Consider the following 121,896-nt stretch of genomic DNA (forward strand, 5'->3'; position numbering starts at 1 on the left):
CATGTGTGGAGAGCCATGTACCAGAACAGGGCCAAAGCCTTACAGATGGCAGCACGTGACCTCATCAGGTCTGTCTTTCTGTGCGACATGTCTGTGTTTGATGCCTACATGTCTACGCAGAGGAATAAATCTGATTTATTTCAGTGGGCGGCCAGCCGGGCCCTGTGCTCCCCCCCTGCATGTGACCACTTCCAGCGCAACCACATCATTTCCAAAACCGCCTGCAAGACCTTCTGCAGCAGGTACCCATTCAGCAAGGTGGAGGAGGCTTGCAAGACCTATAGCCACATTGTCCTCAAGGAGGTCCGGTTCTTTGATCTGACAGTTCTCTATCCCCTTCTCACCGACCCCTCCCTGAATCTCAAAATCATTCACTTGGTTCGCGACCCCAGGGCTGTGTTCCACAGTCGTGAGAAAACAGTGGCTGCTCTGATGCACGACGGTAACATTATGGTGGGGCCCCAGAAGAACCAAAGGGAGGGGGGGCCCTACAACGTGATGCAGGAAATCTGTAAAAGTCACATCCAGATTTACACTGAAGGCAGCCAGGCCCTTCCCAGCTTCCTCAAAGGCCGCTACATGCTGGTGCGCTATGAAGATATTGTCAGCGATCCCCTGGCAAAGGCTGCACAGATGTATAAGTTTGCAGAGCTCCACCTCATACCCAAACTTCAGGTGTGGGTGTACAACATCACTCATGGGAAAGGCCCGGGGATGCAGGCCTTTGACATCGACTCCAGAGATGCAGTGACTGTGTCCCAGGCCTGGAGGAAGAACCTGCCCTTCCAGAAAATAGCAAAGTTGCAAAATGTGTGCAAGGATGCCATGGACCTATTGGGTTATCGACTAGTGATGTCCGAGGAAGAACAGAAAGATATGGCACTGAACCTGTTATTTACCCAGGGTCTTCCACCCAGTGACACGGGAGCTGAATTTTGAAAATTTGCCTCCTGTTTGTGAGCTGAAGGCTGCAGAATTCAGAACTGTGTGCACAAGTGAAAATATATGTGTGTGTGTGTGTGCGCGCGTGTGTGCGCACATGTGTACAGAGTGAAACTAGGGTTACCATATTCCAACAATCAAAAAAGAGGACGGGAGGAGCCCCGCTCTAGCCCCGTCCCTGTCCTGCCCTAGCCCCGCCCCTGCCCCTTCCACTCCCTCCCACTTCCCGCCCCCCTCAGAACCTCCAACCCTCCCCCCCACTCCTTGTCCCCTGACTGCCCCCTCCTGGGACCCCTGCCCCTAACTGCCCCACAGGACTCCACCCCCTTCCTAAGCCTCCCTGCTCCTTGTCCCCTGACTGCCCCCTCCTGAGACCTTCCCCCCATCCTAACTGGCCCCCTAGGAACCTACCCCCTACCTGTCCCCTGACTGCCCCAACCCTTATCCACACCCCCACCCCCAGACAGACACCAGGGACTCCCACGCCCCAGCCAACCACTCCCCACCCCCTGACAGCCCCCCCCCAGAACTCCTGACCCATCTAAACCCCTCTGCTCCCTGTCCCCTGACTGCCCCCTCCTGGGACCCCTGCTCCTAACTGCCCTCCAGAACCCCACCCCCTACCTAAGCCTCCCTGTTCCTTGTCCCCTAACTGCCCCCCAGGACCCTACCCCCTACCTGTACCCTGACTGCCCAAAACCTTACACCCCCAACCCCCAGACAGCCCCCCCCCGAACTCCCGACCCATCCAACCCTGCTCCCTGTCTCTTGACTGCCCCCTCCAGAACCTCTCTGCCCCTTCTCCGACCCCCTGGCCCCCTTACCGTGCCGCTCAGAACAGAGTGCTGCGAAGCGGCGCGCTGGGCAGCAGGGGAGCGGGAGCAGGAGCAGGGGGAGGAGCTCCAGACTGCCAGAGGCCCGAGGCGAACGGCCGGCTGACGATCTGCGAATGCAGGGAGGGCGAGGGAGGGAGGAAGGGAGGGAGAGAGAGGAGGGGAGTGGCCTCAAGTTGCAGGGGAGAGGAGGGGGAAGCGGAGGGGGGGCTCTGGCTGTCAGAGCCCCATGCGAGTGGCACAATCCGGCCGGCTGCCCTGTCAGCCGCGCGCGCTCTGCATGGGGGGGAAATCCGGACATTTACAAATTCCCCCCGACGCTATTTTTAACTCAAAAAAGCCGGACATGTCCGGCAGAATCCGGACGAATGGTAGAGCACAGTTGGAGGCAGTGAGATCACTGATAACTTTCTTCCCTGCCTAACTCTGCCCTGCAGTCTCCACACTAAAAACACATTACAGCAATAAACAAGTGATCTTAGGTTGGAAGCACCCCCCAAGGCCCAGCAGCAAAGCAAGCCTTGTTTTTTCTGAAAAAGTCCACAGTTTAGGTGGGACAGTAAAAGGAGACAACACAATTGAGAGGGAACAGCACATCTAAGTAACAGTACCCAAAAGAGTCAGAAATCTCCCAGAAGGCCAATTTAATTAAACACCAATAAAACCATAATTAGCAGGTGTATTCCTGGAGACCAGGAGGCACAGTGAGTGTCAGACACTCAGGCCCCTACCTGTACAAATTCCATGTAAATCCCAGAGCTTATGCATTTTTACCTAAGGATTTAGTGGATTATCCAGCACTTGAAGTTTTTAAATCAAGCTTAGTGTCTTTTTAGAAGAGATGCTCTAGCTCAATCATAAATTATGGGTTTGTTGCAGGAATCACTTGATGAAATTCTCTGTCCTGTATTATGCAGGAGGGCAGCCTGGATGGCCACAATGCTCCCTTCTGGCCTTAAACATCTAGGAATCTATGCAAATATTAAGAGTCCAAGTATCCTTGGTACACTCAGTTAGTTTTCATATCACTGTCAAACTACATGTAATCAGGGGATGGTCCTGCTATTGTGGTGAATTTGCCTGGCTTCTATACTGCCCCAGGGAGAATTGAAGGTGCCAGGGTCTGAGTCGCCACCTCAACAATATTTACCGGATGCCTGCTTGAGCTCGAGAACTCTGCCTTGCTCCCATCTGACAGAGCCCTCGTAACCCCGATAAGGCTGGGGCCAGGATCACTGGGGGCTTAACCCCCAGTCTCATTATGGGTTGCTCAGGACCGGGGCTAGCCTCTCCCCACTGTGGGGTACTCTCCCCTCCCCCGCCACTTCCCTGATCCAGTGATCATTGCATTGAGTTTAAACTACGTACAATTTATTAACTAGCAACTGTAAACCAATCAGGGAAAAATGGAGCCGGTGAAAGGATCCAGAAACCAACACAATGGGCACCGGGACACCATAAACTACACTTTCTCTTGGGCTAGTCACAGCCTATTCCTACACATCCCAAGTCAGACACCTACCCTGGGGTGAGGGGTGGGGGATACACGCTTTCAGGCTCCAGGTGGCAGGACGCTTCTTCCCAGCATCAGCCCTCCCACTGAGGTCGTGGTCCCTACTCCCCATCTGGCCTTCAAGGCCCTCTTGTCTGGTACCATCTCCCTCCACTGAGCCTTCTGCCCAGGGTCCCCCTCACTTTCCTCTGCTGTTCACTGTGCTCAGCTCCAGTTTGCTTGTGGCATGGCTGGCGTCCGTTATCCTGGCTCTGGCCCCACAGCTCTCTGCTAGAGCTCAGCCCTGGCTCCCCACTGGTGCAGCTGGACAGCGCTGCCACAGCTCTGGCTCCCCTGGCTTTCATCATAGAATCATAGATCATAGAATATCAGGGTTGGAAGGGACCTCAGGAGGTCATCTAGTCCCACCCCCTGCTCAAAGCAGGACCAATTCCCAACTAAATCATCCCAGCCAAGGCTTTGTCAAGCCGGGCCTTAAAAACCTATAAGGAAGGAGATTCCACCACCTCCCTAGGGAACCCATTCCAGTGCTTCAGCACCCTTCTAGTGAAAAAGTTTTTCCTAATATCCAACCTAAATCTCTCCCACTGCAACTTGAGACCATTGCTTCTTGTTCTGTCATCTGCCACCACTGAGAACAGCCTAGCTCCAGCCCTTTTGGAACCCCCCTTCGGGTAGTTGAAAGCAGCTATCAAATCCCCCCTCATTCTTCTCTTCTGCAGACTAAACAATCCCCGTTCCCTCAGCCTCTCCTCCTAAGTCATGTGCTCCAGCCCCCTAATCATTTTTGTTGCCCTCCACTGGACTCTTTCCAATTTTCCCACATCCTTCTTGTAGTGTGGGGCCCAAAACTGGACACAGTACTCCAGATGCGGCCTCACCAATGCCGAATAGAGGGGAATGATCAGGTCCCTCAATCTGCTGGCAATGCCCCTACTTATACAGCCCAAAATGCCATTAGCCTTCTTGGCAACAAGAAGACACGGTCGACTCATATCCAGCTTCTCGTCCACTGTGACCCCTAGGTCCTTTTCTGCAGAACTGCTGCCTAGCCACTCGGTCCCTAGTCTCTAGCAGTGCATGGGATTCTTCCATCCTAAGTGCAGGACTCTGCACTTGTCCTTGTTGAACCTCATCAGGTTTCTTTTGGCCCAATCCTCTAATTTGTCTAGGTCCCTCTGTATCCTATTCCTACCCTCCAGCGTATCTACCACTCCTCCCAGTTTAGTGTCATCTGCAAACTTGCTGAGGGTGCAGTCCACGCCATCCTCCAGATCATTAATGAAGATATTGAACAAAACCGGCCCCAGGACCGACCCTTGGGGCACTCCGCTTGATACTGGCTGCCAACTAGACATCGAGCCCCGGCTCACACCTGCCGGTCCTGTCAATCCAGCTGACTTGGAGTGCTGGCCTCTCTGCATTGGCTTGGGGACCTGTCAGTCTCAGGATCCTGACTCTTCAGTCCTTCCCCTTTCTCACAGCACTGGGAGAGGACCAACCAAAAGACACATTCAGTGTCAGCAAGGGGGCATGGCCCCCTTACAGTCATCATCTTCTCTCCAGATTAGTCTTACAGGGCCCAAATGCAGCGTTGCTAACTCTTGTGATTTTATCACAAGTCTTCTGATGGTTGGTGAAGAAGAATCTGAAAACATGACCCCCAAGTGCAACCATCAGGCTCAGAAATCAAATGGCAAATAATAAGCCCTCAAAATGTACTATTATGGTGCTGTGGTAGCACCTGCTATAGATTTCTATTCATTTTAAGAATGTATTACATGTTTCATTTTATAGGGGTAGTTCTTTTTTGGTGCCCCTTTTGCAGTAAACCTGAAACGCTCTGGGCTGGGGCTCTACGTTGCTCCTTCTGCTGCTGATTCAGACAATATTAGTTATACAAAGCGCTGTTTGTTAATAGAGCGCATTTTAGTATAAATACTTCTACTGCTGTCTAGAAAACAGAGTGTCACCCATTGGGATAGTGTGTGTGAAGTCCTTCTCTAGTTGATGGTCAACAAAGAGGCAATTACTCCAGGAGTTAAAGCAGTAGGGGTCTGAACTGGGAATCTGAAGGTTGAATGTTCAAATGCTCCTGCTGATCTGCGTGGGAGATATTCTGATTACATGTGATTCACACAGTCAGAAGAAAACTGGGATAATCAATAAATTATGGTGTGAATCACCAAAAGAATACAGGTGTATCACATTTCAGTCATTGGTCACATGACCGGTCACACATTGCAGGCGTCACAGATTAGTAGGTTTGAAGGTTTATGAGTGATATTTCACACTAGTAGGCCAGACAAACACAGTAATTAGACATGCTAGGGGAGTACAGCCACTCCTGGCTGTATCAGGTTCCAAAAGTCCATGAGAGGCTACATCCTTGGGCTGGCAGGGAGCTGGACTTCTGCTATGTGTACTGATGTCTATACTCCTAGTGCTGGGTTGACATGGAAAGAGTTAACCTTGTCCTAGGAAGGGCCACAGCTGTTTGCAGTGATTGCAAAGACTCTCAGGAGACAGGTAGGAAAAAGAGAAAGAGGTAATAAGGTGAGAGGAAGGAGGGGTGTAAGGGGAAGAACTTGCCAGGCTCTCCAAAGGGACTAAACCCTGGGAAGGGCTATGAGAACTATTGAGCTATTGCCTCAAGCGGTGGAGGACTAAACCCCGTGTAGCAGGGCAGTAACCCCGCTCCTGCCCTGAAGAGCTTAAAACAGCCCTGCAATAGGGCTGTGGCGGGGAACCAGTAAGCCTGGGCTGATTGGGGAAGCAGCTGCAGCTGGGCCACGCCCCAATCAGGCCACAGCAGGCCCTATAAAGGGGCTGCTAGGCTGGTGCTAGGCAGTCTCTCCGTAGCTGTTGAGAGGGATAGACCTGGTTGCTGAGCTGGGTACCTAAAGTGGAACAGGGCTGGGGAGCTCCGGCCTGGAAAACTCCCAGGCTGTGGCCTTGTTAAAGGCCAAGAAGGGTCACGGGGTTGCAGAGGCAGCAGGTCCAAACCCTCCCTGCCAATGATGAGTGGCACTTACACTGCCGTCTGCCCCAGTGAGTGGGGGCTAGATGGTGACTGGCAGTAGCCAAGAGTGAGGTGGGGATATGGGGTTGGGGGTTCCCTGGGGAGGGGAGACCCGGGGAGACTGTGGGGTACTGCATGGGGTGGAACCAGGGCCAGTGCTAGGTTTTTTGCTGCTCCAAGCAAAAAAAATTTTGGCTGCCCCCTGCCCCAGCCCTGGGCTCCCTTCCCCCGCACACCCCTGCTGCCCCAGCCCCGGGGTCCCTTCCCCCGCACCCCCCTGCCACCCCAGCCCTGGGCTCTCTTCCCCCGCACCCCCCTGCCGCCCCAGCCCTGGGCTCTCCCCACCAGTGCTGACTCCGCCCGCTCCCCCTTCGCCTCGAGCCGGTCCGGTGTTGGCAGGGTCAGGATAAGCAGCGGGGCTCCCAGGCCGCGCCTCAGCCCAGGGTCCCTCCAGCCAGGGCTCCCGCCTCCAGGACTGGCTGGGACCCGGGAGGGCAGAGCTGGGGAACCGCCCCGGCAGGGGCCTGAGGAGCCGGGACAGGGCAGCCCCAGAGGGAGCAGAGCCCCGGAGAGTGGGACGTGGGCCCCGCACGGCAGCGCCCCGCCCTCTATGGCCCCGCTGCTGCTTCTGGCTGCCCTGCTGCAGCCCCTGGGCAGCTCGGGCCGCTTTGCCCAACCTCGGCTGCAGTGCTGGGGGGCGGCCGCCCTGCGGCACCTGCAGGCGGCTCCGTGCGCAGCCAGAGTGTCCCCCGCTCGGAGCCCGCCCGGCCCAGCCACAAGGTGCGGGCGCTACTCCCCCGCGGCTGGTGGCGCGAACCACAGCGGCCCCAGGGTGCCCCCAGCACACGACGCACTGCTGCTGCCAGGGCCCGCTCTAGGCTTTTGCCGCCCAAAGGGGGAAAAAAGGATGGCCGGAATGCTGCCCCTGAAAATGTGCCGCCCCAAGCACGTGCTTGGTTTGCTGGTGCCTAGAGACGGCCCTGGGTGGAACCCTGAGGTAAGGGGCACCGGGGTCCGGGAGGGACACTGGGGCCAGTGGCAAGCGGGACACCAGCCTGCAGAGGGTGCTCCTGAGTGGAAAGAGCTAATTCCCTGGATCAACCTCAGGAGGTGCTGCAGCGGTGAGTCGTTGCACCGCCACAAAGGGGAGAACCGGTGGGCCCAGAGAAGTGCAGGAAGACCATTGAGGCTGTGATAGCAGATGACAGGCTTTATGTTAATAGGTTATTTTGGACATTTTACTCTGGAAGACTTGGAGGCTAAACCTCTTCCAGACTCCCACCTAGGTGGAAGAAAATTGCCATCCATAGAGGAAACTGAGGCACAAGTGAACTTGGTGGTAGGACTGCCTTCCCACATGAGGATGAAGTGTCGTAGACACAGACTGGATTGAGCCATATCGCAGCATCTCACATCCTTCAAGGGGTTGGTGCAGCCTGCAGTGGGTTTAGCAGCACAGGTTCTCTCTTGCTTCCCAGGCACATGCAGCTCCCCTTTCCTCATTCCCTGAGGAGCTACTCACATGAGCTAACCACGCCTGTATAACAAAAGCTACATTTAGTGACAGTTAAGGCTGCATCATGACCCACCCAAAACCTTAACAGTGTGGAAACAAAAAGTTGGCTTCATTACTTGCCACCTTCACATACGTTGCCTACGATGTTGTGGATAAAATGCTCCAAACGGCTTTTCCTTCCATCTCCAATATATACTGAAGAGCAACATGCACCTCAACTTGGGCTTTCACACACAACCTCAACGATGATCTCATATGTTCTTATACCAACAGCTCAGCACATCTGACTGTCACACACTCTCCATGCACTTGGGATGTTATTCTACATTTATCATTGCTAAAGTCCCTTTGAGATGACCACTTCCTTTAAAGGTATTATGGGGGTGGATCCTGATGCAATCTTAACTGTAACTAACTGTAGTTTGTTTATAAACTTTTAAAACAATGTGCTTTTTCCAAGCCAATCTCCTGCCATTTGAACACTTTGTGTTGCCAGAACTGCAGATGCATGGGAGTTAGTCTCCGGTGTTACCCCCAAAGCTCCATTTGGCTGAAGCATGTTATGTGGAGAATAGCTGGTGGTTCCTCCTGGTGAATGAAAAATTGGAAGATAATTTCCCAACAGCAGGTATCAAGCCCCCTTCCTTGCAACTGGAGCGCAAAGGAGAGGGAAGGGAGGCTCCTCTAGAGTCTTGTTAGTCCTGGAGACCTGAAGAAATCTGTCCAGGACATTGGCTCCCTGCTCTTTGTAGGAGCCCATTAAAGCTCCCAGCAAAGCACTGCCAGTACCCCACAGGGCACCTTAAAAGAAGAAACTCCAAAACTGCATGTTGAATCAATGGAGTAAGGTAAGATCTTTTACCTATAATGCTATGGCAGAACATTTAAGAACACTGCTGCTACCTTGCTACACTCGCATGGGGAATTTTTAGTGACTTTTTTTTTTTTTTTAAGGCAGACCCATAAAAAAAGTGTTTGGAAACCACAAAATCTAGTTTAAGAACATAATTTTTAAAGGAGGCAAGAGTGTTCAGATACCAGGATGATGGGCACAGCCCCCAGACAGAGGGGAAGGATCAACAGTTTTTCACTAGTCTCCCAGAACAGAGAAACCTTACCTTTGAGCTCCTTCTGGAACTAGGGGCAGGAATCTCAGGCTAGGTCTACACTACCCGCCTGAATCGGCGGGTAGAAATCGATCTCTCGGGGATCGAATTATCGCCTCTCGTCAGGACGTGACAATCGATCCCCGAATCGACGCTCTTACTCCACCAGCGGAGGTGGGAGTAAGCGCTGTCGACGGGGAGCCGCGGAGGTCGATTTTGCCGCCGTCCTCACAGCGGGGTAAGTCGGCTCTGATACGTCGAATTCAGCTACGCTATTCGCGTAGCTGAATTTGCGTATCTTAAATCCACGCCCCCCTGTAGTGAAGACCTGCCCTGAGTGAGCGTATGAAACAGGAGTAGAGGCAGGTGTGTTCAGACTGAGGGAGTGGGCTGAGGCAAGAAGAGGATGTGGTCTGCAAACCATTTTGGAGAGGGAGAGAAAAAACGTGACTGACTGACTCTGCTCTACCACCTTAGCTAACAGCCCTATGGCTTTTAGCTCAGGCCGTAGAGGCCCATGCACTAAGCTCCAGAGGCCCCAGGTTCAATCCTGCCGGCCAACGACCGGGGTCTGTTGGTGTTACATAGGCAACAGACACACATTAAATCTCAAACCCCTGGGAGCCAGGCCCAGACCCCTGAAATGCAGCTTCTCTCCACTTCAGCTAAAGGAGCACTCCCTCAACGTGTGTGAGCCGAGCCCAGCCCCTGCTCTCCGGGCAGCAGCACGGACCCAGCCAGCAAGAGCTTCCCCTGGGTTAACTGAAACACCATCCCATGGCAATGCCCACCGCCCGTCATGCTGACCAATATTGTTTCCCTGTATGCCTGTCTGTATCCAGCTGTCTCGTACTTAGATTGGAAGCTCTGTGGGGCAGGCACCATCTTTTGTTCTCTCTCTCTAGTATCTACTGCAGGGGGGCCTTGGCCATGAATGGGGCTTCTGGCTGCAATGATGATACAAATATACTCCATCCATTTCAAAAGCTTAAGAAACAGGACCCAGAGAGGGCAGTTTCTATCTGCTCTGTCTGGTGCTATGAAGGGGTGGGGGTGAGAAGGGCTTGCTCTCAGCCTGGTATGACAAGAGGTGCATCTCTGCATGCATGCTCCTGAAACATCCTGTTCTGAGTGCCAGCTGGAGAGCCCAGTTCACACATTCTCACTGTGACCGCGCTGTCAGGTTGATGCATGTGAAGTGTTGGCTTCTGGAGGACTGGTCTGTGTGCACATCTTGCTGCCCTCCTCAGGAAATGAGGACTCATATGGACAACAGTTCGTGTTGCTCTACAAAGACTTACTCACCTGAGCAGTCCTACTGATTTCAAAGGGACTCATTGTGTGAGTAAAGCTTTCAGTATCAGGCCAGATCCTAGTGGAAGGAAGCGTTCTATGGATTAGTTGGTTCAGCGTGGCCCAGTAGAGGGTAGATATGAAACCCCATACTCCCTGTTTTGCAATTTCATATTGTCATCCCATGTTAAGCTTAGCATGGACAGCCATTGATTTGTGGAAGGGAGAGGAGGTCAGTAACTTGACGGAGACTTACACTGAGGTTTTGGCATATAGAAGGCACGGCCTACTTTTGCTTCTTAAACATTTCCCAGGCTTGAATCTAGCCAGATCTTTCATGCTCACATCTCAGAATAAGAGATCCTATGTCGGACAGAAAATATTCAATACAACTGGGGCTTTTTCTGTTGGATTTGGGTTCTTTGCTTCCACAAAGCAGGGATCTCAACTAGGGCTGTCAAGCAATCAAAAAAAAAATCGTGATTTAATTGCACTATTCAAGAATAATAGAATATCGGAGTCCTGTGGCACCTTTAAGACTAACAGATGTATTGGAGCATAAGCTTTTGTGGGTGAATGCCCACTTCATCAGACGCATGCTCCAATACATCTGTTAGTCTTAAAGGTGCCACAGGACTCTCTGTTGCTTTTTACAGACCCAGACTAACACGGCTACCCCTCTGATACTAGAATATCATTTCTTTAAATATTTTTGGATGTTTTCTACATTTCCTCAGATATTGATTTCAATTACCAGGGCTGCCTCCAGGTTTTCTGCTGCCCCAAGTGGCGCAAAAAAAAAAAAAAGCAGCGGCAGCACGATCGCGCCGCTCCACTCTTCGGTGGCAATTCGGCGGCAGGTCCTTCCCGCCGAAGACCCGGACGTGCCGCCCCAATAGCGGCCAGAGTGCCTCCCCTTGATATTGGCCACCCCAAGCACCTGCTTCTTTAGCTGGTGCCTGGGGCCGGCCCTGCCAGGGCCATCCTTAGCCATAGGCAGTTGCCTAGGGCACCAGGTTGTCTAGGGGCACCGCTCTGCCGGAAGGAGGGGAAGCAGTGGAGCATGTAACAGCAGGGCTGGGTCCTAGAGAGAGCCGAATGGGCTGCCTGCAGCGCAGTCTGAGGGAGGGGATTGGCTGCTGGGGTCTCTGGGAAGGGGTGGGGGACGGAACTCACCTGTGAGTATGACTCTCTCCCCAGCGTAAGGTGAGGCAGGCTGGGTGGCTCTGGCAGTATCTTTTGTTACCCCCATAATGTGCATTTTCTCCTCCCCTCCACCCCCCCATGGAGCACCCCTCTCTTCCCCCCTCCCCTCTGGCAGGGCTTGGTTGGGTAAAGCTGCGGGGTGGGGGTGAGGGGCTGTCTGGCTGCATGCCGAGGAAGTGAAACTGAAAGTGACTCACTTCCTCTGCAGCCAGCAGGGCCGGCCCCAGGCACCAGGCAACCAAGTTGGTGCTTGGGGCGGCACCTGGAGGGGGGCGGCGCGGCGCTCGGGCCGCCGGGGAGAGCAGGGCCACAGCCGGGCTCGCCGCCCACCCCCCCGGCGCTCTGGCCGCCCTCCCCCCTGCGCCCTCCCCCCGGCAGGGGTTCGCCGCCCTGCGCTCTGGCCACCGGGGGGAGAGCGGAGCCGCCGCCGGGGCTCGCCACCCTCGCCCCGGGGCTCCGGCCGCCCTCTCCCCGGCGGGAGAGCGGAGCCCCCGCCAGGGCTTGCCGCCCCCGCCCGGGCTCGCCGCCCCCCCACCGCGGGGGGGGGGGGGGGGCGGCGGAGGCTTTTTTGCCTGGGGAGGCAAAAAAGCCAGAGCCGGCCCTGGCAGCCAGCCCATGCATCTCATCCCCCTGGATGAGATGCCAGCCCGGGGGAGAGACGCACTCCCCAGCTAGGGTGACCAGATGTCCCAGCTTTATAGGGACAGTCCCAATATTTGGGTCTTTCTTATATAGGCTCCTATTACCCCCCACCCCCGTCCTGATTTTTCACACTTGCTGTCTGGTCACCCTAGGTGGCGGGTAATTCGTGCCTATATAAGACAATGCCCCAAATATCGGGACTGGCCCTATAAAATCAGGACATCTGGTCACCCTAGCTGGGGAGTGCGTCTCTCCCCCGGGCTGGCAGCGATCCATCTCATCCGGGGGGAGCTGTGCAGGGCAGAATGAACTGCTGTGGTTCCGTGGGTGCCCCGTCCTGAGATCCGATGCTGGGCTAACTTCACCATGGTCCGTGGTGCTGGCGGTGGTGCCCAGTGGCGTGTGATCGGACCTGAGGGCTTGCTGTTGCCACTCTGCACCCCAAGAGGTGGATTTTGGGGTCCTGCAGCTTTCCACCTATCTCCTCCTCTACTGCAGCTGTTGGACCAGCAGGTTGGGGGGTGAGCCAAGCATGAAAGCAGGACTGTGTTGCCATTTAGATTGTCATTTAACAACTTTGTTTGCCAAAAATGCTCGCTAACAATCCCTGAATTCCATTTCAATATTTTTTTTAAAAAATCAGTATCTTAGCCAAAAACAGAAAATTCAGTTGACAATTATTTGTGACAAGTTTGGTATGGGGCAGGGAGTCAACAGAAATGGTATAAAATGTCCCATGTTGTTCAGCACGTCGCTTCCTCAAGTCACAATGTCTGCATGAAGGAGCCGTGAGTGGGACCAGCATTGCTTGGTCAGGGAGAGCACCCCCTGCTGGGTAACAACTTTAGTCTGGTTGCTGTCAAGCACCCTATTGACTCTGGCTTTTAAAGTTTGGTCTTGGGCAACCGCTGAGAAATCCCCCCAGAGAACAGGCGTATGGCTGTCACATGCCTTGAGTGAATCACCTGAATGAACTCCCTCGCTGTCTCTAGAACCAGTCACTGCAATGGTGAAGCTGAGCTAGAGAAGTCACCTCCATGCCAGCTCCAACCGATATGTAGAAAAAAGTCATTTTGAGTTGTGTTAAGCTAATTGCTTCATATCTGACTTAACACCCTCTGGGCGACTAAAATGGATGATGTGCAGAGGTGACTGGTAAGGGCTGATAGTGGGAGGGAGGGGAAGGGCACAATGGAAAGGTTCTGGTGGTGTGCTGCAGGATTCAGGGCAGGTACTCAAGCGACAAAGGAGTTTTGATTTCTAGACCTACTTTTGATGTCATTGTGTCGGGTTGCGACCCCACCCTCTGGGGGCCACCTGATGCACTGGGGTACCACTGAGCCCACCCAGAGCCGGATTAACCTTTTGTGGGCCCGGTGCAAAACATATTTGTGGGGCTCCCATGGGGGCAATGGAGCATGGCACGGGGAGGTCAGTCCCCAGAGCGAGGGCACTATTTACAAACCAGCAGTTGCCAGACACACAGTGGCCCACCTGGCCGTGTGCTGCCAGCGTGCCCCTTCCCCTTGGGACAGGCCATGCTGCGCCACACAGCCCCTCCCACCCAACACCCCCCTTGATTCCCTATGGCCAGAGCCCCCCGGACCCACTATGCCCAGCGCCCCCCAGACTCTGCCACAAATGCACAGCACCCTGCACACCACCCCCTGTCCAGTGCCCCTCTGCCCACAGCCCCACAATTGCCCAGCACCCCCCCTGAACTCCCTCTCCCTAGTGCCCCAACACACACAGAGATCCTCCCTCCCCCTCACAGCCCAGCACCCCTCCGACCCTCCAGAGACCCCCTCCCCTCGCCCTGCCTCCCAGCCACACTCTCCGGCGCTGCTGGGAGGTGACTGTGTCCAGCCCCTCAGATCACGAGTCAGCGAATCCTGAAAGACAGCTCATCCTCATCCATACCATCGACGTACCTGCCGCATCCAGGGTTCCTGGCCGTACTCCTGCCATTGGCTCCGAGTCCACCTGCAGCACGATCCAGCGTTCCTCCCTTCAGGCCATCACCAGGTCTGGGGGTAGTAGGTCCTGGGTCTGACGCGCTCCAACACCCAGCCTGGCCAGAGAAAGCATCTAACAGCAGCAGGACTTTAGGGGATTTTATTATTTTAGTTTGCTTCAAGCTCCTTGTTTTGTGATCCCAGTTTGCTCAGGTTTTATGACAGTTGTGTTTCCTTTTCCCCATTATCCCAGTTATTGTAAACCAACCTTCATACACTTACCTTTTGTTCTGGAACATCTTTCTGTCTCTGTCTTCTTTCCTTGCACCACACTGGAAGAAGGGTGGGACCAATATCACCAGCTGCTTCCACAGCGATAGACCCTGATACCAGGTACAAGATCCTGCGTCCTCTGAAGGGGGAACATATAGGTTTATAATGATTTTAATTTTTCCCTGTAACACCTCAGCATTGTCTGGTCTGACCCAGAGAATTCAAAAAGGCTGCAGCCCATGAGCCCGGCTGGCAGGACGCAGCTACGTGCCCCTCCCTTGATGGCCACCTCAGTGGATGCTTTGGTCAAGACCATGCTCCGGTACTGCTCAATGATGTTGGCCAGGTTGGTGTTGAAATCAAGGTTGGGTCCCCCTGCTGCAATGGACAGAGATGGAGCGTCACAAGGGAGAGACAGCTGGGACCCCTCTCAAGGGCAATCCTGACTCCCAGCCCCCATTGCTTTAATCCACCACAATCCACTCCCCTCCCAGAGCCAGGGATAGAATCAAGGTATCCTGACTTTGAGCCCCCCTGCTATAACCCACTATCCCCCTTGCAGAGCTGGCGATGGGACCCAGGAGTCCTGAGACCCCTGGTGACCCTCCCTGCTCCAAACTACCTGTTCCAGGGCCCTTCCTCTCTTCAGCCACCATTAGCTGTTATCTTAGGCCGCCTGAACCACAGAGACTGGGCTTCCCCCCTTTTATGCGAAACAGCTGCGAGAGATGGGCAGAGACTCAGCCACCTTAGGGGAGGTGCTGTGAGACAGAGGAAAGGTTCTGTGGAGAAAAGATGAGAAGGGGAAACGCTACCCCACAGACCAGCATCCTCTGCTCCAGAAGGCAGGGACGGTGCTGGCCTTGGGATAACAGAGGTTAGGAGGTGCTGGGGTTAGGGGCAACAGGGTCAGTGCTAGTGGTCAAGGCTGGGCTGGCCGGGCTCTGTAGCCACAACCTCTGCCTGGGCCCCGTCAGGTACTGGGAGGCTGGGAAAACTCTGCAGTGCCCCCTCTGGCTGTGACAGGGCCTGGGGGGCACTGGGAAGCTGGCAGGGCTCTGTAGCGCTCCCTCTGGCTGGGGCTGTCACACACAGGATCCATCCCTTTCACCCCCCACCCCGTACCTTTCCCAGCGAAGCGCAGCAGCATGGTGAGCTTCTGGAAGAGCCAGCTGCGCTCCACGTCCCCTTGATGCGCTTGACATTGAACCATTTGTAGTGGCCGGCGGGGGTGGCACCTGAGGTGCGCAGGGCCCGGCACGATGAGCGGGGGGCAGGGGCAGTTTCTTCAGTGCCATCACCGAGACCAGAACACGGCATCTGTACGGGGCACCTGCCCTCCCCATGGCACTGGACAGGGATATGGGTGTGAGCTCCTGAAACACACGCACACTACAGCCATATGTGAGCTCCTGTAACACTCATGCACACACAGCCCTCCTCTAACCCACAGACAGTTCTCCTCTAACACACACACTACAGGGGATCACACCCCAGGCTCTGATCCCTTGTAACAAACGCACCAACATCACACAGCCTAGCAACAAACTCACCACACAGCCAGACCCTTGTCTTACTGTGACACTCACACGCTGCACAGCCTGGCCGGGGCCCTCTTGTACCCACTAGTGCCCGCTCCCCTCCCAGAGCCGGGAGAGAACCCAGGAGTGCGGGCTCCCAGCTCCCCACAGCGCAGCGGGGCCCCACTCACAGCCCAGGGGCGGGGACCGGGCAGCCCTGTAACGGGCTCCAGGTGCCGCGAGCGGGGGCTGGGCCGGAAGGTCCCTGCGCTGGGGCCTCCCGCGGCTCCTGGAGCTGGCGGCGCAGGCGCAGGTCTGAGCGGGGAGACAGCGGTGCTGGAGACAGCACGTACCGCAGCGCACAGCGAGCGGGGCGGGTCCCGGCTGCAGCCCCAGGGCGGGGAGCGGGTGAGAGGCGGCCCCGGGGAGGCACCAGCCGCGGGGCGGGAAGTCGCTGCCCAGAGGAAGCGGCCGGGGCCGCGGCCGAGCCCGGCGATGGCTGCAGCGGGGCCAGTGTGTCGAGACGAAACACAACCCTCCCGTTTTGCAACTGGGTGCGGTTTCTGCCACGCAACGTGACAGTTTGGTAAACAGTTTGTTAACTTGCTACCGCCTGTCCATGGGGTTGCGAATCAGGAGGGATGGGGTATGTGGTCAAAAACAATCCCGATCTGCTTCCTGACCAGAGTGGCCAGTTTGTTAAACGGTTTGTTAACTTGCTACCACCTGTCCATGGGGTTGCGAATCAGGAGGGATGGGGTATGTGGTCAAAAACAATCCCGATCTGCTTCCTGACCAGAGTGGCCCCTTTCATTGAATTTGTGAAAAGGGAGGTAGGGTTTGGGGGTACGGAGCATGCCCCTGAGCCAAAGGTGAGACCAGAGTGGCCCCTTTCATTTTTTCTACTGGCTTCCTCCTTGCTTATTTCCAATGACTTGGCTGCTCATGCACCTGTCACTGGTCCAGGGATGGTTGCAAAACGGAAGGGATGGGGTTTGTGGTCAAAAACACTCACGGTCTGCTTCCTCCTGGCTAATGTGCCAAATTGCTCTAGTGGGCAATTGAGGCACGCTGTTTCACTTTTTTGTGTGTGAATCCATGAAAAGAGAGGTAAAGTTTGGGGGTACGGAGCATGCCCCTGAGCCCAAGGTGATAGCAGAGTCGCCCCTTTGATGGATCTGCTTCCTCCTGGCTAGCATGCCCCTGAGCCCAAGGTGATACCAGAGTGGCCACTTTCATTTTTTTCACTGGCTTCCTCCTTGCTTATTTCCAATGACATGGCTGCTCATGCACCTGTCACTGGTCCATGGGGTTGCGAATCAGGAGGGATGGGGTTTGTGGTCAAAAACACTCACGATCTGCTTCCTCCTGGCTAATGTGGTTTGGGGGTACGGAGCATGCCCCTGAGCCCAAGGTGATAGCAGAGTGGCCCCTTTGATCGATCTGCTTCCTCCTGGCTAGCATGCCCCTGAGCCCAAGGTGATACCAGAATGGCCACTTTCACTGTTTTCACTGGCTTCCTCCTTGCTTATTTCCAATGACTTGGCTGCTCATGCACCTGTCACTGGTCCAGGGAGGGTTGCAAAACGGGAGGGATGGGGTTTGTGGTCAAACCCCCTCATGACCTGCTTTCTCCTGGCTAATGTGACAAATTGATCTATTAGATGATTGCTATATCCTGAATAGTGGTGACTGGGAATGGCGGGGGGGGGGGGGCGGGGAGTGTAGCAGATGCCAATTTGCGATGAATGTTCTCTTGGCTAGATTCTACTGGGTTTATGGTGCTTTGTGCTATGGACTGGAGCAAAGTGGCTGGTGAATAACCAAGAATCTGGTTAATAATTGTTCTCTAAATTCAGCTTTTTTCTTTCTCTCTCTCTCTCTCTCTCTCTCTGAATTATCACTAATTCAAAATAGTAGTGTGCAAGTTGACTGGATAATGGTAATAGCATAATCTCTTGTTAAAGCATTGTAAACCTTACTACCTGATTTTTATATTAAACACTTACTATACATAATACAATAAATCCGACAGAAACAAAACCTATAAAAGTTTGTTTTCTGTTTCTTATTTAAAGTTTTCCAGTAATCTCCTCTTGCTTCAGAATGCCTCGTGTCTCACCCATACTGTTTGCAATAGGATTCAACCTGTGGCTTGGCTGATAACTCTTTACTGCTTCCTGAAGAGCTGGGACCTCAATATTCATCTCAGATACTATATGCAGAAGCACAACTCTGTATATATGGGGGGAATTATTGACCTTGTACATATGTAATGGTGTTTGGTGTTTGTAAGACAAGGTATAATAATCACACTTCCCAAATTGCAATGAACTGTGGAAAAGTTCCTGTTTGGTGTGAGAGATGTTACTTATACCTAGATGCACTACCCTTCCCCACCCCCAGCCCTACGCATGCTGGCTTGGGAATATCACTGCTGTAGTGTCAGCTTTTAAGAGAGCTTCACATGCACCACTTCTAGTATTACGGTAAGTACATTGGGACATTAATACTCTATTACAGTGTTTGCATTAGCATATTAAAAGCAATAACACTTAACAGACCAGTATATCCAGGACATTACTAGCACACTTTTCCCCCACCGATACCTAGTAGTTGCACTGTTATCTCCCATAGCTACTTACATTGCAGCTTTTTTTGTTAAAACTAAATTGGGAAGAAAGACGACTGATTCAGAACTTGTTTAATGGTTACGTTCTTGCCAAAGGGGGTAGTGGGGTGTAGGCTTGGAGGGAGGAAGGGTTCTATGATGTAGGCAATATCAGGTGTTTTATCCAAAACCAGAATATGAATGCTGCTGGTCTTCTCGGTCTTCTTATTGATAAAGGGATTGGCCTCAAATACCTGGTGGTAGGACTCTTCCATGGTGTAGTTTTCATCTTGGGTGGCCTGGTCCTAATTATATTAAAACATGTACTTTAGTCTCTGTAATTATCGGTTATAACTCTGTAGCTTTTTATGAAGGCAGGAGTAAAATAAAAGTAGCTGCAATAGTTCCACAGTTAACTAAAACTGAAAATTTACATCATTTAAATCAGACTCCTAATCTTAATTTTTGCTTAATAAATAAGTCCATAAGAAAACTCTATTGGGAAACTGCTACAGTTTACTAGGAAAGTGCACTTCTCCTGTATAGATCATAAGGCTCCTATCTGTCTGAATACTGGCTGCTCTTTCTTTCTTTGATATGCCGAGTGACTGATGCTTTTCAGACATCAGTTGTGGGTACAGAAGGGTTTCATTGCATCTTCTCTCTTGGCCCCAGCTACTGTTCTCCCTCCTTGTTGCATTGATAGTGGGTGAGTGTGTCTCGCCTTCTTTTTAAATCATATATGCTAGGGACAGTCTTGTCCTCTTCTCCTCTCCTGATGTCAGTGTAGATGCAGGCAGTGCAAAATGTACTACAGTCATATAGTATCTCAAATGCACAGCTGCATTTCAATGATCAATGATTTGAAGAACAATGTGGAACTAGCTATTCTTCTTCGAGTGATTGCTCCTGTGTATTCCACAGTAGGTGTGCATGCTCGCCACGTGCACCGGTGCCAGAAGTTTTTCCCTTAGCAGTACCCGTAGTGGGGGAGCACCGCTGCGACCCCTGGAGTGGCGCCTCTATAGCGCGCTATAAAGGGAGCTGCGCACTCCCCCCACCCTCAGTTCCTTCTTGCTGCCAGTGAAGGTAGTCGGAACTTTGTGCTCCAGCCTTGCTGTAGCCCTTCCAGTAGCTTTAGTAGTACTCATCTTCCCCTTAGTTGGATAACTTCTTTAGTTTGTTGCCTGGTGCGGGGCATGCCCCGTGCCCCAAGCTTCAAGTCGTGTGACTCCTGTCGCAGTTCTATGCTAAGAAACGACCCGCACACTCCGTGTCTTCGCGCTTGGGCGAGACTCACGTAACTGATCGCTGTAAGATCTGTCGGTCGTTCAAGCCTTGAACGAAATGTGAGAGAGAGATCCTGCTCCGGGCCCTGCTGATGGAATCTGTGTTGGCCACGGCACCGGCATGCCGATCGGACTCGGCACAGGGTGCCTCATCCTCGGTGCGGAGCGAGGCGCCCTCCACCAGTCGGCACCGCTCACCTGCTACGAAGCAAGGGAAGACTCAGCGGCGCCGACAAAAGGACAGGGCTGAGGCTGGACTCGCGCTGGGCAGCCCATGATCCCCCCCCGGGACCCAGACCTCTGACTCGTGCCGAGTGGAGTAGTCCAGTCCCGTCCACGCGTGCCTCTCCCGCAGTGAGAATGCCATCGACGCCGGAGGCTGCACAGGCCGCGCATGACATCCTTTCCTTTCCGGTGCCAGGTGCGCCACCCGAGACAGGCCCCCGGTCCTGAGGGAAGTGGCCATTGGGAGCACACCAGCCCTCCCCGGCAAGAGACAGCCCGCGCTCCGAGGACCGTGCGCCCCGTTCGCCGAGGTCCTCACATAGCTCGCGTCAGTCCTCCACTCCGATCAGACTGGCTGATTCGCCTGCACAGGAACCTCGAAGGTCCTCCACTCCCCATCGGGAGCGCAGGCAAGCGGCATTGATGCTCCTCTTTGGATAGGAGCTACAGGAGCAGATTCCGACGCCATCGTTATGGACGCTCGGGCTCGAGTGCCCGCTCCGCTAGACACCATAGACAGAGCTCTCCTTGGGCGTTACCGGCACCGAAGCGTCGAAGCTACGATCGCCGGGACGACTATGAGAGTAGCACTTCGGTCGAGTACCACTCCTCATCATCATCGAGGTCCAGATCTCGAGGTCGGCACCGGCATGACCGTAGACGCTCCAGTCGCTCCTACGGCACCGTGCGGTCAACAGCGACCTCGGCCTCGGCACCCAGCCACCTGTCCCCGAGCCACTCCAGGCCCCAAGAGCAGTCTGCACCGCTCGGCACCCAAGCCAGTCAGTGGCAAGGGGTGCCGTGGCAGGGCCAATGGTGTCAATGGGCACCATGTCCGCAATTGCCTGCCCAGGTGAGACCCCGCTCGGTAGCCAGGGCGTCCCAGACCCATTCGGTGTCCCTCCCTCGACAGAGTCAGAAGTCGACGGGCACCGAACCGGCGGCACCGGGCCCAGACTCGGTCTTGGGAGTCGAACCAGCGGCACCTCCCGATGCCCTGGTAGCCGGACAGGCCCCCTCGCCGGCACCGGAGGAGACCATAGCGGCGCCTCCGTCCGTTGTACAAGAGATCTTTAAAGCTCACCAGGAGCTCCTCAAAAGGGTAGCCTCGAATCTCCAACTCTAGGCTGAGGAGATGGAGGAGCCGTCGGACACCCTTTTCAATGTTCTGTCCTCCTTGGCACCGGGCCATGTGGCCTTACCCCTTCACCAAGGTGTGGCCAACATATCGACTGCCCTGTGGCAGACCCCAGCTTCCTTGGTGCCCATCTCCAAGAAAGCAGAAAAAAAGGACTTTGTTCCGGCTAAGGGACATGAGTACCTGTACTCCCACCTGGCACCTAACTCCCTGGTGGGGGAGTCAGTCAACCATCGGGAACGCCATGGCCACCCTGCAAGCACCCCCAAGGACAAAGACACCAAGAGACTTGATTCTTTTGGCAGGAAAGATTATTCTTCTGCGAGCTTTCAACTTTGGGTGGTGCTAAAATTTGCCATATTATGATGGTCTCTTCATATAGTGGTAGAAAGACATACAATATTTGTGGTGTGTTAGGGCACTGGCTCTCAACCAGGAGTGCACGTACCACTGGGGGTATGCAGAGGTCTTCCAGGGGGTACATTAAATCATCTAGATATTTGCCTAGTTTTAAAACAGGCTACAGAAAGCAGTAGCAAAGTCAGTACAAACTAAAATTTCATACAGATAGTGACTTGCTTATACTTATTTATATGCTATACACTGAAAAATAAGTACAATATTTATATTCCAATTGATTTATTTTAGAATTATATGGTAAAATGAGAAAGTAAGCAATTTTTCAATAATAGTGTGCTGTGACACTTTTGTATTTTTATGTCTGATTTTGTAAGCAAGTAGTCTTTAAGTGAGGCAAAACTTGGGGGTATGCAAGACAAATCAGACTCCTGAAAGGGATACAGTAGTCTGGAAAGGTTGAGTGCCACTGTGCTGGGTGATAGAGTTTATTTCTTTACTGAGTGTGGCATGTCTGGTTGTGGCAAGGCATAGTTCAGTTAAATCATATTGCACGTATATTTTGATGCGTAGTTGAGGGACACTTGCTTTATTTCTGACACAATCTATAAAAAGTATAATGATTAAAGTTAAAAATGAACTTTAGTTTCTTCTTCGGGTATGTGTCTGTATGAATCCCACTGTAGGTGCATATGTGCCTTGTGAGTGAGGTCAGGTTTTTTTTTGAACAGCGTTGTCTGGGGGTGCACATGCACCCTTAGGCTCCCGCATGAGGGCATAACGGGTAGAGTGGGTGAAATTTATTTCTCCCCTTGCAGTTCCCTCTTATCAACCATGATAGTGAGACAAAACCTGGCAAATGTCTGACCCACTGCTTTCTCTGATCTTCAAAGGCCTATTCTCAACTAGTTTGCTGGGGAAAAAAATCTCTTTTCACCCTCCTTATCCCTTTAATTTCTTTAATTTGGATGTTCAAAAAAATAATACAACCCCCCCCCACAGAGGGGGGACAAGATGCTTCACGACAAACAGACTCTAAACCTTCAGGGTTTGAAACCTGCCTGACCTGCGAGATACTCATCCCCCCTGGTCAATGGGCAGAGCTGATGCCTGATCTGTCTGGGGGAGGGTCAGATCCTTAATAAGTGTTCAATTTCTAAATCCTCTTCAGGGATTCACAAATTGAGGGCCATGCAGCTGAAACTGTACCTGCTTAAGCAATGTATGTGCATCATCTCAGACCTGGCCTGCCCCAGGCCCCCTGAATCCTCTGGGCGGTCCTGGAATGTCTCACTATAAAACACTGGAAAGCTGTAAAAAAGTTAGAGGCTACTATATACTGGCATTGATCTATGTCAGGGGTCGGCAACGTTTGGCACGCAGCTCGCCAGGGTGCTTACCCTGACGAGCCACGTGCCGAACGTTGCCGACCCCTGATCTATGTGCAGACCTCTCATGGACATCACTGGTTTTGTGCAAAAATTTAGGATAGAATGTTAAAGACTTTTTTTTTTTTTTAAAGAGAGAAATACTTTAGTGCACTCTTTTATACACAAAGTGTACTCATTTCCATGAGACCCAGAAGTGTGACAGATACTGTGGATCAGATACAGCAGGGGTCGGCAACCTTTCAGAAGTGGTGTGCCGAGTCTTCATTTATTCACTCTAATGTAAGGTTTCGCATGCCAGCAATATATTTTAACGTTTTTAGAAGGTCTCTTTCTATAAGTCTATAATATATAACTAAACTATTGTTGTATGTAAAGTAAATAAGGTTTTTAAAATGTTTAAGAAGCTTCATTTAAAATTAAATTAAAATGCAGAGCCTCCCCCCGGTCGCCAGGACCAAGGCAGTGTTAGTGCCTCTGAAAATCAGCTTGCGTGCCACCTTCGGCAGGCATGCCATAGGTTGCCTACCCTACCCCTGAGATACAGTATCTAAACTGTGCTTAGTGCAGTTTGTGAAGGACAGAGGAGTAAAGGTGCTTTAAGGTTCGAGTTATGTCTCCTGCGTCTCACTGCTGACTAGCTGCAGACCTAGTGCTCAGAATTAAGGAATGTTCTCAGAGCTAGCTACATAACTCTATACTAGTTTTCAATGGCCTGCTAAATGCTTCAGACATGCCACCTTTTCACTTAGCTATATCCTGAATAGCAGGGCCGCCCAGAGGGTTCAGGGGGGCTGGGGCAAAGCAATTTCGGGGGCCCCTTCCATAAATAAAAGTTGCAATACTACAGTAACATGTATTTGGAAATGTAAAAAATAACCAGTGAAATATATTCAAAAATTAATTTGTAATAATTTGAAAAAACACTAAATACATTATTTAAAACCATTAAATGCTTTAATGGTATGTATACATTTGCAATTACATAATGGGCTGTTGCTGGGTGATGGTGATGGTTGGGATGGGGTCGGGGGGGGGGTGCTCGGACCCTTACCATGCTGCTTACCCCCTCTCCTGGAGCCTTAGCGTGCTGCGACCAGGAGCGGCCCCGGACAGCGTTAGAGCCACCACGCTGCAGTGTGCCAGGGCCGCTCCCGGACGCGGCACGCTGAGACACCGGGGGAAGACGGAGGCAGGGGCAGCCTCCGACATATTTGTGGGGGCCCTTGCAGAAAATTGCCCCACTTGGCCCCCCCCTGGGCGGCCCTGGCCCTGCAACACTTGTATAGGATAGAGAGGAGCTGCGGAGATTAAGCTTTGACAGGCTAGGAATTGGAGGCCTGTGCCTTTAAGACCCCAGTCCCAGGAACCCGCCCCCTGCTCCGAGGCTGACATGCAGCGTCCTGTGAGAAGAACAAAAACAGCCTCTGCCCCCCCCACACCCCTAGATTAGCGAGCACAGTGGGTGGCTCATCCCACGGGGTCACTGTCCCCCCCCTCCCCTCCCTAAACGGGGGTTTTGTACCCGCACGGGGTCTGGCAGTGTCTCCCCCCCCCGGCTTAACCCCGGCTCTCACCCCCCACCACCGATTTTTCCCCTTCAGCCCCTCTTCTGCCGCTAGCTACAGGAGCTTGAACCCCCCAGGCCAGTAAAATTCTGCCCCCTGCTCAGACCCTGACAGCCCCCCCGCTGCGATTTGCCCCCCCCTTCATCCTTTTGAACCCCCCCAAAGAGGAGGCAGCAAATCGTAAGTAGAAGTGAGGGCAGAGAGAGGGCAGTGGCTACAGCGAAGGTTACTGGGCATGCTCAGTTCGAGTGAGCCTGCTCAGTACACCCAAAGTACGGAAACGGGAGCGAGAGCAGTTTGTGCCGCTACACCGGCGCGTCCCGCAGCGCCCAGCGAGCTGAGCCTTCCCGGGCCAGCCCGGCCCCCTGGGTCCCAGCCCGGCCGGTGTGCAGGCGGGTCCCGGCTGCAGCCCCAGGGCGGGGAGCGGGCGAGAGGTGGCCCCGGGGAGGCACCAGCCGCGGGGCGGGAAGTCGCTGCCCGGAGGAAGCGGTCGGGGCCGAGCCCGGCGATGGCTGCAGCGGGGCCGGGGCAGGTAGGACGCGGGGCGAGGACTCCCCGGCCGGGCACTGGCTGGTCCCGGCTGGGCGCCGAGGGGGACCGGGACCCGGGTCCCTCCCGCGCTAGTGACCCCGGGGCTGGAAGCTGCAGCAGCCGGAGCGCTGGGGCTGGGGGGCGGCTCTGGGGCCCCGGGTTTGGGGGGCCCTGGCCGGGCGGACACGCGGAGCCCGGCGCGGCCCCTTCCCCCGAGCGAGGCCCCGGCCGGGCAGAGGAGCCCGGAGGCGCCTGAGCCGGGGCGGGAGCGGGGCTGAGCAGAGGCCTGGGGTGGAGGCGGGGACTCCGGCGGGGGGGGAGGAGCCTGTTCCCAGCTCTGGGATTCGAGCCCCTCCCAGCGCCCTGCCCCAGAGCCCCGTGGGGAGCCGAGGGCGACTCCTGTCCCCGGCCAGCAGGGCCCCGAGTCCCCGGGGGGGAGCTGTGCCGGGGTGGGGGGGAGTCTCCCTGGGTCAGAGCTGCTGGGCTGGGGGTTCCCTGGGAGTCGCTCCCCTAGAAACCACGTCCCCTGCTGAGAGTGTGTGTCACCGAAATATAGGGTCCACCTAGCTGAGAGCCAATAGCAGCCAGACATGGATAAGGAAGAGTTGCTTTATTCTGCAGAAGAAAGGAGAGCTTTGCACCTTGGTACAAAGACTCTGTCTTACACACATTTTCACAGATCCTTTATACACATTCAGACAAAGGCCCTTGTCATGTTAACACTTGATTGGTGGTTACCAGACCTGTGCTTTTGCTATCTGGTCAGTGAAAACCACCTTAGGGCTAGTTCCAACTACCTCAAGGCCTTGAAAGGGAAGACAGTTGAAAAGTTCAGGCTACTGTGTACTTGAGGTGTCTGCTTCCCCCAATGGCCGCTGGCTGACATAACGGCTTCTAGCTATTAAGGGGGGTCACTAGTAACTTTCACATATGTAACGCTTGTGCCAGCAGCTCCAGGTGGCGTTCGAGGACGTCGCTCTGTATTTCACCCGGGAGGAGTGGGAGCTCTTATCCCAGCCAGAGAAGCAACTATACCGGGATCAGATGCTGAGGAATTACCGGGGCCTCGTTTCCCTGGGTAAGGACCAATTTCTCTTCTTTTATTCACAGCTGTGAAATGTCTGGGTTCCTTCAAGGCCTCTGCTGCCATATGCCACCCATCAGCCAAATTGTGATTTTGCACCCCCTAATGCTTTATGGGAATATGCTTGTGAATGTATATATGATATAACTGGAATATGTTTTATGCTACATATGCCATGTACAGGGCCGGCTCCAGGCACCAGGCAACCAAGCACATGCTTGGGGCGGCACCTGGTAAGGGGCGGCCAATCTTGGGGTGGTGGGGGGCAGCGCGGCGCGGCATTCCGCGGGGGGGGCGCTCCGGCGGCGCGGCGCTCGGAGGGGGGGCGGCGCTCGGGGGGGGTTCCGGCGGCATGGCGCTCGGCGGGGGGGGCGGCACGGGGCGCGGCGCTGGGGGGGGGGGGTTCCGGCGGCACGGCGCTCGGCGGGGCGGGCTCGGCGGGGCGGCGCTTTTTTAGAGCCGGCCCTGGTCATGTAACATCTCTGTAGAGGTTATGATTTTCTGGATATACTCATCCTATTTGTATGCATGTGTCATTTGTACTTGAAGTTAGGAATATTGGCTGTGTACTTGCTTGATTTTAAGTAGCCTTAGTAAAGCATTTGGTCAGCTTCTTGAGAAAGGAATGTGCAAGTTAAGTGCCCAGTCAAGAAACACTTAACGGGCAATGGATCTTGGAAGGCTCCAATCCACATAAGAAGTCTACTTGAGGAGGTTCAAGGTAGCATGTGAACCATGGCTGCTACCTGTAAGTTCTGAGTCATGCATGGACATGTGACTTGCCCATGTGACTCGCCCATGTGACTCCAAAACTCCATCTTGGAGCTGGGGGGGGGGGATCCTTTAGCAGTGGGCGGGCTTTGCATCCGAAGAAGTGGGCTGTAGCCCACGAAAGCTTATGCTCTAATAAATTTGTTAGTCTCTAAGGTGCCACAAGTACTCCTGTTCTATCTGTATTCAGCTTCTTACTGTATTAGGTTTAGACTTGCGTGTTTTATTTTATTTTGCTTGGTAATTCACTTTGTTCTGTCTGCTATTACTTGGAACCACTTAAATCCCACTTTTTTTATTTAATAAAATCACTTTCTACTTATTAATTAACACAGCGTATGTATTAATACCTGGGGGGGCAAACAGCTGTGCATATCTCTCCATCAGTGTTACAGAGGGCGGACAATTTTTGAGTTTACCCTTTATAAGTTTTATACAGGGTAAAACGGATTTATTTGGGGTTTGGACCCCATTGGGAGCTGGGCATCTGAGTGTTGGAGACAGGAACACTTCTTAAGCTGCTTTCAGTTAAGCCTGCAGCTGTTAGGGGACGTGGTTCAGACCTGGGTCTGGGTTTGCAGCCGGCTAGCGTGTCTGGCTCAAACCAGGCAGGGCACTGAAGTCCCAAGTTGCCAGGGAAAACAGACTTAGAAGTAGTCTCAGCACATCAGTTGGCAGCCCTAAGGGGGTTTCTGTGATCCAACCCGTCACACAAATGGTGGCAAATGCCAGACCCTTTCAGGCCAGCTTCCTGTTAAAGGAAAACTCAGGGCTACAAAGCCTGGGGCTAATCTCTGTGTAACTTGTTTATTACGTACCTCAGTCCTGGCACAGCGGTGGTAGCAAACAGCACATGAGCAACAACCTCTTCCAGGAATCTAAGTCCAGCCACGGAGGGCAGCAATTCTGCCTTAAGAACTGACTCTAGTTAGACAGATAAGTTAGGGAGAAAACTCTCCTGCTGCTTGTAATAGCTCCCTATCCCCTCCAAAAGACCCACTTAATCAGATGCATGAAGTGGAAACTTAAGTGGGCAGATATACACATGCAAAGATGGGTGTGTTACATTACTATGTTTATGCCTAAATAAATTTGTTAATCTTTAAGGTGCCACAGGTCTCCTTGTTGTTTCTTCTAAGGAAGGTTTATTTCATTATTCTCCTGCCTGGGATCTCTTGCACTCTCGTCTGAAGCAGCGACTGAGAGCAGTGTCCTGTCGTGCTAGGTGCTGTGCAGCCACACACTGACCGAGATCGGGGCCCTGTTGTGCTGGGCTGCACCAACGTATAACTGAGTCGCTGCCCCCAACACTTCAGTAATAAAACTGATTCTTTCCCCCCGAAACAGGCTATTCAGGTTCTACACCAGACTTAATCCACTGGATCGAGGTAGGGGAGGCTGAGCTCTGGATCCGGGATGCTGAAGACTCCAGGGAAAGCTCCGGGCCTGAGAGCTCCTCCCCAGGTGAGTCTCTTCTGGTTTACACACCTGCTAGGAGAGGGCTTCTTAACGTAGAAGGCAAAGGCAGAGCGAGCTCCACTGGCTGGGAGCAGAAGAGAGACAAATTGAGGCTGGGAATTAGGGGCCAGTGCTTATCTAGGAGGGGAATGAACCATTGGGAGCGCTCCCCTCATGATGCAATGAATTCTCCCTTACTTGGAGTCTGTCAATGGAGATGGGACATGTGTCTCACAAAGCCCTGCTCTAACTCAGCCAGGAGTTACTGGGGAAGATAGTCTGGTAGGAATCCCAGCTGGATAGGCACAACAAGGACTAGATAGGATAGGACTGGAAGGGACCTCAGTAGGTAGTCAAGTCCAGTTCCTGGCACTGCGGCAGGGCTAAATATTACCTAGACCATCCCTGTCTCGTATCTGTCTAACCTGTTCTTAGTAACCTCCAATGATGTGAGATTCCACGACCTCCCTAGGTAATTTGTTCTGGTGTTTAACTACCCTCAGAGTTTGGAAGTTTTTCCGAATGTCTAACCTAAATCTCTCTTGCTGCAGTTTAAGCCCATTACTTCTTGTCCTGGCATCAGTGTTACCCACACAAAATTCTCTGTCGCTCACACAGTTTATAGGCCCCTACCCTTACCCGTTCAGTGAGCTCAGGTATACCCTTACACTCTGCGAGTTTGCGGTGTCTTTTACCAGTGAAAGAGACTTACACAGCAATACCCTACTTAACGTCTATTTATTACCAAACACCACAAACAGACTGCACACGCTAAGCGTACAATGCTCACCATTCCCAATAAGCCAGATGAACTTTTCTTGATGGCCAGTCAGGATCAGGTTCATCTGGGGGATTCCAGTTTCTGCATAGTGTCATTGGCAGAGTGTTAAGGTCTGGCAGCTCTGAGCTTGGGGCTGTGTCCTGGAGTTGGTTTCCAAAGAACTTCCTTTGGGACCCCAGTTTATATGGTGAAACTTGAGTCCTGCTTAGCTGTATCTTAACTAATCATTATACTAACATTTTACTAACCAATCCTAACATATTGTAACATAATTCTCTAACAATTATATCCCAGCACCTTAATTGATTTACACCTAGAAAAATTAATTATACAGCAGCCAGAAACAATCAAAGAACCAGACAGAGATCATACAGAGAAACAATAGGGAAGTGGGGAGCATAAAGACAAAAAAATAAAGAAATGGGGATTTCACAGCCACCAACAATTGATAAGTAGTTTCTTGTTAGAGAGAATGCCATCCCACCAAGCTTTCTGTAACCATCTTAAGATGTTTCTTTTTTTGGCAGTCATTTCCCATTCTCTATTTGTGTAATTGATCATTCCTACCTAAGTGTAGTATTTTGCATATGATCTTACTGAACGTCATCCTATTTCATTTCGACCATTTCTCCAGTTTGTCAAGGTTCTTTTGAATTGTAATTCTGTCCTCTAAAGTGCTTGCCACCCCTCCCAGCTTGGAATCATCTCTAAACTTCATGAATGAATGCTCCACACTATCGTCCTAATAATGAATGAAGATACGGAATAGAACTGGATCCAGGACAGATCCGTGTGGGATCCCACTTGATATGTCCTTTCAGCTCAATTTTGAACCATAATAACGACTCTCTGAGTGTGGTTTTCCAGCCAGTTGTGCACTAACTTTATAGTAGGTTTGCCTAGGCTATATTTCTCTAGTTTGTTTATGAGAAGGTCATGCAAGCTAGTATCCGAAGCCTTACTAAAGTCAAGATGTGACATGTACTTCTTCTCCCCTATCCACAAAGTTTGTTACTTGCCAAAGAAGGATATTAGGTTGGTTTGACATAATTTGTTCTTGAGAAATCCATGTTGACTCTTACCTGTTCCTTTATTTCCTTCTAGGTGTTTACAAATAGAATGTTTGATTACTTATAGAATCATAGAAGATTAGGGTTGGAAGAGACCTCAGGAGGTCATCTAGTCCAACCCCCCTGCTCACTGCAGGACCAATCCCGACTAAATCATCCCAGCCAGGGCTTTGTCAAGTCAGGTCCTAAAAACCTCTAGGGATGGTGATTCCACCACCTCCCTAGGTAACCCATTCCAGTGCTTCACCACCCTCCTAGTGAAAGTGTTTCCTAATATCTTACGTAGACTTCCCCCATTGAGAAACCATTACTCCTTGTTTTGTCATCTGCCACCACTGAGAACAGCTGAGCTCCATTCTCTTTGGAACCCCCCTTCAGGTAGTTGAAGGCTGGTATCAAATCCCCCCTCACTCTTCTCTTCCGCAGACTGAATAAGCCCCGTTCCCTCAGCCTCTCCTTGCAAGTCATGCCCCAGCCCCGTAATCATTTTCGTTGCCCTCTGCTGGACTCGCTCCAGTTTATCTCAAGACAGGATCAATCACGTATGACGAGTGCGAGGTCGCGCCTAGTCGGAGGACGCCATTTTGTAGAGCAGGTCTCAGGCACTTGTAGAGCTTCACTGTAATGCTCTAAAACTGCCCTGTGTTCCAGGCAGCTGCTGCTGGGGGCACGGAGGCACGTGGGGGCCAGAGGAAATTGTCCTGTGGGCCACAACTTGGAGTATCCTGGTGTATGGGCTGGGTATGAGGGAGAGGGGGTGGGATGGTTTTTGTCACATCCCCTCTTCTCCTGCTCTCTCGGTGGCACAAAATCATTGTCCCTGACATTGCTTCAGTGTCAATGCTTAGCACAGCCCTCAGCCTTAACGCGTCTGTGACTGTCTGTAGACCAAAGGCCTGCTGGGTGGCACCATTCACCCCTTCCAGCTCAGCAGTGCCACGGATCAGGTTGTAAAACAAGACAAACATGTTTTTGAGGTTACATCACACAAATGTTGAGTGACTTGGCATCCCCTCAACCCCCTTCCCTCACCCCCGCCCTGCAAAAAACCCCAACCTTCTTGAGAATTTTAGTTTAGTTTTAGTTTTGCACAAAGAATGAAACAAACATCGGGCCCAGGAATAAGCTACATTGTGCTAAGCAGCTAACTGTCCACATGAGGGGATTTTAGCCCCTCAACTTAACTATTTTGAAACCAGTATTGTTAAAACAGCACAAAAAGTGGGGAACAGGCCTCGTGCTGTAAAACAGGAGGAAGTGAAGAACCAGCACCATGTAAATAAAAACCTCTGATTGAAATGAAACCAAAATCAGATTGAAAACAAACCATGGACCCTGTTTCAACTGCCTGAGCACCGAGGGGCCCTAGTCCTGGGTCAGGGCACTGCCTGGATCCTGGGCAGTTTAAACATAAAACAAGACCCAAGAGGCGTGTCATAACTATAAAGGGAAGGGTAACAGCTCTCCTGTGTACAGTACTATAATCCCTCCTGGTCAGAGACTCCAAAATCCTTTTACCTGTAAAGGGTTAAGAAGCTCGGGTAACCTGGCTGACACCTGACCCAGAGGACCAATAAGGGGACAAGATACTTTCAAATCTTGGGGGGGGGAAAGGTTTTTGTATGTGCTCTTTGTTTTAAGGGGTTGTTCGCTCTTGGGACTGAGAGGGACCAGACATCAATCCAGGTTCTCCCCATCTTTCTAAACAAGTCTCTCTTATTTCAAAATTGTAAGTAAAAGCCAGGCAAGGCGTCTTAGATTTACTTTGTTTTCTCAACTTGTAAATGTACCTTTTACTAGAGTGTTTATCTTTGTTTGCTACACTTTGAACCTAAGACAGAGGGGGTTCCTCTGAGCTCTTTAAGTTTGATTACCCTGTAAAGTTGTTTTCCATACTGATTTTAAAGAGATGATTTTTACCTTTTTCTTTAATTAAAAGCCTTCTTTTTAAGAACCTGATTGATTTCTCCTTGTTTTAAGATCCAAAGGGGGTTTGGATCTGTATTCACCAGGAGTTGGTGAAAGGAAGGAGGGGGGAAGGGTCAATTTCTCCTTGTTTAAGATCCAAGGAGTTTGGATCTGTATTCACCAGGGAATTGGTGAAAGGTTTCTAAAAGCTTCCCAGGGTAGGGAATGGTGGCAGCGGACCAGAACTAAGCTGGTAGTTAAGCTTAGAAGTCCTCATGCAGGCCCCTACATTTGTACCCTAAAGTTCAAAGTGGGGATACAACCTTGACAAGGCGCATGGCACACATGGGAGCAGGCGCTAGATGCTGCACAAACAACATAGGGTGGAAGCAACATGAGTCAGGCTGCAGATTTTCACGGCATTTTGTCTCCAAAATTACAGCGCAATTTCAGTACATTTAGTTAAAGTCATAGGTCACAAAATTTACTGTGACTGCTTGAAGATTTTTAATAAAACCTGCCCCCCTCCTCACCCTGCCCAGGGGCACTTGCCGCCCAAAGAAGCAAAGAAGCCCCCTGCCACCCAGCGCTGCAGCCCTAATCCCAGCAGAGTGGTTGGGGTGGGCTAGAATGGATGTGGGTGGCAATGCCCTTCACTGAAGTTTGTCCCTTTCCCCCACCATCATGACCGTGGGCGGGGGCAAATCTGAGTGGCGCTGTAACCCCGCAGGCCAGGTCTCAGTGCCCGGAGCGAGGCATTGGGCCCAGCCCTGGGGGACAGGAGCCGCCATTGCAGGCAGAGGTTCACATCCCCAAAAGAGTCACTGAGAAGTGGGGAAATGGCTCCGTCTGTGACATTTTTCCTTCCTTCCTTGACAAACCTGCAGCCCTAATGATGAGCTAACTGGCCTCTGCTCTCTCCAGCAGGGCACGGGATCCCGGGAGAAACGAGGACACAGTCTGAATGTGGGCAGAGCAGTGCCAGTACACTGACTAAGCATCAGTGCACGCATAGCAGGGAAAAGCTCTACCACTGTGCTGACTGTGGCAAGGGCTTTTCACAGATTTCATGCCTGAGAAGACACCAGCGCACACACACTGGGGAGCGGCCATACAGCTGTGCTGATTGTGGCAAGGGCTTTTCACGGATTGCACACCTGAAAATACACCAGCGCGTACACACTGGGGAGCGGCCATACACCTGTGCTGACTGTGGCAAGGGCTTTTCACAGATTACACACCTGAAAATACACCAGTGCACGCACACAGGGGAGTGGCCATACACCTGTGCTGACTGCGGCAAGGGCTTTTCACAGATTGCACACCTGAAAATACACCAGCGCACACACACAGGGGAGCGGCCATACACCTGTGCTGACTGCGGCAAGGGCTTTTCACAGATTGCACACCTGAAAATACACCAGCGCACGCACACAGGGGAGCGGCCATACACCTGTGCTGACTGTGGCAAGGGCTTTTCACAGATTTCAGCCCTGAGAAGACACCAGCGCATGCACACAGGGGAGCGGCCATAAAGCTGTGCTGATTGTGCCAAGGTCTTTTCACGGATTTCAGACCTGAAAATACACCAGCGCACGCACACTGGGGAGCGGCCATAAAGCTGTGCTGATTGTGCCAAGGTCTTTTCACGGATTTCAGACCTGAAAATACACCAGCGCACGCACACTGGGAAGCGGCCATACACCTGTGCTGATTGCGGCAAGAGCTTTTCACAGATTTCAATCCTGAGAAGACACCAGCGCATACACACTGGGGAGCGGCCATACAGCTGTGCTGATTGTGCCAAGCTCTTTTCACAGATTGCACACCTGAAAATACACCAGCGCATGCACACTGGGGAGCGGCCGTACAGCTGTGCTGACTGCGGCAAGAGCTTTTCACAGATTTCAGACATGAGAAGACACAAGCGCACGCACACCGGGGAGTAGCCATACAGCTGTGCTGACTGTGACAAGGGCTTTTCACAGATTTCATGCCTGAAAATACACTAGTGCACACACACAGGGGAGTGACCATACAGCTGTGCTGATTGTGGCAAGGGCTTTTTAAAGCTTTCAGACCTGAAAATACACCAGCGCACGCACACTGGGGAGCGGCCATACAGCTGTGCTGATTGTGGCAAGGGCTTTTCACGGATTTCAGATCTGAAAATACAGGAACAAAAAGATCTGCATCTTAGCAAACAACAGCATGAAACCCCTTCTGGCCAAAGTTCATGTCTCCCCACTCAGCTGAGGAGAGGTTTATCTCGGAGTCACTCTGAGAAAAATCCATTTCAAAGGTGATTGAACTATAAAAGAAAGGGCCCAAAACACCCCTTGTTATCTCTCCCTGTCCAGCTCTCGTTTTCACCTGAGAGGACAAAAAAAAAGAAAGAAAAGAAAACAAAAACAGCTCTTGGACCCCAGGAACTGATCCGGAGCTGAAAACGTGGTCAGCAATGCCACTGCAAACCTGTGTTAAGGGACTTCACTTTGAACCACGTCTAGTTTGTTCAGTTTAGTACTAGGAAGTGGTTTTATATTTCTTTTTCTTGTCACCATTTCTCACTTTGATGTCTCATCTCTTGTACTCACTTGAAATCTACCCTTGTGGTTAAATAAAATTGGTTTCTTCCTTAATTGCAACGAATCCAGTGTTGTGACCTGTGTGGGTAACTCCATGTGGGGTGACAAATTGTTACCTATTGATCCCCTTGGAGGTGCAGATTTCAACTGAACAGCTCATGTTTATTTTTATGATGGGCCCACTTCAGAACTCAAATCCAACACTCTTGTGAAGTGACTTGGGTTTGGATCTGAAGTTTAGGAACTTGAATTTGGATCAAAGCTTCACAACTGACCCACTTGTGCTATTAACATTACAAAGTTTAATAGTGTGACTTTCCAGTTCTGAGTTCTTAGTCATTATAATATATTCCGACATTATGGCCCCAATCCAGCAAACTCTTAAGCTTATGCTCAATTATAAGTGTAACCCTTCTGCCCATCTAAGTTGGCAGCAACAAGGGCCGGGTTCTGTATCTAGGGGTTCTGTTTCAATAACACAATGCAAAACCGGCTCGAGCCCCCACCCAGTGACCTGGGACAATTACATAGCACCCCCTGGGCGCCTCTAAGAGGCAATACTTCCCCTCTCGCAAGCACGGAGTCTGAGTGTAGCAGAAAATGTTTAATAACATGAGGTAAACGACATCAGCATTAAATTGGAAAAAAACACCACAAACAGGATTCCTAACACAAACCATGAGCAAAAGACCCACCCCAGCAAATTGGGCCGTGTCCTTTCCCTTTGGTTCTTGAATCCAGCAACCCAAAGATCACCCAGAGTCCCCAAAGTCCAACACCCCCAAAGTCTCTTGGGTCCAGCAACCTCCCAAAGTCCAACAACCCCCAAAGTCTCTGTCCCTGGTCAGTGCAGCCCCAGAGTAAAAGGGGGGCACGCAGGGTGTTAAGGGGCACCTTACGTGATCCAAGGCCGGCCGGCCGTCTCTCCGTGGGGTTCCGCCGCAGCCTTCACCACAAGCCAGTCCACTTCCTGCCGTCCCACAAACTGCTCTGCTCTACGAGCTGCTCCGCTCCGCTCACCAACCTGTGAGCCGCTCCAGCCGTCTCCGCAAATGGCGCCACTCACCGACCTGTGAGCCGTTCCAGCCGTCCCCACAAACAGCTCCGCTTACCGTTCCTTGAGCCACCCCAACTGTCCCCGCAAGGCTCCGCGCCACTCGCTGCTCCGCCAGCCGCTTAGCAATATAGCTTCAGGCTCCCCCACTAGTTAACACAGCACCCAGTGATCTCAGCTCTTAGTAACTTTAGCTCTTTTGTGATTTCAGCTCATAGTAGGGGAGCCCCAGTGCTGGTGCACCATTGGCTCAAGGTGAATTCAGCTCAGCAGTCTGTAACTAGACTCTTAATGGAATCAAAGTTAGCTCTGACATTCAACAGTGGAGCAAGGAAGTGGTGCAATTGGTGTTTCAAGCCCTCAAAGAAGACAAATACCATCAAATACAAATACCTGTCCCCATCCTCTCTCTCAATTCACTGGGTTGTGGAACCCATGTCCCTTGTCTAGCGAGTGCTACTTAGGTGATGGAGAGATCCTCTGTCATAAAACAGTTTCATTGTCCTTGATTCACATAATCAGGGTAACAACACTTTATTCCTCCGGCCCCAATAACAGAGAAACTGGGGATCCCACCCCATCCAAAGTAACCACTATCAGTTGCTGTTGTCTCATGCCAGGCGGGTGGGTGTGCCTATGCAAACAAGATCAGCCCCTGGAGTTCTTTTCCACACTCGCCATAATTCACCACCAGATGTCAGGGTAGAGCTCATCCTGACTCTGCTTACATAAGCATGTGAGTGGTCCCACTGAAATCAATGGAACTGCTCAAGTGCTTGGACTTAAGCACACTGAAGTACTCTGCCAGGTGAGGGCCTTAAGAAAAAGTGAAATAAAATATTGTCAGTTTCAGGGGAACTGCACTTGTATTCCCCTCACCTTCCCATTCCCCCAGCCCCTGCTGCCTCCCCACCCACCTCCCCATTGCATTGGCCCCACTGCCCCCCCCCACAGAGCCCGGCAATCTCCCCTGAGCCTTCCCCAGGCTCCCCATGCACATCCCAAAAATCCTGGTTTCCTGCTGCCTCCCCCAGTCTCCCCAACCATCCCCCCATTGCCCCCGGCCTGTCCAGCTTCCCGCGGGCTCCCCGAGCCCCTCTGCTAACCCCCCCCCTTCCTGAATTGCCCTGAGCTTCCTTCTGCAGTCAGCCAGCCACACCTTGCTTTTCTCACCAGCCTGGATCATGGCAGGGTGACCCCAACACACTCCCAGTCCCAGATTTTCCCTCAGAAATGGATGTTCTGTCATGTCCAACCCTCTTCCAGACAGTCCAGAAATACTACATTAGTTATTCCTTTAAAGGGAATAATGTACACCAGCTCATTTCCATAAATTAAGTTACTCTGACACTTTTCTTAAATTTTCTTTCCACTAAAAATATTGAAAATTCAATTTCTGATCCGCTTCAGAATCAAAACAAATTTAGAAGTGTCAGAATTTCCCACGGGATGGACACTGTATTTCCCAATCATCTCTCTTCGTAACACAAGGACTAGAGGATGTTCAGTGACGTAAAAGGTGGGAAATTCAAAGCTGATGACAGGAAATACTTTTTCACACAATGGGTGATTATCCTGTGGAACTCACTGCCACATGATGTTACAGAGGGCAAGAATTTAGCAAGATTCAAAGAGGGACTGGATATTTCTGTGGCCCACAGGAACTTCCAGAGCTGGAATAGTTAATGCAAACAACCACTGGCAGGGATAGTAAACCTCCTGCTCCAGAACTTGAGCTGACTGTAACTATTAAAGACCAAGATGAGATCTATCACAGGATGATTATCCCCAAATCTGTTACTGTGGGATTCTTACACCTCCTCTGCAGCCTCTGATGCTGGAAAGAGGACACTGGAGTGAACAGGCCTCTGCTGTGATCCAGTCTGGCAATTCCCTATGACCTAAGTCAGTGGCTCTCAACCTTCCCAGACTACTGTACCCCTTTCAGCAGTCTGATTTCTCTTGCGTACGCCCAAGTTTCACCTCACTTAAAAACTACATGCTTAGAAAATCAGACATAAAAATACAAAAGTGTCCCAGCAGACAAGTACTGAGAAAATGCTTATTCCTCATTTTTGTCATATCATTATAAAATAAATCAACTGTACTAATAAGATTGTACTTATATTTCAGTGTATAGTATATAGAGCGGTATAAGCAAGCCATTGTCAGTATGAAAGTTTAGTTTGTACTGACTTTGTGAGTGCTTTCTAAGTAGCCTGTTGTAAAACTAGGGCTACTATCTAGATGAGATTGTGTACTCCCTAGAAGACTTCTGCATACCCCCAGGTGTACCCCTAGTTGAGAACCACTGACCTACGTGATTTGTCCAAGGTCACAGAGCGAGTAAGTGGCAGAGCTAGGAATAGAAACCAGGAATCCTGTAGCCCAGCCCAGCCCCATAGCCACAAGCTCAGCCTCGCTCCCTCATTCAAGCAGGGCCGGCTTGAACTTTTTTGCCGCCCCAGGCAAAAAAGAAGAGCGCCATCCTGCTGTAACACGCCCCCCCCCCCAGCACCACGCCACTGACCCTCCACCCCAGTGCTGTGCCGGGCCGCTGAAACCCCCGTTCCCCCCCCCCCCAGAGTGTCGCGCCGTACCGCCCAAACCCCCGAGTGCCGCGCCAGGCCGCCCCCCCGGAGCGCCACGCCGGGCCAGGCCGCCCAAACCCCCAGAGCAGAGCAGAGCGCCAGCCAAACCCCCGCCTCCCTCCAGAGCGCCACGCCAGGCCGCCCAAACCCCTGCCTCCCCAAGCGCCGGGCTGTGCAGACCCCCGAGCGCTGGGCCGGGCCGCCCAAACCCCCGCCCCCCGGTGCGCCGTGCCGCCGAAGCCCCTGCACCCCCGCAGCGCCGCACCATGCCTCCGAAACACCCCCAGCGCTGCCCTGCCGAAACAAAAAAAAAACCCCTCGAGCGCCACCCCGCCCCGCCGAATAACAACAACAACAAAAACCCCACCGCGATCGCCCCCCGCCACCCCAACATTGGCCGTCCCTTCTAAGGTGCCGCCCCAAGCACGTGCTTGGTCGGCTGGTGCCTGGAGCCGGCTCTGCATTCAAGGCTGTGAACGTCCCTTGGCATGGTCTCGCCTAGCCCAGAGAATGCAGCAAGGCTGCAGCCCATGAGCCCCTCTGCCCCAGGAATTGGGCTGGCACGACCCGGCTACGTTCCCCTCCCTTGATGACTATCTCAGTGCATGCTTTGGGCATGCTCTTGCTCCAGCACTGCTTGATGATGCTGGCCTGGTTGGTGTTCAGATCAGGGTTGGGTCTCTCCTTTGAAATAGCAGAGAGAAGTGGAGACACAGCTGGGATCTGATTCCAGGGCAGTCCCAGCTCCCAGCCCCCACTACTATAACCCACCAGCCTCCCCTGCCCTCCCTGAGGCAGGGATAGAACCCAGGCATCCTGAGGCCCCTGGTGACCCTCCCTGCCTCAAACCACCTGCCCCTCTTCAGCCACCGTTAGCTGTTACCTCCGGCTGCATGAACCACAGGGACTGGACTTCTCCCCTCTTATGTGAAGCAGTTGCTAGAGGGGGACAGAGACCCAGCCACCTTAGGGGAGGTGCTATGGGACAGAGGAAAGGTCCAGTGGAGGAAGGATGAGAATGGGAGAGACACCACCCCACAGACCGGCATCCTCTGCTCCAGCAGCCAGCGACGGTGCTGGCCTTGGGCTAACAGAGGTTAGGGGCAATAGGGTCAGTGGTAGTGGTCAAGGCTTGCTTCTGTAGCGCCCCCTCTGGCTGGGGCTGTGTCCCACACAGAATCCATCCCTTCTTTCCCCACCGTAGCTTTCATGGCAAAGCACAGCAGGGCGAACTTTTGGAAGAACCGGCTGTGCTGGGCGTCCCGCAGGCCCTTGATGTGTTTAAACTTGGACCATTTGTTGCGGCTGGTGTAGGTGGCATCGGAGCTCGGCCCGATGTACAGGGGCTGGGGTAGCCAGCCGGGATGAGCCCCGAGGCCAGAACATGACATCTGTGGGGCAGCCGCCCTTCCTATGACACTGGGCAGGGATATGGGTGTGAGCTCCTGAAACACAAACGTTACACAGCTGGGTGAGAGCTCCTGTAACACACACACACACACCCCCCTCCTGAAAGACACACACACAATACGTCCATGTGAGAGCTCCTGGAACCAAAGGTGCTAGAATTAGGGGTGCTGCGTGACCCCCTGGTTTGAAGTGGTTTCCAATCCATACAGGGGTTACGGTTTGGTTCACTGGTTCTCAAGCACCCCCGTCCCCCACTATACAAACGGCTCCAGTCCCGCACCTTGCCTGTAACGCGCACAGATACAGAGCGAGCGCTGCTCTGACACACACACACACCATACACAGCCTGGGGGGCGGGTGATCTCCTGTGACACACGCTCCCAGCCCCCCATGGCGGGACCCCAATCCCAGTGCAGGGGGAGCGACCCAAGGCTGGATTCGGGACCCAGGCGTCCGGGAGGGCAGGGCCAGAGGGTCCCTTCATTGGGGCCTCCCCCGGCTCCTGGAGCTGGCGGCGCAGGCGCGGGTCAGAGCCGGGAGACAGCGCATACCGCAGCGCCCAGCGAGCGGGGCGGGGAGCGGGCAAGAGGCGGCCCCGGGGTGGCACCAGCCGCGGGGCGGGAAGTCGCTGCCCGGCTGGAGGAAGCAGCCGGGGCCGAGCCCGGCGATGGCTGCAGCGGGGCCGGCGCAGGTAGGACGCGGGGCGGGGACTCCCCGGCCGGGCACTGGCTGGTCCCGGCTGGGGGCCGAGGGGGGCCGGGACCCGGGTCCCTCCCGCGCTAGTGACCCCGGGGCTGGGGGCTGCAGCAGCCGGAGCGCTGGGGCCGGGGGGCGGCTCTGGGGCCACGGGGCTGGGGGGCTCCGGCCGGGCGGACACGCGGAGCCGGGCGCGGCCCCTTCCCCCGAGCGAGGCCCCGGCCGGGCAGAGGAGCCCGGAGGCGCCTGAGCTGGGGCGGGAGCGGGGCTGAGCACAGGCCTGGGGCGGAGGCGGGGACTCCGGCCGGGGGGGAGGAGCCTGTTCCCGGCCCTGGGATTCGGGCCCTTCCCAACGCCCCGCCCCAGAGCCCCGTGGGGAGCCGAGAGCGACTCCTGTTCCCGGCCAGCAGGGCCCCGAGTCCCGGGGGGAGCTGGGCGGGGGGGAAGAGTCTCCCTGGGTCAGAGCTGCTGGGCTGGGGGTTTCCTGGGAGTCGCTCCCCTAGAAACCGCGTTCCCTGCTGAGACTCCGGGCTGGGGGCTGGAGCGGAAGGTGCTGAGTGTGTAACGCTTGTGCCAGCAGCTCCAGGTGGCGTTCGAGGACGTCGCTCTGTATTTCACCCGGGAGGAGTGGGAGCTCTTATCCCAGCGAGAGAAGCAGCTGTACCGGGACCAGATGCTAAGGAATTACTGGACCCTCATTTCCCTGGGTAAGGACTGAGTTCCCTTCATTTATTCACATCTGTAAAACATTTGGGTTCCCTCGAGGCTTTGGTTGCCATGTGCCACCCTATCACTGAGTGGTGGTACGTGCCAGCCCCTTTCAGGTCAGCTCCCTGTTGGAAGAGAACTCAGGGCTACAGAGCCTGGGGATAATCTTAGTGTAACTTGTTTATTTGCATTACCTACCTCAGTCAGGGCACATCGGTGGTGTTAGCAAACAGCCCATGAGCAACAATCTCTTCCAAGAATCCCAGCCAGACATTGAGGGCAGCAACTTTGCCTCAGGAACTGACTCTAGTTAGACAAATAAGGCAGGGGAAAAACGCTGCTGCTGCAACAGCTCCCCACCTCCCCCAAAAGAACAAACATAGTAAATTTAACAACTGTACAGTTGAACAGTGCAAAAGAACTGGAATGTCTGTATACTGGCGCCACCTGGTGACACCTGCCATGACACGTTGTGGCCGATATGCCTTAATGACATGCCCGAAACGTTTCAACAGCTATAAAATGGCAAAGGAGCAACGTTCCCTTCTTCCAAAGTCTTCCCCATGAGAAATGTTTCAGGAGACATTTGGGTAAGTGAAATAATTCACCCTGTCTCTTAATCTGAGACGAATGGGTGTTCACTGGTGTTTCTGTGGGTTAAAGGAAATCCATGTCACGCAGTTGTCCTATGGAACGTAGTGACACAGGATAGCATAGAGGTCAAGGTGTTTGCAGAATGGGATATTTCTATGGAACAGCTAGAGTTAGCCCAGCAAGGCTTTAAACTCGGCCCCCACTGCAACGTGAGACGGGTTTTAGGCGTTGCTGATTCAGAGTACGAGTGAGAGACGGGACGAAATCTCCTCTAAGGAAGGTTTATTTCATTACTCTCCTGCTTGGGATCTCTTGCGCTTTCCTCTAAAGCAGCCTGCGAGTTGGTGTCCTGTCGTGCCAGGTGCTGCGCAAACATATAAACAAGTCTCTGCCCCCAAAATTTTAGTAATAAAACTTTCCCCCCAAACAGGCTCTTCAGGTTCCAAACCGGACTTAATCCACCGGATCGAGCTAGGGGAGGCAGAACTCTGGATCCGGGATGCCGAGGGCTCCAGGGTAAACTCTGGGCCTGAGAGCCCCTCCTCCGGTGAGTCATAATAATCCAGTTCCTTCTGATTTACACACCTGCTAGCGGAGCGCTCCTTGATGTAGACGGTAAAGGCAGAGCGAGATTCACTGGCTGGGAACTGTTGGTGGAGATGTGGCAACTCTCTCTCAAAGCTTCGCTCTTGTTCCGCCAGCAGTTACTGGGCCGGAGGCAGAAATCGCTGGGGGAGAGTCTCTGTCTGGGATAGGCAGGAAGCCAGGCTGGATGGGCACAATGAGCCTGTCTGGCCTTGATAGCTATGAATCTTAGAAATCATCTCTGCACTGAGACAGGACTAAGTATTACCTAGTCCATCCTTGACAGGTGTCTGTTTAACCTGTTCTTAGAAACCTCCAATGATGGAGATTCCACAGCCTGCCTAGATAATTTTGTTCCAGTGCTCAACTACCCTCAGAGGTTGGAAGTATTTCCTAATGTCTAACCTCTATTTCTCTTGCTGCAATTGAAGCCCATAAAATCTTGTCTTGTTCTCTGTGGATAAGGAGAACAATTTATCACCCTCCACTGTAACAACCTTTTATATCCAGGAGGAGTATTATCAGGGGTTCTCCCCACCCCCCCACCTTCTCTTCTCCAGACTAAACAAACCCAGTTTTTTCACTTTCTTCATAAGTCATGTTTTCTAGACATTTAATCAGTATTGTTGCTCTCCTCTGACCCTCTCCAATTTGTCCACGTACTTCCTGAAGTGTGGGGCCCAGAACTGGACACAGTAATGGCCCTAGCCTATGTTTGTTTTCCTCTGCTTTCCCATGTATTTGTAAAATGCTTTGTTTTTTCCCTTTATATTGTTTAGTTTTGTTTTTTGCCTTGGCCTTTCTAATTTTCTCCGTACATGCTGGTGTGTTGTTTTTTAATACTCATTTTGTAATTTGACCTACTTTCCATTTCTTGTATGACTCTTTTTTTGAATTTCAGGTCATTGAAAATCTCCTGGTTAAGCCAGGGGGGACCTCTTAAAATACTTCCTATTTCTTCTGTGCATTGGTAATCTCTGACCTACATATGATGGGGCCTCAAAGCCCCAACAAAGAAATGGATCGGAGATGGGGCTGTGATGAAATGGGAAGAGGGGTGGAATTGTGATATGGGACAATGGTGGGGTGGGAGCTTTGAGGGGTGCTGAGGGAACGAGAGAAGTTTTTTGGGCTCTCATTTATCTAGTGGGTAGGACAGTGCAGTAGGATTCGGAAGATCTCGCTTCAGTTCTAGAAGCGAGTCACTACAGCTCCACCATGCCTCAGCTTCCCCAGCTGTGTAATGGAAAGGGCATTGGGGCTGTGAGCAATGTTCCCTCTCATTTTTTCCATCCATCTGCAGAATAAATTTCGTTATGTGCACCGAGGTATGTGCGCCACCAGTAGAAACAAAAAGCCTAGCTATAATTTTTTTTAAAGTTACCATAGGGATAATTACTGCAGCCAGGAGAGGTTAGGTATTTTAGAATTCACTAATTAAATTTAAGTGCAAGAGAAATAAAAATCATGAAATGCATAGACCAGTCAAAACACTAAAGTCACACACTTTGGAAGAATAAACTTGCAGAGACTATATGTGCATTATAGGAAGTACCAAGAAGTAACAATAGTAATATAAGTATGTGTTCGGAGGTGAGTGTGAAAGAGCCAGAGACTGTGCGTGTACCACACAGAGTCAGTCTGTGTGCTGGCTGCTGGGGAAGTTTCTGAGAGACGCTGTGTGCTGTCTCTAAGACACTCACTGAGAGCTCTCCTGAGCCCTGTCTCCCCTGCCCTCACTCTGAGGAGACAGGGTACATGGACTGGTGGGGGGGAGGGAGAGAGAGAGATTGTGTGAGCTGGCTGCTGGGGGGCAAACAAGCACCTGGGTAGAAAGACAGGTGTGCTGACTGTGGCAAATGCTTTGCTCACTTGGGCAACCTCACCTGGAACCAGTTGACTCACCAGTTTACTCGCCCTTCTGCCACCACCAGTGCCCGAGGGGCTTCTGGAAGCTGGCGGGCCCAGCACAGTGCCAGCAGAATCATACCAGGGAGTAGTCCTGTCCCCATGATGCCCAGCAGAGACTGTGTGGGGCAGGGAATGGGACTTAACTGAGCAGTGTGGGGAAGAACAGACAGGTGGAGGGTTTTTAGAGTAGATGGTCACAGCCTACTGCATTAGGGACCCCCTTACATCTAGGTGGCATCCAGCCAGGTTTCTCTGTCAAACTCCCCCCAACACATAGAGCTGTGAGGCAGCCAGGACAATCCCTCCCCACCCCCCCATCTAGATGGGACTGCGTCAGGAACTTCCCCCCACACCTACCTCGTTTTCAGACGGGGTGACTCTTAGGTGACATCTGTCTCAGCATGGATTGGTCCGAGGGGTGGGACAGTCCGGTGCGTGTGATTGAAAGAAGACTCAGGAACTGCTCATGCTCATGCCGTCTATTTTAAATAGAAATGGGATGAAGAAGAACTACGTACCTAATGTGTAACAAAGGTGTGTCTAACCAGTTGTTTCTTTACTATTAAAGAAGCTGATGCATTTGGATGGTGTGTGGAGAAGCCAATGTGAAGTGTAAATTTTTAAGATAAACCAGCCCAAATGTACTAAGGCCTAACTGACCATGAGGCCTGATGAACTGTGTGACTGGCAGGTGCGCACACAGCGTTTTGCATTACTCCTTGGGGAATTCTATGCCAAAAAAAAAATAAAAAAATTCTGCACACCATATTTTAAAATTCTGCATATTTTATTTGTCAAAATAACAATATAATCACACTAGTTTCAATTATTTTGGTAATTTATTTAAAGCTACCTATCAGCAACTATGTTTGTAACAATACAAACAACAGACAACAACAAAGATTCAGGAAGTGATTTTTCACGAATAGATTCCTTACTAGACATTTAAACACAGAACTTTGAGTAATAATTCAGTTAAACTACAATATTGAAATGTATTTCCCGCACCTCTCAGAAGCAGTGCAAAGGCTTGGGGGAGCCAGGGGCAATGGAGAAGCTGAGGGAGAGGGAAATAATTGCTGGGAAGGAGCCTGGAGTGAACTTTGAGAGTTGTTGGGTGTGGGTAGGAGAAGTATGGAAGAGGCGGTTTTCGATGGAGAGGGGAAGAGTGATTGTTAGCGATTTGGGGAGCCTCCCCTATTGAACTCTGGCTCACCCTTGGCCTCTCCCATTGAGTCAGGCATATCTGCCCTCTGTCCCCATGTGTCCCTGCATCCCCCCATCCCCGTGTGTCCCTGCCCCCCCTTCCACCCCTATGTGTCCCTGCATTCCGACTTGCATTCTGCCCCTGGATCATTGTTATTTCATTAGCTCCTGTGAGCCCCCAGGAGCCCTGTGTACCCCACTCTGTCCATCTCCCCCATATTCCTTGCCTCCACACCTGACCCCATGGGCAGAGCACGGTGAAGTATCCTCTGACCCCCTCCGTCTCTCTGGCTGGCTGCTCCAGCCGTAAGCCAGTTGCCCTCTCTTCTGGTGCCACAGCAGCCCCTAGAGGGGAAAAGGTGTAATTGCAGTGCTTCTTCAAAATCAATTATTCTGGGGTGAAAAATAATATGTGGAGCACATGAAGTTTGTGCTTGCGCAGGCGGCGCAGAATTCCTCCATGAGTATCGCATATGAAGTGACATCACTGATGTAATCATTGACGTGTAGGGAAAAATCAAGCTCTGGTACAGAGGTGCGTAGAGCTGTTAGTGTTCTTTCATCAACTGTTCTCTCCTGTTAGCCATGCCCACAGACCGCGCACATGAGTCAAATCACTGCATGTGTCTCTGGTGAACTACTCTCCAAGGACAGAGCCATCCAGGAGTGGAAAGAGACTTTCCATAGAGATTGTTTGTACTTCTAGATGGAAATTTCTGCTAGGGATGTAAATACTGTTTTAAAAGTTAACCGTTTAAACGATTAAAATATGTCATTTAAACAGGTAACTGTTGAAGTGGCTGTGGCCCATCTGGCTGCTGGGGCTGCGATCTGGCTGGATGGTGCTACTGCAGCGGGGCCCACTCTGGCTGGGTGGCGATGCTCAGGCCGCTGCGGCCAGGCAGCACTGCTCCAACTGCGCGCCACGGCTGGTGCTGCAGCTGGGCCTGCTGTCGCTAGGCAACGCTGCTCCGGCCGGGCGCCATGTCTGGGCCTGCTCCAGCCGGGCGGCACTGCTGCAGCCAGACAGCACAAGTGGGCCCGCTCCGGCTGGCGGGGGGGTTAACAGTTAAGGCGGTTAACCGGTAAGCGTAGTCTTACCAGTTCACCACTTTACCTTGTACATCCCTAATTTCTGCACACAGCTAAGGGTGCTGATGGAAAGAGCATGGAGTCATGCAAGGCTGGCCCAAGGAGCACAGGGCAGGGAGCCCATGGAAAGTAGCTTGTGGAGGTAGGTTACTGACTGGAGCTGAGGTTCACTCTATGACTCCACAGGTCTAACACCAACTGGGACGGCACAAAGTGTTTTACAAAGGGATCCTGGAGTTTTTCAAAGTTTCAAGAGGCCTCTAGGATGGAATACGTCCCTGTATCCAAACCCTACACACTACTAGAATAGTCTTTGTACAAATTATGCCTTATAAGGTAGGTATCATTTGAAAACTAATAACTTACTGGCCAGTATTATCATAGTGAAATGTTTGCAGCAACTTTATATAAAATTTATGAACATAAACTGAAATTGCAACTGAAGTGTGTTTACCAGACACGTCTCGGGAGTGGGTAAAACTGTTTCTCAAAAACAAAGGAGAAGTTAACGTCTCTAGCCGAGCATGAAACCTCTTCCCACCATGTTCATGTCTCCCCACTCAGCTGAGAACATTTCTAGGGGTCGCTTTGAGAAAATTCTGCATTTCAAAGAGTGATTGAACTATAAAAGAGAGGGGCAAAAACACCTCTTGTGATTTCTCCCTGTTCATCTCTTGTTATCACCTAAGAGGACCAAAAAAAAAAAAAAAAAAAAAAAAAAAGGGGGTAATCCTTGGACCTCAGGAACTGATTGTGAACTGAAAACTTAGTCAGCAATGCTCCTGGAAACCTGTGGTAAAGGACTTCACTTTGCACCACATCTAGTTTGTTCAGTTTAGTACTAGGAACTGTTTTTATCTCTCTTTTTCTTGAAATCATTTCTGACTTTGATGCCTCATCACTTGAAATCTACCTGTGTGATTAAATAAATTTGTTTTCTTCTTTAATTGAAATGAAGTGAACTGTGTGGGTAACTCCATTTGGGGTGGGAAAAATGTATGTATATTGATCCCCTTGGAGGGGCAATGGACCTATTGTATCAGGACGGTCCAGGAGAGGGCTGGGGACCATACAGGCCACACATTTCTGGGGGGAAATCTGGGACTGTGTGTGTGTTGGGGTCACCCTGCAGTAATAACCCAGGCTGTGAAAGCCAGAGTGTGAGCTGAGCGTGGCTGGCAGGCAGCAGCTGTACACAGACACTCGGGGTAAGACCGGAAGCTGGAGGCTGTTTGTGAGTGGTCCGGGTTGGGAGCTACAGCAGCAAAGCATTAATGGGCACCCCAGGTTACAGGGCAGGCGGTGACACTGCTGCCCACCCGGTGTCTGGATTACACCCTGGATTGCGATAGCCTCATTGTCTCGTTGGACAATGAGAATGGACACAACTCCTATCCTGGTTGGATGATCCAAGATTCTGCCATGAGTACGGGACATTTCCTGATTGGCCCAGGCCAGCTATGCCCAGCAGAGTGACCAGGCCGCACGCTCCGACAGGACCAGACTGTGTTTGCGTAGACACGCCTACTCTGCCTAGGTGCGTAGCAGGTGGCTGGTATGTGGATTTTGTGTAAAGAGTCCAGAAGCTGTGTGACTTGCCTCTTTGTAGGGGTTAGCAACAGAAATCCTTAAACTCAAGCATGAGTCTTTTCTTGCAGCTGGTGATTTCTAAAGCTGACATCAGGCTGGGAAAAGCTAGGAGCTGAGGCCTAGAGCTTGTGTGGGAACGGTGGCCAGGGAGACTGTGCTTGCTGTGAGGTTCCCCACAACTTGCTCAAGCCTGTAAAAGCTGGGTTAAGTGGCGCAACCTCAGAACATCATGTCGTGGGAGCAGGGAGCAGCAGCAGGGCCTAGTGGCAGTAGAGAAAGAGTGGCCAAGCGGTGGCAGCTGTGAGCCAGTTGCAGAGGCAGCAGCAGAGGCATTGCTCCCTGGGGTGGGAGATGAATCCTGTGATCGCACCTCTGGGTCTTGGCTAACCAATGGTGAGCGGGGTGCACGGTTGGGGGAGGTCAGTGATGTGGTAAGGGACATTCATTTTGTAAGACTTTCACGCTGGCTAGGTGGGAAACTGAGGCAAAGGACACTGCCCAATGCACTGTGAGGGCTGTTTGCTTCTGGTCATGTGCTTTGGAATGTGGTCATGGTGTTTTCCCAAATTAATGCTGGTTCCCTTTCCCTTTTATTAAAGGTTTGACTTTGTTATACATAGATTCAGGGCTTCCGAGTAGGGAAGTGTTGCCACTTAGAGGTGCCAGGGATGGTGATAGGTTTTACTAGATTACTGGGTGGGGGTTTGAGACAGTTCTATTCTCAGATAAGCACAGCCAGACGGGGTCAGACCAAAGGTCCATCTAGCCCAGTATCCTGTCTTCTGACAGTGGCCAATGCCAGGTGCTTCAGGGGGAATGAACAGAACAGGTAACCATCAAGTGATCCGTCCCATCATCCAGTCCCAGCTTCTGGCAGTCAGAGGCTCAGGTTTTGCATCCCTGACCATCCTGGCTAAAAGCCATTGATGGACCTTGTCCTCCATAAACTTATCTACTTTTTTTAACCCTGTTATAGTCTTGTCCTTCACAACATCCTCTGGCAAAGAGTTCCACAGGCAGACTGGGTGTTGTGTGAAGAAATACTTCCTTCTGTTTGTTTAAAACCTGCTGCATAGTAATTTAATTGGGTGACCCCAGGTTCTTTGTTATGTGAAGGAGTCAATAACATTTCCTGATTCACTTTCTCCGCACAAGTCACGATTTCACAGACCTCTGTCATATCCCCCTTAGTCGCCTCTTTTCCAAGCTGAACAGTCAGTCTTTTTAATCTCTCCTCATACAGAAGCTGTTCCATCACTCTAATCACTTGTGTTGCCCTTCTCTGCACCTTTTCCAATTCCAATAGATCTTTTTTGGGATGGGGAGACCAGATCTGCATGTAGTATTCAAGGCATTTGCGTACCATGGATTTATATAGTGGCATTACGAGTTTTTCTAGCTTTTGCTGTTTCACCAGTTCAGACTAGTTGCTATTTGAATAGCTGAGGCTAGAGTTAAATCTCTCTTCAATTGTAGCTGCTGTGAAAAGTTTTTCTCTGTTAACCCAATAACCAGCCAGCCTCTGATATTTTCAATTCAATTCAAAATCACAGTTTTCAGCCAATGTATGCAGAGCTCTTATAAAACATTCAACATTTCTCCTGGTTCTTGGATTCTCGGGCGAAAACATGTTTTTCATAAACTGCATTTCTGTGGAGTCTTAAAGTATGTATCACATCTTTGTGACTGTCTTCAATAAAGTCAAAGGGTTTAAAAAAGCTCTGCTCTGCTTGCTTCCCCACGGCATAAATTAAAGAAGATACCTGTATGTTTCCAGTTGCTTTGTGGAGTTTGTTTGCAATTCAAAATCTTGCACAATACTGCTTCCAGTCTGTCCATTCTGAAGGTTTGCCAAAGCTGAAGTTCTCTGGGACACTGAAAAGTGTCATGTTGATGAGATCCTGCTACCTTCGTTGCTGTTTGACTTGTGTTTCTGTTCCTAATTTACTCCTGACACCATGTCATGCTCCTGTCCCAGATATGGACTGGCTACAGAGTTTGCTTATTCATACTAGGTGTGTTCATCATAAGCTCTGTTAATGCTCTGCCAAGTATGGCTAAGATTACTTAAATACGGTGCTTTTACATACAGTGCCCCCTGGTGGCTGAACACTACAATACAGTTTAGCATTCCATTGCCGCAGTTCTTTTAGCCTAACCAACCCAGTTCTTCTTCGAGTGCTTGCTCATATCCATTCCAATAGGTGTGTGCGCGCTGCGTGCACGATCGTCAGAAGATTTTTACCCTAGCAACACTCGATGGGTCGGCTGAGGCGCCCCCTGGAGTGGCGCCCTTACGGCGCCGGATATATGCCCCTGCCGACCCAGTGCCCCCTCAGTTCCTTCTTGCCACCCGTGACGGTCGTTGGAACTGTGGAGCGCGGCATAGCTCATCTCCACCGCCCTAGCTCTTTACTCGTTGTACTGTAGATAGTTGTTTAGTGTAGTTTTTAATAGTTTTAACAGTTATAGTGTAGTTAATAGTAAGTTTTGTAGATAGTACTTGGAGGGAACGGGGTTTATCCCCTTCCCTCCTTCCCGGTACCAGGACCCATGCCTAGGTCTCCGGGTTTCAAGCCTTGCTCGGCCTGTCTCAAGCCGATGCCCATTGGAGACCCCCACGACTCCTGCTTGAAGTGCCTGGGGGAATCCCATCAGCCAGATAAGTGTCGCATTTACAAGGCTTTCAAACCTCGGACAAAAAAGGAGCGGGACTTTCGTTTAAAACAGCTCCTAATGGAAGCGGCACTTAGCCTGGTGCCCTCGGCACCACGCGTGGACCAGGCACCGTCGGTCCGAAGCGCGCCTCCAGCACCGGAATGACCCGGCACCAGCAAAAACTCTCGGCACCGGACGTCTCCGGCACCGGTACAGACGCGACATCGCTCGCTGTCTCCGCGGCCCAAGAAGCAGCACAAACCACCTGCTGCTCCTGTACACTTGCAGGCACCGCCTGTGCCACCATTGGAGCAACGGCCTGTACCGGACCGCCCCACGAAGGCTTCAACTCTGGCACCGTCGATTCCGGCGCCGCAAGCGCTGTTGAGTCTGGTGCACACAAGCTCCCCGGTGCACACCGTGGTCGAGCTCGGTCTGCCGTCCACTCCGGAGACCTTCTCCACCGCTCGCGACCTGATTGCGCTGACTGAACCTGGACCGTCTCACCCTCCGTCACCGCCGGTGCGGACTGTGTCATCCATAAGGAAGCTCGCCTTCATGCGCCCTCCATCGCAGAGCGAGACAGCTCGGCACTGATCTCGGTCCCATTCCAGGTCGCGGTCCTGATCCCGTCGATGGTCCTGGTTTCGGCACTGCTCGCAGTCCCGGCACCGATCCCCATCTTGGCGCCGGTCATACTCGCGGCGCCGCTCCGCCTCACGAAGGTCTCCCTCCTGGTATGATAGGTACCGGTCCAGCTCCCGGCACCGTCCTGGCACCGATCGTCTCGCAGCCGATCCTGGCACTGCCTGGGCCGTAGGTCTTCGTCGAGATCTCGATCGGCCTCCCGGCACCATTATGACCGTCGGTCCCGATCTCGATCGCAGTACCGCCCGAGACCCTGGCACCGGTCTCCAAATGTGAGTTCGGCCCCGCCTTGGCCTTCACGACCAAATTTGATGTCGTCCCAAGCGGGGAGTGGCTACCACGTCCAGGGCCAAGACTAAGGACAGGATCCTGACCAGGGACCCCACAATGGTCTTTTTGGACCCCTGGGGCATACCACCAAGCCCAAGGTGTCCCCTCAGGTGCTTCTCGCTCTGCCCATTCGGAGCCCCAGGTGCCGGAGGCCACTGTGAGCCGCCCTCCCCCGGTAGCCTCGGAGGCGACTGCCCTGCCATCAGATCAGGCCCATGCCCCTAGCGTGGTGGACCTAGGGCAACTGGACCCTCCCCAAACAGACCTTCCCCAGGATCCACTAGTCCCGGGGGTGTCCTCCTCATCCTGGCACAGAACATGAACCTCCAGGTGGAGGAGGTGGTGGAAGTTGAGGATCCAGTGGTGGACATTTTATCGGCTGCTGCCCCCACACGTGTAGCCTTGCCATTTATTCGGACCATCCAGGCTAATGCCAATACGATCTGGCAGTCCCCAGCGTCTATTCCTCCCATGGCCAGAGGGGTGGAGAGGAAATAGTTGGTGCCCTCTAAGGACTATGAATATTTGTATATTCACCCCCAACCTTGCTCCCTCGTTGTACAGTCTGTGAACGAGAGGGAGAGACACAGCCAGCAAGCGCCCGCCCCTAAGTCCAAGGACGCGAGACGCCTGGATTTATTCGGGCGCAATATATATTCAACGGGTGGCCTACAGCTCAGGGTAGCTAACCAGCAGGCCCTCCTGAGCCGTTACAACTATAACACCTGGAACTCGATGGGGAAGTTCAAGGAGCTGGTTCCCCAGGAGTCCAGGGAGGAGTTTGGGGCCTTGCTGGAAGAGGGCAAGACAGTAGCGAGGACATCCCTGCAGGCGTCTTTAGACGCGGCGGACTCGGCGGCTAGGACTCTAGCCTCGGGCGTGGCTATGCGCCACTTTTCATAGCTGCAGGTGTCCGGTCTTCCACCAGAGCTGCAGCAGACAATTCAAGACCTGCCCTTTGATGGCCAGGGGCTATTCTCAGACAAAACTGACCCCAGTCTTCAGAGTCTGAAGGACAACCAGGCCATCATGCACTCATTGGGCATGCATACCCCGGTGACGCAACATAGGCCCTTCCGGCCCCAACCGCAGCGCACCTACCCTAACCCTCGACCACGGCAGGACTTTGCTAGAAGGCGTGGCCGCGGTAGTAGTAGGAGGCAATCTGGTCCTCAATCAGGCCAGAATCAGGGCCCCCCAAAACCATCGGCGGGCTCCAAGCAAAACTTTTGAAGGTGCGCCCGAGGACAGAGCACCAGTCTCCTTGCAGGATCCTTTCCCTCCTTTCTTCAACTGCCCCTCCTATTTCCTTCCTGCGTGGTCCCGCATAACGTCAGACTGCTGGGTCCTACGCATGGTGGAAACTGGATACCATCTTCAGTTTGTTTCGCCCCCCCCTTCCCACCCTCCCTCCCCGTCCCTCTTCAGGGACCCCTCTCACGAGCAACTCCTCTTACAGGAGGTACAGGCGCTCCTGTCTATCGGAGCAGTGGAAGAGGTCCCAAAGGATTTGAGGGGCAGGGGTTTTTACTCCCATTACTTCCTAATCCCCAAGGCAAAGGGGGGACTACGGCCCATCCTGGACCTGCGCGGACTCAACAAATTCATGGTAAAGTTGAAGTTCCGCATGGTTTCCCTGGGGACCATTATCCCTTCCCTGGATCCTGGTATGCTGCCCCCGACATGAAGGACGCGTACTTCCACATAGCAATTTACCCACCGCACAGGCGATTCCTTCGCTTTGTGGTCAACCAACAGCATTTCCCATTTACTGTCCTTCCCTTCGGCCTGTCCACAGCAGCAAGGTGTGGTGCTGTGGACCACAAAGTGTATGGCCATCGTAGTGGCCTCGCTCCATCGCCATCGGATCCAAGTGTTCCCGTACCTCGATGACTGGCTCATTTGGGGTCGTTCCGAGCTACAGGTGCGGTCTCATGTTCGGTTCGTCATGAGCTTGTTCAGACAGCTGGGCCTGCTGCTCAACACCGAAAAGTCCACTTTGCAGCTGTCAAAGTTAGACTCAGGACTCATAGTTTGTCAGACCACTCTGTTTTATTAGCACAGCGCTCTGCTAATACATTCAGATAATGTGAGCCCTCATGTAAGATTCAAACAGTCTTATTTATACAGATAAAAGGGTGCGAACTAAACAAAGGGACAGAGAGAGCAAAATTGTAAAATTTGCATGGGCACAATATGCATATCCTGCTTCCTTATTAACTCTTATCGATCTAAGGCTAATGCTTCACCAATTGCCCTTAAGTGGGGCAATTCATTAAGCAGTTAATGTCTGCTTTCCTGCCCCCTGGCTTGCAGCATTTCTCATTTCTACTTAAAGGTACATACAGCATTCTTTAATTCATTCTATTTCTTTAATATAATTCATTTTACTTTCACACAGCCAACCCAAAGAATAGAGTTCATTGGGGCGATCCTGGACTCGAATCTCACCAGGACATGCCTACCGCAGGCCCGCTTCCAGTCCATGACGACCATTATTCACGGCCTCCAAAGCTTCCCGACCTCGACAGCATGCACATGCCTCGGTCTTCTGGGCCACATGGCCTCGTGCACTTTCGTGACCACACATGCCAGACTACGCCTCCGTCCGCTTCAGACCTGGCTCTCGTCAGTGTACTGTCCAGGCCGAGACAAGTTGGACAGAGTACTCACGATGCCAACAGAGGTCTTATCCTCTCTGGGTTGGTGGCTAAACCCCAGCTTTGTTTGCTCGGGGATGCCATTCCATGCCCCACATCCCTCTCTAGTCCTGACCACGGACGCATCATCTCTGGGCTGGGGCGCTCACCTCGCGGACCTTCGCACACAAGGTCTTTGGTCCGCACAAGAAATAACCCTGCACATCAACGTACGGGAACTGAGAGCAGTACGCCTGGCATGTCAGGTATTCCGCGAACACCTTCAGGGCCGTTGTCACAATCTTCACAGACAACACAACGGCCATGTTTTACATCAACAAGCAAGGCGGAGCGCGGTCGCCCCTCCTCTGTCAGGAAGCCATTCACCTGTGGGAATTCTGCATAGCCCACTGTATCGACCTGGTGGCGTCGTTTCTCCTAGGAGTCCAGAACACCTTGGCAGATCGCCTCAGCAGGTCCTTCCTGGCTCACGAGTGGTCGATACGTCCAGACGTTATCCATTCTGTTTTCCGGAAGTGGGGATTTCCCCACGTAGACCTTTTCACCTCTCGCGAGAATCAGAAGTGCCAGGTGTTCTGCTCTCTCCAGGGATGCTCCCCGGGCTCCCTGTCAGATGCCTTCCTGATATCGTGGAAAGACCACCTGTTCTATGCCTTTCCTCCATTCCCGTTGGTCCACAAGGTCCTTCTCAAGTTACGCAGAGACAAGACCCGCTTAATCTTGATCGCTCCGGTGTGGCCCAGACAACATTGGTACACCACTCTCCTCGATCTGTTGGTGACCAAACCAATTCCTCTACCGTTGTGGCCGAATCTGATCACTCAGGAGCACGGCAGGTTATGTCATCCAGACCTGCAGTCCCTCCATCTCACAGCATGGATGCTGTATGGCTAACTCAATCTGAGCTGCCTTGTTCCCGCTCAGTGCAGCACGTACTCTTGGGTAGCAGAAAGCCCTCTACTGGGTCCACATACCTGGCCAAATGGAAGCGCTTCTCCTGCTGGTGTGCCCTGAGCAATACTGTCCCTCTGGAGGTGCCAGTACCTCCCATCCTAGAGTATCTCTGGTCCCTGAAACAGCAAGGCCTAGCTGTCTCATCCATCAGAGTACACCTAACAGCGATTTCAGCCTTCCACCCTGGCGAAAATGGGCGCTCAGTTTTCTCCAATCCCTTGGTCAGCAGGTTCCTCAAGGGTTTGGAACGTCTGTACCCGCAAATTCGACATCCGGCCCCTACGTGGGACCTCAATCTGGTCCTATCTAGACTCATGGGTGCCCCCTTCGTGCCGATGGCCACCTGCTCGCTTCTGTACCTTTCCTGGAAAACAGCTTTCCTCGTCACTATCACCTCAGCGAGACGAGTGTTGGAACTTCGGGCCCTCACATCGGACCCACCGTATACAGTGTTCCATAAGGACAAGGTACAGCTGCGACCACACCCCGCCTTCCTCCCTAAGATGGTGTCTGCCTTCCATGTCAACCAAGACATCTTCCTCCCGGTCTTCTTTCCAAAGCCACATGCTTCACGACGAGAGCAACAGCTGCATTCCCTAGATGTTTGTAGGGCTCTCGCCTTTTACATTGAATGAACAAAACCTTTTAGGAAGACGTCCCAGCTGTTCGTAGCGGTGGCAGACCAGATGAAGGGCCTCCCGGTCTCCACACAGCGAATCTCGTCTTGGATTACATCATGCATCCGTGCGTGCTATGACTTGGCTGGTCTTCCAACTACCCGCCTCATTGCCCATTCTACTCGCGCTCAAGCTTCGTCCTCCGCTTTCCTGGCTCATGTGCCCATACAGGAGATCTGTAGGGCAGCAATTTGGTCATCCGTGCATACCTTTGCTTCCCACTATGCCATAGTGCAGCAGTCCAGGGGTGATGCTGCATTTGGTTCAGCGGTCCTTCACTCCGCGACATCTCACTCCGACCCCACCGCCTAGGTAAGGCTTGGGAGTCCCCTATTGGAATCGATATGAGCAAGCACTCGAAGAAGAAAAGACGGATACTCACCTTTGTAACTGTTGTTCTTTGAGATGTGTTGCTCATATCCATTCCAAACCCGCCCTCCTTCCCCTCTGTCGGAGTAGCCGGCAAGAAGGAACTGAGGGGGCGCTGGGTCAGCAGGGGCATATATCCGGCGCCGTAAGGGCGCCACTCCAGGGGGCGCCTCAGCTGACCCATCGAGTGGTGCTAGGGTAAAAATCTTCCGACGAGGGTGCACGCGGCGCGCACACACCTATTGGAATGGATATGAGCAACACATCTCGAAGAACAAGTTACAAAGGTGAGTAACCGTCTTTTTCTTCTAGTGGTCATTTGTTGACCTTTTTATAAAGTTTAATATTACAGGCTGAGTTGGGCTTTCCTGACCTGGCTTGGTACCTTAAATAAGCCTGACCTCTCATCACTGAAGAGTTTTGCCACTAGCCTGGAGCCTGCAAGGGCTGAGATTCCAGGCAACGGGTGAGAGAATTCCAGCAGACCCGAGAGAGCCATGAGGGGCCATGTGCAGGGTGTGAGTTGTGCAGGGTGCAAGCTGGCTGCTATAGTCAGGCACTTGTGAAAACAAAGTGTAACTGTGAGGGTGCAAAGCCAGAGCATGAATACAGCTGGGCTGATTTAAGTGGGATTGGTCCTGCTTTGAGCAGGGGGTTGGACTAGATGACCGCCTGAGGTCCCTTCCAACCCTGAGATTCTATGATCCTATGAAAAGCAGTCAGCCCACTCCCTGCAGTACTGCTCCTGGGACAGGTCATCTCTGCCTAGTGTCTGATACTCTCCGCGCCGTCCCAGGGCTTGAGAAAGGGGGGGAGGCAGAATCCTGTGCTGAACCCCCACAGAGGCTGGCACAGCCTTTCAGTGGCTGAGGACAAATGTATCATTTGCTTCTGACTCACTGGGTCTGTAATCCAAAAGTACACAGAACAATCACCATTGTTCATTTTAAGAGCCGTGGAATCCTGCCTCTTCTCCAAATAATGCATGTGTCAATCACGAGGATGGGAGCGTGTCCAAAGCACAGCATATCCTCACCCTTCCCACGCACCTCAGGCAGGGGAAGTGGCCTTCTGGGAAGCTCAGCCATGCAATTACCCAGGGCCGCCCAGAGGATTCAGGGGGCCTGGGGTGCCCCCTGCTGCCGAATTGCCGCCGAAGACCCAGCACTTCGGTGGCAGGTCCCGGGGCGGAAGGACCCCCCGCCGCCGAACTGCTGCCGAAGATCCGGAGCGGAAGAAGCTCCGGGGGCCCGGGCCCTGCGAGAGTTTTCCGGGGCCCCTGGCGCAAGTGAAGGACCCCGCTCCAGGGGCCCCGAAAAACACTCGTGGGGGCCCCTGCGGGGCCTGGGGCAAATTGCCCCACTTGCCCCCCCCCCGGGCGGCCCTGCAATTAGCATTTGAAATCCTCGTGCACAGCACTGCACAGATCACCCTGTGACCCGACAGGAAACCCTCCAGGGATGGGATTGCTGAGCACCCAAGGCCAGCGTTTTCTAGGCAAACAGAGGGAAAAGAGCTTTTGCTTTACTCCAGGCGGCTGGCCTGCACACACCGCCTAGCCTGCAAAATAACACAGGACCAGATGTTCTGCAGCAAACTGATCAATAGGAACTAAAAGGTGCCCCAGGCACTCCCATGGCAGCGGGCTCCTTATGCCAAATGATACGTTGTGCTTACTGCACTAATGCGTCTGTGCATGGATGCAGCATTGCCAGCCGGGCCCCACAAATCCAAAAATCATGCGGCAGAACCCAAAAAGTCATGAGACTGAACAAATAAAGCAGCAGTTATTTGGGGGGTTGTGAGCTGGATTTTGAGCTCCCCCTGAAGTCCCCAGAGTATGTGCGGGACAGTTAGTGTTGAGAATTCATCCTAAATGGCTCACCAAATAAAAACCGCAGGCACCTCCGCACCTCCCTCCCTCCCGCCCATGGCTCCTCAACTCCCTCGCTTCCTTCCCTGACTCCCACAGCTGTCCCTGGCTCCAGCCTGCAATGGAGGGCTTCCCCTGGACTCCTGCCACCATCAGCTCCCCCTCACTGCCCTGTAATGGGGGGGGGGGGCGTTGAGCATTTTGAGTGGAGAGGAGGCAGCTCTGGCCTATGCAGCATGAATAGGATCCCTGGTACTGCAGGCAGCTGCACTGGCAATGTGCCATCTCCTGCACAGATGGTGGGGGTGAGGGCACAGGTAGCGCCCGTGTCAGCTGGGAGATGCTATTTGCCAGGGAACTGAGTGGCAGCAATGTGCAAATATTACAAACAAAGGGGATGTGGTCCTGGGCATATGCGGAGATCCAGGACAGGAAACCCCGCCCTGCCATGAATGATCAGGGAGCTGGAGCACAGGACTAGGGGACAAGTACCAAGCAGCACAGCTTCTAGTCCATGAGCCATGCTGAGAAGCCGCTGTGGTGTGGCATTGGGGGAGTGCAGAACAAAGCAAGGCCCTATGGCTTCTGTGTCAATCCCTCGCCCATGCCCACCTGTGGCACTGAAATGGGAGCAGCACGAGGCAGATAGCAGAGCCTCTATGTGCAGCTTTAAATCCACTTTTTTTTTTTAGAGAAAAAGGAAAATTAGTCATTAGCCACCTAATGTGCCAACACTAGCTGGGCCCCAGGGTCAGCTGTCCCAGTGCTGCATGGGCCTGTCAGCTGGGGCCAGGCTCCAGCAGAGCAGCTCAGTGCCCTGGGCCATTCCCTACCCTTCCACTCTATGCAGAAGAGGTTAAAGCCAGGCCTTTGTCCACTGCCTGGATCGTGTCACCTCCGTCGCTCACTCCCTGATCACACACGAGGGTTCCGTTGCACAGCTCCCGCCCTGCCCGCATCTCTGCCCAGCGCCCGGCGGGCCACCTGCAACCTGTCGTTGTGCTTCTTCCGTGCCTTCCATCTGCCTGGAACTCCCTCCTCCTCCCAGCCCGCCAAGCACCCAGCCTCTCTCCCCAGCCCACTCCTCCAAAGAACGCGGCACATCCTCTAAGTGAGTCTCTCCCTCTGGATCCCCTGTGCATCTGTCCTGGCTGGCTCTGTCGACCAGGGCCCAGGAGCCATGTCGCTTGCTGGGGCCTGCACAAGCCCTAGCCATCGTGCTAGCAGACGTTAGCTGGTCGAGGTAAACCACAGGCTCCTCCACAGCCATTACCTCAGCCTGCTAAGTCATGTGAATTGCACCGGGCCCTGTCTTCACTAGGATTTCACCGCGTGTTAGTGGCCTTGCAAGAGCTGACACTGTTTAAGATGCCCCTTTTCTCCTCGTGAAGATGCACCCATAGAGCAACAGCAGGGTGCAGCATTAGTGAGGTGTGTAGCTCCTCCAGGGCGGTGGCTGACAGTAGCTCTGTGTAGGTCTGGGCTTTTTTGTCACCTCTGGCTAAAGATTTACTCCCTCTCTGGGCCTGATTCTCCTCCTCCTTCTCTCAGTTCCACACCAGTGAGGTCTACTGGCTTCAGTGGTGTAACACCTGCCTTACACCAGCGTAAGTGACCTGGAGCCTGCTGTCCCTGGAGAGCCATGCTGAGCTGGGAGCTTTCTGCACCCATGCTGAACAAGCTGTTGGGCAGAGGAGACTCAGGCCTCCGCAGGCCCATGAAGGATGAGTGGGGGCATGACAGGAGTGCGCTATGGCTGTATCGCCATACACAGTTACCAGATAAAGTGCCAGGAGATGGCACTCAAGAGCACAGAGCAGAGTTCTTGGGTGTCATGGGACCAATAAAACGTGCTGTGCCCTGCAGCAGGGGTACTCTGTGCAGCTCTTTCCCTGGGGCTCTGAACAGGAGCTCTGCCCTGGTGCCTGAGTAGCAGCCAACTTCTCACCTGGTTTCATGAGCTTGTCCAGCTGTGCCTGCAAGGTGAGGAATGAAAGGAAGCGTGACCTGCCCCATTCAGGCCCGTCCCCTCCTGTGGCAAGAGCCGGCCATGCAGTTAGGGTATGTCTACACTACGAAATTAGGTTGAATTTATAGAAGCCGGTTTTATAGAAATCGGTTGTATACAGCCGATTGTGTGTGTCCCCACATAAAATGCTCTAAGTGCATGAAGTCGGCGGACCGCGTCCACAGTACCGAGGCTAGCGTCGACTTCCGGAGCTTTGCACTGTGGGTAGCTATCCCACAGTTCCCGCAGTCTCCGCCGCCCATTGGAATTCTGGGTTGAGATCCCAATGCCTGAATGATGCAAAACAGTGTCGCGGGGGGTTCTGGGTACATGTCATCAGGCACCTCCCCCTCCGTCAGAGCAACGGCAGACAATCGATTCGCGCCTTTTTACCTGGGTTACCTGTGCAGACAACATACCACGCCAAGCATGGAGCCCGCTCAGCTCAGCTCAGCTCACCGTCACCATATGTCATCTGGGTGCCGGCAGACGTGGTACTGCATTGCTACACAGCAGCAGCTAATTGCCTTTTGGCAGTAGATGGTGCAGTATGACTGGTAGCCTTCATCGGCGATCTGGGTGCTGGCAGACGTGGGGCTGCATTGCACACAACAGCAGCCCCTTGCCTTTTGGTAGAAGATGGTATATTACGACTGATATCCGTCATCATCGTACAGCAGTGGCTGTCAATCATGGGCACCTGGGCAGACATGCTCAGTCCTATCAAACTGTCTCGACGATGATGGCTATCAGTCGTAGTATGCTATTTTATGCCAAGCGCCCAGTATTTTCTGCCAAGCACCCAGAAGATGCCAAGGGCTATCAGTCATGCTGCACCGTCGTCTGCCAGCTTAAGATGTACAAAATAGATTTGTTCTGTATTCATTTGCTTCCCCCTCCCTCCGTGAAATCAACGGCTTGCTAAACCCAGGGTTTTGAGTTCAATCTTTGGGGGGGGGGACCATTCTGTGTGACAGCTGTTTGTGTTTCTCCCTGATGCACAGCCACCTTTGTTGATTTTAATTCCCTGTACCTGTAAGACATGTCATCACTCGCCCCTCCCTCCGTCCATCAGATACTAGTTTCGCGCCTTTTTTCAGACCAGACGCCATAGCTAGCACTGGGATCATGGAGCCCGCTCAGATCACCGCGGCAATTATGAGCACTATGAACACCACACGCATTGTCCTGGAGTATATGCAGAGCCAGGACATGCCAACGCAAAACCAGGACCAGCCGAGGAGGCGATTGCAGCGCGGCGATGAGAGTGATGAGGAAATTGACATGGACATAGACTTCTCACAAGGCACAGGCCCCAGCAATGTGCAAATCATGGTGTTACTGGGGCAGGTTCATGCCGTGGAATGCCGATTCTGGGCCCGGGAAACAAGCACAGACTGGTGGGGCCGCATCGTGCTGCAGGTGTGGGACGATTCCCAGTGGCTGCGAAACTTTCGCATGCGTAAGGGCACTTTCATGGAACTTTGTGACTTGCTTTCCCCTGCCCTGAAGCGCCAGAATACCAGGATGAGAGCAGCCCTCACAGTTGAGAAGCGAGTGGCGATAGCCCTGTGGAAGCTTGCAACGCCAGACAGCTACCGGTCAGTCGGGAATCAATTTGGAGTGGGCAAATCTACTATGGGGGCTGCTGTGATCCAAGTTGCCAGGGCAATGAAAGACCTGGTGATATCAAGGGTAGTGACTCTGGGAAACGTGCAGGCCATAGTGGATGGCTTTGCTGCAATGGGATTCCCAAACTGTGGTGGGGCCATAGACGGAACCCATATCCCTATCTTGTCACTGGAGCACCAAGCCACCGAGTACATAAACCGCAAGGGGTACTTTTCAATGCTGCTGCAAGCCCTGGTGGATCACAAGGGACGTTTCACCAACATCAACGTGGGATGGCCGGGAAAGGTACATGATGCTCGTGTCTTCAGGCACTCTGGTCTGTTTCAAAAGCTGGAGGAAGGGACTTTCTTCCCGGACCAGAAAATAACCGTTGGGGATGTTGAAATGTCTATCATGATCCTTGGGGACCCAGCCTACCCCTTAATGCCATGGCTCATGAAGCCGTACACAGGCAGCCTGGACAGTAGTCAGGACCTGTTCAACTACAGGCTGAGCAAGTGCCGAATGGTGGTGGAATGTGCATTTGGACGTTTAAAAGCGCGCTGGCGCAGCTTACTGACTCGCTCAGACCTTAGCGAAAAGAATATCCCCATTGTTATTGCTGCTTGCTGTGCGCTCCACAATATCTGTGAGAGTAAGGGGGAGACATTTATGGCGGGGTAGGAGGTTGAGGCAAATCGCCTGGCCGCTGATTACGTGCAGCCAGACACCAGGGCGGTTAGAAGAGCACAGCAGGGCGCGGTGCGCATCAGAGAAGCTTTGAAAACGAGTTTTGTGACTGGCCAGGCTACGGTGTGAAACTTCTGTTTGTTTCTCCTTGATGAACCATCCGCGCCCCGCCCACCCGGTTCACTCTACTTCCCTGTAAACCAACCACCCCACCCTCCCCTCCCCCCTTTGAGCACCGCTTGCAGAGGCAATAAAGTCATTGTTACTTCACATTCATGCATTCTTTATTAATTCATCACACAACTAGGAGGATAATTGCCAAGGTAGCCCGGGATGGGTGGGGGAGGAGGGAAGGAAAAGGACACACTGCAGTTTAAAACTTTAACTCTTATTGAAGGCCAGCCTTCTGATGCTCGGGCAATCATCTGGGGTGGAGTGACTGGGTGGCCGGAGGCCCCCCCCACCGTGTTCTTGGGCGTCTGGGTGAGGAGGCTATGGAACTTGGGGAGGAGGGCTGTTGGTTAGACAGGGGCTGTAGCGGCGGTCTCTGCTCCTGCTGCCTTTCCTGCAGCTCAACCATACGCTGGAGCATATCAGTTTGATGCTCCAGCAGCTGGAGCATCGACTCTTGCCTTCTGTCTGCAAGCTGACGCCACCTATCATCTTCAGCCCGCCACTTGCTCTGTTCATCCCGCGATTCAGCCCGCCACCTCTCCTCTCGTTCATACTGTGCTTTTCTGTAGTCTCTGTCCTTCATGGCCTTGGAGACCTTTTCTAATATTTTGCCATTTCGTTTACTGCTACGGAGTTCAGCTAGCACTGATTCATCTCCCCATATGGCGAGCAGATCCCGTACCTCCCGTTCGGTCCATGCTGGAGCTCTTTTGCGATCCTGGGACTCCATCACGGTTACCTGTGCTGATGAGCTCTGCGTGGTCACCTGTGCTCTCCACGCTGGGCAAACAGGAAATGAAATTCAAACGTTCGCGGGGCTTTTCCTGTCTCCCTGGTCAGTGCATCTGAGTTGAGAGTGCTGTCTAGAGCGGTCACAATGAAGCACTGTGGGATAGCTCTCGGAGGCCAATAACGTCGCATTCCATTCACACTACCCCAATTCCGACCCGCTAAGGCCGATTTTAGCGCTAATCCCCTCGTCGGAGGTGGAGTAAAGAAACCGGTTTAAAGGGCCCTTTAAGTCGAAAGAAAGGGCTTCGTCGTGTGAACGTGTCCAGGCTTAATTCGATTTAACACTGCTAAAGTCGACCTAAACTCGTAGTGTAGACCAGGCCTAAGTCTTTCTGTTCTTACTGCCTCCTACGCTCTCCTACCCTGAACCCAGCCTGACAGAGCGAGCCTGGGGCTGCCCGGCTCCTTCCCAGGCTGCAGACAGACGGATGCTGTCAAGGAAGGTGGATGTCTCGCTGGGAGCCGGTGCAACTGGCAAAGCTTGGCCCTGAGCAGGAAGAGAGAATTATTGTCCTGATGCTGTTGTTAAATAGCAAATATTTTGTTATCTAGTTATGTAGCTAGAGCTCAGCTGCTCCTCATGGCCTGCGCTGTTTCCTCAGCCTCCTAACTTACCCGATGAACAATCCTGCCGTGTCTCCTCCTGCCCATTCTCCTTTCATACGGATGGGCTGGGATTATAATTGAATCTTGACATTCAAAAGGCATTTTAATGCTGATGGGGCAGTTAGGTGGATCCCCCTTGTGCCACCACAGTAAGCATGAATGTCTGTGATGTGTCACATGGCAGTTGTCTGTGATGTGTCACATGGTTTGTACCACACCGGAGTTACAATCAAACACAGTTTGATGTTCCATTTGTGGAGGAGACATCCACACCTTCGTGTGTTGTCCAAACGTGTCTGAGTGCCATGCACTGCCTATGGGGAAGGCAGAATCCCGGGATTTCTTTTGTTGGATCTTCACTCAGGTCTTTGTTTGGAATGTCACAACAGCCCACGATTCGAGCCAGCAAGTGCTGGAGTCCTCTCCGATGGCCTGTAGTGTTGATGCGTGGAGCCAGAAAGGCTTCCTGGGTTTGAGTTGGGACAGTGGCAGTGAATTGAGGTCTTGGTGTTGTTGTAAGATGAGGTCTTGAAACAAACTCTTGTGTCAGAGGCCCAGTCTGAGGCCTGAAGCCTGAACCAAAGTACTTCCAGGCACTGCTAAGCAAAAGCTGAGCTGTGAGCCAGAGGCAGGCCCCACTCACAGAAGTTGGCAAGAAGAGGGTTGTTAGAAGCAGGTGCATTCACACATAAGCGCTAATAAGAGGAACTTGTGCCAAGATGGCACCTGGACAGCCCGATACAAGGACACTCCACAGACATAACAAGGAACAGGCAGGTGCATCTTAAAGACAGGGTCAAAAGGAGAGCGTGATGGATAGAAACAACATGATCAAAGGGGAGACAGCACCCTAATGAGCCAAGAGGCTGTACCTCAATACATCAGTAGGGATGAGTAATCTGTCCTGTAACTATAAAAGTAGGTCCCGGAGTGCGCATCTTTGTCTGGCCTAGGGAGCAGTGGAGTGTCCCGCCACTGACTGAGCCGGTCCATTGCCAGGGGGCACATATTCGTACTATGTCCTGTAGAGTCTATAGGAAACTATTACTGTGCTTCATTTGACAATAAACCTGGCCGGGTTCCTTCGTACCTTATCAGAGTCTGTGGTCATTGGGGGATCTCTCAGGGTCTGCTGTGTCAGCGATCTGTGCAGAGCCGGGGCAGCACACAGAGGGAACACGCACGCAGCCGACTGTTATCATCGAACAAGAGCAGAGCACCACACCAGCAGCTACTGACAACAGGTGTATCGTCAGGTCCAGAGCAGCCAAAGTCCTTTTGTACTCCTGGACCACAGCAGCATCTCACCTGATGTTGGCTGAAGTGATGCCAACCAACACTGGGAGCCATGCTATTAGCATGGAACTGAGAGATCCGCTAACAATCCTTAGTGCATCATTGATTTCAGTGTCATGAGACTGGCATGGAAGCATTACACTCCCAGCAGGTGCCAGCGAGCTGCTAGATGATGTTAAACTTTGTCTTTATCTTCTTTTTGGTGTTGTCAGCGTGTTGGCGATAGCTCAGCATCCAATCTAGGGTAATTCCAAGGGACCAAGGACTGTGGTCATGTGACAGAGGCAGACCACAAAAGTCCACTTTCAGAGGCATTTGGGCCTCATGGTTGTTCAAGTGGAAGGCAAAGATGAGTGTTTTTGAAGTGCTGGGTTTCAGGCACCAAGTTTTGAGTTACATCTCAAGTGTTCGGAGGTCATTATTCATGACCTTGTCTGTGGCCTTCAGAGAGGATGCTTGCGTTGCTAGCACAATGGCCTCTGCATAGATGAATTTACGGGATGATGTGACTGGAAAGTTGCTGGTATAGAGACTGAACAGCGCAGGTGCTAAAATGGATCCCTGTGGGAGGCGGTTGTTCATTCTCTGTGATTCGCTGGGAGATTCATAGATTTATAGATTCTAGGACTGGAAGGGACCTCGAGAGGTCATCGAGTCCAGTCCCCTGCCCGCATGGCAGGACCAAATACTGTCTAGACCATCCCTGATAGACATTTATCTAACCTACTCTTAAATATCTCCAGAGATGGAGATTCCACAACCTCCCTAGGCAATTTATTCCAGTGTTTAACCACCCTGACAGTTAGGAACTTTTTCCTAATGTCCAACCTAGACCTCCCTTGCTGCAGTTTAAGCCCATTGCTTCTTGTTCTATCCTCAGAGGCTAAGGTGAACAAGTTTTCTCCCTCCTCCTTATGACACCCTTTTAGATACCTGAAAACTGCTATCATGTCCCCTCTCAGTCTTCTCTTTTCCAAACTAAACAAACCCAATTCTTTCAGCCTTCCTTCATAGGTCATGTTCTCAAGACCTTTAATCATTCTTGTTGCTCTTCTCTGGACCCTTTCCAATTTCTCCACATCTTTCTTGAAATGCGGTGCCCAGAACTGGACACAATACTCCAGCTGAGGCCTAACCAGAGCAGAGTAGAGCGGAAGAATGACTTCTCGTGTCTTGCTCACAACACACCTGTTAATACATCCCAGAATCATGTTTGCTTTTTTTGCAACAGCATCACACTGTTGACTCATATTTAGCTTGTGGTCCACTATAACCCCTAGATCCCTTTCTGCCGTACTCGTTCCTAGACAGTCTCTTCCCATTCTGTATGTGTGAAACTGATTTTTTCTTCTTAAGTGGAGCACTTTGCATTTGTCTTTGTTAAACTTCATCCTGTTTAACTCAGACCATTTCTCCAATTTGTCCAGATCATTTTGAATTATGACCCTGTCCTCCAAAGCAGTTGCAATCCCTCCCAGTTTGGTATCATCCGCAAACTTAATAAGCGTACTTTCTATGCCAATATCTAAGTCGTTAATGAAGATATTGAACAGAACCGGTCCCAAAACAGACCCCTGCGGAACCCCACTCGTTATGCCTTTCCAGCAGGATTGGGAACCATTAATAACAACTCTCTGGGAACAGTTTTCCAACCACTTATGCACCCACCTCATAGTAGCCCCATCTAAGTTGTATTTGCCTAGTTTGTCGATAAGAATATCATGCGAGACCATATCAAATGCCTTACTAAAGTCTAGGTATACCACATCCACCGCTTCTCCCTTATCCACAAGACTCGTTATCCTATCAAAGAAAGCGATCAGATTGGTTTGACATGATTTGTTCTTTACAAATCCATGCTGGTTATTCCCTATCACCTGACCACCTTCCAAGTGTTTGCAGATGATTTCCTTAATTACTTGCTCCATTATCTTCCCTGGCACAGAAGTTAAACTAACTGGTCTGTAGTTTCCTGGGTTGTTTTTATTTCCCTTTTTATAGATGGGCACTATATTTGCCCTTTTCCAATCTTCTGGAATCTCTCCCGTCTCCCATGATTTTCCAAAGATAATAGCTAGAGGCTCAGATACCTCCTCTATTAGCTCCTTGAGTATTCTAGGATGCATTTCATCAGGCCCTGGTGACTTGCAGGCATCTAACTTTTCTAAGTGATTTTTAACTTGTTCTTTTTTTATTTTATCTGCTAAACCTACCCCCTTCCCATTAGCATTCACTATGTTAGGCATTCCTTCAGACTTCTCGGTGAAGACCGAAACAAAGAAGTCATTAAGCATCTCTGCCATTTCCAAGTTTCCTGTTACTGTTTCTCCCTCTTCACTAAGCAGTGGGCCTACCCTGTCTTTGGTCTTCCTCTTGCTTCTAATGTATTGATAAAAAGTCTCCTTGTTCCCCTTTATTCCCGTAGCGTATTCAACATACGCCTTTATTCACCAAGGCGTATGTTGATTCTTGTGTTACTCAGCATCTCAGTGATGAGTCTGTGTTTGATTAGCATGGAAGGTTAATGATAACTTCAGCAGGAGACCTGTGCACCATACAGTATCATTTGCAGAAGAAAGGTCAACGAATGTGGCTGCTGTTTTTAATTTTTGCTGGTAGTCAAATCCGAGGTAGCTGGGTAAGGCCAGCACCTGGTCACAGCAGGTACAACTGGTTCTAAATCCAGCCTGCTCTTTGGGACCAGTTGCTCCACTCTTGGCTGTAACTTAGCAGATGCTATAAACTATTGGAGTGGCTAAGGAGGGAGATGGGCTGGTAGGTTTTTGGGCTGGTGGCCTCTTTTCCGAGCTCCAAAAGGGCTATGATCTTGGCTCTTTTATATTATGCCAGAAGAGTGGATGTTGCTGAAGAAGTCTGCCAGCCACCTTCTTGCCTTCAGGCCAACGTTATTCAGGAATTCTGGATATATTCCGTCCATTCCTGCCGCTTTCCTGGAGTTAGTGTTGGAGAGACCCTTGTCCACTTCATCTACTGTGTAGGGGGCAGAAAGGGGGTAAACTGGCACTGGTTAGTGCATGGTAAAGTTGTTTATGGACTTGCTGCCATAGGCAGCAGGTCCTGCCCATTGCAAACCATTAATGGGCCAGTTTCTGTGTGTCAATTGTCAACTTCCCCGGCTGCCCTCTGTGCTTTCTTCCATGCCGCTCCTGTGCTCAGGCATGCTTCCTTACTGCTCTGCAAGGCCAACACGCTCTCTTTTTTCAATGCCCCCAGGAGGCCTAGCTCAGCTGCAGCGCCATCAAGAAGTAAGGGACCAAAGACATTCTCTGACTCCTTTAGCAACAAAGTAAACTCAGCCAACCACACTGACACTGCCAAACAGGCTTTAGCAACTGACTGTGACCAACCTTCCTCCCCCACAACCCGTTTGCCATGTCAAGTGTGACGTTAGGGTGCGGTGTCTTTGGGTGGGGACCTTGTGCAATTTACACATGGGACAGCCATGGGCAGTCGGGGGAGATGTGATGTTCGGAAGGACACTGAGTTTGTGGTGACAGCCAAGCACGCACTCCGGTGGAGGCTGAAGGAAGAGGCAGATTGGATCAGTGACGTGGAGGGGGCATCTGATGCGCTGGGTGTGGGAAGAGAGAGAGGAAGAGCAGAGCCCTGCGCTCCAGCCCCAGTTAAAGAGAAGGGAGCATGAGGAGCCCTTATGGGGCACTGGTGGTGGGGGGAGAGAGACTCAGAAATCAAGAGCAGAGAAAAAGTGCAGTGTGTAGGCCAAAGCAGCAGTGAGAGGGGAGGAGAGAGCCTGCCCTGGGGAGGGTGCTGGCAGGAGGGGCTGTGCCCTTGGACAGGCAGTTCGTTGAGTGCTTGGGGCTGAAGCCAACTTGGAGGGGTGGGGAGGAGATAGAGGTTGCAGGGGGCCCAGCGCACCCAGCGGAGGGGAGAGGGGACGGGAGCTAGAGGCCAGTGGGGCCCAGGGAAGAGGAAGGAGTGTGGTAGAGGCAGAGAGGAAGGGGCCAGAGGCGCATGAAGCAGGAACGCTAACGAAGCAGGATCCCGGCGCATGGATGGGTGTTGTGTGGGCGGGCTGGAGGCTCCCGAGGAGGCTCTGAATGTGGGTCCTGAAGCAGACGCTCTGAGTGCCAGGCACAGGCCTGCCCTGTCTCTGCACTAAACGCAGCGTGACTGCAGCCCCTGCAGTCCCGCGGCGTTTGATCACTCGGTGCACGAGAGGGGCTGGTGTCTGGCAGGCGAGTGAAGGGAGCTGTGACCCAGCATGTCGGGCTGTGTGGGACTCAGCACAGATCTCTGTTGCCAACCCACCTGCCCTGACCTCCTGCCCCATCCTACCCCCCAACCAGCAGTGCACAGCCATTGGAGCAGCATTCAGCCTGCTCCCCAGAGAGCACTGTGCCCTACAGAGCATGGTGCCCCAGGAAAGGAAGGGCTGGGCTGGGAGAGAACTGCCTTTCCCACTCCAGCACCTGCCACCGGCAGTGGCCAGCTGGTCTGGCAGCCTCACACCGGGTCCCATTCAGAGCACAGCACAGGTGAGATTTGCTGGTACGGTTTCCAGTGAACACCACTACTCGTGCTGGCACTGCCCCAAGCCTGCCCGGCCCACTCTGGTGCTGACATGCCACTCTCAGTGCCCCAAGCACCCCCACTTACAATCCCTGCCTCAGTGTCCCCTTCCACGGATGGGCCTCCCACCCCCCACAGGGCTCCCAGCCTGTTCTCCCCAAAAAGAGCAGTGCTCCAGCCCCATCAGGCCGCCTGCCCCCTCATTTGGCACAGCAGTGGGTCATTCAGCAAAGTGTTCACTGGGAATTTCCTGGCTCTTGTCAGCTTGTGACAACCTCAGTGCTCGTGGTGTTGGTGTGACGCTGCCTGAGTGACTCCAGAGTGTGGGTCCCAGCCTCAGGGCAGCCTGTCAGGAATCAGGGCACCCCCCCACGCCTGAAACTGGCTACAAGGTCTGTGCTTAGTTTTCACCAACCAAGTATCAAGTGTGACCTCCTCAGGCACCAGCACAGCCTTACCATGGGGTCACAGACAGTCCCCCTGGGCCCTCCTTTGGGATGGCTGGTCCCTTCCACCAAGAATCACAGCAATATTCAAGCTACAGCCAGTCACAAAGGATCAGTCACTTACCCCAGGTCAGTTGCACCTCAGATCTCACACCAAAGACAGAGCCTGCAGCCAATCCTGTCATAAGCTATATGAAGCTTTATTAAACCGGCAAAGGAAACGAGAGGGTTATTTACAAGGTTAAAGCAGGGTCAGCAGAGATGCACACAAGTTACGATCTTCAGTTTCAAAAGGCAATCGAAGATTCTAAAATCAGCAAGATCCATATGTCCTTAGGGCTACGCCAGCCTAAACAGCTGGGGAATGTCTTGATCAGTGGTGGGCAACCTGCGGCCTGCAGGTCACACATGGCCCGTCAGGGTAATCCGCTGGTGGGCCGCCAGACAGTTGGTTACATTTGCACAGCCGCCCGCAGCGCCCAGTGGCTGCAATTCACCGTTCCTGGCCAATGGGAGCTGCGGGAAGCGGCGCGGGCCACAGGGACATGCTGGCCACTGCTTCCCACAGCTCAAATTGGCTGGGAACAGCGAACCACTGCGGGCGGCTGTGCAAATGTAAACAAACTGTCTGGCGGCCCGCCAGCAGATTACCCTGATGGGCCGCAGGTTGCCCACCACTGCTCTTGATTATGCTTAGAAACCTTTCTCCCAGAGTCCAAGCAGCATAGAGATATCGAGTTCCTTTAGTTTGGGGTTTGATCCTCCTCCTGCCATGTGTCCTGAGCTGCAAACTCAGCTGATGGGAGGCGTCCACTTGCATGACTCATCTTCATGGGGGAGAGCAGAAAAACAAAGTCTTTTGTCCTCTTTAACATCCCACAATAGTCTGGTGTGTCTGGACCTTTCCTATTGGGAAGGCTGTAACACCTTCTGCTGAAGCTCAGCACTTCACCCTAATTAATGTCTCTCTCCCTTCGGGTGATTTACACAGTCACAAGAGGCTCACAACACAACTGCTCAAATAGCCCCTTACAATATGGGTCACAGATGGTGTAAGTGAGATTAATGCCGGCAGCAACGCACAAGCTTTCAGTTAAAGTCTAAACACGAAACGCATTTTTATAATTCTAATATCTGTTTTTACTATGCTAATACCCAGGTGAGCCACGCTGATCCCAGCCCTGGATTTGGCAGAGTTTAGTTGAGACATGAAGACTTTTGTCTGAACTGGCACCTGGTCTGCCTGCGTCACAGTTGGATTCTGCCATCCCTGCTCCCAGGGAGTGACTACCTCTTTCCATCCTTTGCAGCTAATCCTAGAAGGTGGGGTTTAGGAGAGCACAATGACTTAGGGCTATAAGATGCCTATGCAAATCCAGTGAGAGAAGAACCTTAACACAGGGAGAGAGCAGGTCGCAGGCACAGGTAAGAGCCAAATCAGTGTGTGAGAAACAGTGTATGAGTGAAAGTGTGCACATTACAGGTCTGAGTGTGCATGAGTGTGTACGTGCACAGGGGAGTGTGTATATTTATATGTGAGTAAGGGAGCAAGTGTGTGTGTCTGCACAGAGAGAAACTGTAAGGGTGGGGGGGTGGATTGGCTAGACTGGGGAAATTAATTGTGTTTTAAAAGTGCTAGTGAATGTGGGTTATTGACGTGTATTAAATACGACTCAGCACCTGGTTATTTACAAATGTGTTGGCTGGTTGTGGTCAGCCCTAAATCCCCATGTTACAAGTTAATGTTTGTAATGTAATGTGTTATCAAAGTGCTAAGTGTTGTTACATTACAAGGGCAGAACAGATGAGCCAGATTTTGGGAGCAGTTTCTGTTGCTGCAGGTCTCCCTGGCTAGCCACTTAGAGCCTTTTTCTTAACACTTCCCACTGGTGGTGGTAGCTGTGGGAGAACTAGTGTAGACAGGGTGCTGCCACTTTTAATATTCTGTCATCTAACCCTGCTCAGAGGAAGCCTGGACAACACTGTGGTAAAAATGCCAGCGGCTGCTTGTGCCTTGAAAAGACACAGTAGCTAGGGGGCCCACGCTGCTAGCACAGCTGGAACTGCACCAGCGCTAGTGCAAAAGTGGGGAAGGCTAGGAAAATATTTGTGTAGCCCAGCCCAGAAAGTCTCACAGGACACAACTCCACTAACAAACTGAGCTGTCAGCAACCAAGCTGGTGAGAGAGCCTGGGCGTGAGAGTGTGCGCACTGGCCAGGCTGTTGGGGAGTTATTTTTGCCCCATGCCCGCAGTGGCACAGTTATGCTGCCTTCTAGGTGCCTGTCCCACCGTTCCCAGCCTGTGTTTGGTACAGAGTCTTTCTGGGGTTATGTTTTCACTGTGTTCACTTATTAATTTTATTATCCGTATTACCAGAGCACCTAGGAATTCCTGTCACGGAATTCCTGTCAGACGAGAGCTGGAGTGTCTTGGGAACACAAGGAAGCAATTAGACAGTATGGTCGGCCTGATAGGCAGTGGTCTCAGCACACCCACAGCCTAACTGCTGCCTGCTACAGTGGCATTTCTTTGACAGAATCAAGTTCATTCAGTGTTGTACGTTTCCCCTAGAAATTTCCAGAGCCTTCCTATTAACATAGACTGGGCCCTTGTAGAAGGCACAGGAACGGAGCTAGGTGTGACAGCTTGCTTAGTCTGGCTGCGGGTGACCATTCCCACCCTCTTGGCTAGCTTCACGTGGTTGGCCAAGTCTTCCCCCCGCAGCATGGGAATGGGATAATCATCATAGACTGCAAAAGTCCACATGCCTGACCAGCCCTTGTACTGGACAGGTAACTTGGCTGTAGGCAAGTCAAAAGAGGTTGACTTGAAGGGTTGAATCGTCACTTGGATCTCTGGGTCGATGAATTTGGGGTCCACTAAGGATTGGTGGATAGCTGACACCTGTGCTCCAGTGTCCCTCCACGCTGTAACCTTCTTCCCGCCCACACTCACAGTTTCCCTTCGCTCTGAGGGTATCTGGGAGGCATCTGGGCCTGAGGACCTTTGATGTGACCCCAGTGCAATGAACTGTAATCTGTTGGGGTTCTTGGGGCAGTTGGCCTTCACATGCCCCAGCTCATTACATTTAAAACATCGCCCAGCTGACTGGTCACTGGGGCGAGGTAGGTTGCTGGAGAATGGTGTGGTGGGACGATAAGGTGTCTGGGGTTTTCCTTGGGGTGTAGTTGGGGCCTTGGGCTGGCCCCGGTGGTATGGTGTGGTCTCGGGGTGTCCCTTCAGGAATCTTCATAAACTGCGACCAGGGTTGTTCCCCTCTGCTACCTCCACCCGTTTGGTTTCGATTTTCCCCACCTCTCTGGTGGTCTGGGACTGCTCATATTGATCAGTATAAGAAGCAAGACTTTCTGCTGAGTCCATTTTCTTATCCCATAACCACTGTTTTATATCATAATGGGTCATAGTCAGGAACTGCTCCTGTACAAGCAAATCACACGTTCCTGCAAAGCTAATTACATCCCTTCCTTTGACCCATTTATCTAACAGATCCTTCATCTGGTTTACATAAGCCACATTACTTAGGCCTGGCCTACACTACGAGTTTAGGTCGACTTTAGCAGCGTTAAATCGAATTAAGCCTGGACACGTCCACACGACGAAGCCCTTTCTTTTGACTTAAAGGCCCTTTAAACCGGTTTCTTTACTCCACCTCCGACGAGGGGATTAGCGCTAAAATCGGCCTTTGTGGGTCGGATTTGGGGTAGTGTGGATGGAATTCGACGTTATTGGCCTCCGGGAGCTATCCCACAGTGCTTCATTGTGACCGCTCTGGACAGCACTCTCAACTCAGATGCACTGACCAGGTAGACAGGAAAAGCCCCGTGAACTTTTGAATTTCATTTCCTGTTTGCCCAGCGTGGAGAGCACAGGTGACCACGCAGAGCTCATCAGCACAGGTAACCATGATGGAGTCCCAGGATCGCAAAAGAGCTCCAGCATGGATAGAACGGGAGGTACGGGATCTGCTCATCATATGGGGAGACGAATCAGTGCTGGATGAACTCCGTAGCAGTAAACGAAATGGCAAAATATTAGAAAAAGTCTCAAAGGCCATGAAGGACAGAGGCCATAACAGGGACGCACAGTAGTGCCGCATGAAAATTAAGGAGCCAAGGCAAGCCTACCACAAAGCCAGAGAGGCAAACAGAAGGTCTGGGGCAGAGCCGCAAACATGCCACTTCTACGCGGAGCTGCATGCCATTCTAGGGCGTGCAGCCACCACTACCCCAACCGTGTGCTTTGACTCCGTCAATGGAGAAACACGCAACAGGGAAGCGGGTTCGGGGTACGCGGAAGATGATGATGATGATGAAGACAATGAAGATAGCTCACAGCAAGGAAGCGGAGAAACCGGTTTCCCCAACAGCCAGGATATGTTTATCACCCTGGAACCAGTAACCCCCGAACTCACCCAAGGCGTGCTCCCAGACCCTGAGGGCACACAAGGGACCTCTGGTGAGTGTACCTTTGTAAATATTACACATGGTTTAAAAGCAAGCGTGTTTAATGATTAATGATTAATTTGCCCTGGCAATCGCGGCCAGTACAGCTACTGGAAAAGTCTGTTAACGTGTATGGGGATGGAGCGGAAATCCTCCAGGGACATCTCCAGAAAGCTCTCCTCCATGTACTCCCAAAGCCTTTGCAAAACGTTTCTGGGGAGGGCTGCCTTATCCCGTCCGCCATGGTAGGACACTTTACCACGCCAGGCCAGTAGCACATAGTCTGGAATCACTGCATAACAAAACATGGCAGCGTATGGTCCCGGTGTTTGCTGGCATGCAGATAACATCCATTCCTTATCTCTCTTTGTTATCCTCAGGAGAGTGATATCATTCACGGTCACCTGGTTGAAATGGGGTGATTTTATTAAGGGGACATTCAGAGGTGCCCGTTCCTGCTCGGCTGAACAGAAATGTTCCCCGCTGTTAGCCACGCGGTGCGGGGGAGGGGTGAAGTGATCATCCCAGAGAATTGGCTCTGTGTGTGTGTGTGGGGGGGGGTAGTTGGGTTTGTGCTGCATGTTAACCCGGAAACCCCAGCCCCTCCTTTTACATTGCAAACCCATTTAAATGGCCAACCCAATGGGTCCTTGGTATGGGAAATGAGGGCACTGCTGTTTGAAACCATTCCCACATGTTATGAAGGTTAAAAAAGCCAAAAGACTGTGGCTTACCATGGCTGCCTGCAAGCCGAATTCTGTTGCCTGGCACTGCGTGAGTGATCTCTCACACCAAACTGGCAGGCCCTCAGTATAAGAGGAAAAATGCGACCTTGCAACGAAAGCACAAGTGCTGTGTAATGTGAACAGCAAAATTTAACGTGAAAGAGTGTACCCATTGTTCTCTAAAATGTGTCTTTTTTAACCACCTCTCCCTTCTCCTCCACCAGCTGCAAATGTTTCTCCTTTGCAGAGGCTTGCGAAGATTAGAAGGAGAAAACGGCGGACTCGGGATGATATGTTCACGGAGCTCCAGATGTCCTCCCACGCTGAAAGAGCACAGCAGAATGCGTGGAGGCAGTCAATGTCAGAGTGCAAAAAAGCACAATATGAACGAGAGGAGAGGTGGCGGGATGAATCGCGGACTGAACAGAGCAAGTGGTGGGCTGAAGATGATAGGTGGCATCAGCTTGCAGACAGAAGGCAAGAGACGATGCTCCGGCTGCTGGAGCTTCAAACTGATATGCTCCAGCGTATGGTTGAGCTGCAGGAAAGGCAGCAGGAACAGAGACCGCTGCTACAGCCCCTGTGTTACCAACAGCCCTCCTCCCCAAGTCCCATTGCCTCCTCACCCAGACGCCCAACAACACGGTGGGGGGGCCTCCGGCCACCCAGTCACTCCACCCCAGATGATTGCCCGAGCATTGGAAGGCTGGCCTTCAATAAGTGTTAAAGTTTTAAAGTCTTAAACTGCAGTGTGTCCTTTTCCTTCCCTCCTCCCCCACCCGTCCCGGGCTACCTTGGCAATTATCCTCCTAGTTGTGTGATGAATTAATAAAGAATGCATGAATGAGAAGTAACAATGACTTTATTGCCTCTGCAAGCGGTGCTCGAAGCAGGGAGGGGAGGGTGGGGTGGTTGGTTTACAGGGAAGTAGAGTGAACCGGGTGGGCGGGGCGCGGATGATTCATCAAGGAGAAAAAAACAGAAGTTTCACACCGTAGCCTGGCCAGTCACAAAACTGGTTTTCAAAGCTTCTCTGATGCGCACCGCACCCTGCTGTACTCTTCTAACCGCCCTGGTGTCTGGCTGTGTGTAATCAGCAGCCAGGTGATTTGCCTCAACCTCCCACCCCGCCATAAATGTCTCCCCCTTACTCTCACAGATATTGTGGAGCGCACAGCAAGCAGCAATAACAATGGGGATATTCTTTTCGCTGAGGTCTGAGCGAGTCAGTAAGCTGCGCTAGCGCGCTTTTAAACGTCCAAATGCACATTCCACCACCATTCGGCACTTGCTCAGCCTATAGTTGAACAGGTCCTGACTCCTGTCCAGGCTGCCTGTGTACGGCTTCATGAGCCATGGCATTAAGGGGTAGGCGGGGTCCCCAAGGATAACGATAGGCATTTCAACATCCCCAACGGTTATTTTCTGGTCCGGGAAGAAAGTCCCTTCCTCCAGCTTTCGAAACAGACCAGAGTGCCTGAAGACACGAGCATCATGTACCTTTCCCGGCCATCCCACGTTGATGTTGGTGAAACGTCCCTTGTGATCCACCAGGGCTTGCAGCAGCATTGAAAAGTACCCCTTGTGGTTTATGTACTCAGTGGCTTGATGCTCCGGTGCCAAGATAGGGATATGGGTTCCGTCTATCGCCCCACCACAGTTTGGGAATCCCATTGCAGCAAAGCCATCCACTATGACCTGCACATTTCCCAGAGTCACTACCCTTGATATCACCAGGTCTTTGATTGCCCTGGCAACTTGGATCACAGCAGCCCCCACAGTAGATTTGCCCACTCCAAAAAGAGAAAAAAAAGTGTCTTTCCTTTCTCTGGAGAAGGGTTAGGAGCAAGATGCCGCAGTGACTTACTGCACAGGTGGGCATCTATAGCATTCAATCCTACTCTCTCCTAGTGCGTAGGCTCACAAACAGGCCCACAGCCCCTTTTATCTGCTTTCACCAGAGACCATTCAAATTTGCTGCCAGAATGTAATTGCTGGCAAGGCCGCGCTCTGTTTCCCCAGAACAGGGGTGCTGCGGTTTTCTCTGAGGTCCAGTCCTGAGTGTTCTGGCTTCCCACGGTGTTTGTTAACCCAACAATCTGAAGGCACTCTCTCTCTCCTCAGGCTCTTAGCCACCATGCTGAAGTCAAAGAAGACAATAGTGATAGTGGTCCTGGCAGTTCAGTCGATTGTTTTCATCTGCTTCCTCTCTCAGCTTCGCAGCAGCTATTCCCCCCAGGAAGAGAAGCCAGCTCAGGTGCACATCCTCATTCTCTCCTCCTGGCGGTCAGGATCTTCCTTCACTGGCCAGCTCTTCAGCCAGCACCCTGATGTCTTCTACCTGATGGAGCCTGCCTGGCATGTGTGGAGAGCCATGTATCAGAACAGGGCCAAAGCCTTACAGATGGCAGCACGTGACCTCATCAGGTCTGTCTTTCTGTGCGACATGTCTGTGTTTGATGCCTACATGTCTACGCAGAGGAATAAATCTGATTTATTTCAGTGGGAGGCCAGCCGGGCCCTGTGCTCCCCCCCTGCATGTGACCACTTCCAGCGCAACCACATCATTTCCAAAACCGCCTGCAAGACCTTCTGCAGCAGGTACCCATTCAGCAAGGTGGAGGAAGCTTGCAAGACCTATAGCCACACAGTCATCAAGGAGGTCCGGTTCTTTGATCTGACAGTTCTCTATCCCCTTCTCACTGACCCCTCCCTGAATCTCAAAATCATTCACTTGGTTCGCGACCCCAGGGCTGTGTTCCACAGTCGTGAGAAAACAGTGGCTGCTCTGATAGACGACAATAACATTGTGGTGGGGCCCCAGAAGAACCAAGGGGAGAGGGGGCCCTACAACGTGATGCAGGAAATCTGTAAAAGTCACATCCGGATTTACACTGAAGGCAGCCAGGCCCTTCCCAGCTTCCTCAAAGGCCGCTACATGCTGGTGCGCTATGAAGATATTGTCAGCGATCCCCTGGCAAAGGTTGCACAGATGTATAAGTTTGCAGAGCTCCACCTCATACCCAAACTTCAGGTGTGGATGTACAACATCACTCATGGGAAAGGCCCGGGGACGCAGGCCTTTGACATCAACTCCAGAGATGCAGTGAATGTGTCCCAGGCCTGGAGGGACAACCTGCCCTTCCAGAAAATAGCAAAGTTGCAAAATGTGTGCAAAGATGCCATGGACCTATTGGGTTATCGACTAGTGATGTCCGAGGAAGAACAGAAAGATATGGCACTGAACCTGTTATTTACCCAGGGCCTTCCACCCAGTGACACGGGGAGCTGAATTTAGAAAATTTGCCTCCTGTTTGTCAGCTGAAGGCTGCAGAATTCAGAACTGTGTGCACAAGTGAAAATATATGTGTGTGTGTGCGCGCGTGTGTGCGCACATGTGTACAGAGTGAAACTAGGGTTACCATATTTCAACAATCAAAAAAGAGGACGGGAGGAGCCCCGCTCTAGCCCCGTCCCTGTCCTGCCCTAGCCCCACCCCTGCCCCTTCCACTCCCTCCCACTTCCCGCCCCCCTCAGAACCCCCAACCCTCCCCCCCACTCCTTGTCCCCTGACTGCCCCCTCCTGGGACCCCTGCCCCTAACTGCCCCACAGGACTCCACCCCCTTCCTAAGCCTCCCTGCTCCTTGTCCCCTGACTGCCCCCTCCTGAGACCTTCCCCCCATCCTAACTGGCCCCCTAGGAACCTACCCCCTACCTCTCCCCTGACTGCCCCAACCCTTATCCACCCCCCCACCCCCAGACAGACACCAGGGACTCCCACGCCCCATCCAACCACTCCCCACCCCCTGACAGCCCCCCCCCCCGAACTCCCGACCCATCTAAACCCCTCTGCTCCCTGTCCCCTGACTGCCCCCTCCTGGGACCCCTGCTCCTAACTGCCCTCCAGAACCCCACCCCCTACCTAAGCCTCCCTGTTCCTTGTCCCCTAACTGCCCCCCTAGGACCCTACCCCCTACCTGTACCCTGACTGCCCAAAACCTTACACCCCCAACCCCCAGACAGCCCCCCCCCCAAACTCCCGACCCATCCAACCCTGCTCCCTGTCTCTTGACTGCCCCCTCCAGAACCTCCCTGCCCCTTCTCCGACCCCCTGGCCCCCTTACCATGCCGCTCAGAACAGAGTGCAAAAGTTTTTCCTAATATCCAACCTAAACCTTTCCCACTGCAACTTGAGACCATTGCTCCTTGTTCTGTCATCTGCCACCACTGAGAACAGCCTAGCTCCAGCCCTTTTGGAACCCCCCTTCAGGTAGTTGAAAGCAGCTATCAAATCCCCCCTCATTCTTCTCTTCTGCAGACTAAACAAGCCCAGTTCCCTCAGCCTCTCCTCATAAGTCATGTGTTCCAGCCCCCTAATCATTTTTGTTGCCCTCCACTGGACTCTTTCCAATTTTCCCACATCCTTCTTGTAGTGTGGGGCCCAAAACTGGACACAGTACTCCAGATGCGGCCTCACCAATGCCAAATAGAGGGGAATGATCAGGTCCCTCGATCTGCTGGCAATGCCCCTACTTATACAGCCCAAAATGCCATTAGCCTTCTTGGCAACAAGGACACACTGTCGAATCATATCCAGCTTCTCGTCCACTGTAACCCCAGGTCCTCTTCTGCAGAACTGCTGCCTAGCCACTCGGTCCCTAGTCTGTAGCAGTGCATGGGATTCTTCCATCCTAAGTGCAGGACTCTGCACTTGTCCTTGTTGAACCTCATCAGGTTTCTTTTGGCCCAATCCTCTAATTTGTCTAGGTCCCTCTGTATCCTATCCCTAATCCTCTAATTTGTCTAGGTCCCTCTGTATCCTATCCCTACACTCCAGCGTATCTACCACTCCTCCACTCCTACCACTCCTCCCAGTTTACTTGCTGAGGGTGCAGTCCACGCCATCCTCCACATCATTAATGAAGCTATTGAACAAAACCGGCCCCAGGACCGACCCTTGGGGCACTCCGCTTGATACCGGCTGCCAACTAGACATCGAGCCCCGGCTCACACCTGCCGGTCCTGTCAATCCAGCTGACTTGGAGTGCTGGCCTCTCTGCATTGGCTTGGGGACCTGTCAGTCTCAGGATCCTGACTCTACTTCAGTCCTTCCCCTTTCTCGCAGCACTGGGAGAGGACCAACCAAAAGACACATTCAGTGTCAGCAAGGGGGCATGGCCCCCTTACAGTCATCATCTTCTCTCCAGATTAGCCTTACAGGGCCCAAATGCAGTGTTGCTAACTCTTGTGATTTTATTACAAGTCTTCTGATGTTTGGTGAAGAAGAATCTGAAAACGTGACCCCCAAGTGCACCCTTCAGGCTCAGAAATCAAATGGCAAATAATAAGTCCTCAAAATGTACTATTATGGTGCTGTGGTAGCACCTGCTATAGATTTCTATTCATTTTGAGAATGTATTACATGTTTCATTTTATAGGGGTAGTTCTTTTTTGGTGCCCCTTTTGTAGTAAACCTGAAACGCTCTGGGCTGGGGCTCTACGTTGCTCCTTCTGCTGCTGATTCAGACAATATTAGTTATACAAAGCGCTGTTTGTTAATAGAGCGCATTTTAGTATAAATACTTCTACTGCTGTCTAGAAAACAGAGTGTCACCCATTGGGATAGTGTGTGTGAAGTCCTTCTCTAGTTGATGGTCCACAAAGAGGCAATTACTCCAGGAGTTAAAGCAGTAGGGGTCTGAAAGTAACAGACCTTCTAGATAAAGGAAATGCGGTGGATCTAATATACCTCGATTTTAGTAAAGCGTTTGATACTGTACCGCATGAGGAATTATTGGTTAAATTGGAAAAAATGGGGATCGATATGAAAATCCAGAGGTGGATAAAGAACTGGTTAAAGGGTAGACTACAGCGGGTAGTACTGAAAGGTGAACTGTCAGGTTGGAGGGAGGTCACCAGTGGGGTTTCTCAAGGTTTGGTTTTGGGTCCGATTTTATTTAATCTATTTATTACTGACCTCGGAACCGAATGTAGGAGTGGGCTGATAAAGTTTGCGGATGACACAAAGTTGGGAGGTATTGCCAATTCGGAGAAGGATCGGGATATTCTGCAGGGAGACTTGGATGACCTTGTAAATTGGAGTAATAATAATAGGATGAGATTTAATAGTGAGAAGTGTAAGGTGATGCATTTAGGGATGACTAACAAGAATTTTAGTTATAAGCTGGGGACGCATAGGTTGGAAGTGATGGAGGAGGAGAAGGACCTCGGAGTCCTGGTTGATCGCAGGATGACTATGAGTCGGCAATGTGACGTGGCTGTGAAAAAAGCTAATGCGATCTTGGGATGCGTTAGGCGAGGTATTTCTAGTAGGGACAAGGAGGTGCTGCTTCCGTTATACAAGGCGCTGGTGAGACCTCATTTGGAGTACTGTGTGCAGTTCTGGTCTCCTATGTTTAAAAAGGACGAACTCAAACTGGAACGGGTACAGAGAAGGGCCACTAGGATGATCCGAGGAATGGAAAACCTTTCCTATGAAAGGAGACTCGAGGAGCTCGGTTTGTTTAGCCTAACCAAAAGAAGGCTGAGGGGGGATATGATTGCTCTCTTTAAATATATCAGAGGGATAAATACCAGGGAGGGAGAGGAATTATTTCAGCTCAGTACTAATGTGGACACGAGAACAAATGGATATAAACTGGCCTTGGGGAAGTTTAGTCTTGAAATTAGACGAAGGTTTCTAACTGTCAGAGGGGTGAAATTTTGGAACAGCCTTCCGAGGGAAACGGTGGGGGCGAAAGACCTCCCTGGCTTCAAGATTAGGCTAGATAAGTTCATGGAGGGAATGGTTTGATGGGATAACGTGATTTTAGTCAATTAGGCAATAACGTGCCATCGCTGGTAAAATGAGGGTCCGGCTGGAGATTCTTGCCTGTATGCTCGGGGTTCTACTGATCGCCATATTTGGGGTCGGGAAGGAATTTTCCTCCAGGGTAGATTGGCAGAGGCCCTGGAGGTTTTTCGCCTTCCTCCGCAGCATAGGGCAGGGGTCGCAAGCTGGAGGATTCTCTGCGACTTGAAGTCTTTAAATCACGATCTGGAGACTTCAACAGCTGAGTTAAGGGAAAGTGGGTGGGTCAGCTTTTGTGGCCTGCATCATGTGGGAGGTCAGACTAGCTGACCACAATGGTCCCTTATGACCTTAAAGTCTATGAGTCTATGAGTCTAACTGGGAATCTGACGGTTGAATGTTCAAATGCTCCTGCTGATCTGCGTGGGAGATATTCTGATTACATGTGATTCACACAGTCAGAAGAAAACTGGGATAATCAATAAATTATGGTGTGAATCACCAAAAGAATACAGGTGTATCACATTTCAGTCATTGGTCACATGTCTGGTCACACATTGCAGGCATCACAGATTAGTAGGTTTGAAGGTTTATGAGTGATATTTCACACTAGTAGGCCAGACAAACACAGTAATTAGACATGCTAGGGGAGTACAGCCACTCCTGGCTGTATCAGGTTCCAAAAGTCCATGAGAGGCTACATCCTTGGGCTGGCAGGGAGCTGGACTTCTGCTATGTGTACTGATGTCTATACTCCTAGTGCTGGGTTGACATGGAAAGAGTTAACCTTGTCCTAGGAAGGGCCACTGCTGTTTGCAGTGATTGCAAAGACTCTCAGGAGACAAGTAGGAAAAAGAGAAAGAGGTAATAAGGTGAGAGGAAGGAGGGGTGTAAGGGGAAGAACTTGCCAGACTCTCCAAAGGGACTAAACCCTGGGAAGGGCTATGAGAACTATTGAGCTATTGCCTCAAGCGGTGGAGGACTAAACCCCGTGTAGCAGGGCAGTAACCCCGCTCCTACCCTGAAGGGCTTAAAACAGCCCTGCAAGAGGGCTGTGGCGGGGAACCAGTAAGCCTGGGCTGATTGGGGAAGCAGCTGCAGCTGGGCCATGCCCCAATCAGGCCACAGCAGGCCCTATAAAGGGGCTGCTAGGCTGGCGCTAGGCAGTCTCTTCCTAGTTGTTGAGAGGGATAGACCTGGCTGCTGAGCTGGGTACCCAAAGTGGAGCAAGGCTGGGGAAAGATATAGATAGGGGTAGGGAATTGGACATTAGAAGGAGGGGGCGGATGGACACTAGGGGGTCCGTACCAAAGTGCATAACTAATGGGAGAAAGGACAGACAGCATACGGTAAGATGTTTATACATCAATGCGAGAAGCCTAGGTAACAAAATGGAGGAACTGGAGCTCCTGGTCCAAGAAATGAAACCTGATATCGTAGGAATAACCGAAACATGGTGGAACTGTAGTCATGACTGGAGTACAGGTATCGAAGGGTATGTGCTGTTTAGGAATGACCGGAAAAAAGGTAAAGGTGGGGGTGTGGCACTGTATGTGAATAATGAACTAAAATGTAAAGAAATAATAAGTGATGGAATGGATAAGACAGAGTCTGTCTGGGCAATGATTACACTGGGTAAAAGAACTACTAGAGCCTCCCCTGAGATACTGCTTGGGGTGTGCTATAGACCGCCGGGATCTAGCCTGGATGCGGACGGAGAACTATTTAATGTTTTTAAGGAAGTAAAAACTAATAAGAGCTGTGTGATCATGGGGGACTTTAACTTCCCAGACATAGATTGGGGAACAAATGCTAGTAACAATAATAGGGCTCAGATGTTCCTAGACGTGCTAGCAGATGAATTCCTTCAGCAAGTAGTAGCTGAACCGACGAGGGGGGATGCCATTTTAGATTTGGTGCTGGTGAGTAGTGAGGACCTAGTTGAGGAAATGATAGTAGGGGACAACCTTGGCTCGAGTGACCATGAGCTAATTCGGTTTAAACTAAATGGAAGGATTAACAGAAATAAAACTGTGACTAAGGTTTACGATTTCAAAAAGGGCAACTTTTATAAATTAAGGCAACTACTTAGGGAAATGGATTGGGCTAACATACTTAGAGAGCTAAAGGCAGATGAGGCCTGGGATTATTTCAAGCTGAAGTTGCACGAGCTGTCCGAGGCCTGTATCCCAAGAAAGGGGAAACGGTTAGTAGACAGGAGAATTAGACCTAGCTGGATGAGCGGGCGTCTCAAAGGGGCGATTAAGAAAAAACAGAAAGCGTACAAAGAATGGAAGAGGGGACAGATCGGTAAGGAAACCTACCTTATTGAGGTCAGAGCATGTAGGGATGCGGTGAGAAAGGCCAAAAGCCGTGTAGAGTTGGACCTCGCGAGGGGAATTAAATCCAATAGTAAGAGGTTTTATAGCCATATAAATAGGAAGAAAACAAAGAAAGAGGAAGTGGGACCGCTGAAGCATGTAAATGGAGTGGAGATTAAGGATAATCTAGGCATGGCACAATATCTAAATGAATATTTTGCGTCAGTATTTAATAAGGCTAATGAAGGGTTTAGGAATAGAGGGAACGGGACAGAGGGGAATAAAGGAGGGGCGATTGACATTACAGTATCAGAGGTGGAAGCCAAACTTGACCAGCTAAATGGGACTAAATCGGGCGGACCGGATGATCTCCATCCTAGAATATTGAAGGAGCTGGCGCGAGAAATTGCAAGCCCCTTGGTGATAATTTTTAATAAATCTGTAAACTCGGGGGTGGTACCGATGGACTGGAAAATAGCTAATGTGGTTCCTATTTTTAAGAAGGGGAAAAAAAGTGACCCGGGTAACTACAGACCTGTTAGTTTAACTTCTGTAGGATGCAAGGTCTTGGAAAAAATTTTGAAGGAAAAAGTAGTTAAGGACCTTGAGGTGAATGGCAATTGGGACAAATTACAACATGGGTTTACGAAAGGCAGATCGTGCCAAACCAACTTGATCTCCTTCTTTGAGAAAGTAACAGACCTTCTAGATAAAGGAAATGCGGTGGATCTAATTTACCTCGATTTTAGTAAAGCGTTTGATACTGTCCCGCACGAGGAATTATTGGTTAAATTGGAAAAGATGGGGATCGATATTAAATTCCAGAGGTGGATAAAAAACTGGTTAAAGGGGAGACTGCAACGGGTAGTACTGAAAGGTGAACTGTCGGGTTGGACGGAGGTCACCAGTGGGGTTCCTCAAGGTTCGGTTTTGGGTCCGATTTTATTCAATCTATTCGTTACTGACCTCGGAACCGAATGTAGGAGTGGGCTGATAAAGTTTGCGGATGACACAAAGTTGGGAGGTATTGCCAATTCGGAGAAGGATAGGGATATTCTGCAGGGAGACTTGGATGACCTTGTAAATTGGAGTAAAAATAATAGGATGAGATTTAATAGTGCGAAGTGTAAGGTGATGCATTTAGGGATGACTAATAAGAATTTTAGTTATAAGTTAGGGACGCATAGGTTGGAAGTGACGGAGGAGGAGAAGGACCTCGGAGTCCTGGTTGATCGTAGGATGACTATGAGTCGGCAATGTGACGTGGCTGTGAAAAAAGCTAATGCGATTTTGGGATGCGTCAGGCGAGGTATTTCTAGTAGGGACAGGGAGGTGCTGCTTCCGTTATACAAGGCGCTGGTGAGACCTCATTTGGAGTACTGTGTGCAGTTCTGGTCTCCTATGTTTAAAAAGGATGAACTCAAACTGGAACGGGTACAGAGAAGGGCCACTAGGATGATCCGAGGAATGGAAAACCTTTCCTATGAAAGGAGACTCGAGGAGCTCGGTTTGTTTAGCCTAACCAAAAGAAGGCTGAGGGGGGATATGATTGCTATCTTTAAATATATCAAAGGGATTAATACCAAGGAGGGAGAGGAATTATTTCAGCTCAGTAGTAATGTGGACACGAGAACGAATGGATATAAACTGGCCGTGGGGAAGTTTAGGCTTGAAATTAGAAGAAGGTTTCTAACCGTCAGAGGGGTGAAATTTTGGAACAGCCTTCCGAGGGAAACGGTGGAGGCGAAAGACCTTTCTGACTTCAAGATTAGGCTTGATAAGTTTATGGAGGGAATGGTTTGAAGGGATAACGTGATTTTAGTCAATTAGGCATTAACGTGCCATCGCGGGTAAAATGAGGATCCGGCTGTAGAATCTTGCCTGTATGCTCGGGGTACTGCTGATCGCCATATTTGGGGTCGGGAAGGAATTTTCCTCCAGGGTAGATTGGCAGAGGCCCTGGAGGTTTTTCGCCTTCCTCCGCAGCATAGGGCAGGGCTCGCAGGCTGGAATATTCTGTTGTGGGTGGGTCAGCTTTTGTGGCCTGCATCATGCGGGAGGTCAGACTAGATGACCATATTGGTCCCTTCTGACCTTAAAGTCTATGAGTCTATGAGTCTATGAAAGGCCAGAGGAGCTGGGGAGCTCCGGCCTGGAAAACTCCCAGGCTGCAGGCCTTGTTAAAGGCCAAGAAGGGTAATGGGATTGCAGAGGGGCAGCCCAAGGTTAGGCAGAGGCAGCAGGTCCAAACCCTCCCTGCCAATGATGAGTGGCACTTACACTGCAGTCTGCCCCAGTGAGTGGGGGCTAGAGGGTGACTGGCAGTAGCCAAGACTGAGGTGAGGTGGGGATACGGGGTTGGGGGTTCCCTGGGGAGGGGAGACCCAGTGAGACTGTGGGGTACTGCATGGGGTGGAACCAGGGCCAGTGCTAGGTTTTTTGCTGCTCCAAGCAAAAAAATTTTTGGCTGCCCCCTGCCCCAGCCCTGGGCTCCCTTCCCCCGCACCCCCCTGCCGCCCCAGCCCTGGGCTCTCCCCACCAGTGGTGACTCCGCCCGCTCCACCTTCACCTCCAGCCGGTCTGGTGTTGGCAGGGTCAGGATAAGCAGCGGGGCTCCCAGGCCGCGCCTCAGCCCAGGGTCCCTCCAGCCAGGGCTCCCGCCTCCAGGACCGGCTGGGACCTGGGAGGGCAGAGCCGTGGAACCGCCCCGGCAGGGGCCTGAGGAGCTGGGACAGGGCAGCCCCAGAGGGAGCGGAGCCCCGGAGAGTGGGACGTGGGCCCTGCACGGCAGCGCCCCGCCCTCTATGGCCCCGCTGCTGTTTCTGGCTGCCCTGCCGCAGCACCTGGGCAGCTCGGGCCGCTTTGCCCAACGTCGGCTGCGGCGCTGGGGGGCGGCCGCCCTGCGGCACCTGCAGGCGGCTCCGTGCGCGGCCAGAGTGTCCTCCGCTCGGAGCCCGCCCTGCCCAGTCACAACGTGCAGGCGCTACTCCCCCGCGGCTGGTGGCGCGAACCACAGCGGCCCCAGGGTGCCCCCAGCACACGACGCACTGCTGCTGCCAGGGCCCGCTCTAGGCTTTTGCCGCCCAAAGGAAGAAAAAAAAAAAAAGGATGGCCGGAATGCCGCCCCTGAAAATGTGCCGCCCCAAGCACGTGCTTGGTTTGCTGGTGCCTAGAGACGGCCCTGCGTGGAACCCTGAGGTAAGGGGCACCGGGGTCCGGGAGGGACACTGGGGCCAGTGGCAAGCGGGACACCAGCCTGCAGAGGGCGCTCCTGAGTGGAAAGAGCTAATTCCCTGGATCAACCTCAGGAGGCGCTGCAGCGGTGAGTCGTCACACCGCCACAAAGGGGAGAACCGGTGGGCCCAGAGAAGTGCAGGAAGACCATTGAAGCTGTGATAGCAGATGACAGGCTTTATGTTAATGGGTTATTTTGGACATTTTACTCTGGAAGACTTGGAGGCTAAACCTCTTCCAGACTCCCACCTAGGTGGAAGAAAATTGCCACCCATAGAGGAAACTGAGGCACAAGTGAACTTGGTGGTAGGACTGCCTTCCCACATGGGGATGAAGTGTCGTAGACACAGACTGGATTGAGCCATATCTCAGCGTCTCACATCCTTCAAGGGGTTGGTGCAGCCTGCAGTGGGTTTAGCAGCACAGGTTCTCTCTTGCTTCCCAGGCACGTGCAGCTCCCCTTTTCTCATTCCCTGAGGAGCTACTCACATGAGCTAACCACGCCTGTATAACAAAAGCTACATTTAGTGACAGTTAAGGCTGCATCATGACCCACCCAAAACCTTAACAGTGTGGAAACAAAAAGTTGGCTTCATTACTTGCCACCTTCACATACGTTGCCTACGATGTTGTGGATAAAATGCTCCAAACGGCTTTTCCTTCCATCTCCAATATATACTGAAGAGCAACATGCACCTCAACTTGGGCTTTCACACACAACCTCAACGATGATCTCATGTTCTTATACCAACAGCTCAGCACATCTGACTGTCACACACTCTCCATGCACTTGGGATGTTATTCTACATTAATCATTGCTAACGTCCCTTTGAGATGACCACTTCCTTTAAAGGTATTATGGGGGGTGGATCCTGATGCAATCTTAACTGTAACTAACTGTAGTTTGTTTATAAACTTTTAAAACTATGTGCTTTTCCCAAGCCAATCTCCTGCCATTTGAACACTTTGTGTTGCCAGAACTGCAGATGCATGGGAGTTAGTCTCCGGTGTTACCCCCAAAGCTCCATTTGGCTGAAGCATGTTATGTGGAGAATAGCTGGTGGTTCCTCCTGGTGAATGAAAAATTGGAAGATAATTTCCCAACAGCAGGTATCAAGCCCCCTTCCTTGCAACTGGAGCGCAAAGGAGAGGGAAGGGAGGCTCCTCTAGAGTCTTGTTAGTCCTGGAGACCTGAAGAAATCTGTCCAGGACATTGGCTCCCTGCTCTTTGTAGGAGCCCGTTAAAGCTCCCAGCAAAGCACTGCCAGTACCCCACAGGGCACCTTAAAAGGAAAGAAGAAACTCCAAAACTGCATGTTGAATCAATGGAGTAAGGTAAGCTCTTTTACCTATAATGCTATGGCAGAACATTTAAGAACACTGCTGCTACCTTGCTACACTCGCATGGGGAATTTTTAGTGACAGTTTTTTTTAAGGCAGACCCATAAAAAAAGTGTTTGGAAACCACAAAAACTAGTTTAAGAACATAATTTTTAAAGGAGGCAAGAGTGTTCAGATACCAGGATGATGGGCACAGCCCCCAGACAGAGGGGAAGGATCAACAGTTTTTCACTAGAGTCTCCCAGAACAGAGAAACCTTACCTTTGAGCTCCTTCTGGAACTAGGGGCAGGAATCTGAGTGTATGAAACAGGAGTAGAGGCAGGTGTGTTCAGACTGAGGGAGTGGGCTGAGGCAAGAAGAGGATGTGGTCTGCAAACCATTTTGGAGAGGGAGAGAAAAAACATGACTGACTGACTCTGCTCTACCACCTTAGCTAACAGCCCTATGGCTTTTAGCTCAGGCCGTAGAGGCCCATGCACTAAGCTCCGGAGGCCCCAGGTTCAATCCTGCCGGCCAACGACCGGGGTCTGTTGGTGTTACATAGGCGACACACATTAAATCTCTCAAACCCCTGGGAGCCAGGACCAGACCCCTGAAATGCAGCTTCTCTCCACTTCAGCTAAAGGAGCACTCCCTCAACGTGTGTGAGCCGAGCCCAGCCCCTGCTCTCCGGGCAGCAGCACGGACCCAGCCAGCAAGAGGTTCCCCTGGGTTAACTGAAACACCATCCCATGGCAATGCCCACTGCCCGTCATGCTGACCAATATTGTTTCCCTGTATGCCTGTCTGTATCCAGCTGTCTCGTACTTAGATTGGAAGCTCTGTGGGGCAGGCACCATCTTTTGTTCTCTCTCTCTAGTATCTACTGCAGGGGGGCCTTGGCCATGAATGGGGCTTCTGGCTGCAATGATGATACAAATATACTCCATCCATTTCAAAAGCTTAAGAAACAGGACCCAGAGAGGGCAGCTTCTATCTGCTCTGTCTGGTGCTATGAAGGGGTGGGGGTGAGAAGGGCTTGCTCTCAGCCTGGTATGACAAGAGGTGCATCTCTGCATGCATGCTCCTGAAACATCCTGTTCTGAGTGCCAGCTGGAGAGCCCAGTTCACACATTCTCACTGTGACCGCGCTGTCAGGTTGATGCATGTGAAGTGTTGGCTTCTGGAGGACTGGTCTGTGTGCACATCTTGCTGCCCTCCTCAGGAAATGAGGACTCATATGGACAACAGTTCATGTTGCTCTACAAAGACTTACTCACCTGAGCAGTCCTACTGATTTCAAAGGGACTCATTGTGTGAGTAAGGCTTTCAGTATCAGGCCAGATCCTAGTGGAAGGAAGCGGTCTATGGATTAGTTGGTTCAGCGTGGCTCAGTAGAGGGTAGATATGAAACCCCATACTCCCTGTTTTGCAATTTCATATTGTCATCCCATGTTAAGCTTAGCATGGACAGCCATTGATTTGTGGAAGGGAGAGGAGGTCAGTAACTTGACGGAGACTTACACTGAGGTTTTGGCATATAGAAGGCACGGCCTACTTTTGCTTCTTAAACATTTCCCAGGCTTGAATCTAGCCAGATCTTTCATGCTCACATCTCAGAATAAGAGATCCTATGTCGGACAGAAAATATTCAATACAACTGGGGCTTTTTCTGTTGGATTTGGGTTCTTTGCTTCCACAAAGCAGGGATCTCAACTAGGGCTGTCAAGCAATCAAAAATAAAATAAAATTGTGATTTAATTGCACTATTCAAGAATAATAGAATATCAGAGTCCTGTGGCACCTTTAAGACTAACAGATGTATTGGAGCATAAGCTTTTGTGGGTGAATACCCACTTCGTCAGACGCATGCTCCAATACATCTGTTAGTCTTAAAGGTGCCACAGGACTCTCTGTTGCTTTTTACAGACCCAGACTAACACGGCTACCCCTCTGATAATAGAATATCATTTCTTTAAATATTTTTGGATGTTTTCTACATTTCCTCAAATATTGATTTCAATTACCAGGGCTGCCTCCAGGTTTTCTGCTGCCCCAAGTGGCGCAAAAAAAAAAAAAAAAAAAAGCAGCGGCAGCACGATCGCGCCGCTCCACTCTTCGGTGGCAATTCGGCGGCAGGTCCTTCCCACCGAAGACCCGGACGTGCTGCCCCAATAGCGGCCAGAATGCCGCCCCTTGATATTGGCCACCCCAAGCACCTGCTTCTTTAGCTGGTGCCTGGAGCCGGCCCTGCCAGGGCCATCCTTAGCCATAGGCAGTTGCCTAGGGCACCAGGTTGTCTAGGGGCACCGCTCTGCCGGAAGGAGGGGAAGCAGTGGAGCATGTAACAGCAGGGCTGGGTCCTAGAGAGAGCCGAATGGGCTGCCTGCAGCACAGTCTGAGGGAGGGGATTGGCTGCTGGGGTCTCTGGGAAGGGGTGGGGGAAGGAACTCACCTGTGAGTGTGACTCTCTCCCCAGCGTAAGGTGAGGCAGGCTGGGTGGCTCTGGCAGTATCTTTTGTTACCCCCATAATGTGCATTTTCTCCTCCCCTCCACCCCCCCATGGAGCACCCCTCTCTTCCCCCCTCCCCTCTGGCAGGGCTTGGTTGGGTAAAGCTGCGGGGTGGGGGTGAGGGGCTGTCTGGCTGCATGCCGAGGAAGTGAAACTGAAAGTGACTCACTTCCTCTGCAGCCAGCCCATGCATCTCATCCCCCTGGATGAGATGCCAGCCCGGGGTAGAGACGCGCTCCCCAGCTAGGGTGACCAGATGTCCCACCTTTATAGGGACAGTCCCAATTTTTGGGTCTTTCTTATATAGGCTCCTATTACCCCCCACCCCCGTCCTGATTTTTCACACTTGCAGTCTGGTCACCCTAGGTGGCGGGTAATTCGTGCCTATATAAGACAATGCCCCAAATATCGGGACTGGCCCTATAAAATCAGGACATCTGGTCACCCTAGCTGGGGAGCGTGTCTCTCCCCCGGGCTGGCATCTCATCCAGGGGGAGCTGCGCAGGGCAGAATGAACTGCTGTGGTTCCGTGGGTGCCCCGTCCTGAGATCAGATGCTGGGCTAACTTCACCATCGTCCGTGGTGCTGGCGGAGGTGCCCAGTGGCGTGTGATCGGACCTGAGGGCTTGCTGTTGCCACTCTGCACCCCAAGAGGTGGATTTTGGGGTCCTGCAGCTTTCCACCTATCTCCTCCTCTACTGCAGCTGTTGGACCAGCAGGCTGGGGGGTGAGCCAAGCATGAAAGCAGGACTGTGTTGACATTTAGATTGTCATTTAACAACTTTGTTTGCCAAAAATGCTCGCTAACAATCCCTGAATTCCATTTCAATATTTTTTTTAAAAAATCAGTATCTTAGCCAAAAACAGAAAATTAAGTTGACAATTATTTGTGACAAGTTTGGTATGGGGCAGGGAGTCAACAGAAATGGTATAAAATGTCCCATATTGTTCGGCACGTCGCTTCCTCAAGTCACAATGTCTGCATGAAGGAGCCGTGAGTGGGACCAGCATTGCTTGGTCAGGGAGAGCACCCCGTGCTGGGTAACAACTTTAGTCTGGTTGCTGTCAAGCACCCTATTGACTCTGGCTTTTAAAGTTTGGTCTTGGGCAACCGCTGAGAAATCCCCCCAGAGAACAGGCGTATGGCTGTCACATGCCTTGAGTGAATCACCTGAATGAACTCCCTCGCTGTCTCTAGAACCAGTCACTGCAATGGTGAAGCTGAGCTAGAGAAGTCACCTCCATGCCAGCTCCAACCGATATGTAGAAAAAAGTCATTTTGAGTTGTGTTAAGCTAATTGCTTCATATCTGACTTAACACCCTCTGGGCGACTCAAATGGATGATGTGCAGAGGTGACTGGTAAGGGCTGATAGTGGGAGGGAGGGGAAGGGCACAATGGAAAGGTTCTGGTGGTGTGCTGCAGGGTTCAGGGCAGGTACTCAAGCGACAAAGGAGTTTTGATTTCTAGACCTACTTTTGATGTCATTGTGTCGGGTTGCGACCCCACCCTCTGGGGGCCACCTGATGCACTGGGGTACCACTGAGCCCACCCAGAGCCGGATTAACCTTTTGTGGGCCCGGTGCAAAACATATTTGTGGGCCCCCGTGGGGGCAATGGAGCATGGCACGGGGAGGTCAGTCCCCAGAGCGAGGGCACTATTTACAAACCAGCAGTTGCCAGACACACAGTGGCCCACCTGGCTGTGTGCTGCGAGCGTGCCCCTTCCCCTTGAGGCAGGCCATGCTGCGCCACACAGCCCCTCCCACCCAACAACCCCTTGATTCCCTATGCCCAGCGCCCCCCAGACTCTACCACAAATGCACAGCACCCCCTGTCCAGTGCCCCTCTGCCCACAGCCCCACAACTGCCCAGCACCCCCCCCAAACCCGCACTCCCTAGTGCCCCATCACACACAGATCCTCCCTCCCTTTCACAGCCCAGCACCCCCCCAGACCCTCCAGAGACCCCCTCCCCTTGTCCTGCCTCCCAGCCACACTCACTGGCCCTGCTAGGAGGTGACTGTGTCCAGCCCCTCAGATCACGAGTCTGCGAATCCTGAAAGACAGCTCATCCTCATCCATACCATCGATGTACCTGCCGCATCCAGGGTTCCTGGCTGTATTCCTGCCATTGGCTCCGAGTCCACCTGCAGCACGATCCAGCGTTCCTCCCTTCAGGCCATCACCAGGTCTGGGGGTAGTAGGTCCTGGGTCTGACGCACTCCAACACCTGGCCTGGCCAGAGAAAGCATCTGACAGCAGCAGGACTTTAGGGGATTTTATTATTTTAGTTTGCTTCAAGCTCCTTGTTTTGTGATCCCAGTTTGCTCAGGTTTTATGACAGTTGTGTTTCCTTTTCCCCATTATCCCAGTTATTGTAAACCAACCTTCATACACTTACCTTTTGTTCTGGAACATCTTTCTGTCTCTGTCTTCTTTCCTTGCACCACACTGGAAGAAGGGTGGGACCAATATCACCAGCTGCTTCCACAGCGATAGACCCTGATACCAGGTACAAGATCCTGCGTCCTCTGAAGGGGGAACATATAGGTTTATAATGGTTTTAATTTTTCCCTGTAACACCTCAGCATGGTCTGGTTTGACCCAGAGAATTCAAAAAGGCTGCAGCCCATGAGCCCGGCTGGCAGGACGCAGCTACGTGCCCCTCCCTTGATGGCCACCTCAGTGGATGCTTTGGTCAAGACCATGCTCCGGCACTGCTCAATGGTGTTGGCCAGGTTGGTGTTGAAATCAGGGTTAGGTCCCCCTGCTGCAATGGACAGAGATGGAGCGTCACAAGGGAGAGACAGCTGGGACCCCTCTCAAGGGCAATCCTGACTCCCAGCCCCCACTGCTTTAATCCACCACAATCCACTCCCCTCCCAGAACCAGGGATAGACTCAAGGTATCCTGACTTTGAGCCCCCCTGCTATAACCCACTATCCCCCTTGCAGAGCTGGCGATGGGACCCAGGAGTCCTGAGGCCCCTGGTGACCCTCCCTGCTCCAAACCAGCAGGGTCAGTGCTAGTGGTCAAGGCTGGGCTGGCAGGGCTCTGTAGCCACAACCTCTGCCTGGGCCCCCTCAGGTACTGGGAGGCTGGAAAAACTCTGCAGTGCCCCCTCTGGTTGTGACAGGGCCTGGGGGGCACTGGGAAGCTGGCAGGGCTCTGTACCGCTCCCTCTGGCTGGGGCTGTCACACACAGGATCCATCCCTTCCCCCCCCCCCCCCCCCGCCCTGTGTACCTTTCCCAGAGAAGCGCAGCAGCATGGTGAGCTTCTGGAAGAGCCAGTTGCGCTCCGCGTCCCGCGGGCCCTTGATGCGCTTGACATTGAACCATTTGTTGTGGCCGGCGGGGGTGGCACCTGAGGTGCGCAGGGCCCGGCACGATGAGTGGGGGGCAGGGGCAGTTTCTGCAGTGCCATCACCGAGACCAGAACACGGCATCTGTACGGGGCACCTGCCCTCCCCATGGCGCTGGACAGGGATATGGGTGTGAGCTCCTGAAACACACGCACACTACAGCCATATGTGAGCTCCTGTAACACTCATACACACACAGCCCTCCTCTAACACACAGACAGTTCTCCTCTAACACACACATTACAGGGGATCACAGCCCAGGCTGTGATCCCTTGTAACAAACGCACCAACATCACACAGCCTAGCAACAACCACACCACACAGCCAGACCCGTGTGTTACTGTGACACTCACACGCTGCACAGCCTGGCCGGGGCCCTCTTGTACCCACTAGTCCCCGCTCCCCTCCCAGAGCCGGGAGAGAACCCAGGAGTCCGGGCTCCCAGCTCCCCACAGCGCAGCGGGGCCCCACTCACAGCCCAGGGGCGGGGACCGGGCTGCTCTGTAACGGGCTCCTGCCGCCCGGGCTCCAGGTGCCGTGAGCGGGGGCTGGGCCGGAAGGTCCCTGCGCTGGGGCCTCCCGCGGCTCCTGGAGCTGGCGGCGCAGGCGCGGGTCAGAGCCGGGAGACAGCGCGTACCGCAGCGCCCAGCGAGCGGGGCGGGCGAGAGGCGGCCCCGGGGAGGCACCAGCCGCGGGGGGGGAAGTCGCTGCCCGGCTGGAGGAAGCGGCCGGGGCCGAGCCCGGCGATGGCTGCAGCGGGGCCGGCGCAGGTAGGACGCGGGGCGGGGACTCCCCGGCCGGGCACTGGCTGGTCCCGGCTGGGGGCCGAGACCCGGGTCCCTCCCGCGCTAGTGACCCCGGGGCCGGGGGCTGCAGTAGCCGGAGCGCTGGGGCCGGGGGCGGCTCTGGGGCCCCGGGGCGGGGGGGCCCTGGCCGGGCGGACACGCGGAGCCGAGCCAGGCCCCGGCCGGGCAGAGGAGCCCGGAGGCGCCCGAGCCGGGGGGGGAGCGGGGCTGAGCACAGGCCTGGGGCGGAGGCGGGACTCCGGCCGGGGGGGAGGAGCCTGTTCCCGGCCCTGGGATTCGGGCCCTTCCCAGCGCCCCGCCCCAGAGCCCCGTGGGGAGCCGAGGGCGACTCCTGTCCCCGGCCAGCAGGGCCCCGAGTCCCGGGGGAGCTGTGCGGGGGGGGGGGGGGGGGAGTCTCCCTGGGTCAGAGCTGCTGGGCTGGGGGGTCCCTGTGAGTCGCTCCCCTAGAAACCACGTCCCCTGCTGAGACTCCGGGCTGGGGGCTGGAGCGGAAGGTGCTGAGTGTGTAACGCTTGTGCCAGCAGCTCCAGGTGGCGTTCGAGGACGTCGCTCTGTATTTCACCCGGGAGGAGTGGGAGCTCTTATCCCAGCCAGAGAAGCAGCTGTACCGGGACCAAATGCTAAGGAATTACTGGACCCTCGTTTCCCTGGGTAAGGACTGAGTTCCCTTCATTTATTCACATCTGTAAAACATTTGGGTTCCCTCGATCCTTTGGTTGCCATATGCCACCCTATCACTGAGTGGTGGCACATGCCAGCCCCTTTCAGGTCAGCTCCCTGTTGGAGGAGAACTCAGGGCTACAGAGCCTGGGGCTAATCTTAGTGTAACTTGTTTATTTGCATTACCTACCTCAGTCAGGGCACATCGGTGGTGGTAGCAAACAGCCCATGAGCACCAATCTCTTCCAGGAATCCCAGCCAGACATTGAGGGCAGCAACTTTGCCTCAGGAACTGACTCTAGTTAGACAAATAAGGCAGGGAAAAAATGCTGCTGCAACAGCTCCCCACCTCCCCCAAAAGAACGAACATAGTAAATTTAACAACTGTACAGTTGAACAGTGCAAAAGAACTGGAATGTCTGTGTAACGGCGCCACCTGGTGACACCTGCCATGCCACGTTGTGGCTGATATGCTTTAATGACATGCCCGAAACGTTTCAACAGCTATAAGATGGCAAAGGAGCAACGTTCCCTTCTTCCAAAGTCTTCCCCATGAGAAATGTTTCAGGAGACATTTGGGTAAGTGAAATAATTCACCCTGTCTCTTAATCTGAGACGAATGGGTGTTCACTGGTGTTTCTGTGGGTTAAAGGAAATCCATGTCACGCAGTTGTCCTATGGAACGTAGTGACACAGGATAGCATAAAGGTCAAGGTGTTTGCAGAATGGAATATTTCTATGGAACAGCTAGAGTTAGCCCAGCAAGGCTTTAAACTCGGCCCGCACTGCAACGTGAGACGGGTTGTAGACGTTGCTGATTCAGAGTACGAGTGAGAGACGGGACGAAATCTCCTCTAAGGAAGGTTTATTTCATTACTCTCCTGCTTGGGATCTCTTGCGCTTTCCTCTAAAGCAGCCTGCGAGCTTGGTGTCCTGTCGTGCCAGGTGCTGCGCAAACATATAAACAAGTCTCTGCCCCCAAAATTTTAGTAATAAAACTTTCCCCCCAAACAGGCTCTTCAGGTTCCAAACCGGACTTAATCCACCGGATCGAGGTAGGGGAGGCAGAACTCTGGATCCGGGATGCCGAGGGCTCCAGGGTAAACTCTGGGCCTGAGAGCCCCTCCTCAGGTGAGTCATAATAATCCAGTTCCTTCTGATTTACACACCTGCTAGCGGAGCGCTCCTTGATGTAGACGGTAAAGGCAGAGCGAGATTCACTGGCTGGGAACTGTTGGTGGAGATGTGGCAACTCTCTCTCAAAGCTTCGCTCTTGTTCCGCCAGCAGTTACTGGGCCGGAGGCAGAAATCGCTGGGGGAGAGTCTCTGGCTGGGATAGGCAGGAAGCCAGGCTGGATGGGCACAATGAGCCTGTCTGGCCTTGATAGCTATGAATCTTAGAAATCATCTCTGCACTGAGACAGGACTAAGTATTACCTAGTCCATCCTTGACAGGTGTCTGTTTAACCTGTTCTTAGAAACCTCCAATGATGGAGATTCCACAGCCTGCCTAGATAATTTTGTTCCAGTGCTTAAGTACCCTCAGAGGTTGGAAGTATTTCCTAATGTCTAACCTCTATTTCTCTTGCTGCAATTGAAGCCCATAAAATCTTGTCTTGTTCTCTGTGGATAAGGAGAACAATTTATCACCCTCCACTGTAACAACCTTTTATGTCCAGGAGGAGTGTTATCAGGGGTTCTCCCCCCCCCCCCCGCCACCTTCTCTTTTCCAGACTAAACAAACCCAGTTTTTTCACTTTCTTCATAAGTCATGTTTTCTAGACATTTAATCAGTATTGTTGCTCTCCTCTGACCCTCCCCAATTTGTCCACATACTTCCTGAAGTGTGGGGCCCAGAACTGGACACAGTAATGGCCCTAGCCTATGTTTGTTTTCCTCTGCTTTCCCATGTATTTGTAAAATGCTTTCTTTTTTCCCTTTATATTGTTTAGTTTTGTTTTTTGCCTTGGCCTTTCTAATTTTCTCCGTACATGCTGGTGTGTTGTTTTTTAATACTCATTTTGTAATTTGACCTACTTTCCATTTCTTGTATGACTCTTTTGAATTTCAGGTCATTGAAAATCTCCTGGTTAAGCCAGGGGGGCCTCTTAAAATACTTCCTATTTCTTCTATGCATTGGTAATCTCTGACCTACATATGATGGGGCCTCAAAGCCCCAACAAAGAAATGGATCGGAGATGGGGCTGTGATGAAATGGGAAGAGGGGTGGAATTGTGATATGGGACGATGGTGGGGTGGGAGGTTTGAGGGGTGCTGAGGGAATGCGAGAAGTTTTTTGGGCTCTCATTTATCTAGTGGGTAGGACAGTGCAGTAGGATTCGGAAGATCTCGCTTCAGTTCTAGAAGCGAGTCACTACAGCTCCACCATGCCTCAGCTTCCCCAGCTGTGTAATGGAAAGGGCATTGGGGCTGTGAGCAATGTTCCCTCATTTTTTCCATCCATCCGCAGAATAAATTTTGTTATGTGCACCGAGGTATGTGCGCCACCAGTAGAAACAAAAAACCTAGATATCATATATATATTTTAAAAGTTACCATAGGGATAATTACTGCAGCCAGGAGAGGCTAGGTATTTTAGAATTCACTAATTAAATTTAAGTGCAAGCGAAATAAAAATCATGAAATGCATAGACCAGTCAAAACACTAAAGTCACACGCTTCGGAAGAATAAACTTGCAGAGACTATATGTGCATTACAGGAAGTACCAAGAAGTAACAATAGTAATATAAGTATGTGTTCGGAGGTGAGTGTGAAAGAGCCAGAGACTGTGCGTGTACCACACAGAGTCAGTCTGTGTGCTGGCTGCTGGGGAAGTTTCTGAGAGATGCTGTGTGCTGTCTCTAAGACACTCACTGAAAGCTCTCCTGAGCCCTGTCTCCCCTGCCCTCACTCTGAGGAGACGGGGTACATGGACTGGTGGGGGGGAGGGAGAGAGAGAGACTGTGTGAGCTGGCTGCTGGGGGGCAAACAAGCACCTGGGTAGAAAGACAAGCCTGTCCGGCCATAGACCACAACACCTTCTAGACTACCCACACCTCAGAAAATCATACCAAAGTAAGGGGTGCCCTAGAGACTTTTCAGATGGCTTTTCATGCCTCTGCCCCCTACAAGAGCATCCCAGAGTCACTGGCCCTTGGCAGAGAAGGCGCTGTCCTCTCCAGGTTCCCACCCCACCCCCTCTCTGCCACTTCACTTCGCACGTGACCTCTCAGACTGGAGAAACCTGTCCCCGGCGAGCAAGGAGAAAGCTGGGAATGACGCAGGGCAGGATCAGTCACATATGACTAGTGTAGGGTGATGCGACGCAGAGGATGCCATTGTGTAGAGCAGATCTCTAGCACTTGCAGTGTTTCACTGTAATGCTCTAAAACTGCCCCGCGTGCCAGGCAGCTGCTGTGGGGGGAGTGGACACATTTGGGGGCCAGATTAAATCATCCTGCAGGCCATGACTTCGAGTACCCTGGTGTATGGGCTGGGTGTGAGAGAGAGGGTGGTGGGATGGCCTTTGTCACATCCCCTCTCCTCCTGCTCTTTGTGGCATGAAACCTTTGTCACTTACATTGCTTCAGTGTCAATGCTTAGCGCAGCCCTCAGCCCTAACGCGTCTGTGACTGTCTGTAGACCAAAGGCTGGGTGGCACCATTCACCCCTTCCAGCTCAGCAGTGCCAGGGATCAGGTTGTGACACAATGCAGACATATTTTCCAGGTTACATCACACAAACCCTGAGTGACTGCTCATCCCCTCAAATCCTTCACACACACACACCTCCCCCCAAAATCCTCACCACCTTGAGGATTTTAGTTTAGTTTTAGTTTTGCACAAAGACTGGAACCTCAGGCCGAGAGTAAATGATTTCTTCAAAAGGAATTCCTAGAAACGGACTCACTCCCCCACAGGAATAAGCTACATTGTTCTAAGCAGCTTTAAACCGGTCTCACTGCATCCACATGAAGGGATTGTAGCCCCTCAACTACCCTAGTTTCAAACCAATATAATTATAACAGCAAAAATACTGAGGACCAGGCCTCATGCTATAAAACAGGAGAAAGTGAAGAACCAATACCACATAAATAAACTCCTCTGATTGAAATAAACACAAAATCAATTTGAAAACAAAATCAGGGCCCTGTTGTACCAGGCGCTGCCTGTATCCTGGGCAGGCTACAATTTAAGCTTAAAACGAGACCCAAGACATGCATAGCGCATGTAGGAGCAGGTGCTAGGTGCTGCACAAACACCATAGGGTAGACCCACCCTGAGTCAGGCTGCAGATTTACCAAACCCTGGTCTTGGGTTGGTAAATGCTGCCACCACCCAAGTGCAGAACACCTTTGAGAGCCCAGGAAGGCACACTTGGAAATTCCTTCCTGAGGGGTACCCCCAAACTCTTTCAGTCCCCCTGCGGGGAAGAGCTGAGAAAAGGAAAAGAAAAAGAAATCAGATTTTGCCACCAGCTAATTGAAAAACATGTGCACGGACCACTGAAGAGACAGAAATCCAATCATGTTCTTAAAAAAAAAAAATTATTGAAGAAAAAAAGGGAAGAAAACACATCTGGAAAATTAGGCTGCTGTTAGATATTAAAAAAAAAAAACAACTGCAAGGATTAAAGACCAGCAATGGCTTTCTTGGGGTCTAGCTTAAAGGTTACAAAAACAAAACAAAAGCACCTGTGTTAGCACAGACGCCTCCACAAGCCCAAAATAAAGAGATAAACCCGATTGCGTCTAACTAAACATTTCCTGTTCTACTTACATAGCTGTAGTTGCAAATGAGAAAGTCTAGGTATGGGTATTGATGATTTTCGTACCTGGCTCCAAGCTTCTTACAGCACAGCTGCTGCCCTGTCTCTCCAGCCGAGAGAACAACAACAGAGAGACAAAGGGGAAGTATTTACTCAATTTTAAAAATTTCTAGCCTTCCCATTGGCTCTTTTGTCCAGATGCCCACTTACTTCATCTTACCTAAGCATAGCAGTGAGACTCCTTAACCCTTTACAGGTGAGGCAAAGGGAACAGCTACTAAGGATTTTATAGCTAACTGGCTGGGTGTACTACCCCCCTGTGCCCCTTTACAACACCTGCCCTTCTAATCGCCCTGCCCAGGAGGAACTTGCTGCCCAAAGAAGCTCTCTTCTCCCAGCGCTGCAACCCTAACTCCGGCCTGGTGCAGAGGGGTTGGTGTGGGGTAGTGCAGTGGTTCTCAACCAGGGGTCTGGGGACCCCTATGGGGCCATGAGCAGGTTTCAGGGGGGCCTCCAAGCAGGGCCAGCATTAGACTCGCTGGGGCCCAGGGCAGAAAGCCAAAGCCCAAGCCCCACCGCATGGGTCTGAAGCCCAGGTCCCCGAGCCCTGCCACTCAGGGCTGAAGCCGAAGCCTGAGCAATGTAGCTTTGTGGGGGTCCCCATAGCCTGGGGGCCCAGGCAATTGCCCTGCTTGCTACCCCCTAACGCCATCCCTGGCTTTTATATGCAGAAAACCAATTATTGTGGCACAGGTGGGCCATGGCGTTTTTATAGCATGTTGAGGGGGACCTCGGAAAGAAAAAGGTTGAGAACCCCTGGGGTAGAGAACATACGGGGGGCAAGGCCATTCACTGAAATTTGACCTGCCTCCCCCGCCATCATGACAGGGAGCGGGGGCAAATCTGAGTGGCACTGGAACCCCGCGGGCCAGGTCTCAGTGCCCGGAGCGAGGCATTGGGTCCAACCCTGTGGGACAAGTGCCACCATTGCAGGGTGAGGCACCCATCCCAAAAACAGTCACAGACAAATGGGGAAATCGCTCCATCTGTGACATTTTCCATCCTTGGCAAACCTGCAGCCCTAACCTTGAGCTAACACCGAGATTGCCTCTGCTCTCTCCAGCAGGGCATGGGGTCCTGGGAGGAACGAGGACACAGTCTGAATGTGGGGAGAGCGCAGCAGGAATGCAGGATCCCACATCCCACAGAGGGATCCATGCACAGAACACCGTCCATCCCCAGGGTAAACTCAGCCAGAGACCAAACCAGAGACTCCCCATGAGCCAGGGTCCCCATCACTGCGTCGACTGCGACAAGAGGTTCAGGAACCCCTTCGCACTGACGCAGCACCGGCGCACGCACACCGGGGAGCGGCCGTACTGCTGCGCTGACTGTGGCAAGGGCTTTGCAAAGAACTCAGCCCTGAGAACACATCAGCGCAGGCACACCGGGGAGCGGCCGTATCGCTGCACGCACTGTGGCAAGAGCTTTGCAGAGACCTCAAATCTGAGAATACATCAGCGCACGCACACCGGGGAGAGGCCGCACCACTGTGCTGACTGCGGCAAGGGCTTTGTACGGTTTGCACACCTGAAAAGACACCAGCGCACGCACACCGGGGAACAGCCGTACAGCTGCACTGACTGTGGCAAGGGCTTTGCCCAGAGCTCAAGCCTGAGAACACATCAGTGCACACACACGGGGGAGCGGCCGTACTGCTGCACCGACTGTGGCAAGAGCTTTGCAGAGAGCTCAACGCTGAGAATACACCAGCGTGTGCACACCGGGGAGCGGCCGTATCGCTGCACCGACTGCGGAAAGGGCTTTGCACATAACTCAACTCTGAGAAAACATCAGCACATGCACACCGGGGAGCGGCCATATTGCTGCAGTGACTGTGGCAAGAGCTTTGCAGAGAGTTCAAAACTGAGAATACACCAGCGCACGCACACCGGGGAACGGCCATATTGCTGCAGTGACTGTGGCAAGAGCTTTGCAGAGAGCTCAAAGCTGAGAATACACCAGCGCACACACACTGGGGAGCGGCCATATCGCTGTGCTGACTGTGGCAAGGGCTTTGCACGGTTTGCACACCTGCAAAGACACCAGCGCACACACACTGGGGAACTGCCATACAACTGCACCGACTGCGGCAAGGGCTTTGCGCAGAGCTCAAGACTAAGAACACACCAGCGCACGCACACCGGGGAGCGGCCATACTGCTGCACCGACTGCAGCAAGTGCTTTGCCCAGAGCTCAACCCTGAGAATACACCAGCGCACGCACACCGGGGAGCGGCCGTACCACTGTGGCGATTGCAAGAAAAGCTTCAGCATTGCCAGTACGCTGACCAGACATCAGCGCACACACACACCGGGGAGCAGCTGTACCGCTGTGCCAACTGTGGTAACGGGTTCAGCAATGCCAACAAGCTCACCCAACTCCAGTGCATGCACACCGGGGAGCAGCCAGATCGCTGTGCTGACTGTGGCAAGGGCTTTGCACACAGCTCAAACCTCTGAAGACATCAGCGCACACACACCGAGGAACGGCCATTCCAATGCACTGTCTGCAGAAAAATCTTTGCACAGAGCCAATACCTGAGAATACACCAGTGCATTCATGGCAGGGATCGGATGCACAGGTGTGCTGACTGCCGCAAATGCTTTGCTCACTTGGGCAACCTCACCTGGAACCAGTTGACTCACCAGTTTACTTGCCCTTCTGCCACCACCAGGGCACGAGGGGCTTCTGGCAGCTGGCGGGCCTGGCACAGTGCCAGCAGAATCATACCAGGGAGTGGTCCTGTCCCCATGATGCCCAGCAGAGACTGTGTGGGGCAGCGAATGGGACTTAACTGAGCAGTGTGGGGAAGAACAAACAGGTGGAGGGATTTTAGAGTAGATGGTCACAGCCTACTCCATTAGGGACCCCCTTACATCTAGGTGGCATCCAGCCAGGTTTCTCTGTTAAACTCCCCCCAACACATAGAGCTGTGAGGCAGCCAGGACAATCCCTCCCCACCCCCCCATCTAGATGGGACTGCGTCAGGAACTTCCCCCCACACCTACCTCGTTTTCAGACGGGGTGACTCTTAGGTGACATCTGTCTCAGCATGGATTGGTCCGAGGGGCAGGACAGTCCGGTGCGTGTGATTGAAAGAAGACTCAGGAACTGCTCGTGCCATCTATTTTAAATAGAAATGGGATGAAGAAGAACTACGTACCTAATGTGTAACAAAGGTACGTCTAACCAGTTGTTTCTTTACTATTAAAGAAGCTGATGCATTTGGATGGTGTGTGGAGAAGCCAATGTGAAGTGTAAATTTTTAAGATAAACTAGCCCAAATGTACTAAGGCCTAACTGACCATGAGGCCTGATGAACTGTGTTACTGGCAGGTGCGCACAGAGCGTTTTGCATTACTCCTTGGGGAATTCTATGCCAAAAAAAAATAAAAATTCTGCACACCATATTTTAAAATTCTGCATATTTTATATAATCACACTAGTTTCAATTATTTTGGTAATTTATTTAAAGCTACCTATCAGCAACTATGTTTGTAACAATACAAACAACAGACAACAAAAAAGATTCAGGAAGTGATTTTTCACAAATAGATTCCTTACTGGACCTGTTAACACAGAACTTTGAGTAATAATTCATTTAAACTACAATATTGAAATGTATTTCCCGCACCCCTCAGAAGCAGGGCAAAGGCTTCGGGGAGCCAGGGGTAATGAAGGAGCTGAGGGAGAGGGAAGTAATTGCTGGGAAGGAGCCTGAAGTGAACTTTGAGAGTTGTTGGGTGTGGGTGGGAGAAGTATGGAAGAGGGGGTTTTGTGGGGGGAGGGGAAGAGTGATTATTAGAGACTTTGGAGCCTCCCACATGAAACCCTGGCTCAAGCTTGGCCTCTCCCACTGAGTCAGGCACATCTGCCCTCTGTCCCCGTGTGTCCCTGCATCCCCCCCATCCCTGTGTTCCTGCCCCCCTTTCACTCCCATGTGTCCCTGCATCCCCACTCCTGGCTCAATGTTATCTCACTAGCTCCTGTGACTCCCCCCTCCTCCCACCAGGAGCCCTATATGCCCCATTTTGTCCATCTCCCCTGTATTCCTTGCCTCCACACCTGACGCCAGGGCAGAGAACTGTGAAGTATCCTCTGATCCCCTCCCTCTCTGGAAAAAGAACAGGAGTACTTGTGACACCTTAGAGACTAACAAATGTATTTGAGCATAAGCTTTCGTGGGATACAGCCCACCTCTCTGGCTGGCTGCTCCAGCTGTAAGCCAGCTGCCCTCTCTTCTGGTGCCACAGCAGCCCCTAGAGGGGAAAAGGTGTAATTGCAGTGCTTCTTCAAAATCAATTACTCTAGGGTGAAAAATAATATGTGGAGCACATGAAGTTTGTGCTTGCGCAGGTGGTGCAGAATTCCTCCATGAGTATCGCATATGAAGTGACATCACTGATGTAATCATTGACGTGTAGGGAAAAATCAAGCTCTGGTACAGAGGTGCGTAGAGCTGTTAGTGTTCTTTCATCAACTGTTCTCTCCTGTTAGCCATGCCCACAGACCGCGCACTTGAGTCAAATCACTGTATGTGTCTCTGGTGAACTACTCTCCAAGGACAGAGCCATCCAGGAGTGGAAAGAGACTTTCCATAGAGATTGTTGGAACTTCTAGATGGAAATTTCTGCTAGGGATGTAAATACCATTTTAAAAGTCAACCATTTAACTGTTGAAGGCTGGCCAAAGGAGCACAGGGCAGGGAGCCCATGGAAAGTAGCTTGTGGAGGTAGGTTACTGACTGGAGCTGAGGTTCACTCTATGACTCCACAGATCTGACACCAACTGGAACGGCACAAAGTGTTTTACACAGGGATCCTGGAGTTTTCCAAAGTTTCAAGAGGCCTCTGGGATGGAATACATCCCTGTATCCAAACCCTACACACTACTAGAATAGTCTTTGTACAAATTATGCCTTATAAGGTAGGTATTGTTTGAAAACTAATAACTTACTGGCCAGTATTATCATAGTGAAATGTTTGCAGCAACTTTGTATAAAAAATTATGAACATAAACTGAAATTGCAACTGAAGTGTGTTTACCAGACACGTCTCGGGAGTGGGTAAAACTGTTTCTCAAAAACAAAGGAGAAGTTAACGTCTCTAGCCGAGCATGAAACCTCTTCCCACCATGTTCATGTCTCCCCCCTCAGCTGAGAACATTTCTAGGGGTCGCTTTGAGAAAATTCTGCATTTCAGAGGATGATTGAACTATAAAAGAGAGGGGCAAAAACACCTCTTGTGATTTCTCCCTGTTCATCTCTCGTTATCACCTAAGAGGACCAACAAAAACAAAAACAGGGCAGTCCTTGGACCTCAGGAACTGACCCTGAACTGAAAGCGTAGTCAGCAATGCTACTGGAAACCTGTGGTAAAGGCAGTGGTGAGCTGGAGTCGGTTTGCACCGGTTCGCAAGAACCGGTTGTTAAATGTAGAAGCTGGTTTAGAACCAATTATTAAAGGGGCGGGTGGATGGGCAAACTCCAGTCCGCGGCCGGCCTGCCTGAGCTCCCAGCTGGGGAGGCTCCCCCAGCCCCTCCCCCGCTTCCCCCCCCCCTCGCAGAGCTCCAGCACACCGCGCCTCTGGGCAGCTCTGCAACTCCTGCCGCTTTGAGCGGCATGGTAAGGGGGTGGGGCTGCAAGCTCCAGCGGGCCGCGTGGCACCCATACACGCTGCCCTGAGCAGCATGGTAAGGGGGCCGGAGCGGGGCTGGGAGGAGGGGTTGGATAAGGGGCAGGGAGTGGTTGGAGGGGGCGGAGGTTCTGGGGGGAGCGGTCAGGGACAGGAAACGGGGGGGGGTTGGGTAGGGGGCGGGGTCCTGGGAGGGGGTGATCAGGGGACAAGGAGCGGGGGGGGTTGATGGGTTGCAGATTCTGAGGGGGGCAGGACATGGGTTGGGGTCGGATGGGTGTGGGGGGGGAGAGACAGGTATGTGGGGCTTGTACTCACTGCGCCGTTCCCTACCGGGTCTTTGGCGGCACTTCGGCAGCGGGTCCTTCACTCCCTCCGGGTGAAGGACCCGCCGCCGAAATGCTGCCGAAAACCCGGAGCAAGTGAAGACCCCCCCCGCCGCCGAAGTGCCGCCGAGTACCCGGTAGGGAAACGGTTATTAGGATTTTGGGAGCTCATCACTGGGTAAAGGACTTCACTTTGCACCATGTCTAGATTGTTCAGTTTAGTACTAGGAACTGTTTTTCTCTCTCTTTTTCTTGAAACCATTTCTGACTTTGATGCCTCATCACTTGTACTCACTTAAAACTTACCTTTGTATTAAATAAATTTGTTTTCTTCTTTAACTGAAATGAAGTGAACTGTGTGGGTAACTCCATTTTGGGTGGGAAAATGTATGTATATTGCTCCCCTTGGAGCGGGAATGGACCTATTGTATCAGGACGGTCCAGGAGAGGGCTGGACAATACAGGCCACACATTTCTGGGGGGAAATCTGGGACTGTGTGTGTATTGGGATCACACTGCAGTAATAACCAAGGCTGTGAAAGCCAGAGTGTGAGCTGAGCTGAGCTACACACAGACACTCAGGGTAAGACCGGAATGCTGGAGGCTGTGAGTGGTCCGGGTTGGGAGCGACAGCAGCAAAGCATTAATGGGCACCCCAGGTTACAGGGCAGGCGGTGACGCTGTCCCTCCCCCAATGTTCGAGATTACACCCTGGATTGTGATAGCCTCATTGTCTCGTTGGACAATGAGAATGGACACAACTCCTATCCTGGTTGGATGTTCCAAGATTCTGCCATGAGTACGGGTCATTTTCTGATTGGCCCAGGCCAGCTTTGCCCAGCAGAGTGACCAGGCCGCACGATCCAACAGAAATGGTATAAAATGTCCCATGTTGTTCAGCATGTCGCTTCCTCAAGTCACAATGTCTGCATGAAGGAGACGTGAGTGGGACCAGCATTACTTGGTCAGGGAGAGCACCCCCTGCTGGGTAACAACTTTAGTCTGGTTGCTGTCAAGCACCCTATTGACTCTGGATTTTAAAGTCCAATTTTGGGCAACCGCTGAGAAATCCCCCCCAGAGAACAGGCGTATGGCTGTCACATGCCTTGAGTGAATCACCTGAATGAACTCCCTCGCTGTCTCTAGAACCAGTCGGTGAAGCTGAGCTAGAGAAGTCACCTCCATGCCAGCTCCAACCGATATGTAGAAAAAAAAAAGTCATTTTGAGTTGTGTTAAGCTAATTGCTTCATATCTGAGTTAACACCCTCTGGGCGACTAAAATGGATGATGTGCAGAGGTGACTGGTAAGGGCTGATAGTGGGAGGGAGGAGAAGGGCACAATGGAAAGGTTCTGGTGGTGTGCTGCAGGGTTCAGGGCAGGTACTCAAGCGACAAAGGAGTTGTGATTTCTAGACCTACTTTTGATGTCATTGTGTCGGGTTGCGACCCCACCCTCTGGGGGCCACCTGATGCACTGGGGTACCACTGAGCCCATCCAGAGCTGGATTAACCTTTTGTGGGCCCGGTGCAAAACATATTTGTGGGCCCCCATGGGGGCAATAGAGCATGGCACGGGGAGGTCAGTCCCCAGAGCAAGGGCACTATTTACAAACCAGCAGTTGCCAGACACACAGTGGCCCACCTGGCCGTGTGCTGCCAGCGTGCCCCTTCCCCTTGGGACAGGCCATGCTGCGCCACACAGCCCCTCCCACCCAACACCCCCCTTGATTCCCTATGGCCAGAGCCCCCCGGACTCTGCCACAAATGCACAGCACCCTGCACACCACCCCCTGTCCAGTGCCCCTCTGCTCACAGCCCCACAACTGCCCAGCACCCCCCCTGAACTCCCACTCCCTAGTGCCCCAGCACACACAGAGATCCTCCCTCCCCCTCACAGCCCAGCACCCCTCCGACCCTCCAGAGACCCCCTCCCCTCGCCCTGCCTCCCAGCCACACTCACCGGCCCTGCTGGTAGGTGACTGTCCAGCCCCTCAGATCACGAGTCAGCGAATCCTGAAAGACAGCTCATCCTCATCCATACCATCGACGTACCTGCCGCATCCAGGGTTCCTGGCCGTACTCCTGCCATTGGCTCCGAGTCCACCTGCAGCACGATCCAGCGTTCCTCCCTTCAGGCCATCACCAGGTCTGGGGGTAGTAGGTCCTGGGTCTGACGCGCTCCAACACCCAGCCTGGCCAGAGAAAGCATCTGACAGCAGCAGGACTTTAGGGGATTTTATTATTTTAGTTTGCTTCAAGCTCCTTGTTTTGTGATCCCAGTTTGCTCAGGTTTTATGACAGTTGTGTTTCCTTTTCCCCGTTATCCCAGTTATTGTAAACCAACCTTCATACACTTACCGTTTGTTCTGGAACATCTTTCTGTCTCTGTCTTCTTTCCTTGCACCACACTGGAAGAAGGGTGGGACCAATATCACCAGCTGCTTCCACAGCGATAGACCCTGATACCAGGTACAAGATCCTGCGTCCTCTGAAGGGGGAACATATAGGTTTATAATGGTTTTAATTTTTCCCTGTAACACCTCAGCATGGTCTGGCCTGACCCAGAGAATTCAAAAAGGCTGCAGCCCATGAGCCCGGCTGGCAGGACGCAGCTACGTGCCCCTCCCTTGATGGCCACCTCAGTGGATGCTTTGGTCAAGACTATGCTCCAGCACTGCTCAGTGATACACTTACCTTTTGTTCTGGAACATCTTTCTGTCTCTGTCTTCTTTCCTTGCACCACACTGGAAGAAGGGTGGGACCAATATCACCAGCTGCTTCCACAGCGATAGACCCTGATACCAGGTACAAGATCCTGCGTCCTCTGAAGGGGGAACATATAGGTTTATAATGGTTTTAATTTTTCCCTGTAACACCTCAGCATGGTCTGGCCTGACCCAGAGAATTCAAAAAGGCTGCAGCCCATGAGCCCGGCTGGCAGGACGCAGCTACGTGCCCCTCCCTTGATGGCCACCTCAGTGGATGCTTTGGTCAAGACCATGCTCCGGCACTGCTCAGTGATGTTGGCCAGGTTGGTGTTGAAATCAGGGTTAGGTCACCCTGCTGCAATGGACAGAGATGGAGCGTCACAAGGGAGAGACAGCTGGGACCCCACTCGAGGGCAATCCTGACTCCCAGCCCCCACTGCTTTAATTCACCACAATCCACTCCCCTCCCAGAGCCAGGGATAGAATCAAGGTATCCTGATTCTGAGCCTCCCTGCTATAACCCACTATCCCCCTTGCAGAGCTGGTGATGGGACCCAGGAGTCCTGAGGCCACTGGTGACCCTCCCTGCCCCAAACTACCTGTTCCAGGGCCCTTCCCCTCTTCAGCCATCTTTAGCTGTTATCTTAGGCCGCCTGAACCACAGAGACTGGGCTTGCCCCCCTTTTATGCGAAACAGCTGCGAGAGATGGGCAGAGACTCAGCCACCTTAGGGGAGGTGCTGTGAGACAGAGGAAAGGTCCAGTGAAGAAAGGATGAGAAGGGGAAATGCTACCCCACAGACCAGCATCCTCTGCTCCAGAAGGCAGGGATGGTGCTGGCCTTGGGTTAACAGAGGTTAGGAGGTGCTGGGGTTAGGGGCAACAGGGTCAGTGCTAGTGGTCAAGGCTGGGCTGGCCGGGCTCTGTAGCCACAACCTCTGCCTGGGCCCCGTCAGGTACTGGGAGGCTGGGAAAACTCTGTAGCGCCCCCTCTGGCTGTGACAGGGCCTGGGGGGCACTGGGAAGCTGGCAGGGCTCTGTAGCGCTCCCTCTGGTTGGGGCTGTATCACACACAGGATCCACCTCTCCCGCCCCGGTACCTTTCACAGCGAAGCGCAGCAGCATGGTGAGCTTTTGGAAGAGACGGCTGCGCTCGGCGACCCGCGGGCCCTTGATGCGCTTGACGTTGGACCATTTGTTGTGGCCGGCGGAGGTGGCACCTGAGGTGTGCAGGGCCCGGCACAATGAGCGGGGGGCAGGGGCAGCTGGTTCAGTGCCAGCACCAAGGCCACATCATGGCATCTGAATGGGGCACCTGCTCTCACCATGGGTGTGAGTTTCTGAAACACACACTACAGCCATGTATGAGATCCTGTAACGCTCATACACACACAGCCCTCCTCTAACACACACATTGTAACAAACGCACCAACATCACACAGCCTAGCAACAAACACACCACACAACCAGACCCTTGTCTTACTGTGACACACACACACGCTGCACAGCCTGGCCGGGGCCCTCTTGTACCCACTAGTGCCCGCTCCCCTCCCAGAGCCGGGAGAGAACCCAGGAGTCCGGGCTCCCAGCTCCCCACGGCGCAGCGGACCCCACTCACAGCCCAGGGGCGGGGACCGGGCTGCCCTGTAACGGGCTCCTGCCGCCCGGGCTCCAGGTGCCGTGAGCGCCCCCGGCGGCCGAACTCGAGACCCAGGCGCTGGGGCCTCCCCCGGCTGCTGGAGCTGGCGGCGCAGGCGCGGGGCCGAGCGGGGCTGGATCAGGGCGGGTCCCGGTTGCAGCCCCAGGGCGGGGAGCGGGCGAGAGGCGGCCCCGGGGAGGCACCAGCCGCGCGGGGGGAAGTCGCTGCCCGGAGGAAGCGGCCGGGGCCGAGCCCGGCGATGGCTGCAGCGGGGCCGGCGCAGGTAGGACGCGGGGCGGGGACTCCCCGGCCGGGCACTGGCTGGTCCCGGCTGGGGGCTGAGGGGGACCGCCCCAGAGCCCCGCGGGGAGCCGAGGGCGACTCCTGTCCCCGGCCAGCAGGGCCCCGAGTCCCGGGGGAGCTGTGCGGGGTGGGAAGAGTCTCCCTGGGTCAGAGCTGCTGGGCTGGGGGTTCCCTGGGAGTCGCTCCCCTAGAAACCGCGTCCCCTGCTGAGACTCCGGGCTGGGGGCTGGAGCGGAAGGTGCTGAGTGTGTAACGCTTGTGCCAGCAGCTCCAGGTGGCGTTCGAGGACGTCGCTCTGTATTTCACCCGGGAGGAGTGGGAGCTCTTATCCCAGCCAGAGAAGCAGCTGTACCGGGATCAGATGCTAAGGAATTACTGGACCCTCGTTTCCCTGGGTAAGGACTGAGTTCCCTTCATTTATTCACATCTGTAAAACATTTGGGTTCCCTCGATCCTTTGGTTGCCATATGCCACCCTATCACTGAGTGGTGGCACATGCCAGCCCCTTTCAGGTCAGCTCCCTGTTGGAGGAGAACTCAGGGCTACAGAGCCTGGGGCTAATCTTAGTGTAACTTGTTTATTTGCATTACCTACCTCAGTCAGGGCACATCGGTGGTGGTAGCAAACAGCCCATGAGCAACAATCTCTTCCAGGAATCCCAGCCAGACATTGAGGGCAGCAACTTTGCCTGAGGAATTGACTCTAGTTAGACAAATAAGGCAGGGAAATGCTGCTGCTGCAACAGCTCCCCACCTCCCCCAAAAGAACGAACATAGTAAATTTAACAACTGTACAGTTGAACAATACAGTTGAACACCTGGTGACACCTGCCATGACACGTTGTGGCCGATATGCCTTAATGACATGCCCAAAACGTTTCAACAGCTATAAGATGGCAAAGGAGCAAAGTTCCCTTCTTCCAAAGTCTTCCCCATGAGAAATGTTTCAGGAGACATTTGGGTAAGTGAAATAGTTCACCCTGTCTCTTAATCTGAGACGAATTGGTGTTTCTGTGGGTTAAAGGAAATCCATGTCACGCAGTTGTCCTATGGAACGTAGTGACACAGGATAGCATAGAGGCCAAGGTGTTTGGGATATTTCTATGGAACATCTAGAGTTACCCTAGCAAGGCTTTAAACTCGGCCCACACTGCAACGTGAGATGGGTTGTAGACGTTGCTGATTCAGAGTACGAGTGAGAGACAGGACGAAATCTCCTCTAAGGAAGAACAGGCGTACTTGTGGCACCTTAGAGACTAACAAATTTATTTGAGCATAAGCTTTCATGGGCTACAGCCCACTTCATTGGATGCATAGAATGGAACATATAGTGAGGAGATATATATACACATACAGAGAGCATGAAAAGGTGGGAGTTGTCTTACCAACTCTGAGAGGCCAATTAAGTAAGAGGAAAAAAAAAAGTTTAGTCTCTAAGGCCTTGGTTACACTTGCAGCTGTACGGCGTTGTGAGGTAAACCTGTCTTTGTACAGCTGAGTAGGGAAAGCGCTGCAGTCTGTCCGCACTGACAGCTGCCAGCGCAGTGGCTGTGGCGTGGCCACACTTGCAACATTTGCAGCTGTGTTGGGAGCGGTGCATTATGGGCAGCTATCCCAGCATTCACGTGGCTGCAACATGCTTTTCACACGGAGTGTGACAGGGAGTGTGGGGGGAGAGTGCTTTTTGGAGCGTGTCAGCACTCTATTTTGCAAGTTCCGAACTCCCGGCCCCCTGCTCATTCATTCACTCACTCAAAGCAAACAGCAAACTGTTTGCTTTTTCTCTGTGGTATGAGCTTTGAAACTGGCACTTCCGCATTCCTGCAGCTGGTCACAACAATGGAGAGGATTGGCCACTTCACAAGGTGATCAGTACAGCGCTGCAGGTTGATTCCTGGTACACACTCACAGGGGAGAGTCGTAGCCACTCCGCTGTATCTCTTATGCTTCTCGGGGAGGTGGAGTAACTGCAGCGGTGTACCCAGGGAGATACAGCGCTGTACGTGCCTTGCCAGTGTAGCCGGTCAGTGAGTTACAGCGCTGGGGGCGGCTTTACAGTGCTGTAACTCGCAAGTGTAGCCAAGGCCTAAGGTGCCACAAGTACTCCTGTTCTTTTTGCGGATACAGACTAACACGGCTGCTACTCTGAAACCTCTAAGGAAGATTTATTTCATTACTCTCCTGCTTGGGATCTCTTGCGCTTTCCTCTAAAGCAGCCTGAGAGTTGGTGTCCTGTCGTGCCAGGTGCTGCGCAAGCATATAAACAAGTCTCTGCCCCCAAAATTTTAGTAATAAAACTTTCCCCCCAAACAGGCTCTTCAGGTTCCAAACCGAACTTAATCCACCGGATCGAGCTAGGGGAGGCAGAACTCTGGATCCGGGATGCCGAGGGCTCCAGGGTAAACTCTGGGCCTGAGAGCCCCTCCTCAGGTGAGTCATAATAATCCAGTTCCTTCTGATTTACACACCTGCTAGCGGAGCACTCCTTGATCTAGACGGTAAAGGCAGAGCGAGAGTCACTGGCTGGGAACTGAAGAGAGACAAATTGAAGCTGGGAATTAGGGGCCAGTGTTTATCTGGGAGGAGGAATAAACCACTGGGAGAGCTCCCCTCAGGACAGGATGGATTCTCCCTCATTGGGAGTCTGTCAGTGGAGATGGGGCGACTCTCTCTCAAAGCTTCGCTCTTGTTCCGCCAGCAGTTACTGGGCCGGAGGCAGAAATCGCTGGGGGAGAGTCTCTGGCTGGGATAGGCAGGAAGCCAGGCTGGATGGGCACAATGAGCCTGTCTGGCCTTGATAGCTATGAATCTTAGAAATCATCTCTGCACTGAGACAGGACTAAGTATTACCTAGTCCATCCTTGACAGGTGTCTGTCTAACCTGTTCTTAAAAACCTCCAATGATGGAGATTCTGCAGCCTGCCTAGATAATTTTGTTCCAGTGCTTAACTACCCTCAGAGGTTGGAAGTTTTTCCTAATCTCTAACCTCTATTTCCCTTGCTGCAATTGAAGCCCATAAAATCTTGTCTTGTTCTCTGTGGATAAGGAGAACAATTTATCACCCTCCACTGTAACAACCTTTTATGTCCAGGAGGAGTGTTATCAGGGGTTCTCCCCCCCCCCCCCCCTCCCCGCCACCTTCTCTTCTCCAGACTAAACAAACCCAGTTTTTTCACTTTCTTCATAAGTCATGTTTTCTAGACATTTAATCAGTATTGTTGCTCTCCTCTGACCCTCCCCAATTTGTCCACGTACTTCCTGAAGTGTGGGGCCCAGAACTGGACACAGTAATGGCCCTAGCCTATGTTTGTTTTCCTCTGCTTTCCCATGTATTTGTAAAATGCTTTCTTTTTTCCCTTTATATTGTTAGTTTAGTTTTGTTTTTTGCCTTGGCCTTTCTAATTTTCTCCGTACATGCTGGTGTGTTGTTTTTTAATATTCATTTTGTAATTTGACCTACTTTCCATTTCTTGTATGACTCTTTTTTTGAATTTCAGGTCATTGAAAATCTCCTGGTTAAGCCAGGGGGGCCTCTTAAAATACTTCCTATTTCTTCTATGCATTGGTAATCTCTGACCTACATATGATGGGGCCTCAAAGCCCCAACAAAGAAATGGATCAGAGATGGGGCTGTGATGAAATGGGAAGAGGGGTGGAATTGTGATATGGGACAATGGTGGGGTGGGAGATTTGAGGGGTGCTGAGGGAACGAGAGAGATCTCCATGGTGGGGGAAAGTTTTTTGGGCTCTCATTTATCTAGCGGGTAGGACAGTGCAGTAGCATTCGGAAGATCTGGCTTCAGTTCTAGAAGCGAGTCACTACAGCTCCACCATGCCTCAGCTTCCCCAGCTGTGTAATGGAAAGGGCATTGGGGCTGTGAGCAATGTTCCCTCTCATTTTTTCCATCCATCTGCAGAATAAATTTCGTTATGTGCACCGAAGTATGTGCGCCACCAGTAGAAACAAAAAACCTAGATATCATATATATATATATATATATTTTTAAAGTTACCATAGGGATAATTACTCCAGCCAGGAGACGTTAGGTATTTTAGAACTCACTAATTAAATTTAAGTGCAAGAGAAATAAAAATCATGAAATGCATAGACCAGTCAAAACATTAAAGTCACACACTTAGGAAGAATAAAATTGCAGAGAATATATGTGCATTATAGGAAGTATCAAGAAGTAACAATAATACAACAAGTCTGTGTTCGGAGGTGAGTGTGAAAGAGCCAGAGACTGTGTGTGTGTCTGTGTAACACACAAAGTCAGTCTGTGTGCTGGCTGCTGGTGAAGTTTCTGAGAGACGCTGTGTGCTGTCTCTAAGACATTCACTGAGAGCTCTCCTGAGCCCTGTCTCCCCTGCCCTCACTCTGAGGTCACGGGTACATGGACTAGTGGGGGTGAGGAGGGGAGAAAGAGAAAGACTGTGTGAGCTGGCTGCTGGGGGGCAAACAAGCACCTGGGTTGAAAGACAAGCTAGTCTGGCCATAGACCACAACACCTTCTAGGCTTCCCACACCTCAGAAAATCACCTAGAGACTTTTCAGATGGCTTTTCATGCCTCTGCCCCCTGCAAGAGCATCCCAGAGTCACTGGCCCTTGGCAGAGAAGGCGCTGTCCTCTCCAGGTTCCCACCCCACCCCCTCTCTGCCACTTCACTTCGCACATGACCTCTCAGACTGGAGAAACCTGTCCCCAGCGAGCAAGGAGAAAGCTGGGAATGACGCAGGGCAGGATCAGTCACATATGACTAGTGTAGGGTGATGCGACGCAGAGGATGCCATTGTGTAGAGCAGATCTCTAGCACTTGCAGTGTTTCACTGTAATGCTCTAAAACTGCCCCGCGTGCCAGGCAGCTGCTGTGGGGGGAGTGGACACATTTGGGGGCCAGATTAAATCGTCCTGCGGGCCATGACTTCGAGTACCCTGGTGTATGGGCTGGGTGTGAGAGAGGGGGTGGTGGGATGGCCTTTGTCACATCCCTTCTCCTCCTGCTCTTTGTGGCATGAAACCTTTGTCACTTACATTGCTTCGGTGTCAATGCTTAGCACAGCCCTCAGCCCTAACGCGTCTGTGACTGTCTGTAGACCAAAGGCTGGGTGGCACCATTCACCCCTTCCAGCTCAGCAGTGCCAGGGATCAGGTTGTGACACAATACAGACATGTTTTCCAGGTTACATCACACAAACCCTGAGTGACTGCTCATCCCCTCAAATCCTTCCCACACACACACCTCCCCCCAAAATCCTCACCACCTTGAGGATTTTAGTTTAGTTTTAGTTTTGCACAAAGACTGACACTTCAGGCCAACAGTAAATGATTTTTTCAAAAGGAATTCCTAGAAACGGACTCACTCCCCCACAGGAATAAGCTACAAAAAAGTAAATTTTATTGAAGAAAAAAAAAAGCAAGAAAAAACATCTGGAAAATTAGGCTGCTGTTAGATATTAAAAAAAACAACAACTGCAAGGATTAAAGACCAGGAATGGCTTTCTTGGGGTCTAGCTTAAAGGTTACAAAAGCACCTGTGTTAGCACAGACGCCTCCACAAGCCCAAAATAAAGAGATAAACCCGATCGCGTCTAACTAAACATTTCCTGTTCTACTTACATAGCTGTAGTTGCAAATGAGAAAGTCTAGGTATGGGTATTGATGATTTTCGTACCTGGCCCCAAGCTTCTTACAGCACAGCTGCTGCCCTGTCTCTCCAGCCGAGAGAACAACAACAGAGAGACAAAGGGGAAGTATTTACTCAATTTTAAAAATTTCTAACCTTCCCATTGGCTCTTTTGGCCAGATGCCCACTCACTTCATCTTACCTAAGCATAGCAGTGAGACTTCTTAACCCTTTACAGGTGAAGCAAAGGGAACAGCTACTAAGGATTTTATAGCTAACTGGCTGGGTGTACTACCCCCCTGTGCCCCTTTACAACACCTGCCCTTCTAATCGCCCTGCCCAGGAGGAACTTGCTGCCCAAAGAAGCTCCCTTCTCCCAGCGCTGCAACCCTAACCCCGGCCTGGTGCAGAGGGGTTGGTATGGGTAGTGCAGTGGTTCTCAACCAGGGGTCTGGGGACCCCTATGGGGCCATGAGCAGGTTTCAGGGGGGCCTCCAAGCAGGGCCAGCATTAGACTCGCTGGGGCCCAGGGCAGAAAGCCAAAGCCCCACCGCATGGGGCTGAAGCCCAGGTCCCCGAGCCCTGCCACTCAGGGCTGAAGCCTGAGCAATGTAGCTTTGTGGGGGTCCCTGTGTCCTGGGGGCCCAGGCAATTGTCCTGCTTGCTACCCCCTAACGCCATCCCTGGCTTTTATATGCAGAAAACCAATTATTGTGGCACAGGTGGGCCATGGCGTTTTTATAGCATGTTGAGGGGGGCCTCGGAAAGAAAAAGTTTGAGAACCCCTGGGGTAGAGAAGATCTGGGTGACAAGGCCATTCACTGAAATTTGACCTCCCCTCCCCCACCATCATGACCGTGGACGGCGGCAAATCTGAGTGGCACTGTAACCCCGTAGACCAGGTCTCAGTGCCCGGAGCAAGGCGTTGGGTCCCGCCCTGTCGGACAGGAGCCGCCAAAAACAGTCACAGACAAATGGGGAAATCGCTCCATCTGTGACATTTTCCATCCTTGGCAAACCTGCAGCCCTAAACATGAGCTAACACCGGGATTGTCTCTGCTCTCTCCAGCAGGGCACGGGGTACCGGGAAGAACGAGGACACGGTCTGAATGTGGGGAGAACACGGCAGAAACGCAGGATCCCACATCCCACAGGGGGATCCATGCACAGAACACCGTCCATCCCCAGGGTAAACTCAGCCAGAGACCAGACCTGGCTACACACCAGAGACTCCCCATGAGCCAGGGTCCCCATCACTGCGTCGACTGCGACAAGAGGTTCAGGAACCCCTTCGCACTGACGCAGCACCGGCGCACGCACACCGGGGAGCGGCCGTACTGCTGCGCTGACTGTGGCAAGAGCTTTGCAAAGAACTCAGCCCTGAGAACACATCAGCGCAGGCACACCGGGGAGCGGCCGTATCGCTGCACGCACTGTGGCAAGAGCTTTGCAGAGAGCTCAAATCTGAGAATACATCAGCGCACGCACACCGGGGAGAGGCCGCACCGCTGTGCTTACTGCGGAAAGGACTTTGTACAGTTTGCACACCTGAAAAGACACCAGCGCACGCACACCGGGGAACAGCCGTACAGCTGCACCGACTGTGGCAAGGGCTTTGCCCAGAGCTCAAGTCTGAGAACACATCAGTGCACACACACGGGGGAGCGGCCGTACTGCTGCACCGACTGTGGCAAGAGCTTTGCAGAGAGCTCAACGCTGAGAATACACCAGCGTGTGCACACTGGGGAGCGGCCGTATCGCTGCACCGACTGCGGAAAGGGATTTGCACATAACTCAACTCTGAGAAAACATCAGCGCATGCACACTGGGGAGCAGCCATACCGCTGCAGTGACTGTGGCAAGGGCTTTGCAGAGAGCTCAAAGCTGAGAATACACCAGCGCACGCACACCGGGGAACGGCCATATTGCTGCAGTGATTGTGGCAAGAGCTTTGCAGAGAGCTCAAAACTGAGAATACACCAACGTGTACACACTGGGGAGCGGCCATATCGCTGTGCTGACTGTGGCAAGGGCTTTGCACAGTTTGCACACCTGCAAAGACACCAGCGCACGCACACGGGGGAACAGCCGTACAACTGTACTGACTGCGGCAAGGGCTTTGCACAGAGCTCAAGACTAAGAACACACCAGCGCACGCACACCGGGGAGAGGCCGCACTGCTGCACCGACTGCGGCAAGGGCTTTGCCCAGAGCTCAACCCTGAGAATACACCAGCGCACGCACACCGGGGAGCGGCCGTACCACTGTGGCGATTGCAAGAAAAGCTTCAGCATTGCCAGTATGCTGACCCGACATCAGCGCACACACACACCGGGGAGCAGCTGTACCGCTGTGCCAACTGTGGTAACGGGTTCAGCAATGCCAACAAGCTCACCCAACTCCAGTGCATGCACACCGGGGAGCAGCCGGATCGCTGTGCTGACTGTGGCAAGGGCTTTGCACACAGCTCAAACCTCTGAAGACATCAGCGCACACACACCGAGGAACGGCCATTCCAATGCACTGTCTGCAGAAAAATCTTTGCACAGAGCCAATACCTGAGAATACACCAGTGCATTCATGGCTGGGATCGGATGTACAGGTGTGCTGACTGCCGCAAATGCTTTGCTCACTTGGGCAACCTCACCTGGAACCAGTTGACTCACCAGTTTACTTGCCCTTCTGCCACCACCAGGGCCCGAGGGGCTTCTGGCAGCTGGCGGGCCTGGCACAGTGCCAGCAGAATCAGACCAGGGTGTGGTCCTGTCCCCATGATGCCCAGCAGAGACTGTGTGGGGCAGGGAATGGGACTTAACTGAGCAGTGTGGGGAAGAGCTGACAGGTGGGGGGATTTTAGAGTAGATGGTCACAGCCTACTCCATTAGGGACCCCCTACATCTAGGTGGCATCCAGCCAGGTCTCTCTTTCTGTCAAACTCCCCCCAACACACAGAGCTGTGAGGCAGCCAGGACAATCCCTCCCCACCCCCCATCTAGATGGGACTGAGTCAGGAACTTCGCCCCCACACCTACCTCGTTTTCAGACGGGGTGACTCTTAGGTGACATCTGGAGATGGGATTTGCAGTCCTGTCTCAGCATGGATTGGTCCGAGGGGCGGGAGAGCCCGGTGCGTGTGATTGAAAGAAGACTAAGGAACTGCTCATGCCGTCTATTTTAAATAGAAGTGTGATGAAGAAAAACTACGTACCTAATGTTTAACAAAGGTCTGTCTAACCAGGTGTTTCTTTGCTATTAAAGAAGCTGATGCATTTGAATGGTGTGTGGAGAAGCCAATGTGAAGTGTAAATCTTTAAAATAAACCAGCCCAAATGTACTAAGGCCTGACTGACCATGAGGCCTGATGAACTGTGTGATTGGCAGGTGCGCACAGAGCGTTTTGCATTACTCCTTGGGGAATTCTATGCCAAAAAAAAAAAAAAAAAAATTCTGCACACCATATTTTAAAATTCTGCACACCATATTTTATTTGTCAAAATAATGCAATATAATCACACTAGTTTCAATTATTTTGATAGTTTATTTCAAACTACCTATCAGCAACTATGTTTGTAACAATACAAACAAAAAAGATTCAGGAAGTGATTTTTCACAAATAGATTCCTTACTAGACATTTAAACACAGAACTTTGAGTAATAATTCATTTAAACTACAATATTGAAATGTATTTCCCGCACTCCTCAGAAGCAGTGCAAAGGCTTCGGGGAGCCAGGGGTAATGAAGGAGCTGAGGGAGAGGGAAGTAATTGCTGGGAAGGAGCCTGAAGTGAACTTTGAGAGTTGTTGGGTGTGGGTGGGAGAAGTATGGAAGAGGTGGTTTTCGAGGGAGAGGGGAAGAGTGATTGTTAGCGATTTGGGGAGCCTCCCCTGTTGAACCCTGGCTCACCCTTGGCCTCTCCAATTGAGTCAGGCACATCTGCCCTCTATCCCCGTGTATCCCTGCATCCCCCCCATCCCTGTGTTCCTGCCCCCCTTTTACACCCATGTGTCCCCACATCCCCATTTGCATTCCATTCCTGGCTCAATGTTACCTCACTAGCTCCTGACACACACACATACCCAGAGCCCCATTTTGTCCATCTCCCCCATATTCCTTCCCTCCACAGCTGACCCCCATGGGCAGAGAACTGTGAAGTATCCTCTGATTCCCTCTTTCTCTGCCTGGCTGCTCCAGATATAAGCCAGTGCCCTCTCTTCTGGTGCCAAAGCAGCCCCTAGAGGG

General features: G+C 52.2%; 2 protein-coding genes and 1 pseudogene across 2 annotated transcripts in view; all 3 read left to right on the forward strand.

The window, feature by feature from the left end:
• The window catches only part of LOC135877936 (carbohydrate sulfotransferase 6-like), a 1,161-nt gene extending 222 nt beyond the window's left edge, over positions 1-939 (forward strand). Inside the window, exon 1 of the mRNA XM_065403457.1 lies at positions 1-939. This exon is cut by the window's left edge and continues 222 nt beyond it. Within this exon, the coding sequence (XP_065259529.1) occupies positions 1-939 (939 nt within the window).
• A 24,996-nt stretch (positions 940-25,935) lies between these two features.
• Positions 25,936-121,076, forward strand: LOC135877335 (zinc finger protein 208-like; annotated as a pseudogene).
• LOC135877356 (carbohydrate sulfotransferase 5-like) lies at positions 77,696-78,850 on the forward strand. Its single transcript, XM_065402782.1, has one exon. The coding sequence runs from the start codon at positions 77,696-77,698 to the stop codon at positions 78,848-78,850; it is 1,155 nt and encodes a 384-aa protein (XP_065258854.1).
• Positions 121,077-121,896: the final 820 nt, after the last annotated feature.

The sequence above is a fragment of the Emys orbicularis genome, chromosome 4 (assembly GCF_028017835.1).
Source record: "Emys orbicularis isolate rEmyOrb1 chromosome 4, rEmyOrb1.hap1, whole genome shotgun sequence".
Lineage (NCBI taxonomy): Eukaryota > Metazoa > Chordata > Testudines > Emydidae > Emys > Emys orbicularis.

What these genes read in the sequence shown, in the direction of transcription:
- LOC135877356 (XM_065402782.1), top strand. Translation starts at nt 77,696, where the DNA reads ATGCTGAAGTCAAAGAAGACAATAGTGATAGTGGTCCTGGCAGTTCAG.